Source organism: Pipistrellus kuhlii, unplaced genomic scaffold (genome assembly GCF_014108245.1).
Source record: "Pipistrellus kuhlii isolate mPipKuh1 unplaced genomic scaffold, mPipKuh1.p scaffold_m20_p_52, whole genome shotgun sequence".
Lineage (NCBI taxonomy): Eukaryota > Metazoa > Chordata > Mammalia > Chiroptera > Vespertilionidae > Pipistrellus > Pipistrellus kuhlii.
In genome coordinates, this window is record NW_023425554.1 from 1118474 (window position 1) to 1260234 (window position 141761).

Here is a 141761-nt window from a genome sequence, read left to right on the forward strand (position 1 = left end):
GACACATGCTTGGGTTTCAGGCTCAGTTCCCAGTGTGGGGTGTGGAGGAGGCAGCCGATCAATGATTCTTTCTCTCATCATTCATGTTTCTATCTCTTTCTCCCTCTCCCTCTCTCTGAAATCAGTAACACATGTTTTGTTTTTTAAAGAAAATGGAGGGAATGATGATGCCTCCCTCTAAGGGAGGGATTTAAGATTTAAGATTCCACGAGACAGGGCATGCACACCCCTGAGCGTGGTGCATAGCGTGCAGTGAGGGCACCCTATCTGGTCACCGAGTTATTATCATTGTTACCCACCCATCATGATTTGGTTGATTCCTTCAGAAGCTGAATTTAGATCAGAGACTTGAGTGCAAGCTGTTTATCTGGGAAGTGATCCCAGAAAAAGCCGGTGGGCAAGAAGGATGTGAACCCAAAAGAATTGAAAACAGGGACTCAAACAAGTACATGTCCACACAGATGCATAGCAGCCCATGTCCCAATAGGCAAAAGGTGGAGACATCTAAGATGTCCATCAATGGGTAAATGAATAAACAAATTATGATATGTCCTTACAATGGAATGTCACTCAGCAGAAGAAATAAAGCACCGGCACATGTCACAACGTGGATGAACCTCGAGAACATCATGCCGAGGCAAAGAAGCCAAACAGGGAAGGTCACCTGTGGTATGACTCCATGGATAGAAATGTCCAGGACAGGTAGATACACAAAGACAGCGAGTAGATTTGTGGTTGCCAGGGGCCTTAGGGTGTGGGGAGGGGGATAGGGTGTGGCTGCCCATGGGGACAGGGTTTCCTTTCGGGGTGATGAAGACATTTCGGGACGAGGTAGAGGTGATGGTTGCACAACAGGGTGAATGTTCTAGGTGCCACTGAACTGTGAACTTTAAGATGGTTCCTTCTATGACATGTGACACCTCAATTCAAAGAGGGAGGAGGTGAAGGGGGAGGAGGAGGAGAAAGAAGGAAGTGGGGCATTTCATAGGGACACTTTCTATTGTGGCCAGCTGGAGTTTAATCCCATTGGTGGTGCATGAGGAACCCACACCTCCGGGTCATTGCACCCAAGGCGAGAAGGCGCTGGCGTCTTTGTCTAGCCACGCTCACCCTTGTTGATGAGAGCTGCTTTGGGGGCAGGGCTTGTCTTATTTTTCCAGCATTCTGGCCAGCCGCGGGGGCGGAGGGGTCAGGAGGGATGTCCTGCAAAGTCAAGGCTGAGGGTATGTGGTGGGCACTGGTGCCTCCATCTGGCCAGCCGGTGGAGACCGCTGCGAGGGCAGGAGAGATACGTACTCTTGGCATCTGGAACTCACCTGTATTGCACCTACTGCGTGCCAGGCGCACCATGCTTGACTCCAGGCGCACCATGCTTGATCACTGCGCCTGTGCATGTGGCATATGGGTGGCTGGAGGGCGGTTTCCATCTGCACTGACCCCTCCCCTCTGTGTCCCCCCCAGGATGCTGCCCATCACGGAACATCTGCTGCGCCTCCTGGGACTGGAGAAGACCGCCTTCCGCTTGTATGCTGTGTCCGCACTCTTGCTCTCCCTGCTCTTCTTCGTCTTCCACCTGCTGCTGCGGTTCCTGCGGCTCTGCTGGCACTTCTACGTCACCTGCCGCCGGCTGCGCTGCTTCCCCCAGCCGCCCCGGCGCAACTGGCTGCTGGGCCACCTGGGCATGGTGCGTGCGGGCTGGGTGGCCAGGGCTGGGCAGATTCCAAGAAACTGGTTGGAGCCAGGATGTGAGACTGAGGCTCAGAAAGGGCAAGCAGTTTGCCCAAGGTCACATGGCTGGGATGGGGCAGAGCTTAATGCAAAGTTTTCTCTGTAATTCCAGGCTATTGCTGACCCTTCATATGATATATGATATTTTTATGATTTAGTCCTATATAATAAAGAGGTACTATGAAAATTGACCCTCATGCCCTCACACACAATGGCCGCCCCCATGTGATCAAAGATGGCCACCGCAAGATGGCCTGCAGGGTAGGGCATTTGTGGGCAATCAGTTTGGCAGGGAAGGGTAGTTGGGGGTGATCGGGCCAGCAAGGGAGGGCAGTGGGGGGCAATCAGGCTGGCAGGGGAAGGTATTTGGGGGTGATCAGGCCAGCAGGGGGGGGCAGTTAAGGGCAACCAGACTGGCAGGGGAGGGCAGTTGGGGGCTACTGGGCCAGCAGGGGAGTAGTTAGGCATTGATCAGGCTGGCATGGGAGTGGTTAGGGGGTGATCAGGCTGGCAGGCAGAAGTGGTTAGGGGTGATCAGGCTGGCAGGCAGGTGAGCTGTTGGGAGCCAGCAGTCCTGAATTGTGAGAAGGATGTCTGACTGCCAGTTTAGGCTTGATCCCACTGGACATCCCCTGAGGGGTCCCAGATTGGAGAGGGTGCATGCTGGGCTGAGGCCCCCATCCCTCGCCCACTTCCTCCTCCATGCACAAATTTTGTGCACCGAGCCTCTAGTAAGATATAATATTCAGAATACAAATACCAATGCCTGTGAAGTTCATCAGTTCCTAGGACCCAGGTGGGGAATGAGGGGGCATGGTCCTGCAAATTTTGTTGCTCCATCCCCAATCCCAATTTGGTTCCATACTTTATCTCCGTTTAATGTTGTAGTCCCAGGTCATGGCACCAACCATTTCCTTGCATTTCATTTCATTTCTTTCTTAATGCTCACATGTACGTGCTAAGTATTGTATTATACCAGGCGATTTATAAATGTTGACTCCTTTAGTCTTCTGGACAATCCTAGGAGGTAGGTCCCATTACTATCCTCATAGTACTGAGACTCAGAGAGCTTAAGTGACTGAGGCTCAGAGAGCTTAAGTGACTGGCTCTAGGTCACACAGCTTGTGAGTGGCAGAGCTGGAGTTCAAACCCAGCTATCTGGCTCCAACACACCTGCTCTCAGCTCTCTTCCTCGGCTACCTCTATTTTCTGGGTAAGGAAGGCAGGACTTTCCTAGAAGGGCGTCACAGGCCAGGGGAGAGAAAACCAGTCTCCCGAGGGCTCTGAGGCCCCACGCTGAGTGTGGAAGAGAGCTCGGGAGAGGTATTATGGACCTGATGCCCTCATCTACCAGCCACTGCCTGTGTGACCTGAGCAAGCTCCTTCACCCTCCGGACCTCAGTTTCCCTGTCTTATTACAAGGACTGTGATCATACCTAACAGCCTCATGGGATTTTTTTTGATGATTCCTGCAGTCATCTCTGGGATAGGCTTGGCACAGTAGTGGATGTGCGAGCTCAACTTCTGGGTCCTGCTGGGACAGAAATATCTAGAAATATTTTAGATACTGCTCAGAGGGAGTGTCTCAGAAAAGGAAGTGGGATATGCATTTCCACTCAATAGGAAAAGAACATTTATTTAGTTTATGTTTTGGGATTATTTCCCTGCCGCCGGAGCCAGCACTAGTCAGGTTTTGCCTGTTTGGCTTGAATCCCATCCCTCTCTTCCATCCTCACCTCTGCTCAGGCCTCCTGCTCCGCTGTTGGACATGGTCCTCCTCCTCCCTGGGCCCCTGCTCCAGTCTCACTTCTTCAGTCCACCCCCCATCCTGTCTTAGAAGAATGCTTGAGTCCACCGTGCCCCTCCCCTGCTCACACACTCTCCGTGGCTTCCACTGCTGTCTGAAGGTGTTCAAGGCCCTTTGTACTCCAACTCCTACCCTCTCACCTGTCCCACCAACCCCCTCCTACCCCGCGGAATGACTTCCTATTCCTGTAGCAAGACCCCCACTTCCCCCCGTTTATGGCCTTTGTTGAAACTGTGCCCTCTGCCCAGAATATAATTTTCTGTTACATGAACTTTTATTCATCTTTCTCACCAAATCTCTAATGCCCTTACTCCTCTGGTTTGGATGGTGGTCCTATAGGTGATAGCCAGGCCCTGGCACCCTGGGTTCTGAAGTCCAGCCTTGACCTCGTGAGCCAGCCATCTCCCCCCAGGCCGTGAGACCTGGGTGAGCCCAGTCTCAAGGGTGTGAACAGTCTCAAGGCTGATCCTGATAGAGAAGGAGACCTAGGCGCCAGAGAGGAGTCATTTGTTCACTTACTCATTCCGTAATTGCTGGGCCTTACCACTGGCCAGGCCCTGGGTTAGGTCCCTTTGGATCTGAGCTCTCCCCTAATTCTCACAGCCTGTGCATGAAGGACGGATCTGCCCGTCATCTTTGGGGCTCAGAGAGGTTAAGGGGCTTGCCCAAGGTCACACAGTGGCTGAGGGTGGATTTAAGTTCAGATGCATCTGACATGGAGCCCGAGGTGTTTCTGCTTCAGAGAGCGTGTTGGTTCAGAGCGGGCAGTGTTGTAGCTGGGTGGCCCGTGGTCACATCCTGTCTCAGCCAGGATGGCAGAGGGCGCCAGGGCCTGTCCATATCCTCTGGGCCCATTCCTGGGTGCAGTGGCCTGACTTCCGGCAGCCAGCCCCTGTGTGCGAGGGCTTTCCCCAGCAGCAGGGGCCCATCCCGCTGTGTGGACCGCGAGCCTGAGCGTTCAAGCCCCGGGAGGGCTCTCAGCCATGACGATGGACTGAGGGGGTTGGTGGGTTGACTCTGAGATGCGTGTCCCTCGGAGGTGCCTCGTGGCACCAAGCCCTGGAGGCCCATGGGGGTTACTTTCTTGACAAACTTATTCTTTACTGACTACCTTCCCTCCCTCTGTCACTTCCCCACTTCCCCTTGTTTGTTTTTGGGGAGGGATCGCCAAATCAACTACTTGTCCTAAAACTCTCGACTCGGGACTTGTTTCTGGGAAGGCCAAACCAGGACAGTCACTTCCCTGCAACATCAGGAAAAGCAAAATGGGGGAATAGTAGCAATTCTGTCACCGGGTTCTTCTTGTGTGGGTTGAACGTATACATCCGTGAAACATGCCCCAAACAACGCCCAACATGGCAAGCACACACACGTGTTAAATGTGACAATACTAGTATTATTTTTATTACTAACAGAGCAAAACTTGACAAATACCAACCATCATCATGAATGTGTTTACTGTCCTTGTTTTTATTTCTTGAACATCAGCTGTGTGTCAGGCCCTGTGCTGGGATTCTGATGCTTTGTTATTTCTTTCTTTCTTTAAAAAAAAAAAAAAAAAAAAAAAAAAATATATATATATATATATATATATATATATATATATATATATATATTTTATTTTATTGATTTTTTACAGAGAGGAAGGGAAAGGGATAGAGAGTTAGAAACATCGATGAGAGAGATACATTAATCAGCTGCCTCCTGCACACTTGCCACTGGGATGTGCCCGCAACCAAGGTACATGCCCTTGACCAGAATGGAACCTGGGACCTTTCAGTCCACAGGCTGATGCTCTATCCACTGAGCAAAACCAGTTTCAGCTGATGCTTTGTTATTTCATGAATTCTCTCAACTGTCCTCTGACAGAGTTGGTTCTTCCCCACTTTTCAGATGAGGAAGTGGAGGCTCAGCGAGGTGCAGCCAACGGTCTGGGGTCACGTAGTCCTTCTCGGCTTGTTTTGGGAGCAGGGAGGTGGCAGGGGCGGGAAGGACTGGCAAAAGCTGGTAATGGGCACCTCCTCACTGTCCTTTCCTACCACTCCCACAGTATCTCCCAAATGAGATGGGCCTCCAGGATGAGAAGAAGGTGCTGGACAACATGCACCATGTGATCTTGGTGTGGATGGGACCCGTCTTGCCACTGGTGGTTCTGGTGCACCCTGATTACATCAAACCCCTGGTGGGCGCCTCAGGTAGGTGGGCTGGGCCTCTGAATGATGTGTAAACCCTCAACTCCCAGAGTCCACCAGGGCTTCTAGGCAGGGGGGGCTATCCAGAATAAGGGTCATTTGAGTAGGGCTTTGAAGAATGAATAGGAGTTCGCCAAAGCAGAAATGGCCACACAAAGAGTGGGAATAGCATGGGAAAAGGTATGACTAATGAAGTCCTAGGAACTTTGAGAGAATGCCCATCCACTGGGAAGTCAGAGCAAAACATGTCTGGATAAGTAGTTGTTTGCCCAAGGTTTTGTTCACTGATTGTTGCTTAACTCGAATGGCACTCCCAGCGTTTGGGTTCTGACTATCCCAACCTATAGCCTGCTTTCTTCACCTGGGCTGACTCTGACTGGCAGAGAGAGGGATCTAGAGGGATTGTCTCTTCTGCAATCCACACCTACCCCCACCTTCCCATTGTGTAGGACTCCCAAGTGTGCATGGTAAGCTCTTGCTCTGCCTTCACCACCCAGTTCCAAGGACCACCCCCCACCCCGCCCCTCTCCTGGAAGGTTTCCCCAACTCCCCAGCAGACCACACCCCTCTCTCCAGGACTTTCTTATTCTCAGGCCAAAGTGTTAAGGGTTGAGTGTGTCTGTCTCTATCTTCGGCGAGGTCTCGCATGTAGCTGGGCACCTTCAAAAGCATCAGGGGACATTTGAGAGAACAGGAATGAGAAAGAAAGAGCCCCAGGAGGCTTAGGATCTCTTGCCTCCGCCTGGGCCTCTACAAACATATATGTGGGGACTGCCATGAAAGAGTGAGGGGCTGCCATCCTCCCTCCCCTCCCCCAGTGATGCCCGCCCCATGCCTGTACATCCCTGTTGTTGCGTTTGTGAGGGGTGACCATCCCTGTCGCACAGAGGAGGAACTGAGGCCCCGGAGAGGGTTTGGAAGAGCCCCTGGGCCCGGCCTTGGGTGGGCGGGTTCCAATCCTGGCTGGAGCGCGTACTTGCCGTGTGACCCAGAAATCCATGCAGGCTCCCCGGGCCTCAGTTTCTGATCTGTAAAATGGGGCTGCTGTGAAGGCTCAAAAATATAATGTAGTAGGTGCTACTAAGGGTTTCTTCTCTTCTGGCTTTTTTTTTTTTTTTTTTTTAAATATATCTTTGTTGATATCAGAGAGGAAGGGAGAGGGACAGAAATAGAAACGTCAATGATGAGAGAGAATCATTGATCAGCTGCCTCCTGCACATCCCCTAATGGGGATCAAGCCTGCAACTCAGGCATGTGCCCTAGACTGGAATCGAACCTGGGACCCTTCAGTCTGCAGGCCAACCACTCTCTATCCATTGACTTCCGGCAGCCAGCACCTGTGTGCGCGGGTTTTTCCCCAGCAGCAGGGGCCCACTCTCTGCGTGGACTGCGAGCCTGAGCATTTAAGCCCTGGGAGGGCTCTCAGCCGTGACGATGGGAGCCAAACCAGCTAGGGCTCTTCCGTCTTTTTAATATATATATATTTTCTTTCTCTCCCTGCCTCTTCCTTTTCTCCTCCTGACCCGCCCCCTTCCTCTACTCCTCAGAGCATTAGTTTCCTAAATTCCATCCTGCATGGTCTGAGACTCCAGGCAGATCAGGAGGTAGAGCCTTCCCCCCGCCGCCCCCGCCCCCTCCCCCCCGCCGCCCCCGCCCCCTTCCCCCCGCCGCCCCCGCCCCCTTCCCCCGCCCCCCCCCCCCCCCCCCCCCCCCCCCCCCGCCCTATGAGCTTGGCAATAAGTAAATGCTGAAGCTTCCTCCCACTCACCTCTCCTTTAGGACAGGCAGGATATCCACAGCCCCCTCCCCCCCCAGAGGAGCAGGATGGGGACTCCAGGTTGGGGAGGGTGGATGGGGCCTGGCCGTGGGGTGCCCCTGCCTGTCCATGCCTCCCGGTCTGGGATGGGGCAGGTCTGGCCCAAACCTCAGACTCCATCTCCCTCTGGGGCCTCCGTGGGGGTCTCGCTGCTCTGAGCTTAAACCAGCACAGCCGATGGGCCCTGAGGAAGGCATGAGTCCTCTTGGATGCTCTGTGTTTGGTTTCTTTTGTGTTTTTGTTTGTTTTGTTTTGTTTTAAATCTCCTAATGGGCATGTGGGATAGAGAGCATTAATGCGACAAAGTAGGTGAAAATGTTTTACAAAGGACAAGGCATGATCTATAGGCACATAATTATAGCTTGGTTTGATGCATTCATTTTTTTATTGAGATGGAATGCACATACCGTGTAATTAACCTCTTTGGAGTGTACAGGTTCAGAGTGTCAGATAATTAGTGTGCTCACAGTGTTGTGCAACCACCCATGGACTCTCTCTAGTTTCAGATTTTTTTCATGACCCCGTGAAACGCCCTGCTCCTACGAACTAGGCACCTACCATTCCCCCCTCTCCTCACCTCCTGGTAAATAGTACTCCACTTTCCGTCTCTGGATTTTCCTATTCTGGATACGTCACAGGAAAGGAATTAGACAGCATGTGGTCTTTTGTGACGGAATTCTTCCACTCAGCATAATGCTCTTGAAGTTCATCCACACGGATCAGCAATGATCAGGACTTCATTCCTTTTCTTTCTTTCTTCCTTTTTTTAAAATATATTTTATTGATTTTTTTACAGAGAGGAAGAGAGAGGGATAGAGAGTTAGAAACATCAATGAGAGAGAATCATCGATCAGCTGCCTCTTGCACACCCCCTACTGGGGATGTGCCTGCAACCATGGATGTGTCCCAACCATGTCCTTGATCGGAATCGAACCCGGGACCTTTCAGTCCACAGGCTGATGCTCTATCCACTGAGCCAAACCAGTTTCGGCCTTCATTCCTTTTCTAAGGCTGAGTAAATAGTCCATTGTATGAATATACCACACTTTGTTGTCTATTTGGGTTGTTTCTACCTTTTGGCTGTTATAAGTAAGGCTGGTAAGAACACATGTGTACAAATTTTGGTGTGGACACATATTTTTATTTCTTTTTTTTCATATTTTTATTTCTCTTGGATAAATGTACCTAGATACCTAGATGTATCTACCAGAAAAAAAAAATTGTGGGGTCATATGATAATGCTTAACATTTAAGGAACCTCCAAACTGTCTTCCATAGCAGCTATGCATTCACTTTTTTGGGGGGCCTGCTGTGAGCTGGGGGCCCAGATATTCATGTCACAGGTTCTTTTCTTTATATATATATATATATATATATATATATATATATATATATATATATATATATATAATTTATTTTTTACAGAGAGGAAGGGAGAGGGATAGAAAGTTAGAAACATCGATGAGAGAGAAACATTGATCAGCTGCCTCCTGCACACCCCCCACTGGGGATGTGCCCGAAACCAAGGTACATGCCCTTGACAGGAATCAAACCTGGGACACTTCATTCCGCAGGCCGATGCTCTATCCACTGAACCAAACTGTTTTTGACATGTCACAGGTTCTTGACAGCAATGACTATAATCATGGTAATAAAAATAGCCAACAGTTATTCATTTTACAGGCACAAATATTTAATGATCACTTACTATTTGCCATAACATATCAGCCCATTACATTCTCATAGGGGTACCAATGAGGCAAAGGCAGGATGATTGTTCTATTTCACTGTTGTCAGGTGAGGACTTGGAGGGCACAGTACTAACATGTCTAAGTTTACATTCCTAGTTAATGTCAAGGCTGGGATTTGAACTCAGACTTGGCTATGCCAGAAGCCAAGCTCTCCATCAGATCATATGCAGCTTCCTGCTTGGCTTCCTGCGTGGTTTTTCTTATGTGACCTCTGCCAGGGCAACTTTTCCATCCCTTTTTTACTGTAGGGAAAGTTTATGGAAGAGGCAGCCTAGCATTGAGCGGTTAGGGTTGGAGTGGAGGAGGGACCCAGGGATGGGAAAACAAGGGTTCAATTGAGAAAAAGGTTTGGAGAAAGGAGGCATTAGTGAAACTGGGCTTTGAAGGATGCATAGGAGTTCGCCAGCTTAGTAATTTCAGGTGGAGGATCCCCCTCGTGCAGAGGTGCAGATGTGTGAAAGTGTTGGGGGAATTCGGGTGAGTTGGGGTGTCTGGAGTGAAGATGATGTGTGTGGAAAAGTAAAAAATTAGACAGGAGCTGGACACAGAGTACCTTTGTGCAAAGCAAATGAGCTTGTGTTTTACCCAGGGGGTGATGGGCAGCCATAGGTGGTATTTGGGAAATCGGGTGGTATTTGAAAAGGACAAACATTGGACAGGTCACGAGTCAGGAGGCCTTCTGGGAGTCCTAGCCTGGAGTCCGGAGTCCAGAGAGGAGAAGAACAAGCAGACTCCCACTTTCCTCTCCACTGTTTCTTCTTCCAGGGAGCTTGCCTCGACTTCCAACAGCCTTTTCTCCGTGCCTCCCTTCTCTCGTGACACACTTCCTAGCATCTCGATAATTGCATGGCGTGCTTCTGCTTCCCTTTCCCACCCACCCCACCCGAGCTCCTCCAGGCAGGGCGTGGATCTGAGCCATCGCTGGGTTTCCAGCATCATCCAGCATGGGTTGGGCACGGAAAGGGGGCAGAAGAGGTCTGTGTTCAATGGAGAAATGAATGAGTGGACAAATGACTGTGTGCATGATTGGCCAATTCCTGGGGAGTGTGTGTGTGTGTGTGTGTGTGTGTAGGCAGCTGAGTCACAGCTCAGACAAAAAGTGACTTCCTTCCTGGGCCCCATCCCATTCTGTCCCAAATCTGTTTAGCATATAGAAGGGGAATTCACCCACTTACTCACTTACCCATCCATTCATTCATCCATTCACTAATTCTTTTGCTTTTTCATTCATTCATTCATTCATTCATTCATTCATTCATTCAAGCTTTGATCTATCTATCCATCCATTCATTCATTCTTTGATTGATTGATTCATACCATAAAAATGTATTTAGCACCACTGTATCAGAGATGAATGCGGTCCCTCCCCTGAAGGGGATTGTTACTGGAGGGATACAATCTGGAGTGATTGGTGGGGAGGGTAAGGCATTCATGCCGAGACTAGAAAAATGAGAAAAGAGTGTTTGAGGCAGAGAGGCATCTGGTGGAGAAAAGCAGAGCAGAGGGAGACCACGGCTTTTGTCCAAGGAGCTGAGACAAGCTTTATGATGTTAGAACATTAAGTATGTGTTGGGGGTGGGGTGAGGATAGAGATGTCTTGAGAGCGGCCTGGACTGGGGCAGTTCACTTACGGCTTTGAAAATGGGCTGAGAAATTGGTGCAGGAAGAGACCTGGTCCGATCTAAAGATCCCCATGGGGCCAGGGCTCAGGATAGGCTGGAGGAGGCAAGGATGGAGGCAAGCAGAGAAGATATACTTGAGACGGCCTGAGCTGGCAGAAAAGTGGGGATGGACGAAGTTGAAGAGGCCATTCTGGATGGGGAGCACAGCCCAGGCAAAGGTTTGGAAGTGAGAGACCGCACGCAGGGCTATTTAGCGGACGCGGAAGGATGAGGTGGGAGAGGCACACAGGGGCGAGATGGGACAGGGATTTTGATGCTAACCTGAGCTTGAACTTCTCTTACCAGGGCGATAGGGAGCCATGGGAGGTGTTTGAGCAGGGGAGCCTCATGTTCAGGTCAGCATGTTATAAGGATCTTTCTGGGGTAGGTGTTAGGATGGATTGGAGGGGTGAGGCGGGAGGTTGGAGCCCAGAGAGGAGCCCCAAGGAGGTCAGCAACAGAGGTCAAGGGTCAGCATTCTGTACTGAGTCAGTCATCCTTGCTTCTCTGTCTCCACAGCTGCCATTGCTCCCAAGGATGACCTTTTCTACGGCTTCCTGAAACCGTGGCTAGGTGAGTGTGGGACTGGGTAGGCTGGGGCTCCAGGGAAGAGAGGTGGGTGGAGCATGCAGTCTCATGGAGCGTTTCAGAGCGATAAGAGAGACCCCTAACCTCAGTCTTCTGGGCCCAGGGGACGGGCTGCTGCTCAGCAAAGGTGAGAAGTGGAGCCGGCATCGCCGCCTGCTGACCCCTGCCTTCCACTTCGACATCCTGAAGCCCTACATGAAGATCTTCAACCAGTGCACCAACATCATGCATGTGAGTCCCGGGGTTTCATGGGAAGAGGCTGTCCTGGAAGTGAGACTGGTCGCGGGGGAGCCAGGAGGTGCCATGAAGTCTCACTTCCTTTATCTACGTTGGGCTTGGAGTAAGCGTGCAGCCAGATCCTTGTCAGCCGCGTAGTAAGTCGGCATTCTCTGTGCCCATTTGCTGTCTCTCTCTCTTCCAGGCTAAGTGGCGGCGCCTGGCGAAGGGTCCCGTGGTCTCCCTGGATATGTTTGAACACGTCAGCCTCATGACCCTGGATAGTCTTCAGAAATGTGTCTTCAGCTACAACAGCAACTGCCAGGAGTGAGTGTGGCCTGCCCGGGGAAGACAGAGCCAGCTGCTTTCAGGGCAAGGTGGTGGGAGGAGAAAGGTGGTGTTAGGCACCTATGGGTTGCTGGTGCTCTGCCAGACAGGCTGTGTGGTCCCAGGAAACTGACATTACCTCTCTGAGCCTGTTTCCTCATCCCCTCCCCCACAATAGAATCCCAATTCCTTCCCCATAGTCATGGTGTGGGGATTAAATGAGATAATATGGGTCAATGGCTTTGCACATGATCGGTACTCAGCAAATGATAGTTTCTCTTATTCTATGAAGACTATATGGTCTTTGGAAAGTATCCCCCCACTTTCTGAGCCTCTGTTTTTTTTGCTTGATGACCATTCCTGACTATCTGAGAGATGCTTTCAGGATAAAATGACATAGCACTACCCTGGAACACAGTAGAGCCCAGTGAGTATTTGTTGAATGAATTAGTAAGATAACCATTGCTGCAGTTCGTTCGTTCATTCATTCATTCATTCATCAGATATTTCCTGTGTACCTACTATGTGCTTGGTATTGTGCTAGCTACTGAGAATATGGTAGGGAAACAGACAAAAACCCATTTCTTTGGAGCTTATAGGTGGGGATATAAGGAATAAGGGACACAATGAATGTCAAGTTTTTAGCACATAATATCTCCTCAATAACAAGTTTCTGACCTTGTTACTCAGGGCTTTGCAGGGATATGTTTCAATTGAGTAAGATGGAGATGACTTTAGTAATTAATTAATTAATTAATTAATTAGCTAATCTAAGAAATACTTACTGAGTGCCTACTATGTGCTATTCCTGGACTAAGCTATAAATACAGTGGTCAATAAAACAGACAAGGTATTGCTCTTCTGGAACTTATATGTTGGTGGGAAAAAAGCAGTAACCATGAACAAATAAATAAACAAAAAAATGACAGACTGTGAAAGTGTATGAAAACAAGCACACGTCAGGACCAAGGACAGCTCCTTGAAACCCCACCCCATTTTGTTATCATCATTTTGTTTTTAATTCTCACCTGGGGATATGCTTTGCTTGATTTTGAGAGAGAGAGAGAGAGAGAGAGAGAGAGAGAGAGAGAGAGAGAGAGAGAGATGAATCTGTTGCCTCCTGTTTGCACCCAGACCAGGAGTTGAACCCACAATCTACAATAGGTATGTGCCCTGGCCCGGAATAGAATCCAAAACCTTTTGGTGTATGGCAGTGGTTCTCAACCTTTCTAATGCCGCGACCTTTTAATATAGTTCCTCATGTTGTGATGACGCCCAACCATAACATTATTTTCGTTGCTTTTTCATAACTGTAATTTTGCTACTGTCTGAGTCCTAATGTAAATATCTGTGTTTTCCGATGATCTTAGACTCAATAGCAGGGTTGCTGAAGACCATTGGAAAACACAGATATTTACATTATGATTCATAACTGTAGCAAAATTACAGTTATGAAGTAGCAAGGAAAATAATTTTATGGTTGGGGGTCACCACAACATGAGGAACTGTATCAAAGGGTCGCGGCATTAGGAAGGGTGAGAACCACTGAGTATGGGATGACACTCCAACCAACTAAGCCACCTGGCCAGAGCTGTTGTTATTGTTTTAATCACAGCTTTACTGAGATGTAATTCACATACCATACAATTCACTCATTGAAAGTATACAATCCAACCATATTTTATTTTAGGGGATGATATGACTTTATTGAGTTTATCCACCAGAGTGGAAATAATGTCTGTACAAAACCATACATTTGTTAATGTAATTTTTGTATCACAATTAAAATCCAAACGATTTTTTAAGAAAGTCATCTCAATCAAAACTCATTACGTTAGAATCAATAGTTTTTCTGAAACCACAGTTAACCCTCACATAAGGTTAAGACCCAAATGCAGAAATTTGGTTTATAGGAAAGCTAGTTAAATTTCCAACTTGCTCAAGTAGAATTGCAAAAAGGCAAAATGGACAGCTGTTAAAGTCCTCAGGGTCCTGAGATAACGAGAAATCCAGGCACTCTTTAGACAGGCTTCTACTGTCTTTCCTTCCCAATCAGAGATCTGTGGGTGTGTGGAATGACACCACCATTAACAAGTGTAGCCTTGATGAGAGTCCAATTCTTTAAAAAAAAAAAAAATTAAAAAAAAAAAAAATATATATATATATATATATATATATATATATATATATATCTTTTTTACAGAGAGGAAGGGAGAGGGATGGAGAGTTAGAGATATCAATGAGAGAGAAACATCGATCAGCTGCCTCCTGCACACCCCCTACTGGGGATGTGCCCACAACCAAGGTATATGCCCTTGACTGGAATTGAACTTGGGACCTTTCAGTCTGCAGTCCAATGCTCTATCCACTGAGCCAAACTGGATAGAGTAAGAGTCCAGTTCTTTATCTCCATGAATAGCAGGTTTCAAACGAGGAGGGGTAATTACGTTTTTACCTTTAAGTCTTTTCATGCATTTCCTGCCCATGTCAGTGCCTCTGTGGGGAGGCAGTCCAGATGACCGCGTTGTACATGGCAGCAGCCGAGCCCTCGTGTCCTTGGCTGGCCGTCCTAGATTCTGGGTGTCTGTGAATACAGTTCAGTGGAAACTGTAAGCCGGCTCTCTGTGCGCTAGAAACTGCCTTCCCCCTGGCCTTTCCAGAGCCCTTTCCAGCCTACTGCCAGCCGTTTCAAATGCTGCTGAAGCGGAAACAAGCGACTAGTCAGACACCCAGTGAGAGCCCACCGCCTGCACCATCACACTGGGATTCACACTGCCCCTACACATTTGAGCACTCACCTCCCGGAACCTACTTCTCCTCCAGATGTAGGCAGTCATTAATCTTCCTTCCGTGTCCACAGAGTAGTCTACTGTGGAAAATTCATAGATGGAATAATACAGGCTTTTGTGCCTGGTTTCGTTTACTCACCATAAAAGATTTGTATCAGTAATTCATTTTTTTCAGTAGTTTATATCAATAATTCATTTTTTAAAATTGCTGAATAATATTCCACTTGCCATAAAGTGGAATATTATTTGTTTATTTGTTTATTTGATTATTTGTGGATGGACATTTGGGTTGTTTCTACTTATTGGCTATTACGAATAATGCTGCTGCTATAAACATTTGTGCATAAGTTTTAAAATATATATATTTTATTGATTTTTTTTACAGAGAGTAAGGGAGAGGGATAGAGAATTAGAAACATCGATGAGAGAGAAACATTGATCAGCTGCCTTCTGCTCACCCCTTACTGGGGATGTGCCCTTGACTGGAATTGAACCTGAGACCCTTCAATCCACAGATCGGTGCCCTATCCATTGAGCCAAACTGGTTAGGGCTGTGCACAAGTTTTTGAGTGTATATATGACTTTAATTTTCTTGCATATACACCTAGGAGTGGAATTGCTGGGTTATATGATAATTCTATATTTAACTTTTTTGAGGAACTGTTGGACTTTTTCCTAAAGTGATTTTTACCATCATTTTAGGATTCCATCAGTAGTATGTGAGGGCTCTAACTTCTCCATATTCTCACCAATAGTTGTGATTATCTGTTTGTGGTTTTTTGTTTTTGTTTTGGTTATAGCCATCCTATCAGGGTGAAGTGGTATCTCATTGTGATTTTGATTTACATTTGGCTAATTATGTTGAATATCTTATCATGTGCTTATTGGACATTTTTATACCTTCTCTGGAGAAATATCTATTCATATCCTTTGCCCAGTTTTTAATTGGGGTGTGTCTTTTATATTATTGAGTGTTAAGAGTTCTTTAAATAGTTTAGATACAAGTTCCTCATTAGATACATGATTTGCAAATATTTTCTCCAACTCTATGGGTTATAGCAATTTAATTTTAGTGATGTTACATAAATTTGGAATTCCTCATCCTTCCTTGGGCCCATTTTAAAATGCATCCAGCCCTAACCGGTTTGGCTCAGTGGATAGAGCGTCGGTTTGCAGACTGAAAGGTCCCTGGTTCGATTCCGGTCAAGGGCATGTACCTTGGTTGCAGGCACATCCCCACTAGGAGGTGTGCAGGAGGCAGCTGATTGATGTTTCTCTCCCATTGATGTTTCTAACTCTCTATCCTTCTCCCTCTCTGTAAATCAATAAAGTATGTATTAAAAACCCCCCACAAATTTAAAAAATAAAATAAAATAAAACACACCCAGCTTGTAGTTCTGTTCAGGTATGGTGAGGCCCAACAGTTCGGAAAATGATTGCCATCGAGGTCCCCAAGGGGAGGAAAAGGCCACCCCACCCAGGGCCACATGGAGAAGCACTGGGAGAAAGCACGGCAAACGCCGTTGGGGGTGTTCCCAGGAATAAATGGGAAAAGCAGGGTATGCAAGCTTAGGATTGGCTAGTTTGGGATATTTCAGCAGGCTCTGGAGCAAAGGGTGCCCCTAGCTGCCCAGTACTTGGCCCTGGGGTGGTTAAGGCAGGGGGTAGGGACTCGGCCTGGTGAAGTTTGGAGTAGGAGCAATGGATTGGTTGGTTTCCCAAAGAAAGGCATGCTCTTCGGTGAGTCTCTAAGAATAGGCTAGTGCAGTGGTCGGCATCAAGAGTTACATGCGGCTCTTTGGCCCTTGAGTTTTTAGCCAAGGCCAGCTTAGGAGTACTCTAATTAAATTAATAACCATGTACCCACCTATATAGTTTATGTTTAAAAAAGTTGGCTCTCAAAAGAAATTTCAATCATTGTACTGTTGATATTTGGCTCTGTTGACTAATGAGTTTGCCGACCACTGAGCTAGTGGGTGTGTGTGGGCAATATCTCTCCAGTCAGGGAGGTCCCAGATGGTAGAGCATTACGAATACAAGAAAATATAGCTAGTCGGAACCGGTTTGGCTCAGTGGATAGAGCGTCGGTCTGTGGACTGAAAGGCCCCAGGTTAGATTCTGGTCAAGGGCACATACCTTGGTTGTGGGTGCATTCCCAGTGGGGTGTGTGTAAGAGGCAGCTGGTCGATGTTTCTGGCTCTCTATCCCTCTCTCCCTTCCTCTGTGTAAAAAATCAATAAAATATATTAAAAAAAGAAAAAGAAAATATAGCTAATCCAGGGCCTCTCTCTCTCTTAACATATTTTTATTGATTTCAGAGAGGAAGAGGAAGAGTGTGATAGAAACATCAATGATAAGGGAGAATCATTGATTGGCTGCCTTTTGCACACCCCATATTGGGGATCAAGCCCAGGCATGTGCCCTTGTCCGGAATCGAACCAGGGACCCTTCAGTCCGCAGGCTGACGCTCTATCCACTGAGCCACATCGGCCAGGGCCATGGCCTCTCTTTGTCACTTTCCCACTGGGAGAGGAAGCCTGGCCCCGCGTTCACGGCCCTTCTCCTCCCCGGCAGGAAGATGAGCGACTACATCTCAGCCATCATTGAGCTGAGTGCGCTGGCGGTCCGACGCCAGTATCGCCTGCACCACTACATCGACTTCATCTACTACCGCACGGCCGATGGGCGGCGCTTCCGCCAGGCCTGTGACACCGTGCACAGCTTCACCACCGAGGTCATCCAGGAGCGGCGGCTGGCGCTGCGCCAGCAGGGGGCTGAGGCCTGGCTCAAGTCCAAGCAGGGCAAGACCTTGGATTTCATCGACGTGCTGCTCCTGGCCAAGGTGAGGCTGGGCCCTGGAGGGCGGGCCCTGCCCAGGATGGCCTCCTCATGAGCTGCACCAACTGCCTAAGATAATAAATGCCCAAACGAACTCAGGTGTGGGCTGCAGGCAGGTGCAAAACATGTAAGACTTACCGTGTTCATGTGCTAGGGCTGCTGTAACAAGTGCCGTACACTGGGTAGCTCACACAACAGAAATTCATCTCCTCCGTTTGGAGATAAGAAGTCTGAAATCGAGGTGTCGGCAGAGTTGATTTCTTCTGAGGCCTCTGTCCTTGGCTTGTAGATGGCTGTCTTCTCCTGTATGTTCCCGTGGTCTGCCATCTGTTCACGTCTGTGCTCGAATCTCTTCTTATAAGGACTGCAGTAATGTTGGATTAGGACCCCCTCTCACGAGCCCATTGTAAATGAATTACTTCTGCAAAGGTCCTATCTCCAAATCCGCTCATATTCTGAGGTCCTGAGGGTTAGGGCTTGTAGATATAAGTTCTGGAAGTAGGGTGGGAGTCGGGGGAGACACAGTTTAGTCCACAACACTTCCAGGACCTTGAAGATGTGTGACACTTTCAGCGATAGTGTCAGGACTGGGTCACCCATTTGTGGAGCTTCTGTGGACTTTCTAAGCAGCACCTGGGTTCTGGATTCAGACAGCCCTAGACTCCCCTTCTGACTCTGATGCTTCATGGATGCTTGACCTAAGTCAACAGACTCTTCCCTTGGAACCTCAGTTTCCTCATTTATGACATGACTAGAGGCCCATTGCATGAAGATTCATGCAAGAATAGGCCTTTCTTCCCCTGGCTTCGCTTCCAGCCCTCTGGGAGCCTGCAAGTCCACGCTCCCAGCTGAGTGCTGTTCCTGTAGCTCCCTCTGCTTCCTGCTTTCCCCTCATAGCAAGTGTCCTGTCCTGCCTGGCTGCTCCTCGCCTGTATATACAAATCAACCAGCCATCTTTGTTGGGTTGATTTGCATACTCACTCCTGATGTGTGCCATGGAGGTATGGTCAATTTGCACATTTCCCTTTTATTACTGTAGATTAGAGGCCTGATGCACAAAATTTATGCAAGGGTAGGCCTTTGCAGCCCTGGCTGCCTTGCAGCCCCACCCCCTGCCCACTGGTCATTCCAGAAGGTCGTTTGGGAAGGTCATTCCACTGTCCTAATTAATGTATTAGCTCTTTATTATATAGGATGATCACATGACCGGATCACAAGATTATTGATGCTAGAGCTGCCCAAGAATCACAAACTCCTTTCTTCTCCTCACCTTTGACTGTCCTTCACTCTTTTCATCTTTCTTAGTCAAGGTGCATACTTCCATGTTCTTGGAATCCTTTTTCCTAAAGCTTGGCTTAAGAGAGAGAGAGGGGACATGTATGACTTTGGAGGATCCCCTAGCATGCAGAAGGTGGGATGAAGTGGGCTGAGCTGACCATAGTCTGCTGCCCATTCCAGGATGAAGATGGAAAGGAACTGACAGATGAGGACATCCGAGCTGAGGCGGACACATTCATGTTTGAGGGTGAAGACATGGCACAAGGCTGGGGAAGGGTGGAGAGGGGTCCCCGATTTCTGAAGACAGCATCTCTGCTATCTCCAGGAAGCCTCCATGCCAGCTCCTCATTTGCCTTGCAGGTCACGACACCACATCCAGTGGGCTCTCGTGGGTGCTGTTTAACCTGGCCAAGTACCCAGAGTACCAGGAGAAGTGCCGGGAAGAGATCCAGGAAGTCATGAGAGGCCGGGAGCTGGAGGAGCTGGAGTGGTCAGTCTGGGGTCATGGGGGTGGTGGGGACAGGTTGGGTCTTGGGTGTGAATCTCTCTGCTCCACCTCTTACTGACTTTCTGACCTCAATCTTAAGTGAACAATCGCTTAAGATCCAATGCAATTTCAATTTCTTTAACCATAAAACAGGATGACAACAATGTATCTGCCTAGCTCATAATGTAGGAGTTCTTATTTAGGAGTGTCTTAGTTAGCAATGGTTGTGATAGTGCTGCATAACAAACAGCCTCTAAACTTAGGGGTTTACAGCAAGCATTTATTTTATTTCTTGCTCTCGCCTGCACATATTTCTTGCTTTTGTCTGCACATGACCTTTGAACCACTGGGGTGAGGCTGAGTTGAATGGGGTTGCTTCCAAACTGACGTTTGGGTAAGGTCTGTTTCACATAACTCTTCATTCTCCTTGAACCAGCAACTACTCTGGGCATGTCCATCTCAAGGTAGACTTCAGAAGCACCCAGAGGCACACGACTGCAAACATTTTTATTGGGGTGACCGTTGGTTATTGAAATGATATAGCTTTCAGGTGTACAATTCTATAACACCACCTGTACATTTTATTGTATGCTCACCACCCTAAGTCAGGTCTCATTCCATCACCATCGAGAGCCAGACAACTTAAAACCTCTGCTTGCATCTCAACATTCCATTTCCTTCAGCAAGTCACATGGCCAGGCGCAACACGAATGGGCTGGGAGGTACATTCCACCCATGGAAGTGGGAGGCACTGCAGAATCACAGGGCACAGGGCACAGGTGTATAATCTGAATACAAGGAAAAGTGAAGAATCGGGAACAATAATCCAATTGACTTCATAAGTGTGTTGTGTGGAGCTGCTTCTGGGTGATGCAAAGAAAACACTGCATCAAATAGCATTGAACAGCGAGAAAATAGTTCAATGGCAAACTTTCAGATGTGGAACTCAGGGAGAATCTCTCAGTTGGGTGCTATTGGATCTTTAATACCTTGCTAACTGTTTTTTTTGTTTTTTGTTTTTGTTTTAATCCTCACCTGAGAATATGCTTAGAGAGAGTAAAGGAGTGAGGGAGAGAGGGAGCGAGAAAAATAGAGAGAGAGCGAGAAAGGAAGATCTATGCAAGAGAGAAACATTGAACACAGGAATTAACCTTTCAGTGCATGGGACAACCCTCAACCAACTGAGCCACTTTGGCCAGGTGCTGACTGCCTTTTAAAAAAATATATATGTTTTTATTGATTTCAGAGAGAGGATGGAAGAGGGAGAGATAGAAACATCAATGGGTGAGAGACTCATTGATCATCTGCCTCTTGCATCGCCCCCTACTGGGAATGGAGCCCAAAACCATGACCTCCTAGTTAATAGGTCAGCCGTCAACCACTGAGCCACACTGGCCAGGCACTAACTGCCTTTTTAACAATGGGAGAAGATGCTCCAGGTCCTGAGGACTGAGCAGGAGATGGTGCCTAGCCAGAACTTAATAACTCTCTTCTGGTTTCCCAGCGGTGCTTATGTTTATGACACTTTTATGCCAGGCATGCCATTTGCCCTTTAAAATGGCGACATAAAGTTGCTTTGAGAACCTGTTGCTGTAAAGAAAACCACTAGATCACGAACCAAGAGTTATAATTAATCCAATGTTGGGCTCTGAATTCCAAAGGAAAAAATCTACAGTAATAAAAGAGTAAGATGCGAATTGGCCATACCTTCACAACAACCACCAGCCAATCAGGAGCAAGTATGCAAATGAACCCAACAAAGGGTTAATTTGCATATGCAGGTGTCCATCAGCTGGGAGTGGGCTTGTACGCTTGCATCATCACCATGGTGACAATGCAGGTGTTCCACACTGCCCCACTCGCTCTGGGCCTCTGGGCAGCGTGGGAGGGCGGAAAGGCGGCTCTCACCAGAGCGAAAGTGGTGCCAGTAGCCAGGGGAAGAAAGGCCCATTCTTGGTGGAATTTTTGTGCACCGGGCCCCTAGTTAAGTAAATAATAGTAAAGGAAGTAGATGTGTGGGTTTTTAATACTGAACTTGACCCACACAAGCTGGTAAACTGCTGCTGCCTGGGTCCCTGTGGCTTTCCCAGCACCTCCTCCAGTGGCCCCGACTTCCGCACAATTCGTTAGTTAATGGGTTAATGCTGGGCCCGCAGAAGCCGCTAACACTGCTCTGATTTGCTTAGAGTCAGCCGCAGGCAGGGTTAACGGCATGTGCCGGGCACAGCTGCAAATGCTAGAAGTTGGGGCAAGTCTGAGGTCCTGGCCTCGAGCACTCACACCCCCTCCCAATCCCCCAGGGATGACCTGACGCTGCTGCCCTTCACCACCATGTGCATCAAAGAGAGCCTACGCCAGTTCCCGCCCGTGACCCTGGTCTCCCGCCGCTGCACCGAGGACATCAAGCTCCCGGATGGGCGGGTCATCCCCAAAGGTGCTCCCCGCTGCCTGGCTGCTCTGTTGCTCGTGGGGCTCAGCTTGCTCACCCCAGGTTCACCATCCCTGTAGATGGGGTGGCTCTCTGTGTGGCTGTTGCTTCTGGGGTGATGCGGGAGACCTGGGTGCAGGGTGAAGACAGAGGTGGGTGAGCATGGATGAGAAGGAGGCAGTGGGTGTGGCAGGTGGGCCTCTCTACAGGGAGGGCAGGGTTGGTTTCATTCCGCTGTCAGATATCCCCTGGAGACCCAGCCCTGCCCTGGGGGATGCTGGGGATCAGGACCGGGCTGGGGGATACAGCCGGGCACAGACATGGCCAGCCACATGAGGTCAGGGAGGGGCTGACGGGAGGGACAGGGGCCGGAGCAGGCCAGAAGAAGGATCGGTGGCTCTATCTGGGAAGAACGCAGGGAGGGCTGCCTGGAAGAGGAAAGGTGGGAGGTGAGCCTTAGAGGTTGAAAGGGAAAGAGTGACGATGCTGAAAGGCCTCTGATGCCCGGTTAAGGCCCTTGATCTTGACCCTCAGGGTAGCAGGTAGCCAAGGGAGGGGTTTGAGCCCAGGAGCAGAAATGCCAGACGTGTGAGTGAGAGAGGGCTCTGTGTGGCCAGCAGAGAGGTGATGGAGGCCGCTTAGGAAGGCATGCAGCAGCCTTTTCCAGGGAAGGACGGGCAGGGAAGGTGGCAGACAGCTCATGGAACACCATGGCTCCAAGGAAAGCAGGCCTCCCTGACTCCCCTCTGCCCCACTGACCTCACCCCTCCCGACAGGAATCATCTGCCTGGTCAGCATCTATGGAACCCACCACAACCCCACAGTGTGGCCGGACTCCAAGGTGAGTGGGGCAGTCCTGGGGTGGTGGGCCTTCCCTGCCCCGCTTCCCAGGGAACCAGAAGTCAGGGCTGGATGCAGGACTTGAGCGAGCCCCCTCCCCCGCAGCAATCCCCCACTCACGGTGAATTCATTAATTCCAAAAATATTTATTGAGCTCCTACTGAGTGCCAGACCCTATGCTGGGTAATGGGGACGGAACTCACTGTGAAGTGTAAAGAAAAAAAGAGCAAGCATAAGATGACTTGGGGTCTTGGTAAATGTACACAGGAAATAAAAAATGGAGTGGGGTGTGGGTCAGGGGCAGGGGAATACTTTAGCTCCCATGGTGAAGCAAGGTCTGTGGAGGAAGAAGAGATGTTTGAGCTGAGGCCTGAAAAGTGTGAAGAGTACGGACAAGTGTGTTTCAGGCGGAGTTAACAGCAAGTGCAAAGGGCCTGGGGTAGGGAATGCTGGGCATGCCTGAAAATAGCAAAAGGAGGCAGCGAGGCTGGGATGCAGCGTGGCTCTCTCTGTCAAGCTGGGCTGCTCCCCGGAGGCTGAGGGAGGGGGCCAGGCTGCTAGGGGTGGGCAAGTCCCCAGACTCACCCAGGCTGCTTCTGCTCAGGTGTACAACCCCTATCGCTTCGACCCGGACAAGCCGCAGCAGCGCTCGCCGCTGGCCTTCGTGCCCTTCTCCGCAGGACCCAGGTAACGTCTATCTCCCCACGTCCAAGCCAAGTGTAGCAGGGACACCCAGGCTCGTGGAAGGTCAGGGAGGTAGACCGCATCCCAGATGCCCTGCCTGCCCACCTGGCATACTCTTCCTGTCTGTCCTCAATGGACCCCAAGCCCGCACATCAGATCTGTGATAGCAACCCTTGGTATTAAGTGCAACTGCTGTGTGCCAGGCTCAGAGGCTCCCAAGAGGCTCCAGGATGCATGGTTCTGTTTTGCAAATGAGGAAACTGAGGCTCGGAGGGGTGTGGTCCTTTACCCGGCTCCAGGGACCCCACTCACAGCCGTGTCCCTCCAGGAACTGCATCGGACAGAGCTTCGCCATGGCAGAGATGCGCGTGGTCGTAGCGCTGACCCTGCTGCGCTTCCGCCTGAGCGTGGACCGAACGCGCAAAGTGCGGCGGAAGCCGGAGCTCATCCTGCGCACGGAGAACGGCATCTGGCTCAACGTGGAGCCCCTGCCTCCGCGGGCCTCAGCCTGAGCGCCGCCGTGCGCTCACGCGGAGCCCGGGGCCGAAGCCCCGCCCACAGGCCGAAGCCCCTCCCCCGAGGGGACCAGACCACGCCCCTAAGTCCTGTGGACCTAGGCCACGCCCATCGACGTCCAGGCTCCGCTCAGGGGCCTCCACTGAGCAGCGGGTAGGTGCAGGCCACGCCCCTCAAGGCAAGGCCACGCCCCTTGAGTTCCAGGACCCCTCGAGTGCTGCCCTCTGATTTGAGGACCAGGCTAGGCCACACCCCTTGGGCACAGACCCCGCCCCCAGCATCCTGCGGCTTCAGGTCTTCAGGCCTCTCCCACAGAGCCTTCTAAGACCAGACATCTAAAAGCATCCTGGATTCAAGCCCTGCCCCACGCGGATCGGACGGGCTTCTAAACGGAGGACTTGGGAGCTGGAGCCCGAGGTCAGAGCCTGGGACCTGGATATCGCCTTCCCGAGGCCCCGAGCTCAGATGGGCGAACTTCTCAGGCATCAGGCTGCCTCCTGTGGCCCTGCTGTTTGCTTTTCTTGTTTTGTAAACTCAGACCCTCCTTCCAAACCCCTTCCTAACTCCCTTACTCAAAGGCTCTTTGCTAAGGGTTTTTGATTTTTGTAGAATAAAAGCAAGAGATACAGATATCCACCATCATCCACCCTTCTAGCCTGACCAGACCCTGACATCCAGAGCCCAGCGAGGAAATGAGGGACCTTGGACAGTTGGGACACAGCTGAGGGAAGCTGTGAGCTAGGAGGCTGGAAAATCACTTGTCTTTGGACATAAACTGAGACTTTTTTGGGACAGTTTGTGCGTTCATTTATTTCATCAACAGACTGCATTATTAATTAAGTGTCTGCTAGCACTGGGCCGGGAGCACAGCCGGCCTGATTCTTGCCCTCAGGAGTTGACAAATGTTGAGCAAATAATTCTACATGTAAATATTTGTTTAAACGTGTGACAAGTGCTCCAAGGGGGAGACCTTGGTGCTGGGTGAGCACAACATTTGGGGGTACAGCAGGTGGTGGCTCAGGGAGAGCATCTCTGATGCTGAAGTGGGAGTAGCATTTGGTGAACTCACAGGGTTAGAGTGGCTGGACCTGGGGTAGAAAGGAGGAAGGGTGGGTAGGGGCCCATTGTGTAGGAACTGTGGGCCATGTCACAGTGCAGCCCTTATGCTGAGGGCAATAGGGAGCTATAGGGCGAGTGTGAGTAGGAACAGGACACATCATGATCAAACCTGGGCTGGCAGGGAGGTGGCTTGAAAGGGAGCATAGGGGGCTGAACATCCAGGGGAAAGGGTGGCTGTGGTCCAGGTGGGACAGGAAGGGTGGGGGTTACGCGGAGGAGAAGGTTAGGGTGATTCTCAAGTCCTAGGCTGGGGGAACTAGGTGATGGAATAGTCCCTGATACGGTGATCTAGAAGGTAGGGCAATGACAGTGTCCACAATAGTCATAGGAATCCATCAGATTGAGCATCTACTGTGACCAGTGTCTGAGCTCTCGTATAACTGACTTTCTAGAAAGGGGAGCAGGTAACAAACGATGAAAAAGCAAATAAATAAGTACATGAACACAGGGCCTTCAAGCCACTGATTTTATTGTGAGAAAAATAGCCAGGCATAGAGGGTTCTGGGCAGAGGAGGGGTAAGACTTGTCATACAGTCTTTGGCTGCTATGCTGAATAGAGACTACTACAGCAGGCAAGGATAGAACTGAAAGATGAGCGGAGGTGACTACATGAGTCCAGGTGAGAGGTGACTGTAGCTTCACCCACAATGGGGGCTGTACAGGCGAAGAGGGGCAGTTGTGTTCTGATGAGGAAGGACTGTTCTATGAAGGTAGCAGTCCTGGCAGCTTTGCCAACGGATGGAGTGTGGGGTTCATGAGAAGGGTGGGTCCCCAGGTTTCCAGGTTCGAGCGCCCGGAAAGAATGGAGTGCCATCAGTGGAGTCGGGGGATGCTGAATGAAGTAAGTTGTTTTTTTTGGGGGGGGTGAGATTAGCATGTCGGTTTGGACCAGGAGCAGCTGGTCCATCAAGCTGGCACTTGGACAGGTGGGTCTCAAGTTTGGGAGGAAGTGCTGGGCTAGGATGGACATTTGGGAAGCCTCAGGACTCAGATGGTGTTTAAAGCCCGAAGACTGTGAGATACTAGGGTATATGTGTGTGTGTGTGTCAACGAAGGAGGGGCTTAATTAAGGATCAAGCCCGGGGGGTTGGGGGTGTCTCCGAAGTTAATATAACAATAATGATATTTAAATGGACTGAGTACTTCTTGGGTGTCTTTCCCATTTAATATTCTCATTTAATTCTCACAGGCACTGTTATCCTGGGATGGATATTGAGTCCCCCAGAGTGAAATGACCAAGATATCCTTGGGACCTCAGAGGCGGCCCTGAGTCCTTTTCTACCCCATTCCTTGGGCCTCCTTATCCTGCTCATGGTCCCTGGACTCTCTTTGCCTAGAAGGGGCATCGGCAGAGATGGCGCGGGGTGGGGGACCCGGAGATGAGTCAAAGCAGGGCTGTCGATCCTGGAGCGCCCCCTGGTGGTGTGAGCTGGGATCGTCTCCAGAATGCCCTTTCCCAGGTAGACCGAGTGGAAAACATGCAGTTCCAGACACTGCAGGAGCCACCCACTGCCTCTCTCACATCCTCATCCCAAGGGAGGGTATCCAAGCGCTCATTATTCCCCAAACATTGCACCAGCCTCCCTCAACTCACTCCTACCACCCATGCCTCAGAGGGTTCTGGGCAGAAATAACTTGACCTTGTGATGCGACTTACATGGGTTCAAACCCAGGTTCTGCTCTTTACTAGCGGTGGCCCTGGCACGTGACCGCCCCTCTGCACCTTGGCTCTCCTGTGGGTTTTATAGGTTCATCCTACTTGTCATGCACGTTGACTTTTCACTAAGGGTCTTGGTGGATGAATGAGGGAGGAGGGGAGGCATGAGGTCTGTGGGGCCCAGGACTCACCTCCTCCTGGGTGTGAGTCTTTAGATAAACCTGGTGCCATCACATAAGGCTCATTCCTCTCCTGAGTGTGTTAGAGGCTCCCTCTGCTGGCTGGTTTGAGGACACAGGCTCTAAAGTGTGTGTGTGTGTGTGTGTGTGTGTGTGTGTGTGTAGGGATGGGGGTGGGGGAGGTGTTGGAAAGAGAGGAGGGGAGAACCCCACTCATTGAACAACTACAATATAACTGTCCACATCGGGCTGTGCTCCTGCTCAAGGCAGGAGCCCCTGTCCAGAGCCCCTCCCTGCCCTGCAGCAAGCGGGCCCGCTGGAGAAATATGTGCTTGGGAGCAGCCCTGACTAATGACAGTTCTCTGCTCTCTCCCAGAGGTCCTGAGGGGCTGAGCCCCAGGTTCCAACAGAGGGAATTTCATTTTTAAAGCACCGTTTCCCTGCTGCCCTCCCTTCCCTACCTCACTCTCTCACTGCCTTACTGGCAGCTCCTGGGACCAGCTTCCAAAGAAACGACTTGCAGTTGAATTTTTGCCACAGAATAAAGGATTTATACTTGAATTCTTGTGTCACGGTCTACTTTCTGGGAACCCAAGCTAAGAGACGCACATAGACCTGTGCTTATGCCCAATCCCCATCCCCACAGGCTGTTATAATATTCTTTTTACTGAAGAGGAGGAATGTGAGGATCAGAGTGGGCAAGTCATTTGCCAAAGTCACACAGCTGGAGAGTGACAGAGCTGGGCTTTGATTCTGGGCGATCTGACCCCAATCTTAGTGCTTACACCCCTCTTGGAAGCCCCCCTCCCCCTTGATAAGGGCTGAGGGAGTGGGGGCCATTCACAGCTAGTAATATCCACATGTTGTTTGAACCAGAGGGACCTAAGACTCATTTATAGCAGGTTTCCATGTATTCATTTCGTCATGAAATAAAAGAAATAATGGCAAACACATGCTTGGTGCTGACCATGAATCAAGGAGGGTTGTTATAAGCACTTTATTTATTTATCTCCTCTCTCCAAATATTGTATGAGCTTGATGTAAAAAAAAAAAAAAAAAAAAAAAAAGTTGCAAGTATGTAGCCCAGCTAGTGTGGCTCAGTGGTTGAGTTTTGACCTACATATGAATCAGGAGGTCACAGTTCGATTCCTGGTCAGAGCACATGCCTGTTTCAGGCCCGATCCCCAATAGAATGTGTGTAGGAGGCAGCTGATGGATGTTTCCCATTATTGATATTTCTTTCTCTCCCTCTCCCTGCCTCTCTCTGAAATCAATAAAAAACATTTTTTTTTAAGTTGCAAGTGTAAAAAAATTTTTTTTAAAATATTTTATTGATTTTTGTACAGAGAGGAAGGGAGAGAGACAGAGAGCCAGAAACATCTATGAGAGAAAGTCATCGATCAGCTGCCTCTTGCACACCCCCTACCGGGGATGTGCCTGCAACCAAGGTACATGCCCTTGACCGGAATCGAACCCGGGTCCCTTTAGTCCCCAAGCCAACGCTCTGTCCATTGAGCCAAACCGGTTTTGGCGCAAGTGTAAAAAAATTTAAAGGGAAATTCTTCTGTTTCTACTCTCCAGTCCCAACTCAGCATTTTGAATTGATTTTTTTTTTCTTCTTCAGTTTTTACAAATTGAATATATGAATATTTTCCAGCATCTATACAAACATTTAGGCACACATAACCACTTTTTAAAGAGAAATTTTTATAAGAGTTGATTTGAGCCAAACTGACGACATATGCCAGAGAGCAAGATCACATAACCATTTTTTTGAGGACTCCAAACATGTTGTGAAATATCGTCTGCTCCAGTTAGCTATTATTGCATAACGAACTGCCAAGACGTTTAGTAGCTTCAGTTGACAAACTTTACTTTGCTCACCAATTTACAATGTGGCAGGGCTCCGCTGGAATGGCTTTCTCCACTCTAGGCGGCATCAGACGGAGCAGCTTGCCTGAAGCCAGAATAACTCGCTCACATGGCTGGCTATGTGGTGCTGGCTGTTGGCTGGGGTCCTCAGTTCCTGCTAACACAGGGCCTCTCTGTGGGGCTGCTTGGGCTTCCTCTTAACATGGCAGCTGTGTACAACAGGCTGTGCCCATTGTCCTCAATAGCAGAGAGGTGTGGACAAGCAACCTGGAAGGCTGGTTAACTTTGAAGGCTCTGAAAGGTCAGAGTCAACCACCAACTGTTTAGTAGAGAAAATGGTAGCTAAAGCAATGCCCACCTTTTAGTCTTAGGTAAATCCTTCCTGATGGGCTATCATTGGAATTGTCTGCCTAAGGGCTATGGATGTATCCCAAAACCTGAATAAAAGGGACCCCAAGGCCGGAGCAGAGTGAAGTCCTTCCCCTTGAGTTGGGCTCCCACCTGGGTCCTAATATTCCCTATTTTTCTTTTCCAGTCTCTTTCATTTGTGTGCGGCCTCCTCCAGAACTTGAACCTGAACCCTGAACCACGCGGGACGCACGGGTGTATTCCAAGGGGCCCGGAGGAAAGCTTCAAGTCTTCTCATAATCTAGACTCCAAGTCCCTGGAGTTGGTGAGGACAGCTCAGGTTCAAGGAGAGAGGAAGTAGATTCACCCCTGTACCAGCCAGGGTTCTCCAGAGAAGCAGAGCTTCTAGCACAGATGTCTATTAATCATCTATGCACCTATTTATTCATTATGTATCTATCATCCATCTATTATCCATCGCTATTATCGGTTACTTATCTACCTCATCTATCAGTCGTCTCTCTATATAGCATGAAATGAGTCCTATGAGCAAATATGGTGTCAGCTGCCAGTTGTCTTCAAGGTCATCACTGGCATGACACCACCTGCATCACGTTGGTTAAGCAACCCAGGCCAGTCCCGATTCAAGGAGAAGGCAAATAAACTCCTTTTCCTCAGGACAATGGCAAAAAGTTTGTAGTCATCACCTTGGTGGGTCTGAGATGCTGCATTTCCAAGATGCTGCATGTGATAGCCAGGCTGCTGGGCTGAGGACCGCATTCTGAGTTCTTAGAGTGCATGGCTGCTAAGTCCTATTCTTCCCTACATCCTATATAATAAAGAGGTAATATGCAAATTGACCATCATTCCAACACACAAGATGGCAGCCCCCATGTGGTCAAAAATGGCCGCCACAAGATGGCCAACAGGGGAGGGCAGTTGTGGGTGATCAGGCTAGCAGGGGAGGGTAGTTAGGAGGGACCAGGCCTGCAAGGGAGGGCAGTTGGAGGGTGGGGTAAGGGGGAAACTAGGCGTGCAAGGAGGACAGTTAGGGATGACCAGGCTGGCAGGAGAGGGCAGCTAGGGGCAATTGGGTTGGCAGGGGAGCAGTTAGGCAGAAACGGTTAAGGGCAATCAAGAAGGCAGGCAGGCAGGCAAGTGGTTGGGAGCCAATAGTCTTGGATTTTGAGAGAGGTCCCAGATTGGAGAGGGTGCAGGCTAGGCTGAGGGACAGCCCCCAGCCCTCCCATGTACCAATTTCATGCACTGGGCCTCTAGTAGTTAATAAAACCGACTGTGTGCCAGGATTCACTTTCTCCTGAGCCATCACACCAAATGCCTTTGGTGTGTGGCTGCTACAAGTTACTACACCTCTCGGGACCTTTGCTTTTTCTTTTTCTCCTGCTGCTCCCCAGACCTGTCTGGGCCTGTCAGCAGGTGGCTCCGCCCAGCGGAGGAGGCGGAGAATCTGGGGCAGTGTGCCTCACTTGCTTCGGGCTCCAGGAACAGGCGTCTGGAGCTGGATCACGTAGGACTGGAAGCAAAGAGGGTGTGTGTGTGTTTGGATGTTTCCCCAACATCCTATCAGTTGCGGGAGGTACGTCTGTCCCAATCTTTTCACATAGCTGCATCCTTCAAATTCACCCTCATTTTGGAGCCTGACCACGGGGAAACTTCACAGGGGCTCAGACCCCTTCACAGGGCAGTTTGGAAAGGAGCTGGACAAGCTTTAACCCCTCTCCAGCTCTCACCCCATCGGAAGGCTAAACCCCGAAGGTGGCCAGCACAGCTTGCAGTCAAAGCGAGAGCAAGACAGTAGTCACTGAGGGTCTCCCAGTTCCGCCCTCTCCTGTCTGGACCCTCTTCTCATGGCCCCACAGACCTACCCCACTTGCCCCTGGGTGCCCTCTTCCCACAGAGCCCTTCTACCCCGGAATCTGATGGGCGAGTCCCCAGGCAGGCGGTTTCTTTGTTCCTCTTTCTTGGAAGTAGGTCTGCGTGCCCTGGAGGAGCCAGGGAGATGTTCAGGACAAGACTTGCCTGGCAACTAAACAATCAAGTTCAAGTTTTAGCTGCTGAATCCTAGACTTGGAAGGGTAGAAGAGGAAGTAAACGTGGGGGGCTGAGAGTCCCCTTTGTCTACTCCCAAACGTGCTCCTCACCCCACGGGAGGTGCTGAGTCCTGAGGTCCCAGCACTCACCCCCTGTGGCATTGAGCTGGTTTCTCTCTGGACCCAGCTGGCTCTGGCTTCACGTTTTGGGTGACTGCCATCAGGGAGGAAACAGCTAGGCCCACAGGCATTGGCCGACTCAGCCAAGCCCAGCCTCCCAGAGTTCAGAGGTCGGCCAGGAACAAAGTCCTCCCCGGAGGACGGTGAGGAGATTGTGTAGGACTGTGCTCCTGCAGAAGGTACTAGGCTGAAGCTGACTGGCCTGAGAGTCCTTGGCCTGGGGCGGGGAGGGCCGCTGGTCTCTGCAATTGCAGCTCCTGGGAGCAAGCTGGCCGGGGATGGTGGTTTCCTTGTAACTGGAGCCGCCACTGGCGACCTCCCACAGGCTAATTCTTGTTGGGCGTTTCTTCATTAGCCTTTCTCTTTCTCCCTTCCCCTTCTCTCCATGTCCCTGTCTCTCTCCCTCTATCTCTTCCTCTATCTGCCTCTCTTTCGCTCTCCCTCTGAATTTCCCTGGCTCTCCCTTCCCTTCTGAGCCCCATGCCCTGTCATCTGCCCCTAACCCCCCTTTCTCTCTGTAGGCGGGTCTCTGCCCCTGAGCTTCCCTCTGTAGGCGGGTCTCTGCCCCTGAGCTTCCTCATTACGATTCCCAGTCCCCGTTCTAGGCCTCAGGAGCTCACCCTCTGCCTGCCCTGCAAGATGCTGCAGCTGAGCCTGTCCTGGCTGGGACTGGGGACGCTGGCAGCCTCCCCGTGGCTACTCCTGCTGCTGCTGGGAGCCTCTTGGCTCCTGGCCCGCTTCCTGGCCTGGATCTACACCATCTATGACAACTCTCATCGCCTCCGATGTTTCCCGCAGCCCCCAAAGCGGAACTGGTTTTGGGGTCACATGGGCATGGTGAGTGTGGGCATTAGGGTAAGGCTCGGGTATCTGGGTAGATGTGTTACCTATGAGTTTGGGTTCTTGTCTTCAGATACAAAAGAATTTAGATCAGGGACACTCGTAAAAGCAAAGGCAGATTTATTGGGGGAGGAAGAGAACACAGAGATAAGGTCCCAGGTTCTGTACCCCAAATGTGGGGCTTAGGGGCTTTAGGACTTGAGAACCCAGAAATTCCTGGGTCAACCAATCAGGGAGTAGGTTAGCAGGCTTTTCCTTTTCTGAAGAAACACTGATACCCAGGTATATGTCAGTGAAGTGGAGCATTCTGGGATTGTGCAGCACTTATTATGGGATGTAGGAAGGGACTTTCCAACTGGGGATTGAGTTTGTCCCTATGGTTGGTAGCTTAGCTTTAGAGCTGAAAAAGAAACTTAAAAGAAGTCTGGGTAGTTCCCGGACCATTGCTTCATAATTATCTAGTGATAACTGTCAAGGATCTGGTAGGGCTTGCAATTTTGGGGAACATTTTATTCTACCATTTCAGGTGGACTCCCTCCCCGAAGGGTTGGACATGGGGCTCAGAGGTTGGGCTGGGGTCTAGGACAGCAGAGAAGTGAGGGAGCCCTCTTCTCTCACTTCCTCACCAGGCTCATTGCTCTCCTCAGTGCACTCCATGTCCCCAAAGCTTTCCTTTTGTTACCCTTCCTCACTCCAAACCCCCTTCTGCTTGTCTGTCTCCATCAGTGCTCCTCTGAGGGTTTCCCAGGGTGCACTGCACAGAGCCAGGCCTCCTGGTGTCCCACAGTCTCCACTGCTGCACCTGGGACCTCCTCCAGGTCCCCTCACTGCCTGGCTCATCTCTGTCAGCCTCAGGCCGGTGTCTGCTCCTCTCTTGACCTCTGCTTCCCCAAAGGAATTAACTATGACCTCTGCCCTCTCCCCCCTCCCCCCAGGGGCACAGCTGGACATGAAAAAAGATGAGGGCAGTCTCTCCTCCTCTCCTTCCTCAGGCTCTTTGCTTATCTTGGCTCCCACTCCCCAGGTATATCAATGGGCCCCATTGTCCAAGGAGTCCCTCTGGCCTTTGCCCTTATGGCCAACTTCCTGGGATGGGGCTCTCGGCCCCCTTCCCCATTCCTAGCCTTTTCCCCAGAAGCCCTTTGTCCAGGCTGCATCCACCCCCTATTGCCACAGTCACACTTTGGACTCTGTTGTCACTGGTGAAGGCACTACCTCCGAAGCCACTGGTCGGAGTGTTGCATCCTCTGACCAGAACCCCCTCCTCCTTCCAGCTTCTTTCTTCCACTCCATCTTTGAGGCCACCAGAATGTCCTTTCTACGTCCCGGCCCAACAGCTTCCTTCGGACCCTACTCCCTTGGACATATTTAGCTTCAGTTCCATCCTCTGCATGTGGGCAGCAGTCTCTAGCCAATTGAAGTTTCCATCCTGACCCTGGACAACCTCTGCTTGCTTGAGCTCAATCCCCACACCCTCCAATCTTTCTCCACGATGATGCTAGAGGAGGTCGTGAAACTGGACAAAAGGGTGTCCGCTGAATCCCCACTCATTTCCAGTGCGATGCAACCTGCACGGAACCTCCCGTCTGCGTGCTCTTCGGTCTCCTCCTGGACAAAGGCTTGTCTTGCCTCTTTTCCTCCATTTCCCCACTGGAACCTCACCTGCTCTAGTCTGGTCCACTCTGACCAGGCTCCTCTGAGATGAATAGGAACTCCAGGCCCCTAAGTCCTTTCTCATCCACCTCCAAGCAACTCTGAATTTGTCACATTGCAAATTCCCTTTTCTCTTGGTTCTAGCACAAGTCCCTGCCCGAGTCCTCACCTCCATGTGATTCCTCTATCTCCAGTCCCGGCTCCTCCTTCATCCTACCTTTCCATATGGGGATTCACCCAGAGTCCTAACCCTGTTGGGCTACCTCAAGGCTACCTCCTTACTAAGGGCTTCACATCTTGAGGAGACCATCATAAGTAAGTTCCAAGTTCACATTTCTCCTGAGTCGGAGGCTCTATGCCCAGCCCCTTCCTCCCCTCCTCATATGGTGGAGATGTCTCATAAAGACCTCATGTCACCACATTGTAGTTGAAATCACGGCTTCATCCCCAATCCTAATCCTCACCGTGGGTGTAGTTCATCATTCAGTTATCCACATCCATACTTTAGGGCCCCCTGGCCTCTCTCTTCTCTCACCTACACATCTGGCCCTTCATCACACCTGGCTGTGGTGCCCCCACAGCCTTTCCTCAGTTTTCCCCTGTCTGAATCCTCCTGCCACCCCTGGCTCCATCCACCATCCTCCTTATCTGGAAGCCTCACCTTGCTCCCTCTCTGATCTCCTTTGTTTCCTGTCATCATTTCTCTCTCTTTAACCTTGAAGAGACTTTTCTGAAATTGAGTTTAGATCATGACTTTTCTTGGCGAAAAACTGATGACTGCCTATCACTCTGAAGATAAAGAATAAATGTTGCCTGCCTTCACCAGTCCCTCCCACACTCTGCAGACACCCAGAGCTCCTGCGTTAGCTCCTCAATGAGCTTAGCCATTCCTACTCCAGGGCCTTTGCTCATGCTGCTCTTTGGATGGAAGGACTTTTCTTGGGGTTGCCTGGTCAATTCCTCCCATTTTCAGCTCAAATGTAACTTCCTTCTAGAAACCGTCCTTGACCCCCTGACCTTGACTTCTGACTTGGCCTTGCTCACACGTAAACAGTTAATGGTCCAATTATTTGTTTCTTATTCCTCTTCTTCATTAGATAGTGTAATTGGGGGTAGACACAAGATCTGTAGTGCCCATGCCAGGAACTGATATATAGTAGGCAGCTAATAAATATTTGATGATGTTACGGTAGAGGCTATGTGCTAGGCCTGGATGAACTTGCAATCACCTTTCTTGGTTGTCCAAGGCTGAAGGGATGTGCGACCAACTCCTCTCCTCCTCCCTTCCCCCCAGCTTATCACAGAACAGGATGTCCTAAGCTCATCACGGAACAGAAGGTCCCAAGCTCACCATGAAGATTCTGGGTCTTAGAATGATCTTAGGGAGCCCTGGAGGCAGTGGGCATGTTATACAGTTTCCGCAGTTCTGACTCCCCCTCCAAGGGCTGGGATGTGGAGGATGGCCTTGGGCACTCTGCCCTCTTCCAGTCCCTCAGCTGGTGAGTGGAGTCGTGCTTCCTCTCTGAAGCGATCTTCTCAAGTGCCTCTTCAAGTCCTTGGAGAGCAGGGAACAGGTCCACAGTGAAAACAACTTATTTCACCTGCGTGGAGCCCTGGAGACTTGGTCAGCTCTGATGGAGCATTCCATTTGGAGGGACTGGATAGGTCACCTCACCAGAGGTGATCCGCCCTCCTTCCCCCTTTGGGGGACATGGCTTCAGTTTCTAGTTTGTAAATGATATAATTAATGGGCGTGTCCATAACTTCTGAGAGATAGATAGATAAACAGGACATACTATGAGCGATGATGGGTGGATGGATAAATATTGATAGATAATAAATAGACAAAAAATGATGGATGGATGGATTTATAGATCTATAGGTGACTAGATGATAGATGATAAATGGTAGATGGATGAATAGATAGATGATAGATTATGGATAGAAAGATGATAGATGATAGATAAATTGATTGGTAGACTGATAGATATATAGATTATATAGGTAGAAAATAGATTGATAGTTATGTAGAGATAGATGATAGACAGATGATGGATAGATAGATGGATGGATATATCGATAGATAAATACATACCTATATGCATGTACACGTATATTCAAATAGAAGATAGATGTACATGCATCTGTGTTTGTACTTATTTCTTTTACTCCCTCTGTTTACCTGTATCTATAAGTGTTCCTCTCTCTCTCTCTCTCTCTCTCTCTCTCTCTCTCTCTCTCTCTCTCTCTCTCTCTCTCTCTCTTTCTCTGTTTCTTTATTTTATTTTTAACATTTATTTTATTGATTTCAGAGAGGAACGGAGAAGGAAAGAGAGATAGAAACATCAATAATGAGAGAGAATCACTGATTGGTTGCTTCCTGCATGCCCCCCACTGTGGACCAAGCCTGTAGCCTCAGCATATGCCCTTTACCAGAATTGAACTTGGGACCCTTCAGTCTGCAGGCTGTTGTTCTGTCCACTGGACAAACTGGTTAGAGCATCTTCCTCTGTTTCTTTACTTTTATTTCTCTGCCTATTTCTCCAATTCCCCATCTGTTTCTCCTCATCTCCATATCCTGCATGGCCCCCCAGTGCCCTCAGAACCAATTCCCTGCCTCTACCCACTCTTGATGCCCTGCTTGATCTGCTCTCTGTTCCACCTTTTCTCTGTTTCTCACCCATTTCACTCTAGCTGCACAGAATTCCTTCTTGCTGCTCAGAGCCAGGTGCTGGCTCTCTCACTTTCAGGCTTTTTAGTGGGCTATTCCTTCCTATCTATTTATTATCTATCTATCTATCTATCTATCTATCTATCTATCTATCTATCTATCTGTCACCTACCATCTATCTATCATATATCTTCTATTTATCTCATCTATCTATCTATTTATTTATCTCCTAAAGAAACTGAGAGATAAGAGAATGAGGGGACAGGGAGAGGCATATAGGTAGACATACACACAAAAAGATCTGAGACCAACAAAGAGAAGCTGACTTAGTGAGGTAGAGATGGGTGTAGACCAATAAGCCAGGCAGAAGGAGTTAAGAAGTGAGTAGGATATGGTGAGTAGGGGGTACAGTGGGAAGTTGTTGCATCTGAGGCCCCCTGTCAGGTCTTGCCTCATCTCCATCCATTCCCAGGTGAAGAGCAATGAGGAGGGCTTGCGGCTGATCGAGGAGCTGGGCCACTACTTCCGTGATGTCCACCTCTGGTGGATGGGGCCTTTCTACCCTGTCCTGCGGCTCGTTCATCCTAAGTATGTGGCCCCCCTGCTCCAGGCCCCAGGTATCTCTCCCAGGAGCCCCCAACCCTAGCCTCTCCCTTTCCTCTTCTCCCAGCCCTTCCCAACCCTTCCCATTTCTGGACAGGCCAGGTTGAGCAGGAGAATGGGCAATGTTGACAGAGTCCATGACTGTGACACTAATCTGTTGGGTGACTCTGGAAAGGTCCCTGACTCTCTCTAGTTGACAATCTCTTTCAGGCTTGAGTGGCAGAAACTCAACATTGTAGGTCTGAGTAAAGAAAGGGGAGCTATTGACTGGAAAGCTCAGTGAGAGTTGTCTTCAGGTATGGCTGGATCCAGGTCTTCAAACAATGCCATTGGAAATCTGTCTTCATCTCATAGTTCTGTGTTCTTCTGTGTTAGAGCTCAACTGGCCTGGAGAAGTGAGCTCATTCCAAGGAAAGTTTGCAGGGTTCTTTAAATTTACCTGGCTTGAGTTCCAGGGACCAGTCCCTCATCTAATCACTGTGACTTGGTTGCTAAGGCTCAGAGTCATATGCTTAGCTCTGAAGTGGAGGATGGGTTGGCATGGCTGTCCTCCTAATTACTTGGATTGAGAGTGGAGGAGGGATGGGGTCCTGGTTCCAGGAGAAGGGGATGGACACTGGACAGGTAAGTACCAGATGTCCATCCACCAGCAAACTTGATAGGTGGGCATTTCCTGGGTGAGGAATCAGGCTCGCAGAGGCATAGTGACTTCTCAAGACCACAGAGCATGCTGAAGCTTTCCTCTTAGCCCTGTATGTTTTCAGCTACCCTAGCTGCCTCTGATGGGAGGAATCCTAAGCTAGAAGGTGATTTGGGATGAGAAGACCAATGGCCAGACTATTGTAGGGGAAGATCCACCAGAACCCAGGTTGGTGAGCTGTGTCTGGTTGGTCCTGGGGGGCTGGTCTGGAGGGAGTAGTGGCAGTTCTTCATGGTGAGTGGAGCTCAGTGTCTGGGAGGGGCAGCACCCTCTTGTCCCTTTAAGAACAGAGGAATGCCTGACTTAGCACTTAATGTTGCATGTAAGACAGAGGAGAATACTGAGAAAGTCTGGGTCATACCTGAGTCATGTCTGAGACATTAATGGGACCACATTTAAGTCCTAACTGGGGCCCGTTTGTGGGACATACTGAGGTCATGTCAGATTGTCTTTGGATCAGTGTCAGAGCATGCTGTATTATGTCAGGGCATGGCATCCATGTTGGAGTCATGTCAGGATATGTTAAAACATGGTTGAGCTGTGTCAGATGTCCTAAGAGATGTCAGAGAGTGCTGGGGACAGACAGGGTGTCCTAGGTCACTGTAAAGGTATTTTGTAGAGTTCTGGACTGTGCCAGGGTATGTAGAACATGTCGGATCCATGTTAAGGTGTGTTTCAGCATGTTGTGTCATGTTATGGTGAGTCTAAGCATGTGTCTTTGGGCTCTGCCTTTGCTCTGATCTGTGTTGCAGCCTGATTTGGTCCTCCCATGGCTCCCCACTCCTCACTATTTCCTCTGCCCTTGTCCTATTCCTGCCATGATGGGTTTGGAGGGGGAATGCAGACCCCTGGTTCTTAGTCTCCTCCCTTACTCAAAGTCCCTCTCCTCCCCCTTCCATTGCTCCTGATGGATCTCATTCATGTCAGCTACCGTCGCACCCAAGGACATGGTCTTCTATAGCTTCATGAAGCCCTGGCTGGGTGAGTAACTGAGGGTGGAGCAGGTTGGGGACAGCCTTGGGGGACCAGGAGAAGGTCCTACCTTGCCCACTTCCTGTGGCTGCCTCTGCCAGGAGATGGGCTTCTGCTGAGTGCTGGTGACAAGTGGAGCCACCACCGCCGCCTGCTGACCCCCGCCTTCCACTTTGAAATCTTGAAGCCCTACATGAAGATCTTCAACAAGAGCACAGACATCATGCACGTGAGTTCTTAAACCCAGGGATCCAGGTGGAGCCTTGGAAAAGGAGGAGTGGCCTCAGGCATGTATGGTCTGATGTCCCTGCTGTATTGGGGGTCAAGATGATGTAATGAAATCATATTCCTGGCACTAGTGCTCAGAAAGGCTTTAGTATCCAGTCTGCTCACTGAAACCCTCTAAATTCAAAATGGTAATGATAAAGATTGAATAGTGGCTTTCCCCCCCCATAACATAACATCTTAAAACTCATGGATTTGAAAAAAAAAAAATTTGTTATTGCTCATGCGGTGATGGGTCAGTTGAGTAGTTCCTCTTGTCTTAGCTGGAACCACACAGTGTCTGTGGTGATGGCTGGGTTCAGTAGACAGCTCTGCTGATCCAGGCTCAGCTCTGTCACATGTTCGGGGCTTAGCTTGCTGTTGGCTGGTCTAGGATGGCATTTGCCTCTCATTTTCTAGTAGGCTAGCTGACTAGGGACTGCATTCCAAGAGAACAAGCAGAAACATGTAGTACTTGAAGCCTAGTTTTAGAATCAGCACATCATCATTTCCATCTTATTCTATTGGCTGAAGCAAGTCCCACATCCAGCTCAGATTCCAGAGGTTCTCCCTCCTAATGGAAGAACTGCAGTGTCTCATTGCAAAGGATGAAGAGATAGGGAGGGACAAAGAATTGGAAACTTTTTTTTGCAGTCACTTGCCTCTGTGATAATGATGAAGATGATAATGATAGCTAACGGTTACTTCACACTTACTGAATACAAAAAAATGATGAGCCAATTCCATTGCATATGTTGTATAATTTAATTTTAACAACCATGCGAGGTAGAGATAATTATTATGACCACTTTACAGGTGATGGAACAGAAGGTCAGAGAGATTAGGGAGTTGCCCAAATTCACAAAGCTAGTAAGTGAGCTATGAGTGGTGAATCAAGAATTTTAAGTTAGCCTGACTGAGTCAATGATTGAGCATCAACCTATGAACCAGGAGGTCCCAGTTCAATTCCCAGTCAGGGTACATGCCTAGGTTGTGGGCTTGATCCCCAGTGTGGGGTGTGCAGGAGGCAGCTGATCAGAGATTCTCTTTCATCATTGATGCTTCTATCTCTCCCTTCCTCTCTGAAATCAATAAAACAATATTGAAAAAAAGAATATTAAGCTGGTCTGTCTGACACAAAAACAGGTACTCTTAAGCTTACTGAAGATTTGACAGTTGGAGCCTAGAGAAGGACAATGATATTTAAAAAAATATATATATTTTTATTGATTTCAGAGAGGAAGGGAAAAGGAGAGAGAAACATCAATAATGAAAGAGAATCATCCATCGGCTGCCTCCTGCACGCCCCACACTGGGGACTGAGCTCACAACCCGGGCATGTGCCCTTGACTGGAATCAAACCTGAATCCCAGCCAGGGCAGGACAATGATCTTAAACCCAAGTGTCCTGACTCCCAGCCCATGGGGTCACTCCCACTCAAGTCTGGTCCTCCTCGGGGATGGGTGCCTGGGGCAGAGGGCCAACAGGCAGGGTCTGGGGGCTCCATCCAGGTGGTTGGGGTTGGGGAAGGGCTCAGGGGAGCCCCAGCTCGATCCCTTTCTCTGTCCAGGCCAAGTGGAAGCGCCTGGCCTCAGAGGGCAGCACCCGCTTGGATATGTTTGAGCACATCAGCCTCATGACCCTGGACAGTCTGCAGAAATGTGTCTTCAGTTTTGACAGCAATTGCCAAGAGTGAGTCTCTCCCCAGAGCCTGGGAGCATGCACCAGGGGCCAAAGGGGATGGGTGGAGGGGGATACTGAGCAGGGCAATCCTAAGGGCCTTCCTGGAGGAGGTGGTTGGACATAGAAGGACAGGGGGAGGGAAATGAGAAAGAGCCATCCCTTCAGGTAGATAGACCCGTTCGCTAAAGGCCAGGAGTCTGGAATGAGCTGCATGTGTGAAACAGTGAGGAGACATCTTGGAAATGAGGTTGGAGGATGTGGCAGGGGCTGGATCTTTTTAAAAAATATATTTTATTGATTTTAAAAAATATATATTTTATTGATTTTTTACAGAGAGGAAGGGAGAGAGATAGAGAGCTAGAAACATCGACCAGCTGCCTCCTGCACACCCCCCACTGGGGATGTGCCCGCAACCAAGGTACATGACCTTGACCAGAATCAAACCCAGGACCTTTCAGTCTGCAGACCAACGCTCTACCACTGAGCCAAACTGGTTTCGGCTATTTTACTGATTTTTTTACAGAGAGGAAGGAAGAGAGATAGAGAGCTGGAAACATCAATGAGAGAGAAACATTGATCAGCTGCCTCCTGCACACCCCCCACTGGGGATGTGCCTGCAACCAAGGTACATGCCCCTGACAGGAATCGAACCTGGGACTCTTCAGTCCTCAGGCTGGCACTCTATTCACTGAGCCAAACCAGTTTTGGCAGGGGGCTGGATCTTAATGACATTCAAAAGCTAGGCAAATGGGTATGAACTTTAGATATCCCGAGATATCTAGGGATCCATGGGGAGTGTTTGAACAGATGAGAGTTGTGGTCAAAGCTGAGCTTGGCCATCCGTGTCTAGAGGTGACTGACTGTTCTGCAGACACAGGATGCAAGGAGACCATGGACAGGAGGACAGAGCTTGGTGGAGAAAGGGGGGCATATCTGAGAGAAACCGGAATGGGCTGGGCCAGATATTGCATCGGAAGAGAGGAGATGAGCGTGATTCCTAAGCTTTGCCTTGGGGTCTCGGACACGAGGCAGCTCACAGAGACAGAAGCATGTTTGGAAGGCATCCTTTTCTGGAGTGGACGCGGTCTTGGGTTCTGGCTTGGGAGGGCCTCCCAGGGTTTCATGTGTGTTAGGAGCTGCTTTTTCTGGCCCGGCCCTGCAGGAGGCCCAGCGAATATATTGCTGCCATCTTGGAGCTCAGTGCCCTGGTGACAAAGCGGGCCCAGCAGATATTCTTGCACCTGGACTTCCTGTACTACCTCACCCCTGACGGGTGGCGCTTCCGCCGGGCCTGCCGCCTGGTGCACGAGTTCACGGACGCCGTCATCCGGGAGCGGCGGCGCATCCTCACGAGACAGGGTTCCCACGCCTTTCTCAAAGCCAAGGCCAAGGCCAGGACTCTGGACTTCATTGATGTGCTCCTGCTGGCCAAGGTGGGCTTCTCTGGGGTCCGAATTCAAGAGGTAGAAAGGACATTGACTTCAAATGTCAGACGAGAGAGCTCGGACTTGAAGCAGAGGGCACCGGGGAGCCACGGAGGGTGCTTGAGGAGGGGGAGGAGGGGGTCAGAGAGAAGCTGTAAACACGACGGTAGGAGGCTGTCTGGAAGGAGAACGCAGGAGGCAGGAGGCCAGAGAGAGAACACGTGTGGGGTGTGCTCTGGAGATGAAGAGGGAAGCACCCTGTGTGGACGATGGACCTCCGGGGGCTATTTCAGGTTAGACACACATCCTCAGGGCCCGTGTGACTTGAGGCATTTTGTCCTTTCTCAAGGATGAAAACGGGAAGGGGCTGTCGGATGAGGACATCCGAGCTGAGGCTGACACCTTCATGTTTGAGGGTAAGGGTCCTGGTGTGGGATTCCAGCGGGGGAGGGGTCTCTCTATCCCAGGGACCTGGCAGGTGGGTTCTGATTCACCCCACCCTGCCCGATCCTCCCCACCCTCCCCGAGGGCCTTACTATGAGGGCACGGCCCACCTTCTGGCGCTGCGGTAGCCCAGAGACCCCAGCCCGTCTGACCGCCTCCCAGGCCATGACACCACTGCCAGCGGCCTCTCCTGGGTCCTGTACAACCTCGCGAGGCACCCGGAATACCAGGAGCGCTGCCGGCAGGAGGTGCGACAGCTGCTGGGCGACCGTGAGCCTCCAGAGATAGAATGGTGAGTGCGGGTCCTCCTGGCCCCTTCCTGAGCCCCTCTGATGGGCTCTGCCCCCAAAGTGGGGGAGAGGGAAGATCTCTTTGCAGATTCTGTCACCACTGTGTCCTCCCATTTAGTGGGAACGGAAGCAGAGGCCAGAGGCAGGGTCTGGTACCCAGCCTTGATAGCAGGGAAACAAGTTACAGGCTTTTGGGACAGAAAGATCTGAGTCTGTCCACATTTATTGCCCCACGAACTTGCTAGGTGACTTCAATAAAATCAGTTTCCTTTTCTGAAGGCTGCTTTTCGCCTCTGTAATGCACGCGCAATTTCCCCCCCAAAGACCTCAACTCCCCTTAGTTTTTGCTCTTTCTTTTTGAACCCCTCACTTAATCATCTATTCCAGGGATTCCCAAGAAATCTTTAGGGGGAAAAGTTACCTATGTTTTTATTCAGCAAATACGCCCACACCACCTGTCCCTTCCCAACTCAGTGTCTGGTCCCACCTGAGTCCTGCCTGGGCAAGGCTGGGGCTGGGAGAACAACAACAAATATGAATTCACCACACTGAGTGAACAGAGCTCCTGGCCAGGGGGACAGCTTGTGGAAAGGCCAGGCAGAAGCAAGCAGGAGTGAGCCTGGCATATTGGTTGGGGGTTGGAAGGAGGTGGAGGTGGCTGGATCCTTCTGACATAGAGGGACTCCTGATGGGGCTGCCCTGGTAATGGGAGCCCCGCCTTGGAGTGCTTTGGAAACTATGTTAAGGGTGACCAATGGAGTGTTACTTCAATTCTTTGGGAAGTCAATCCTATTTAATAAAAGAATAATATGCATATTGACCATCACTCCAACACACAAGATGGCTGCCTCCATGTGTCAAAGATCCTGTCCCCATGTGGACACAAGATGGCCACCACAAGATGGTCAGCAGGGGAGGGCAGTTGAGAGGGACCAGGCCTGCTAAGGGAGGACAGTTGGGGGGTGGGGGACCAGGCCTGCAGTGGAGAGCAGTTTGAGGTGATCAACCCTGCAGGGGAGGGCAGTTAGGGGTGACCAGACTGGCAGAGGAGGGAAGTTGGGGGCAAACAGGATGGTAGGGGAGCAGTTAGACATCAGTCAGGTTGGCATGGGAGTGGTTAGGGGGTGATCAGGCTGGCAGGCAGAAGCGGTTAGGGGCAATCAGGAAGGCAGGCAGGTGAGCAGTTGGGAGCCAGCAGTCCTGGATTGTGAGGGATGTCCCACTGCCCATTTAGGTGGGATTGGGCCTAAATGGGCAGTTGGACATCCCTGAGGGACAATCTCCTCCCCGCACGAATTTCTGACCGGGCCTCAAGTATTGGATAAAAGGTAAAAGTGGGCAGGGATGCTACTATTAGAGTCTCATTGGTCAGGCAGCGGTAGCCACCTGCTCAGTCATTGGCTAGGGACTGCCCAGGTAAGTGTGGCCTTGGTGTGAATGCTGCAGCAGGGCCCAGAGACCCTATAGCTTGAGGCTGTCAGCTATCTGTAAAGCAGACTCTTTCCTGAAGGGCGAGCAATGACTAACATAGGGCAATGGGGAGCCATGGGAGATGTTTGAGCAGTGGAGAGACAGGCCAGATGTGGGCCTTAGAAATATCTCTCTGCAGCTACAGAGGCAAACTGGAGGGGACGAGCCAGGCCCTGGGGGAGAGTCTAGGCCAAGGGCTGAGGGATGGAAAGGAGATATTAGACGGGAGGAACATTTTTGAGGCAGTATCCTCAACTTTAAGGCTTTGCTCAGCACAGCAGTCCCGTGAGGTGGAGAAACGTTTTTCTCCCAACATCAAAAGATTATGTACTTGGTGAAATTCAAATAGTACAAAATGGTTTACAGTGAATATGAGCCTTCATCTCTTTTTCTCTCAGCTTTATGGAGATATAATGGACATATAACACTGTGTACTATAATAGTAAGTTCAAGGTGTACAATGCAATGATTTATGTGTATACTAGAGGCCCAGTGCGTGAATTCATGCACCCATGGAGTCCCTGGCCTGCGGGATTGGGCTGAAACCGGCTTTCTGACATCTCCTGAGGCGTCCTGGATTGTGAGAGGGTCCAGACCAGGCCAAGAGACCCCACCGGTGCACAGCTGGGGAGGGATGTGAGAGGTTGGCCAGCCTGGAGGGACTGGGGAAGGACTCCCTGGCTCCTCTTGCTCAGTCTTGATTGGCCAGACCCCAGCAGCAAGCTAGGGTGGAGCGACTGCCCCCCTGGTGGTCAGTGCACATCATAGCGAGTGGTTGAGTAAACCTTAGCATATCATAAACATACTATTCTTTGATTGGTTGAACCACTGGCCAGTTGACCAGACACTTAGCATAGTAGGCTTTTATTATAAAGGATTACACAATAGTACAATAAGTTGGTTAACATGCTCATCACCTTATATAGGGAGTAGATGAGGATCTGGTTCGTTTCATTTCCACATCATTGGTTGTCTGAGCACCTTCTATCAAACATCCATGTATTGCCAGGGAATTGTGAGGTCTCCTTTACCAAGTGCTAAATTTTCACTTATTGATTTGTGGTCTCTGAGCTCTCTGTTCTGTCCCATGGGTGTTTCCTTGTCTTGCAACAATACCACACTGGTGGTTTTAAAAAAAAATTAATTTAATTTTTTATTACTGCATTTTTATGATGGATTTTAATATCTGGTAGGTTGAGTTCTCTTAATGAGCTTTAATTCTTTCAAATTGAATGATATAACCAAGTTCTCCAAAACCACAAGTAAATTTTTATCTGATTGCATGAAATATATTGATTCATTTAGATGGAATGGACACTTTCATAGTAGGTCGTCCAACCTTAGAGTGTGGAGTGGATCTTAGTTATACAAATAATCTTCTAAGTCCATCATAGAGAGATGTGCTAAGGTAATGATATAATTTAAAAAGCTTCTTGCCGAAACCAGTTTGACTCAGTGGATAGAGCGTCGGCCTGCTGACTGAAAGGTCCCAGGTTTGATTCTGGTCAAGGGCATGTACCTTGGTTGCAGGCATATCCCCAGTGGGGGGTGTGCAAGAGGCAGCTAATCAATGATTCTCTCTCATTGATGTTTCTAACTCTCTACCTCTCTTCTTCCTCTCTGTAAAAAAAAAAAAAAAAAAAAAAAAAATCAATAAATTGTATTTTAAAAAATAAAAAGCTTCTTATGCAAATGTACTAATGTTTTTAAGAATACCATATGAATGTTGTATTTTGCTCGGAAATGGTTCTAAAAATACCAGCCTACATTGTCTTTATTATTCTTATTCTTTTTTTTTTTTTAATGTCTTTATTGATTTCAGAGAGGAAAAGAGAAGAGACAGAAACATCAATGATGAGAGAGAATTACTGATCAGCTGCTTCCTGCACACTCCCCACTGGGGATTGAGCCCATAACCCAGGCATGTGTCCTTGGCTGAAATTGAACCTGGGACCCCACAGTCCAAAGGCTGAGGCTCTATCCACTGAACCAAGCTGGCTAGGGCTGGCTAGGGCTATTCTATTTTAAATAAAATTTTAAATTGATTTCTCAGAGAGAGAAAGGGTCAGGAAGAGAGAGAATCATCAGTGATGAGAGAGAATCATTGATCAGCTGCCTCCTGCACACCCCACACTGGGGATGAAGCTCACAACCCTGGTATGTGCCCTGACTGGGAATTCAACTGTGACCTTCTGGTTTATAGGTCAAGGCTCAACCACTGAGCCACACCGGCTGGGTCAGCCTACATTTATTTATTTATTTATTTATTTATTTATTTATTTTTTTAAAAAATATATTTTATTGATTTTGTACAGAGAGGAAGGGAGAGAAATAGAGAGATAGAAACATCGATGAGAGAGAGTCATCGATCAGCTGCCTCTTGCACACCCCCTACTGGGGATATGCCCGCAGCCAAGGTACATGCCCTTGACCGGAATCGAACCCCGGTCCCTTCAGTCCCCAAGCCGACGCTCTATCCATTGAGCCAAACCGGTCTCGGCAGCCTACATTTTCTTTAGCAACTTTTGTGATTTCGACTTTCTGATGCTTACATCTGTGGTTCACCTGGAATTTATTTTGGTCTAGGAGTGAGGTGGAGAGGAGTATGGTGGTGGTGGGGGGGGGGCAGGAGGGATGGGGTGCCTGGTTTTGCCATGAGTGAATAACTGTGTGGGTTTTTAGGGACGACCTGGCCCGGCTGCCCTTCCTGACCATGTGCATCAAGGAGAGCCTGCGCCTGCACCCCCCGGTCACCGTCATCTCCCGCTGCTGCACCCAGGACGTCTTGCTTCCTGATGGCCGGGTCATCCCCAAAGGTGCTGGCCGTGAGAGGGGGAGAGAGTTGGAGGTCCACCAGCCGGGACCTCGTTCTGACCGCCCTGTCCTCCCCCGCATAGGAAACATCTGTGTCATCAGCATCTTCGGGGTTCATCACAACCCGTCAGTCTGGCCGAACCCTGAGGTGCTGCCCCTCCCCCTTCCATCCTGGGACCTGGTGATGGGGAGGGGTCCTGACCCGGGACATCAGACACGCCCCATTTGTTGTGTCCAGGGGCCTTTTTTGGGGATGTCTGGGTGTCCCGAGAACCCCCATCCAGCACGCCTGCCCCTCTCCGCCCCCAGGTATACAACCCCTTCCGCTTTGACCCTGAAACACCCCAGAAGAGGTCACCTCTGGCATTTATTCCCTTCTCAGTGGGGCCCAGGTGAGCCAGCGGGTGTTGGGGTGGGGTGGGGGTGGGGTGGGGGTGGGGGGTGGCCTAAGGATGGTGAGGCTCCGCAGCTGTTGCCTGGGGTTTCCAGGAGCTCTTCCTCCTTCTTCTTCTTCTTCTTCTTCTTCTTCTTCTTCTTCTTCTTCTTCTTCTTCTTCTTCTTCTTCTTCTTCTTCTCCTCCTCCTCCTCCTCCTCCTCCTCCTCCTCCTCCTCCTCCTCCTCCTCTCCTCCTCCTCCTCCTCTCCTCCCCCTCCTCCTCCTCCTTCTCTTTCCTCTCCCTCCTTCTCCTCCTCCTCATCCTCCTCCTCCTCCTCCTCCTCCTCCTCCTCCTCCTCCTCCTCCTCCTCCTCCTCCTCCTCCTCCTTCTTCTTCTTCTTCTTCTTCTTCTTCTTCTTCTTCTTCTGTAATGTTTTATTTATTTTATTATTATTTTTTAAATTTCTTTATTAAGGTATCACATATTTGTCCTCATGCCCCCATCCCCATCCCCCACCCCTCCCCATTCATGCCCCCACCCCCCTGTTGTCCTTGACCACTGTAGCCCCCTTCTTTATCCCTGACGGCGGCAGTGGGGTCCCGGGCACCCTCTGAGCCCCCCCTCTCCCTCGCCCACAGGAACTGCATCGGGCAGACGTTCGCCATGGCAGAGATGAAGGTGGTGCTGGCGCTCACGCTGCTGCGCTTCCGCGTCCTGTGCGACGAGGCCCCGCCGCGCAGGAAGCCCGAGCTCATCCTGCGTGCAGAGGGCGGCCTGTGGCTGCGGGTGGAGCCGCTGCGCGCGGACCCGCCCCGACCCTGCACACAGCCCCTCGCAGATTCCTAGGAGAAAACCCAGCTGTCACCACCCCTGCTGCAGCCTCACTGAGAGCCAGGGCTGCGGGGACCCAGGGCGGGGGCGTGGCTGGGTGGAGGGGGCTGGTGTCTCTAGCAGACCACAGGGCCCACACCAATCGAACGGCGGGTTCTCCCTGAGCCCACGCATGGACTTGATAGCTTGGGTAATGGGGAGTCCCCGGGAGGTGTTTCAGCAGGAAGGAGCCAGGCGGAAGGACGGATCCACGGGGCACATTTGGGGCCCTGAGTCACACAGGAGGACCCAACGTGACACCACGCACACTGGCCATGCTGACCTCAGTTCTGACCTCCTAACATACCCAGGCCTTTCTCAGGATCCTTCCCAATGTCTCTGTGGTCACTCTGTTACACTGTTTACTTCAACAGAACAAGCCTGATGGCTTTATCCTTTGTGTCTGATCATTGCCATAACCGTATCTGTTATGTTGTCCGTTGTTTCTGCTGGTTTTCAAGCATAGGGTCAGTATTCTTGTGTGTCTAGTTCTCTTTTCCTGGATCGTGGCTGTCATATTCGAAATAATATTGGTAGAATTTGGAGGAGGCAGCTTTCTGTGAGAAGAATCCTGGGAGCTCTGCTGGTTGAGGATTATCTTAAAGGAGAGGCCTGGTGCACAAATTTGTGGGGTCCCTCAGGCTGGCCTGCGGGATCTGGCCAAGACTGGCTCTCAGACATCCCTCGAGGGGTCCCAGATTGTGAGAGGGCGCAGGCCAGGCTGAGGGACCCCACAGGTGCAAGATCATGCAAGATCTGGGCAGGGAGGGAGGAGGGAGGCAGGCCAGCTCCGGAGGTACCTCAGGAGGGCTCCAGGGCATGTCTGGCCTGTCTTGCTCAGTCCTGATTGGCCGGACTCCAGCAGCAAGCTAACCAGTCAGAGCATCTGCCCCCTGGTGGTCAGTGCATGTCATAGAGAGCGATTGAGTGCCCTTAGCATATCATTAGCATATTATGCTTGATTGGTTGAATAGATGACTGGACACTTAACATATTAGGCTTTTATTATATAGGATGAAGTTCAAGATTTTTATGCCCAAGGTTACTAAGGCACTTGCTGGTTCTTTCATTTCTGTCTGCTCTCACCCTAAGAGGTGTAGTTTTTTGAGATCACTATGTAAGGAGAGTCTTCTTACAATTTCCCCAATTTCACATTTTCCTGACTTGGGAAATGCTTCCAGAACAAAAGTATAATTGATGTTCATTTTATCTCTAGGTTTCCATTTTCATCTAGCAGTTTCTTTATACTTCTTTACCATCTTTTCATGCCATTTATTCATTTAAGAAATTGAAAAAATGCCCAGCATTAAGAGCTGTTTTTTTAAAAAGCGGATCCAAATAACCTGGCTTGTCATTAACAGAGACAGAGAGAAGTCTCAGTTGGGAGTTTGAATAGTCAGGATCCAGCTATTACTTCGGGGTGATAGTTGTCTTTGGGTGTATGGAGTTACAGACCACTAAAGCCCACGTCGAGATTTAAGGGAGAGGGTTGCACGTCACCCCAAGATGCTGGACCTTGAGGCAAATGGAGGGAGCAGGTGGATGGAGTTGACTCCCTTGGGAATGTTGTGTGTTCCTTGTATAGGAAGAATGACACACAATGGATGTTTTTCTTGTTGTTGAGGATATTTTTTTCCATTGATTTTTAGAGAGGATGGAGGAAGGATAAGGGACACAGAGAGAAACATCAATATGAAAGAAACACATCAGTTGGTTGCTTTCCTCAGACGCCTTGATCAGGGCTGGGATTGAGCCTGCAATCCAAGTGTGTGCTCTTGACCAGAATCGAACCCTTCGTTCTTTGCCCAAAGCTCTAACCACAGAGCAAAACTGGCTAGGGCCACACTGCATGTTTTGATAGTCAACAGGATGGACTGTGTCTGAGATGGCTAATTGTGTATCCTGATATCCACTTCCACCCTCTTGGAATCCCTAGTTTTTAGCCAGGTGGAAGGCAGGCTGAAGTATAGGTTATTGCTGAAAGCTTTTCTTGAAGCTGGATTGGTTAAATGGCCATGTCCTGTTCCATATGGAGAAATCAAAGATTATGTGGTCATTCTGGAAGCCTTAAGAGAAATCTGGAACACTGTCTCTACCCAGTCCTCCACCTTCCTCCTCCTACTGCATAGAGCCTTGACGGGGTGCTGGAGCTTCATCTTGGATCATGAGGACAGGACGACTCTTTAACGAAGGTGGAGCAGGTAGCCGGAACAGTCAGGGTCTGATGACCCTGGACCCACCACACCCCAGAGCTGTGCTCCGAAGGTCACAATCCCAGCCTGCTGTTTACTAGCTGTTTAGCTTGGGGAACAGCATTTCTCTCTCTAAGTCTCAGTTCTTTTACTATCTCTCTCTATAAAAGCCTAAATGACCACCCAACCAACCAGGGGGCAGATGCTCGACATAGGAGCTGCTGAGCTGCAGTGACTTGGCAGCTGTGGTTCTCAGGTGACAAACCTGGAACCAAAGAGGAAGGAGCCTGATTCCAAGGTGCATCACCTGAGAACCACCCTCTCACAATCCAGGACCCCTCGGGGGATATTTGAGAGCCAGTTTTGGCCCAATCCCTGCAGGTCAGGCCAAAGGACCCCACCTGCCAGAGGGACCCTGGTCACTCTGCAGATGCCCTTTGAGCCCTGGGGGAGGGATGGCAGGAGGTTGGCTCCAGGGCACATCTGGCCCATCTCTCCTAGTCCTGTCCCACTGGCCATCTTCTAATTTTTCCTTTCAATGTGAACAAATCTGTGCACCGGGCCTCTAGTATAACATTAGCCACTTGATTGCCCTGTTGTGGAGATAGAATAATTAAGCACAACAACACGAGGAGTCATTATCTGGTAAGCTCCAGTCCTTCGTGAGGACTAACTTCCTCCTTTTCTTCTCTTTTTGCATCACATTCCAACATTTTAATCCTTTTAAAGTCATAAAAGTTAAATTTAAGTTTTTGGAAATGTGGCAACTACTGGTAAAGAAAACTATCATTAGAAAATTCAGTAAATTTAAAATACCTGTGGCTATGTCTGAGAAATTACAAGTCTTTGATGTGAAGCTGGTCTGCAGTTAGGAACTGGAAAAAGCACTTTTCTTCCCCCCCCCCCCCCCCCAAAGATGCATGACCTGGACTTTATTTTGTCCTAAATGTCCTGGGAAATGGAGGTCTCATGGGTCTGCATGTGAGAGGAACATGGAAGGGAGGCGGGGCGAGCCCTCCTTCAGCACCTGGAACAGTGACCGCCCCAGGACTTGCTCCTCTCTGGTGGGTGGAGGTGGGGGAGGGGGTTGGGGGGGTGGATTCCAGGATACGAGTGTCAGAGCTTTTCAGGGCCCACAGATTGGGACATAATAGGCTTACTGGCTGAAAGAAAGAAAGAGAGAAAGAGAGAGAGAGAGAGAGAGAGAGAGAGAGAGAGAGAGAGAGATTAACACTGCAACATGGAATGATCAAATATTTAATATAATCAAAGCTGAAAAATCACATCTTTTCTTTGCCTTTTTGTCCTTAATTAAAATATTTTTCTTATTCCCATAATGATACATTTTCATGGAAGAAAATACAAATAGAAAAAGTAAGACATAAAAATTATATTCATAGCACTAATCCAACCGTGCCAAAATAATCACTGTTAACATTATCTAACATGTATTTATTACATCTATACATGTGTAATCCTTATACAAGTAAACCCTTAATTTACATCTAAACGTATTACATTTACATGTAATCTTCGGTTTAAAAATTCTATTTCATTGGAACTCAAAGGGATGCTCAACGTGACTAGTCATAAGAAAATGCAAATGGAAACTACAACGTGATCCCCATCACACTCACTAGGATGGAAAGAATCTAAAGAGGAGGAAATAACAAGTGTTAGCGAGAATGTGGAGTAACTAAAACCCTTATGTATTGCAGTGGGAATGCATGCAGCCACTATGGAAAACAGTTTGGTGATTCCTCAATAAATTTAACCTAAAATTACCATATGATCCACCAATCCCATGCCCACCTTTATACCCAAAAGAATTGAAAATGGGTGTTGAACCACGGCCAGGTGGCTCAGTTGGTTGGAGAGGACACCAAAAGGTGTGTGGTTTCAATTCCTGGTCAGGACACATATTTAAGTTTCGGGTTCAATCCTTGGTCAGGGAACCATTGGGAAGAAACCCATTGATATTTCTCTCTCACATCAATGCTTCTCTCTCTCTCTCTCTCTCTCTCTCTCTCTCTCTCTCCCCCTCTTTTTCTAAAAAATCAATAGAAACATATCCTCATTTGTAAAAGAAAGAAAGAAAGAAAGAAAGAAAGAAAGAAAAGAAAAGAAAAGAAAAGAAAAGAAAAGAAAAGAAAAGAAAAGAAACAAGAGAAATTGGATTTTGAGACAAAAGCTTGCACACGAATGTTCATAGTGGCACCATTCACATTTGCCCAGAGTTGGATATTTGGGAAACAATCTAAATATCTATGACCATGTGAATGGACAAACAAAAGGTGGTACATTCACAACCAGGAATACTGATGAATCAATGAGGAAGAAAGCACCCTGTTGGTTGTCAGGGGCCAGGAGGGGTAATGAGAAGAAGTAAGCTAATAGGGACGGGTTTCCTTTTCACGTGATAAAAACATCTTAGAGCTACATAGCGGGGGTAGTTGCACTATTATGTGAATGGACTAAATGCATAAAATTGTACACTTATAATGGTTAAGATGGTATATTTTAAGTTATGTGTATTTTATCTTAAAACAAAAAGCTATTTTATCATACTGGTACATCTTTGTTAATCTTCTATTGTGAACATCTTTCTATAACACTAAATCATCTTTCCATGACATAATAACATAAATTCTTAAGTGCTAAGTGTTCAAACCATTTTTTTATTTCTTACAAAAGATGGCATTATGTTAGAAAATAATTAATAAGTTTGTTGGTGGGAATGCAGACTGGTGCAGTCACTGTGGAAAGCAGTATGGAGTTACATGAAAAAATTAAAAATGGAACTGCCTCATGACCCAGCCATTCCACTTTTGGGAATTTATCTGAAGAAATCTGAAACATGAATTCAAAAGAATATACTGTATGCACCCCTATGCTCATCGCAGCGTTATTCACAGCCAAGATTTGGAAACAGCTGAAGTAGATGAGTGGGTAAAACAGCTGTGGGACATTTACCCAAAGGAACACCACTCTGCTGTAAAAAGGAAGACAACTCTTCTCTTTGTGGTAGCAGGGATGGACCTGGAGAACATTATGCTAAGTGAAATAAGCCAGTCAGAGATTTCACTTGTGTGTGAAATTTAGTGAACAAACTGAACTACCAAGCAAAATAGAGACAGACTCATAGATAGAGACAGGCAGACAGCTCTGTTGGGAGTAGGGTGTTGGGGGTGGGTGGAGGGATTGAGCAGAGAAGAAAAAAAGAGAGATCTCTTGGACATGGACGACGGTGTGATGATTGCAGAGGAGATGCAGGGTGTGGAGGTAGAAGAGAGCATAGAAGGGATCAATGGTGATGGGGAAAATAAAATAAAATAAAAAATTAATAAAAATATTTGACTCACTTTTCAAGAATTCTCTTCATGCACATAGATAACTGAAGCTATCACTCTCCATTATATGGAGTTACTGTCAATGAAATAACATTTTTATAGCAATAGATACACATATATTCATGTAAGAGATGGGCGTGGTTACAAACCGTTCACAGAACATGGATGGTGTGGGGACTTCTCGGACGCTGCAGGATTTGGTCTTATTAGTAGAAGTGGCGTGCTGAGAAGGGAGAATGTGACACATCAGCTTCCCCCAGAGGAACCTTGACTTCATCCTCACACTGACCTCATGGACCCAAGAGATGAATCCCCTTGCTCAAGGTCACTCAGTGAGCGAACTTGGTCAGTGAGGCTTCAGAGATCTATCTTCACTGACAAAGGATGTGGTTTTCTAGGTTTGTCTTAGCCATAGGCACATCAGGTCACGTCAGGAACCAGGCTCACTGTATGTGATGGTCAGGCGATGCCTGTATTTTAAAATGTAATATTATCAACAGGGGATACATTCACTCATGAAAAAAAAAAATGCACAGAGAAAAGCATTGGTTCTCCGGCTGTCCTTGTCTGCTCCGTTTCTTCTGAAGGTAAACACCTGTTCTTTTTGTATATGGTTTCATAGTATGTTTATGCAAAGGATGTATGTGCTTGGTTACCCTCTGCCTCATCTTAAAATTGTATGTAATTGACACAATTTACAAAAAGTAAAATTTGCTCTCTTGGGTGTATAATTCTGAGTTTTGACAAGTGCTTAGAATTGTGCAACCATCACTACCGTAGACACCCCCAACCCCTGGCTACCACTGATCTGTTCTTCATCCCTATAGTCTGATATTCTTTCACTGAAAACAATACATTTGAGATTCATTTATGCTTCGAGTCTCAATGCTTTTTTTATTGCTAAGTAATATTCTAGCACATGGATGATCCACTCTTTTTTTTTTTAAAATCAATCTTTATTGTTCATATTATTACAAAGGTTCCTCATTTCTTCCCCCCTCCACCAGGTTCCCACCCCACCCTCCGCCCCCTCCCCATCCCCCATTGTCCTCATCCATAGGTGCACAGTTTATGTTCAGTCTCTTCCTCCCTCCCTTTCTCCTATAGTAAATCTCTTTTCAGATAGTAAATCAGTTACTTAGCATTTTCTCATATCAATAATACCTCCACATGCCCAATGATACACTTCACACAAAAGACATTTCCAATAGATCAACCAGCCTCATCCAGGCCCCACCCAAGGTACTCACAGATCAACACCCCAGCACTATACTAACTCAACACATCCAGATCTAAGCCTTCATCACTTGATTCAGCAGACCCTCAAGTTCCCACAAAAGTTTCCAGCCACGTCTGAGAGGCAGCCATGGGGCAGGGGCAGGCGAGAAGCGAGCTGTTCCGGGCCTGGCTGCTCCTGGCCTGGCCTCTGTTGCTCTGGTTATTTCCACAACCAGCTGCTCCAAGTCTGGTCACTGCCGCTCCCGACCTAGTTGCTCTGGACTTGGCAGCTGCAGCTTTGGGCCTGGCCGCACCCGACCCAGCTGCTCTGGGCCCGGCTGCTTCGGGCCCGGCTGCTCCGAGTCTGGCAGCTCCTGGCCTGGATGCTCCGGGCTTGGCTACTGCTGTTCTGATCCACTTTTTTTCCACCAGTTGGAAGACATGGGGATTATTTTCAGTTTAGGGCTTTCATGAAAACAACAACAACAACAGCAACACTCTATGAATATTCTTGTACATACAAGTATTTGTTGTGCCTAGAGTGGAAGGGCTGGGTCATATTATATGTGCATGTTTGACATTAAAAGCAATGGCCCAACTGTCATCCAAGTGTCTGGGCCATTTTGAATTCTCATCCTCAATGGATGACCATTGTAGTTGCTCCACACTCATTGGCAGTTAGTGCTGTCAGCTCCCCCCACAGCTGTCTTGTGCTATGTCTCTGTGATTGCACTGTGCACCCCCTAATGATTAACGATGCAGGATATTTATTCATGTGCCTGACTGCCATCCACGTATCTTCCTTGGTGAAATGCTTGTTCCAATCTTTGCCCATTAATTTTCCTTGCATTGTTTGCCTGTTTAGCATAGATTTGGAGAATTCTTTGTATTTTTGGCATACAAGTCTTTGGTCAGATGTGTGATTTAAAAGTCTTTCACCCCTAGTCTGTGCCTGATCATTACATCATTTTAAATTTCTTTCACAGTGCACATTTAAAGAAATGCATAAAGTACAATTTGTCAATATTTTGTTTTTATGGATTATGCTTATGGTATTGAATATAAGAACGGTTTGTCCAACCCAAAATTACAAATATTCTCCCCTATTTGTTCTTCTAAAAGTTTTTAGATTTTTACATCACTTAGTTTTATGATCCATATTCATTAAATTTTGTATAAGTTATGAGTTATAAGTTGACTCTTTTCTCACATATTGTTCTAGTATCATATATTGAAAGGACTATCTTTTGTGCATTGATTTGCTTTGCATGTTTAAAAAAATCAATTGATCAATTTGGGGAGGTTTATTTCAGGATTCTTCTGTTCCATTCATTTATATGTCTAATTTTTGACCAATAACACACTGTCTGATTACTGTAGTTTTATGGTATACTAGAGGCCCGATGCACAAAATTTGTGCAAGAGTAGGCCTTCCTTCCCTCTGGCCACCAGCAGGTACCTGGGACCTGGGCTTCTCTTGCAACCCTAGCTTTGTCCGGAAAGTCATCAGGAAGGATGTCCGGTCTAATTAGCATATTACCTTTTTATTATTATAGATTGCTGAAAGGAGTTTTAGGGGTAAAATAGGCAAGTTTATAAAGTTTTAGGAATTAAGGAGTCCATGGGGGAGGAAGGTATAGTTGGTTGGGGGATTGGAGCTGCCAAAAGGCATACATTCACAGAGAACAAAAGGTGCCACAGGATAAGGGGTATAGGAAGACATCCACTCACAGAAGATAGGGACTGCTGGAAGCCAATTCCAGCATGTCATATTTACTAGAGTTTTATCAAAAGGTTGATGAAACTTGGGGGCTCAACAAAGGCTGAGTCACATATGTAATTATCTGTTGGAGTGGCTAGAGGGCACTTCCCCCAAACTTGAATAGGATGATTGCTTGCTGCCAGACAGCTCAGGGCATCTTAATCTACATGTTATTGCCTCCTCTTGGCAAAACACCTAAAGAGCTGTAGGCTATTCCCCAATCTGACAATGCTTCTGTATGCTCTACCCTTTGAAGTGTGTTATCGCCACCTTGCTGTAGGACAAATTGTGTTAATAAAAAGCAAGAAGCCGAAACCGGTTTGGCTCAGTGGATAGAGTGTCGGTGTTCGGACCAAAAGGTCTCAGGTTCGATTCCGGTCAAGGGCATATACATTGGTTGCAGGCACATCCCCAGTGAGGGGTGTGCAGGAGGCAGCTGGTCGATGTTTCTCTCTCATCGATGTTTCTGGCTCTCTATCCCTTTCCCGTCTTCTCTGTAAAAAGTCAATAAAATATATTTAAAAATAAAAAATAAAAAGCAAGGGTCTTGAGTTAAAAGGAGACCTTTAGCTCCTTTAGCTGAAGCTTCTCTGACCCCCAATACCTTTCGTCTTTGGACTCTTACTTAATCTATGTACAGCCTTTCTCCAGATTGCTAAACCTTTCTTATTGCAGGGACAAAAACCCCAGCAGGGACAAGTCACAGGGTTTGGGGAGAAAGAGGAAACAAACTTTCACAGAGGATAGAGAAATGCTGAAAAATGGGAGGAAGAGGAAAACAAATTTTCACAAGAGATAGAGAATTCTACCACTGAAGGGGGAGAGGAAGAGGGGGAACCATGAGGGTTTTGAGCTTTGAGGTTGATATTCTACCATTTGGAAGGCAGCACCAAGAAACAAAGCACTGCAGCCTTCATAAACCTTAGGGGAAAGGAGTTCAGTGGCTACATCTCCTCCCTACGTAGCAGTCTGTACTTGTTTCCAATAAATTTCCTCCCTTTTCACCTGCCACCTTTTGTCTGTGGCTTCCTTCTTGGAATCCACCTGGACAAGAACCCAGGAAAGAAACCACCCTTGCATCCTGCTCAGAAAAAAAACCACTCGACTTATTGTGAAAGGGTCATGTGAATCCTTCAATCACAGTATTTCCTTTTTAAGTTTTTTGACTACTTTAAGTCCTTTGTATTTTCATGTAAATTTTATAATCAGTTTATCTATTTCTAGGATTGTGATTGTAATTTCTTTAAACCCATAGACCAGTCTGAGGAGACTTCACATATTAACAGTATTGAGTCTTCCAATCTATGAACATTGTATGTCTCTTCATTGATTTGGGTCTTGTTGGATTTCTCTCACCCCTGTCTTGAAGTTTTCATTATAGCAATAGATACATATATTTTTGTTTTAACATATAGTTACAACTGAATTTCACTTTTTTCTGGGATATAGTACTTTTTCACCTCCAAATAAAGTATTTGCACTCAAATCTTTGCATTAGAGTTGCTTGTGGGTGACCCAAACTAAAACACACATATTTGCTCTTCTAAATTCCCACAGGAAACTTAGAGAGGGCAAGTTACTTGCCCAAGGTCACACAACTGGAGAGAAGCTCTGCTGGGCTTTAACCCCGGGCCAACTGACTCCAAGCCCAGTGCTTGTTCCCCTCCTGGATCCTCCTACTTGCTAAGGGTCAGGGGCAAAAGGGAGATGTTTCCAGCCAGTGAGATCTCTGACTTGAGGGACCTAAGCTCATAGCTGGTGGTCACATCCTCATTCTGCCACAAAATAAGACAACCATGGCAAACACAGGCGTGGAGCGGACTGTCAGGATTGTTGTTGAAGCAGTTTGCTCGTTCCAACTCACCTGATTTCCACAGCCACTTTGTCATTACCCCCCTTTTCAGGTGAGAAAACGGAGACCCAGAGAGGTAGAAAACTGCGTCAGTGCACAGCTGGTTCTGACTTGCACCCTGGCACCTGGGGTCTTTGTTCTTTTTTTCTAAAAAAAATATATTTTATTAATTTTTTACAGAGAGGAAGGGAGAGGGATAGAATTAGAAATATCAATGAGAGAGAAACATCAATCAGCTGCCTCTTGCACACCACCCACTGGGGATGTGCCTGCAACCAAGGTACATGCCCTTGAGTGGAATCGAACCTGGGACCCTTCAGTCCACAGGCCGATGCTCTACCCACTGAATCAAACCGGTTAGGGAGGGGGTCCTCGTAATTAACCACAATGTCCTCTGGCTTCTCACAGACCTACCTATTCAGTCCTACTACATGCCAGGCATGGTGCTACATTTTTCCTTTTAAAAAAAAAGGTAACTTATAATTACATACATTAGTAATTGTAATTAAGAATGCTATGAAGGTTTCTATAAGAAAAGGAAACAATTGGTAAGTTCAGACATTTAAAAATAATTTCATCTGGCTGGTGTGGCTCAGTGGTTGAATATCAACTCATGAACCAAGAGGTCACCAATTTGCTTCCCTGGTCAGGGCACATACATGGGTTGCAGGCTAGATCCCTTAAGGAGTGTGCAGGAGGCAGCCGATCAATGATTCTCTCTCATCAATGATGTTTCTCTCTCTCTCCCTGTCCTTTCCTCTCTCTGAAATCAATAATTTTTAAAGAAAATTACTTATAATCAATATTTTTAAAGAAAAAATTGTTCTTTTCTCTCCCCCTCCCATTCCATAAATTGGAGGTGCCTTTTCAGATTTTTTTGGTGCCTAGACAAACACCTGGTTTGGTCAGGACCTTCATCCTTTTGAGGAATGTAACAGCTAGGTCCTGGCAGCTATGTCAGAGGAGATTAACAGAGTTTGGCTCAGTTAATCTGAGCCAAATCTGAGCCAATCTGAGCCAATCTCAGATAGAGCGTTGGCCTGCAGACTCAAGGATCCCAGGTTAGATACCGGTTAAGGGCATGTGCCTTGGTTGTGCGGACATCCCCAGTGAGGGGTGTGCAAGAGGTAGCTGATAGATGTTTCTCTCTCATCGATGTTTCTAGCTCTCTATCCCTCCCCATTCCTTTCTGTAAAAAAATCAATTATATATATATATATATATATATATATATATATATATATGGCTTTAAGAATGGGCCATTAACAAAGGTGTGGGCCAAGGATACCATTAAGGCTAGTGCAGCAGGAGGCTGGCATCAGCTGAGGGTTGCCACCACCCCCGGGCTAATGGACCAGGAAGCGAGCTGTTCCTGGAGTACAGAGGGAGTAGCTGTAGGTGAACATGGAGGTGGCCTTTGGCAGAGGACAGATGTCATTTCCCTAATCCCTTCCGATTGCCTGCAGTGGCCTCCCACTGACCAAGCACCATCTTACTGACTCACAGAGGCGACAGGTAGGTGGCCAAAGACACCGGATGCAGCCCGCCGGCTCAGCCTGGCTCAGTGTCAGTTGTACCTGTGCCTGCAGAGGAGCTCCTCTACGTGGGAGCTCCCCTTGCCAGCTGGCTAAGCAGATACCCAAACGGGGAGCAAGATTCTGTATCTCCTTCTGCTCCTTTTGAGCAACATCCTTGGGGTCCCCTCTGTTGATTTTAAAAATATATATTTTATTGATTTTTTTACAGAGAGGAAAGGAGAGGAATAGAGAGTCAGAAACATTGATCAGCTGCCTCCTGCACACTCCCCACTGGGGATGTGCCTGCAACCAAACACATGCCCTTGACCAGAATCGAACCTGAGTCCCTTGAGTCTGCAGGCTGATGCTCTATCCACTGAGCCAAACTGATCAGGGCCCCTCTGTTGATTTTTAAGTGAGAAGCACCCTTTTCCCTTCCATGAGGATGGCCTCTGTTGACCCTCCTGAGGTCCCCCCCCGCTTCTGAGTGGTGGGGAGTGGTCAAAGCTACTTTTCAAAACTGGCACCACCCCTAAAACCCTTCCAGAGGAAGTTGATGCCAACTATGGTGGGTCCTCGGGATGTTGCGGAAGTTTTCCTTGCACCTCATTTCCCCCAAAGCCACCTGGTACCACAGCCAAGAAGCTGACAACCTAAATTTACAGACCTGGCTCTCACTGGACATGCCTGCAGGGGCTGTGTGATTTGCCCAGTTCTATTACAGCAAGTAAAACACAGCTTCTGTTTCTGGCTTGAGTGTCAGGCAAGATTTCATCACCACCTGGGCTCAACAGACATGGTTTCCGATTCCCTCAGACTCTGACCAAAATTGCCTCACCGTTCCTGCTTATCTGTGCATCTCAGCTTGTTTAAGGAAGGAAGCAAAAATGACACACTTCTAAGGCCATTTGATTGCCACAACCTGTGCTAGGTCTTTTCCAGTCCTGGATCCTTTGGGGCTGGGAGGGTGATCTTTATTCACTGCTCACTCCTCCAGGAAAAGTTTCTGACTTCCTCAGGGAGGCCCTCCTGGATTGCCCCACCCAGAGCAGCACCCCCTTGGTCACTTCCTAGCATGCCTCAGTTAGTTAATTTTCTTCATTACTGCCCCCATCTGACTTGGTCTTATTTTCTGTTGGCTTCCCTCATCAGACAGGAGCACCACAATCCAGAAACCTCATCTGTCTTGCTCATCCCAGGTCCCAGGTCCTACCACTGTGCTTAGTACAGAGTAGTTATGCAAGTAGAGTATCTTGCTGAGGGCGTGAACTCCCTGGGAGGTACACATCCACCTCTTCATTGAGTCTAGGACCTAAGGCTCAGCGAGGACAAGCGATTTGCTGAGGGTCACACCCCAAGTGGCAGAGCTGGGATTTGAATTTGGTTCGCTGGACCCAGAACTGGTTCCTGTCCATGTAAGAAATGTCCAGACTTGTAGAGACTTGTTCACGATTTTTTTTGAGCCAAAACTGACAAAAATTCCAGGGAAGTAAAATCTCGATGGACTGAGAAAATGCTCTGGAAAATGGCAGATTTACAGCTTATTTTATGCATCACCGTCAAAGGCGCAGGTGTAAGGAGGGTAACATGCAATCCATTGGTGGCAGGTTAAGGGGGAAGGAGAAAGCAAAGCTGGGAAATCTCTGGGATAGAGTAAAAGGTAAAACAGAGAGACACATACTTCTTTCACATGGGTAGGGATAGAAGAGTTAATAATTATCATTTATAGCACGTTAAGATAGTATTTAGGGAACAAGATAACAAGGAGGGTTTCTGTGAGGTTCTGGAAAAGAAGATTACTCTGACATTTCAAAGGTCTGTTTATCTTAGAGTAAAAGACAATAGGCTCACTTAAGGCAAAGACTGACCTTTTGTCAAGGAAACTGCAGGTCCTGGATGTGACTATCTGCCACAGCCTGCTTTTAGTTAAAAATTTTATGTTCATACTAGAGACCTGGTGCAAACATTTGTGCATGGGGGGGTGTCCCTCAGCCCGGCCTGCACCCTCTCCAATCCAGGACCCCTCAGGGGATGTCCAACTAACTGCCCCTTGAAATCTAGGACTGCTGGCTTCTAACCACTTGCCTGCCTGCCTGCCTGCCTGCCTGATTGCCCCTAAACCATCTACTTGCCTGCCTGATTGCCCCTAACCACTTCTGCCTGAGTGATTGCCCCTAACCACCTCTGCCTGACTGATCACCCCTAACTGCTCCCCTACTGGCCTGACCACCCCTAACTGCTCCCCTGCTGGCCTGACCACCCCTAACGGCCTTTGCTTCACTCTGCACATGGGACCTGGGCTTCCCTCCCTCTGGCCAGCCACAGGCACCCAGCACCCGGGCCGGCTTTCTCTATTCCTCTTACTTCAAAATTTTTGTAGCTTCTCACTATCCTGTAACACCTTTATCCCTGGTGCCAAAAAAATATTTCCTTTATATATCACTTTTTTTTTTTAAATAAATCCTCACCCAAGGATATTTTCCCATTGAATTTTATTTATTTGTTTTTACAGAGAGTGGAAGGGATGAGGAGAGACACAGAGAGGAACATCGATGTGAGAGAGACACATTGATTGGTTGCTTCCTGCACAGGCACCCAGGGCCAAAGATCAACAGTGCAACGATTGAAATTCCTTTGGAGAGCCACATTTTTTAAACTTAAACTCCTTCTAACGCCACTTCTTCAAAATAGACTCGCCCAGGCCGTGATATTTTGTGGAAGAGCCACACTCAAGGGGCCAAAGAGCCGCATGTGGCTCGTGAGCCACAGTTTGCCGACCACGGCTCCTGGGGATGCTGTCACCTGGGCCTCTCTGCCTGACCCCCAGGGCTCTGGCCCACGCAGCTGAGGCGAGGGGAGGTGTCTCGCCTTGCAGGCAGAACACCTGGCACGTAATAGGTTTACTTTATGTGGCGCACCTGATGCACAGAGGAGCATTTTATATGAGTAACCAGCACACAGTAGGCCTGCTTTATATAGTAGAGTGAGTACTCAGTAGGCACTCTTTATGTAAAATGTTTGGCACACAGTAGGCATGCTTTACGTGGAGTACCCTGCATGCAGTAGGTGTGCTTTATCTGGAGCTCCTGGCACTTAGTGGGCATGCATCATGGAGTGTGCCCAGCATACAGTAGACATGCTTTACGTACAACACTTAGCATATGGCAGACAGTATTTGCTAGAGTACTTGACGTACAGTGGATGCACTTTATATAGCACACCTGACACACAGTAGGCACACTTCATATAGTGCACCTGACACACAATAAGCATGCTTTTTATTTTTAAAAATATATATTTTATTGATTTTTTACAGAGAGGAATGGAGAGGGATAGAGAGTCAGAAACATTGATGGGAGAGAAACATCGACCAGCTGCCTTTCATACACCTTCTACTGGGGATGTGCTGGCAACCCGGGACCCTTCAATCTGCAGGCCGATTCTCCATCCACTGAGCCAAACAGGTCTGGGCGAAGCATGCTTTTAAAATTACCTCTCCACACAGTAGGCACATTCTGTGGAGAGTAGTTGGCACATAGTAGATGTGCTTTGTATAGAGCACCTGGCACATAGTAGGCACACTTTATGTCGAGTACCTGGCACTGAGTATGAACGCTCTTTGAGGTCTCCAGTACACAGTAGGCACACTGTACTCACAATCTTTTGAGCCTAGTGGCTTTGCTTTCCGTGGGGCACTGTACACAGCAGCACAAGTACTAGCTGTCAGCTCATTCCCTTCACTTCAACCCTTTTGGGGCTCCTAATCCTTCCCTCCTTCCTGTGTAACCCTCCTCTGTCTGTCTCCCCCTCAAGACCTCATTTACCATCCCAGATGGAAGACTGATCGCAGGGGGGAGGGAGGGTGGGTCAGCACAGCCATCATTCAGAGCGAGCGAGCGAGGACAGGGTTAAACTCACTCTGCGTCCCCCAGTCTGCCCTCCTCTGTCAGGACCCCTCAGACTTAACCCACCTCTCCCCTCTGGCTCCTTCTCACCCTGAATCCGATGGGACAGTTTCCAGCTGGGCTGTTTGCTGGTTTCTCCTCACAGCAGGCGGGTCTGGGTGAGGAGGCAGGACTCTAATTCCTGACAGGCTTCGGCCTCTGAGTTTCATGACTCTGAGCCAATTAACTGCACCATGAGCGCTGGGCCGAGAAGCTGTGCATGCCATGCTCAGAGGGAGCAGCTCGGCAGATGTTCTGGACAATTCAACAGTGAAGTTCAAGCTTTTGCCCACCGCACCCTGGTCTCGAGAGGGAAGGGGAGGCAGTAGCCTTGGGGGCTCAGAGTCAACTTTGCCTGCCCCCAACCTACCCTTGACCCCTCTGGGGGGTGCTGAGTCCCAATGACCCAGTGTTCACCCTGCGTGACCCTGAGCAATGTTGACAACATTGAAGCCTCCTCCCCACCCTCTGCTTGGGCCAGGGCCAGCTGGGGTGGAGATAAGCAGGTGCTTGGGGATTGGCTGGTTTGGCCCAGCCTCTCCTGGCCTCCCCCAGGTCAGACACGGGGTCAAAAGACTTCCCAGAGGAGGGGAGAGGAGGTTGTGTGGAACTAGCTGCTCCAGTCTCGGGTGTTTGTGTGTGTGTGTGTGTGTGTGTGTGTGTGTGTGTGAGCTGAGGGTCCTGGTCCAGGGTGGGGAGAGGTGTTGCTCCAGGCAGAGCTGGCCTGGGAGTTGGGTGGATAACAGTGGGTAATTTAACTCTGTTTCCCTCTTTTTGTCTGTCTCTCTCTCTCTCCCCCTCTCTGGCTCTTCCTCTGTATTTCCCTGGGTGTCCCTTCCCTCCCGAGCCCCCATCCACCCATCCCTGAGCCCTCCCTGTCCTGTCCCCAGCATGCACCTGGTCCTCCCTGACCCTGTTCCACACCCCCTCTCCCTCTGTAGGCGGGCCTCTGCCCCTGAGCTTCCTCATTACGGTTCCCGGTCCACGTCCTAGGCCTCAGGAGCTCACCCTCTGCCTGCCCTGCAAGATGCTGCAGCTGAGCCTGTCCTGGCTGGGACTGGGGCCACTGGCAGCCTCCCCGTGGCTACTCCTGCTGCTGCTGGGAGCCTCCTGGTTCCTGGTCCGCTTCCTGGCCTGGATCTTCGCCGTCTATGACACCTCTCTTCGCCTCCGATGTTTCCCACAGCCCCCAATGCGGAGCTGGTTTTGGGGTCACCTGGGCATGGTGAGTGTGGGCAGCCAAGTGGGTCTTGGGTATTAGGGTAGATGGACTCCCCAAGGGACTGGCAATGGGGCTTAGGGGTTGGGCTAGGGTCTAGGACAGCAGAGAAGTGAGGGGGGTTAAAGGGACCCCCTCTTTTCTCACTCATTCCTCCACTCTACCATCCCAGGCCTTCTCCACATCCTTGCCCTCTCCCTGCTTTGGGTCCATTTCCGTCTGCCTCCCCCACATTAGTGCACCTCTGAGGGGGTACCAGGGTGGGCTGCACAGAGCTAGGCCCCCCAGGACTCCCGGTGTCCACAGCGAGCCTTCAGACACGGCAGGGGCACTGTCCAGGGTTTGCTCCCTGTCTGTCTGCTCACCCCCACCCACAGGGGCACAGCTCCCCGTCTCCTCCCCGTCCTGGCTTACCGTCCCCTCACCTTCCTCTTCTCTCCCAAGATGTCTCAAGGGGCCTGTTGCCCAACCTGGCTAAAGTTGGCCACTCATTTCTCTTTTTGGAAGCCTTCTTAAACTCCTCCCACACCCCAGACTTTGACCTTTGGCTTGGTCCTGCTTCTTTTTAATTGTACAGTTTAATTGTCTGATTACTTCTTATCTGGGTCTCCAGCTTGACGGGGAGCAGGCAGTCTGCCTGCAGCTCACAGCCCGGGGCTGGTGCACAATGTTTGAGTCCCGAAGTGGTGAATTTGCCGTCACCCCTCCCCGCTTCAGTCAAGGCCAAAGGGATGGATATCCAGCTCCCCACGGCCCTGCAGCTTTCCTATCCTGCCTGGAATGAGAACTAGCCTGGGGAAGGACAGCCTGTGATTTTGCCGCTCACTGTGGCCAACTTCACCCGAGGACATTCCCAAGCTCAGCCTGAGATTCTGGGTCTTGGGATGGAAGTTACCGCCGTTCCACCTCCCCCTCGGCAGCTCAGCTGTGGGCGCTGGCCTCCCTGCTCTGTCTCCTCCAGCCCCTCTTGCTGTGTGACCTCAGCTGAGTCACTCTCCCTTATGGACCAAGCTCATCATGAGTCCTGCCCTCTGGGTCCTTGGGGGTCAGGGGGCAGGTCACTCGGGTGAAAACAGGTATGCTCACCTGTCTGGGGCACCTGGGGGATTTGTCAGGCTTTATTTTTATTTTTGTTTTTTAAAAAAATATATTTTATTGATTTTTTTTACAAAGAGGATAGAGAGTTAGAAACATCGATGAGAGAGAAACATCCATCAGCTGCCTCCTGCACACTCCCCACTGGGATGTGCCCACAATCAAGGCACATGCCCCTGACAGAACCAAACCCGGGACCTTTCAGTCTGAAGGCTAATACTCTATCCACTGAGCCAAACCAGTTCGGCTGTCAGGCTTGGATGGGGCATCCTGAGGGACTGAGGGGATCACCAGAAGGGGACCTGCCCTCCTTCCCTTTTGGGGGTGTGTGGCCTCCGTTTCTTCATTTGTAAATAGCATGATTGATGGGCAGGGCCATAGGTAGAAGAGAGATAGATAGACAGGACGAACTATGACAGGTAGGTAGATAATAGGTGATAGATAGACAGACAGAATCCACTATTAGGTAGATAGATAGGTAGATGCACAAACTGACAGACTTGATGCACTATGTTAGATAAAAGCTAGATAGATGATAGATAGATAGATGACAGATAGATGATAGATCGATAATAGAGAGATGATAGATGATAGAGAGATGATAATAGATAGATGACAGATAGATAGATAGATAGATAGATGATAGATAATAGATACATGATTGATAGATAGGTAGATGGTAGATAGGTAGATGAGGCAGGATGCATTATACACGGAGCCTGGCTGGCAGAAGGGGCTGAAAGGTGGGAAACGCCCTCCTGATTGATGAGCAGAGTTCACACCTGCCCCTGGGAATCTGGTGGGAGAGGACCTGTCCTCTCCCTGTGCCCCGGGTGCACCCTGACGGCTGGGAAGGCCTCCAGAACCCACATTCAGGGGGAAGGAGCCATGAGGGGGGAGGAGCAGAAGGAAGCAGGTTATCCCATCCAGGCAAAACCCGGACACACTCTCCATTGCAGAGGCTGCAGGGGCGCCTGCTGTGGCTCCTTTGAGGCGTGACCATCCTGCCTTGCTTTCAGGTCCTCCCCACAGAGCAGGGCATGAAGGACATAACTCAGCTGGTGGCCACCTACCCTCAGGGATTTTTGAGCTGGCAGGGCCCCGCCATCCCCCTCGTCATTCTGTGCCACCCTGACATGGTCCGGGCTCTCACCAACGCCTCAGGTACCCACACTGAGCTGCTGGTGGTGGGTGCCCTGGCACAGCGGGGGCTTCCCGCCCCTCCCTGCCACGCTTCACTGCGGCTGCTGCAGGACTTGGCCCTCTCCCCCTCCTTCCTCTCAGCATCTTCCTCCTTTTCCCCACGTATTCAAACCTGCATCTCACCACCCCCTCCCCGTCATGCCATCTGCTTCTGACCTGGTGTCCTGGGCACCCCTGCGCCCCGAGAGGCTTCCCTCCAAGGTTCTGTCTGGAGCAGGAGCTCCCGGTCTTGAGGAGCCGAATCAGGATGAGGGACCCCCGACCCTTGACCTGGTGTGGTCCGGATTGGCCAGAGGCAGGATAAGACAGCCCAGGAGACAAGCAGGGTCTCTCCTGGAGGAGGAGCTGCTGGAACTGGGTCTGGAACTAGGAGGAGGATGTTTTCAAAGCAGAGGGCAGAGCAATGCAGTGCGCACTGCTAGCATCCCAGGCCTGCCCCCGCGCCTCTCCCTCCAGGCCCAGAGCAACGAGGGCTTGCGATTTCTGCGGTGCCCACCGCTGGTGGGTCTGTTCCTTCTACCCCATCCTCCAGCTCCTCCAGGAATAGCCCCAAGGAGAGCCCATCCCCGCCTGGGTCTTGTCCTTTGTGTTCCTCCACTCTTCTCACCACCAGAGAGCAGAGGCCGGGCCGGGGACAAGGCAGGATGTGTCAGAGGGCCGGGCTCTGACACCAGCATTCTGGTGACCCTGGTTCTCGTTGACCCGCTGAGGTCTCTTGCAGCTCTGAGTGGTGGAAACTCAACCCTGTGTGGTCTAAGCCAAGGAAGGGACTCCATGGATGGTCCCGTCCACGGATGTTGCCTTCAGGCACAGCTGGATCCAGGTGCCCAAGAAGGTCCTCAGGAATCTGTCTTCACTTTTTTGGTTCTGTTTTCCTCTGTGAGCCCTTCACTCTCATGCTGGTTAAGATGAATCCCAGAAGTCCAACCCCCCCGTGGAAAAGTGAGCGTATTCCCAACAGTTCCAGGAAAAGCTGCAGGATTCACTCTAATCTCCCTGGCTACCTCGACTTCCTGTCCTACCTCACCCCCGATGGACAGGGACAGTTCCCCACTCAGTCACTGCCACTCTCATGCCCCATCATGGCAGGCATAGGGTTCTCAGAGTCATTGTTTTTGGAGTTCAACAAAGTTCAGTAGTTAAGGACGCAGGTCCTGGATTCAGACAGGCCTGGGCTCAGGTCTCAGGCTTCCCACCTACTGTCTGGGAGACCACGAATAGGTGACATTTGCTCTTCAGAGCCTCCGTTTCCTTATGTAGAAAATGGACAGAAGAGAAGCCAGGTGAACGTGGTGCCTGGAATCCAAGTGAGAAAAGACCTCCAGTGCTGAGCATTGAGGGAACAGGGAGGGGCCCCAGGAGGAGGAGGACCTCCTGGATCAGAGTCTTCTCTTGGCCACCTTCACAGCGCGAACAGGGTCCTCTTTGTTCCTCTCCAGATTCGGAGCTCGGAGGAAGGTCTGCTGTACGAACAGGGCCTGGCGAGCACCTTTGGGGATGTGTGCTGCTGGTGGGTGGGGCCCTCGTACGCGGTCATTCGCATCTTCCACCCCACCTACATCAAACCCGTGCTCTTTGCCTCAGGTAGACACCCCCCTGGCCACAGCTTGCTCCTCGCTGAGGTCTTCGTGCTGCCTCCTGCTGGACAGGTGCCCCAGGTGCTGACAGGAGGGGCTGTGGTGGAGAAACCACTGCCTCCGCTTCACCTGGACCCCCACCTGCCCCACCTCTAGTCATGTCTGTTCACCCCTGGGTGACATGTTCCGAATGGCCGTCCCTGGTCACATTTATGTTTCCACGTGTGTCCTAGTGACAGCTCATAAATGTTATACCTGGGGTCAAAGGGAGCTGGCCTCAGTCATGTCTGGGGCTCAGCTTGGCCAATGCCTCTGAGGCGTGTTGAGGACTGTCTGGTGGTGCTTGTCTGAGACGCCATTTGAGATTGTCTGGTTTGCTGCTGATCATGTCTGGGCCATGCTCTGGATCTGTCTGGTGTCTGAGACCCAGGGTCCCGCTAAGAAATGTCTGAGACCTTATGTGAGTCTGGTGAAGGCAGGTCCCAGCGTATGCCTGGGTCACACCTGGTTCACATCTGTGACATTAATGGGAACGTATTTAAATACTATCTGGAGATGTCTGATTGTCTTTGATTCCATGTCAGAGTATGTTGCATCATGTCAGGGTCTGTCATGTTTGTTTGAGCCAGGTCAGGACATGTTAAAACATGTTGGGGCCATGTCAGATGTCCCAGCAGATGTCAGAGAGTGCTGGGGAAGATGGGGTGGTCTGAGGCCCATGTAAAGGCATCTTGTAGAGTGTTGTGCTGTGCTTGGGTGTGTACAGCATGTTGGTCCATGTAGGAGCCACGTCAAGGCATGCTAAAACATGTTGTGCCATGTTAAGAGGTGTCTAAGCAATGTAGGAGTGTGTCTTTGGGCTCTGCCTTTGCTCTGCTCTGTGTTACAGCCTGGTCTGGTGTCCCCTCGCCTCCCCACTTCTCGCCATTTCCACTGCCTTTGTCCCATTTCTGCTATGCTGGGTTTGGAGGGGGAATGCAGACCCCTGGCTGGGAGCCCCCTTTCCTCTCCCCCTCCCCTCCATGGTCCTGATGGTTCTCTTTCATGTCAGCTGCCATCGCCCCCAAGGACATGCTCTTCTACAGCTCTCTGAAGCCCTGGCTGGGTGAGTAACAGGGTGGAGCAGGTTGGGGACAGCCTTGGGGGACCAGGAGAAGGTCCTACCTTGCCCACTCCCCATGGCTGCCTCTCCCAGGGGATGGGCTTCTGCTGAGTGCTGGTGACAAGTGGAGCCACCACCGCCGCCTGCTGACCCCCGCCTTCCACTTCAACATCCTGAAGCCCTACATGAAGATCTTCAACGACAGCGTGAATATCATGCATGTGAGCCTCTTGAACTCAGTCAGGATCTCATTGGAGCCCTGGGGGTACTGGGGGCTCAGAGGCATCTTGACTGGCATTCTGACTCTGCTGGGTAGATTTCGGGCCATTGCTTTTCCTTCCTGAACCTCAGTTTCCTCATCTGTAAAATGGGAATAATTTTGTAGTGGGATGATGATATGACGGAGCCATGTCCCTGATCCATAGTAGGTGTTCAGAAGGCATTAGTTTATATGTTTCCCCCACAGAAGCCTTGGCGTTCTGAGACTGGATGGATGAGAATGATGACTATTGCACACTAATTATTGTTGAGTAACAAACCACTTCAAAACAATAAGGGTTGAATTGGCCAACAAGCCTGTGAGCCCATTGGAGGGGTCTTCTGGGTGTGGCTGTGGTTACTCATTACCTGTGGCCAGCTGGGGGCAGCTCTGCTGCTCTGGGCTCAGTCCTTTCATGATAATGGGCCTCGAATGGCTGCATGCTGATTTAGGAAGTTCTCAGCTGGGACAACTAGCCTTGGTTTCATGGGATTCTCTTTCTCTCTCTCTCCTTCCTGGGCATCTCAGGCTGTTCACATTGCAGAGTCAGGGTTCCAAGAGATTGAGAGGTGGCTGCAATCCCTCTTGAGATCCTGGATTAGGATCAGCACCTCCTCATTCTCACCACAGTCTATTGGCCAACGCAAGTCAAAAGGCCACACAGAACTAAATGGTGGTGCAATAGGTTCCAATTCCTAAAGGTAGTTGTTGAAAAACCACATTGTAGAGGGTGTGAACCTTGGACCCAGGTCTCCTGCCTCCCAGCCACGGGCTCTTCCTGCCCCAAGAGTAATAGCTTATATTCCCACTCAAGTCTGGTCCTCCTCGGGGATGGGTGCCTGGGGCAGAGGGCCAACAGGCAGGGTCTGGGGGCTCCATCCAGGTGGTTGGGGTTGGGGAAGGGCTCAGGGGAGCCCCAGCTCGATCCCTTTCCCTGTCCAGGCCAAGTGGAAGCGCCTGGCCTCCGAGGGCAGCACCCGCCTGGACATGTTTGAGCACATCAGCCTCATGACCCTGGACAGTCTGCAGAAATGTGTCTTCAGTTTTGACAGCAATTGCCAGGAGTGAGTCTCTTCCCAGAGCCTGGGAGCATGAGCTACGGGCCTAAGGGAGTAGGTAGAGGGGGATACTGAGCAGGGCAATCCTAAGGGCCTTCCTGGAGGAGGTGGGTCAGGGCTGGACATTGAAGGACAAGGGAGAGGGAAATGAGAAAGAGCCATCCCTTCAGGTAGATAGACTCGTTCGCTAAAGGCCAGGAGGCTGGAATGAGCTGCGTGGGTGAAACAGTGAGGAGAAGTGAAGTGAGAGGGCTTAGCAGGGGTGAGATCTCTGGGCCATTCATAAGTCAGGAAGTGGGGTGTGATCCTTATCCTGAGGCTTCCCGGGAGCCATGGACGGCATCTGAGCTGACGCGTGTTGTGACCCACGCTAAGCTTGGACATCTCACTCTAGGGAAGACCAATTGGATGGTGTTGACTTAGATGCAAGGAGACTAGGGAGGGGGCGGGGCCCATTGGCCAGTTAGGAGAGGATGAAGTTTGAGCTGCGTGGGATGTTCAGGGAAGGGGAAGGGCAGGTACTGGGGAGGAGAGAGAAGAGAGGAGCATGATGTCTATGCGTGGCTCCGGGTGCCTGGGGCATGGAGGCTGCTCAGGGAAAGTCATGTTTCTGGGTCATCTCACCATGTATCTGCAGGGCTGTCTGATCCTGGCTTCTCAGTTGTTTCCTACTGGGAGGTAGCTCCTGGCTTCTGGTAGGGGGACCACCTCAGGCTATAAGTGAACCAAGTCGTGGCTTCCTTCCCTCCCCTCATCCTACAGGAGGCCCAGCGAATATATTGCCGCCATCTTGGAGCTCAGTGCCCTTGTGACCAAACGGCACCATCAGCTCCTCTTGTACTATGACTTCCTGTACTACCTCACCCCCGATGGACAGCGCTTCCGCCGGGCCTGCCGCCTGGTGCACGACTTCACGGATGCTGTCATCCGGGAGCGGCGCCGCACCCTCCCCGATCAGGGTGTGGAGGACTTCCTGAGGGCCAAGGCCAAGGCCAAGACTTTGGACTTCATTGATGTGCTCCTGCTGACCAAGGTGGGCTTTTTGGGCATCGGAATGGAAAAGGAAGAACGGACCTCGATTTCCAATGTCAAATTGAAGAGCTGGGATTTGATGCAGGGGGCACAGGGGAGCCATGGAGGGTGCTTGAGGAAGGGAGGGATAGTCAGGGATACGTTTTAGAGAAGACTGTGTGCAGTGCAGCCTGTAGGGGATTGCTAAGTTTGAAACTGTGGTTTTATTCTATAATACTTCTAATAAGTTAGTTTAACACACACACACACACACACACACACACACACACACACTATGAGACGGTGCACAAAATTCATGCACGGGGGTGTGTCCCTTAGCCCAGCCTGCACCCTCTCCAATCTGGGACCCCTTGAGGGATGTCCAACTGCCCGTTTCGGCCAAATCCCAATCCCTCTCACAATCCAGAACTGCTGGCTCCCTACTGCTCACCTGCCTGCATTCCTGATTTCCCCTAACCGCTTCTGCCTGCCAGCCTGATCACCCCCTAAACACTCCCCTGCCAGCCTGTTTGCCCCTAATTGCCCTCTCCTTCAGGCCTGGTCACCCTAACTGCCCTCCCCTGCAGGCCTAGTCACCACTAATTGCCCCCCCCCCCCCCCCCCGCCGCAGGCGTAGGTTCCCCGCGGGGTCCCCCCCCCCCCCCCCGCAACTGCCCTTCCCTGCAGGCCTGGTCACCCCCAACTTCCCTCCTCTGTTGGCCTGGTCACCCTTAACTGTCCTCCACTGCTGGCCATCTTGTGTCCACATGGGGGCAACCATCTTGTGTGTTGGAGTGATGGTCAATTTGCATATTACTCTTTTATTAGCTAGGATACCAGACTGTGGATCAGAGCAGCCCATTATTACTTATAGCAGTAATAGTAGCCAGATCAGAACTACAGCCCTGGTTCCCCACTCCCACATTCTTCTGAGGGCTACACGATATGTCTACCATGCTTGCATCACAGGAAAGGTACTATATCTTTTGAATCTTAGAACTTACATGGGACAGCTGGCACATCTGCCCTTTCTTCAGTAGGTGGGGGGAGGAAAAGAGAGGGGAAGGAGAAGGAGAAGGAGAAAAAGGAAGAGGAGGAGGAGGAAGAGGGGATTGTTGTGGTTTTGGAGCATAAACAAATCCTTTGAGAAGGTTCTATAGATTTATAACTCATTCCTCATGTCCAGGCAAGGTAGAGCCTCTGGATTGACCATCCTAGAATGTGAGCCACTGGCTCTGGAGCAATGCTCACTTTCTAATTCCACGGCAATTCAATCATCTGTGACCCAGGTTGCCAGTAACGTTTTTAAAACCAGCAAGCCCTCTCCACCAGGAGGCAGTGAGGCCAGGAGGAGGCCTGTGGGTCGAGGCCTCCTGGTGCTGGTGAGGAAGGAGGCCTAGGAGTGCAGTGTGGGCTTCAGCTTCTGAATGGACGATGGAACCTCAGAGTTTGCCTCAGGGGCCATCAGAGCCGGTGTGATTTGGGGAGTCCTGCTTTCTCTCCAGGATGAAGATGGGAAGGGGCTGTCGGATGAGGACATCCGAGCTGAGGCTGACACCTTCATGTTTGAGGGTAAGGGTCCTGGTGTGGGATTCCAGCGGGGGAGGGATCTCTCTATCCCAGGGACCTGGCAGGTGGGCCCTGGTTCACCCCACCCTGCCCGATCCTCCCCACCCTCCCCGAGGGCCTTACTATGAGGGCACAGCCCACCCTCTGGCGCTGCGGTAGCCCAGAGACCCCAGCCCATCTGACCGCCTCCCAGGCCATGACACCACCGCCAGCGGCCTCTCCTGGGTCCTGTACAACCTCGCGAAGCACCCGGAATACCAGGAGCGCTGCCGGCAGGAGGTGCGACAGCTGCTGGGGGACCGTGAGCCTCCAGAGATGGAATGGTGAGTGCGGGTCAAACAGGTTAGGGCCGGGCTGTCTCTTTTTACCTAACTGGGCCAGGTCAGTAGATGCATGCCCCTTCCTGAGCCCCTCTGATGGGCTCTGCCCCCAAAGTGGGGGAGAGGGAAGACCTTTTTGTGGATTCTGCCACTGTGTCCTCCCATTTAGTGGGAACGGAAGCAGAGGCCAGAGGCAGGGTCTGGTACCCAGCCTGGATAGCAGGGAAGAAGTTACAGGCTTTTGGGACAAAAAAGATCTGGGCTGCTGAGAAAGTTAGTGACCATGTGGAAAGGCATATTCACTGAGTCCACTCCCTTCCTGTCCTCTCTGATATAACATTTCCTTCCCCAAATATCTTCACAACCTGAATACTTACTTATCTCTTGCCTCTTAATCTCTTCCGTATTGTTCAGTCCAGGATTCATAGGGAACATCTAGGCATAAAGCCACTCAATTCTTGTCCAGTTACACCTGGATCTTCCCCCCACCCAGTCCCGATTCAACAAACACTGCCACACTGTCCCCCAATCTTCAGCTCGGTGCATTCTGGGAGTTCCCAGCTGGTGGGGGAACAGTCCCAGCCCAGGGGCAGGAGTTGACAGGAAGATGGGCAAGGCTGAGGGCGGAAAGAGCGTGTCTGCTGTGACCCTGAATGCCGATCAGTCAATGTTTGCATGTATCTACTGACCTGGCCCAGTTAGGTAAAAAGAGACAGCCAGGCCCTAACCAGTTTGGCTCAGTGGATAGAGTGTCGGCCTGCGGACTGAAGGGTCCCAGATTCGATTCTGGTCAAGGGCACATGCCCTGGTTGCAGGCTTGATCCCCAGTAGGGGGTATGCAGGAGGCAGCCAATCAATGATTCTCTCTCATCATGTTTCTATCTCTTCCTTTCCCTTCCTCTCTGAAAGCAATAAAAATATATTTTAAAAAGGTAAATAAACATTCTTCTTAATCCTCACCCTAGGAGTAATTTCCACAATAATTTCCCGTGTGTTCTTTCAGGGGTAGTTTTATAGTTTTCCAGTTATGAACCAGTTAACTATATCAGCAATTAGAAGTTTAATTCATCACACAAAAAGAAGGAGATTAAAGAAAAAGAATTTAGCTCTTCCAGTGGATTCTCTTGTCTTCTAATTATGAAATCACCATCTGCCAGAAATGGCACATTTATGCCCACATTCGAGTTATATTCTTCTCCTTTTATCCTTTGCCTAACTGCAATAGCTACTATCTCTAGTATCGTGATAAGTAAAATATTGGATGTGTGTTTTTTTCTTTCTTACTCATTTGCCTTTTGATTTTGCTCTCTTGCCATAAAGAATATTTTTTAATGCAAATTTGTAAACCTTTTTATGGTTGGCATTATTGTGTTGCTCAGAAAAGCTTCTGGAATTTTCCCTAGTAGTTTTGTGACACTGATTTTCTTTTCTTTTCTTTTTAAAAAAAAATATTTTATTGATTTTTTACAGAGAGGAAGGGAGAGATATAGAGAGCTAGAAACGTCAATGAGAGAGAAACATTGACCAGCTGCCTCTTGCACACCCCCTACTGGGGATGTGCCTGCAACCCAGGTACATGCCCTTGACCGGAATCGAACCTGGGACCTTTCAGTCCGCAGACGGACACTCTACCACTGAGCCAAACCGGTTTCGGCCTTTTCTTTTAATTTTAAACCACTTTATGGAAGTGTGATTGACATACAGAAAGGTGTGCACATCTAATGTACACAGCCCATTGAGTCTGGAGATATTCGATCCCTCTGGAATTTATGTTGCACAGAGAGACGATCTCATGGAGCTGGGAAGTGGTGTGTGTGTGTGTGTGTGTGTGTGTGTGTGTGTGTGTGTGGTGGTGGTGCCTGGCTTTGCCGTGAGTGGATAACTGTGTGGGTTTTTAGGGACGACCTGGCCCAGCTGCCCTTCCTGACCATGTGCATCAAGGAGAGCCTGCGCCTGCACCCCCCGGTCACCGTCATCTCCCGCTGCTGCACCCAGGACATCGCGCTCCCCGATGGCAGGGTCATCCCCAAAGGTGCTGGCCGTGACGGGGGGAGGAGCCACCCCGCAGAAAGAGGGGCCCCTCAGGCAGGGGGCCTCCTCCCGACTGACCCCTCCTCTCCCACAGGTGTTACCTGCCTTATCAGTATTTTTGGGACCCATCACAACCCAACTGTGTGGCCAGACCCTGAGGTGCTGCGTCCCCCTCCCTCATCCTTGTCCACTCCCTTGGAGGGACCTGGGAGGGAGGGGGTAAGCAGGGTTCTGACCTGGCAAATCAGACATCACCCCCCTCATCATACATCAGGCTGCCCCTCCAAGGCAGGCTTCGGAGACCCCACCCAGCAGCCTGTCTTGGTCTCGCCCTCAGGTCTATAACCCTTTCCGCTTCGAACCAGAGAAGATCCAGGAGCGGTCACCGCTGGCTTTCATTCCCTTCTCCGCGGGGCCCAGGTGAGGGTGATGGGGCAGGGACCTGGGGCTGAGGTATCAGAGGGCAGTGAGGGCGGGAAGTGAGACTGAAGAAGGACAGAGCCTCCCTCTCCTTCCCTTCCCTTCCCTCCCCCGAGGTTAGGGGGGTTGGGTGGATCCAAGGAAGGAACCCCGATGTGCTCAGAGCCGCTTCCGCCTGCGTGCTGCTCCGAGTTTGGGGCTGGAGCCAGGGGATCTGCCAGCCTGCACGGTTCCCAGCACTGTAGGCCCTCCCCATCCCGGGCACAGCAGCCCCTCCCATCCCGGGCACATAGCCCCTCCCCATCCCGGGCACAGCAGCCCCTCCCCATCCCGGGCACATAGCCCCTCCCCATCCCGGGCACAGTAGCCCCTCCCCATCCCGGGCACATAGCCCCTCCCCATCTCTGCAGGCGTGGATGGAGTCTTGGGCCAGGGCCCGGGCACCCTCTGAGCCCCCCCTCTCCCTCGCCCACAGGAACTGCATCGGGCAGACGTTCGCCATGGCCGAGATGAAGGTGGTGCTGGCGCTCACGCTGCTGCGCTTCCGCGTCCTGTGCGATGAGGACGACCCCCGCAGGAAGCCTGAGCTCATCCTGCGCGCGGAGGGCGGCCTGTGGCTGCGGGTGGAGCCGCTGAGCACGGACCCACAGTGACCCTGTGCCACCCCGGCTGGGTCAACCCGTGACCCCACACACCACCTCCTTTGTAGGTTCCCAGCAATAAACTGCTGTCTCTTCTGCCCCAGCTTCTCCGAGAGCCTCTAGGAGGCTTTTGAGGCCTGTGGGGACCCAGGGGCTGGGCATACCTGGAGGGGAGGGTGGGGGCGAAAGTGTCCCTGAGCCCAGACCCTGACTGCCTCTGCCTAGGGCTCCACGCTGATAGCGGAAGAAGAGTTCTCCCAGAGACACCTATGGATTTTATAGGGGCAGAAAGAGGGGCACAGTTGAAGTTCTTAGTCACGGAGAACCCATAGAGGCAGATTCATTCCTACAAGTCCCGGATGCCTCCCCAAGCAGTTCGCTGGCGGGCCCAGAACCCAGGGCAGGAGGCCCGGCGTCCTCTGCAGGACTCAAGTTTCTTTCTGCCCTTGTCAGCAGCCCCACCCTGTGCCTCTCCCCTTCTACCCCTCCCCACCCTCAGGTGTGTCTCTCAGGTGACCCCTGCCCTGCCTCTAGGAAGCCCCTCTCTTCCCTTGATGTTGCCCAGGCAGCCTGTCCAACAGGTACTGGTTGAGGCCCCATTGTGTACCAGGCACTCTCACAAGAGTGTTTGGAGTGCCCCCAAACCCTCATCCCTGACCTTTCACCTCCAAGTCCCTCCTTGGGGTGGAGTGAGGGCAGGCCATCCTTTGACCTTGAAGCTCAAAGCCAGACTGTTGTAAACCGAACCTCCCCCCAAGGGTACGGGTTCCAGAGTCAGACTGCTTGGCTTTAAGTGTCAGCTCTGCTGTGTGCCCTGGGCAAGGCCAGTCTCTTTCTGTGCCCTGGTTTCCTCTGTGCAAAGAGGCAGCAATGTGTATCTCAGGGTTGACTACCTGTGCTTGGTGAACAGTAAATGCTCAATAAATGTTGCCATTATTACTTTCCTCTCAGAAAGCCTGCCTCTTCTTAAGTTTATGTCTTAATTTTAATTTTATTTTTTTAATTACAGCTAACATTCAATATTATTTTATACTAGAGGCCTGGTGCACAAAATTCGAGCATGGAGGGGGTAGGGTTTGTCCCTCAGCCCAGCCTGCACTCTCTCCAATCTGGGACCCATCGAGGGATGTCTGACTACCTGTTTAGGCCTGGCCCCAAGCACAGAACTGGATGGATAGCCCGATGGTGAGGAAGTGGGAAAAGGGAACCCTCGTGCACTGCGGGAGGGGATGGAAATGGGTGCTGTCATAATGGAAACCAGTATGGAGGCTCCTAAAAAAATTAAAAATGACTACATTATGATCCAGCAATCCTACTTGGGTGTTTATAGGAAAGAACTGAAATCGCTCTTTCATAGTGACATCTGCACCCTTATTATTCACTGTAGCCAAGACATGGAAACAACCTAAATGTCCACAATGATCAAAGGATGAATGAATAAAGATAATTTGGGGCGCGCGCGCATACACACACACACACACACACACACACACACGTGCACTCGCACAAATGTTTTTCAGCCATAAAATCAAAAGGAAATCCTGCTTTTGTGATAATGTAGATGGCCTCGATGGGATTATGCTGAGTGACATAAGTCAGAGAAAGACAATTATGGTACAATCTCTCTCACATGCACAGTCTAAAAAAACCAAAATTGTGGAAACAGAGTGCGTTTGTGGTTGCCAGGGGCTGAGAGTAAGGAGAATGAGAGGTGTGACAGTTGGCCAGTCTGCCCAAGAGATAAGGACTCTGGAGACAGACCTGGCCAGGGGGGAAAAGTTAAAAAAAAAAAAAAAAAGTCAGTTGTAACTCAGTGCCAAGAATTCCTTTGTAGTAAGATATGCAGACCTCCCTCCAGACCTGGCTAGGAGATTGGCCATCAAAACAGCAGCATCCTGCACTTCTGTTTGAAGTCAGAACAGACATTCTGCTTGAGGCAAAAACAGGCCAGGTAGTGTAAACCAGTGTTTCCCAACCTTCTCTCATGATGAGAATCACCTGGTGGAGTTGTTAAACCACAGATTCCCGAATCCCAACTAAGAAGTGCTAAACTAGAATTTTTGAGAACATATAGGTAAAATTGCATACCTAACTTAGTGCTCTGTATATAAAATCTGTCTTAGAGCACTAGTTAAGTATACAATTTTACCTATATGTTCCCAAAAATTCTAGTTTAGCACTTCTTAGTTGGGATCCGGGAATCTGTGTTTTAACAACTCCACCAGGTGATTCTCATCATGAGAGAAGGTTGGGAAACACTGGTGTAAACTACCCGAGAAATAGCTCAGGAAGGCCAGGTCTTTGTCCTGAGGGGCCAATCTGGGAGTGACATACCAACGGTGGGAGGGGTGGGGAAAAGAGGTATAAGAGGAGGGACTGCCCCTCCATCGGGGCTCTCACCTGGGTGCTTGCCGGCTGCTGCGTCAGCCAAGGTTTGAGCCCGGATTCGAATCTGTAATAAACTCTAGCATGCTTAATCAAATTGGCTCCGGTGGTTCATCTCTTGGGGAACTCGCTTCGTAACAAGAGGATGTTGGTCAAAGGTTACAAACTGACTGTGTCTGGTGCCCCACTCATTCATGGGGACTACACAACTCTCATGAAAAGTAGGTAAGGCTACTTCTCTATGAGCAGGAACAGCAATAACTGGTTTCCACCAGAAAACAAAAAGCATGTGGGTGGTGGGAGAAAGAAGCCCTTTTTTCCCTCAGTGGGGTCAACGGCCTAGAGCAGTGGTCGGCAAACTGCGGCTTGAGAGCCACATGCGGCTCTTTGGCCCCTTGAGTGTGGCTCTTCCACAAAATACCACGGGCTGGAGTCTATTTTGAAGAAGTGGGCGTTAGAAGAAGTTTAAGTTTAAAAAATTTGGCTCTCAAAAGAAATTTCAATCGTTGCACTGTTGATATTTGGCTCTGTTGAGTAATGAGTTTGCTGACCACTGGCCTAGAGGAACTGAGATGACGCCTGTCTGTGCAAAGAGCAGATGAAGTAAAATCACACACAAAAACTGGAACTTTCGAAGCAGGAGAGCCTTGAGGACATGGTTTAAGTCCCAAGGTAACCTCCCCCAAGTCCTGCATGTCTTAGTACAGAAGTCACTGCATGTCTGTTGGTTTAGGAATATAGATGTAGATCTCCTATCTCTATCTCTATCTCTATCTCTATCACTATCTCTATCTCTATCTCTATCTACATATATTTTTTGCCTAAAATTGACATTTCTGCCCCTGATTTTGAAACAGTCCCCACCAACTCAGAAAAGAAAGTAGGGGTCCATCTCCCCTTCCACCCTTAATGGGGGAAGGGACAGCAATCTCTGTCGGAAGCCTCCCTTTCTCCCTGGTCAGTTCCTCTTTAGTTGCCTTTTATCCTGAGAAAACACCTCTTTCCCTGCAGCCCCCCGACCTCAAACAGTCACTCAGGGGTGTGTGTGTGTGTGTGATATAACAATTTCAGAAACATGGGTGCATTTAGTTCAATGCTATAGGGCACATGATTTGAAAACCACAGTATGTCTTTCATTTCCTTTAGCACCACAATACAAATGTGTAGCCCTTTGATTCACTCACTCATATGCTCATGAATTATTTTCACTCCAGGAGGAGTGAAACCAGAAGGCAGGGGACCTTGTTTTACTTGGTGCCTGGATTCCTAGAGCCTGGCGTACAGAGAGGGCTCAGTTCAATGTTGGCTTGGATGCACGACTGGATGAGTTCCAAAGCACGGGCCTGGGCAAATGACGTAACTGACTGTCTGAAACCCCTGCTGAACTCGGCAGAGTGATGAAACAATGCTACCCAGCATTTGCTAATTGCCAGCAAGTTTGGATGCACCATCACGTGCTGGCCAGCTGGTCTCTGTTTAATAAATGAAAGTACTAAATTAAGGGGGTGGGAGAGAAGCCCAACACGTGCCCAGAGGATTCAATGGAAGTGATGCGATGGGTTCTCCTTAGCAGGCAATTAGCAGAAGTCGTCTGAACCTGTGCCTCCGGTCCCACCCCAGTGCCCACTGAGCCCATCAATCAAGGTCCCTGGGCATTCTTCCTTGAGAACACAGATAGGTTAAAAGTATTACAGAGTTACTTGCATTAAAAAGCCCCGTGGGATATGCATCCTGCACATGCAGCAAACCTCTGCAGGCACCATAACCCCAAGAAGCCAATTTCAAGTTTTGCTGGTGACAGAGCCAAGAGATTTTCCCTAGACACCTGGGAGCTCATTAAAAGTTGGTTCTCCAGTCCCCACCTCCTGTGTGCAAATTAAATTACCCCTAAGGGGCGCAGCGCGGCAGGCAGATGAGGCCTGCTGCACAGCTCAGGGCAAAGGTTCACCTCACTTCTGAGCGATGATCCCCAGATAGTTTCTCCAAACTTGGGCGCTTGATTAGTACCAAGAGACACGCGTGGGAAATGGAGTTGGCATTCTCTTCCACAAGTTGCTCAGAGTTCCAAATAGCCAAACGCACGATGGCGCTCAGGGCAGGAGAACCCAAAGTAAGCAGCGCCCCTGGTGCTGAGCGAGCCCACTGTGCGTGCCCCCTGCCGATGGCCGTGCGTGGAGGGGGAGGCCTCCAGAGCACAGAGCAGCGGAGGCCCCCGCTGCCATAGCATGCTCACTGCAATGTGTTGTCTAAGCTGCCTGATCAACACCTGCCCTTCTCCCCTGCCGGGAACCGATCACCGTCCCACCAATAGAGAGAATGGGACAGGGAATCCGGAAGGCTGGTCAACCTTAATTGCTCTGAAAGGTCGGAGCTAACCACTCATTGTTTAGTTGAGACAGTAGTAGCGAAAGCAGCCTCCACCTGTTAGTCTTTTTTTTTTTTCTTTTTTTTTTTTTTTTTACAGTATATTGTTCTCTTTTATTACTATTGCTAATCTCTTACAGTGCTTAATTTTAATTTAGAAATTAAACATTATCATAGGTATGTTTGTACCTGGATAGGAAAAAACATGGTGTATATAGGGTTTAGGATTGTCCGTGGTTTCAGGCATCCAATGGGGACCTTGGAACGTATCCCCCACAGATAAGGGGGGACTGCTGTATAGAGACCTCAGCTTTCTTTCCAGGTGGCTAGACTGTGAGCAATAACCACTTAGCTCCACTAAAGCATCACACGGGAGCCCCTTGTTCGTGTGAGAGGTTCCATGTTAATGCTTGCTGATTGGCTATTATTGGAATTTCCTGCCTGAGGGATATGGGTGTATCCCATAATCTTAATAAAAGGGATGGCAAAGCCAGAGCCAGGAGTAGTCCTCTCTTGGGCCTCCGCTGGCCCCCATTTCCCAAATTAATGCTTTTCTAGTCTCTTTTTCATTTGTGTGCGGTCTTCTCCAGAACCCGAACCCTGAACTGGAACCCTGAACCACAGGGGACGTGAAAGGGGTTTCCCCACTCCCCGCCTAGAGAGAGGGCAGGACCACCTGGCCTTGCTCACCATCATGTTCCTGGCACTTAACAGGGACTCTGTCAATACTTGCCGAGAGGAACGGGTGACTCACTGTTATGCCCAGATTTCATGATCCCCAAAGACCACCAGGGAGCCGGGTCCGATGCAAAAGCAAAAGAGTCTTTTTATTTCAGGCTAGCCCAAGCTCACCCCCCACATACCGATGCAGCAGCAAGGTGGAGAAAGAGAGCGGGTTTCTCTAGGATAAAGGATTTATAGGGGTGGTGAGGTCACTGCTTTGGCTGACCCTGATTGGTTGGGTGAGGGCTAGGGTCCAGTGACATAGTGACATAGTTATACAAGATGGAGTCAGGAGTTAACCCTGTCCTGCCCTCTCACTCACAATGTTACCGCTAGTCTGTGGGCGGTAAGATCCTCCTGAAACATGAGTGGACATTCTCTCCCTCAATCTGAAGTGCACTTCCCAGGTGTGATTGACCTCACAGGAGCCCACCTGTTCTTGTAAGGGCATCACGGCCAGGATCCCTGTGTGAATGAGTGTCCTCTCGGGCCTGTTGGGATTAGGGGGTGGTGGTGTCATTGGTAATCGGACCCCTGTATGTTATCTCAGCTGCCCCTACACCTTGCTGCTCAAGCCCCCGTCATGTCGGCCTTCTGTTCCTTGGATGTGCAATCGCCCTCCCACATCAGGTCCTTTGCTGTCTCCGCTGCTCTGGTGCACCTGTTCCCTTCCCTCTGCCCTGGGGCAGGATGTCTCAGCCCAAAGGCCACCTGTCCTTGAACCCTCCCCTCACCCCAGCCTGCCCTCTCTGTGGGTTAGGTTGTTGGGCTCTCATAGCCAATTGTGGCTCCTAAAAAATAAATAAATAAATAAAATAAAGCAAACTACGCCCAAACCCTTCTCACAGGGGACATGACATACCAGGAAGGAGCCTTCCTGAAGATGAGGGACAGACAATGCCATGACACCCCCCCAAATGAGCCACCTGACAATGGGGCACCAACGATGCTTTACTAACCAGTCAGTGCTGCTCCCAAGGATCGATATGGAGCAAAAGGGGGGGAATGTAAAAACAAACAAACAAACAAACAAACAAATAAATAAACAAATAAATAAATGGAGCCCCTTTAAAACAGAGCCAGAGCGGCCATGCCAGGGCAACTGCCTTGCACGTCTTATGCCTCGAACATCTGGAATGTTAAAACCAGGCAAAATAAACTTTGGGCTGTGCCTCAAGCAACACTGTTTTCCCAAAGAACTGTTTGCCAAGATAACAAGAAAGCAGACTACCAACGGATGACTACCAAACTGAAAAGTACAAACATTGTTTAGGCCCTAGCCGGTTTGGCTCAGTGGATAGAGCGCTGACCGGCGGACTGAAGGGTTCGGGGTTCAATTCCGGTCACGGGCACATGCCCGGGTTGCGGGCTTGATCCTTATTGGGGGCGTGCAGGAGGCAGCCGATCAACGATTCTTGCTCGTCATTGAAGTTTCTATCTATCGCTCCCTCTCACTTCCTCTCTGAAATCAGTAAAAACATGTTAAAAACAAACTAACAAGCCGTTATGTTATCTTCACCGGTAGGAATGCCTTCCTTCTACGGATGTAATTGTTACCCTCCTCTTTCTCATAAATACCCACTGCCTCTGTGCCCTAAGCAGAGCATTATTGGTGCTTCTGTGTGGCTCAGCGCTTCCTGAATAGCTCTTCTCATTGATCTCAGAGAAATGCTGTTGCCTCTCACTTTGAAAGGCCTTTTTTTATTTTAAATATATATTTTATTGATTTTTTTACAGAGAGGAAGTGAGAGGGATGAGAGTTAGAAACATCGATGAGAGAGAGTCATTGATCAGCTGCCTCCTGCACACCTCCTACTGGGGATGTGCCTGGAACCCAGATATATGCCCTTGACCGAACGGAACCTGGGACCTTTCAGTCCGCAGGCCGGTGCTCTATCCACTGAGCCAAACCAGTTACGGTAGGCCTTTTATTTTTAGGGCAACACTTTCCACCCTCGAACTCCTCACCCGCTTTACTATATTCAGTTACTCATCCTCTACCTTCTCACCTCCACCGTTATGTCTATGAGAGCAGGTCATGTGTCCATCCTGGTGTCTGTGGTCTCCTCAGGGGTGGGCTCAGATGTTCTGGACACATCTGTTGAATATGTGGTTTCTGGGGATGGATTTTCTCTGAGCTGGAGAGAAGTTATCTTATGCACAGTTTTGAGGTACTGAAGGTGGTCTTGATGATCAAGCTAGCAAGCTAGTGTGGCCAGTTCTGACTTTATCTGGTTGTCAAAGAACAGTTCAAACAGGAGGTATCCTTTCTCCACTTAGCATCAGACAGCCACTTATCTCTGAGAAGAGGAGACCTCTTGAGCAAAACATTGGCAAGGATTTGAAGAACTCAACTTAACTGTCCAATCCTTAGTGCGAATTTTATCCTATAAGTATTTACAGTAGACCTAGTCTGTATGAAAGATGACAGATGAACCGAATTTAACTTTTAAAAAATATTTTTTATTGCTAGAGATGAAAGATGACAGAGAACCGAATTTAACTTTTAAAAAATATTTTTTATTGCTTTTTTATAGAGAGGAGGGAAAGAGATAGTTAGAAACATTGATAAGAGAGAAACATCTATCAGCTGCCTCCTGCACCCCCTCCCCCCTCTGTGGATGTGCCCACAACTGAGGTACACGCCCTTGACCAGAATCGAACCTGGGACCCTTCAGTCCACAGTCTGACACTCTATCCACTGAGTCAAACCGGCTTGCGCCTGAATTTTACTTTTAAGAGCTCCTAGACAAGGGAGGGAGACAGGCACGTGCACAAGTCATTCAAATACTGGGAGATACACGCAAGGAAGAGGTGACATACACATGAGAACATTACAGCTCCTTTCACCCATTGAGGTACAAAAAGAAAAAATCAAGAAAGGAAATCCATTGACAATTAATTTGCCATTGCAATGAAGAGTATCTGCCAGAGTCATATATTTGGGATGAGACCGAAGACACGTGGAAAATTGCTCCACACTCTCAAGTCAAGAGCAGGGTGCCATAGAGGGAAGTATAAGAAGAACATTATTCTTGAGGAAAGGCTGGGGTCTCACCCACCTCTTCATCTGCCCAGGTTCTGTCATTAGACATTCACTAAGGATACTAATCAACATAGAGCTTCTCTTTACATTTTTGGTAGTTATGTTTTACTTCTTAACCCGAACGGTAATTACCAAGTGTTGCTTTGTTATTATTTTCTAAAATGTATACTAATGTTTTATACACTCTTATGGTTGTACAATATATTTCACAATAAAAAGATGACATGGGAATATAGCTTTACATCAATACATTTATAAACGTAGGCAACATATATTCCCAGAAAAATGTAACTGACCATAACTGCCTCAGGAAAATATAGAAACATAGAGAAAACCTAAATAGAGCAAGGGGCGATGAATGTTTTGGGGAGTGAAACAACTTGAGCCGATATTTGCTGGTCCTCACCTGGGCCACATTCAGTGAAGAAATCAGAACTGCATGGCTCATGCCTGGGAGAAAAATTGAGCAAAGACTAGGGCTCAAAGAGATTTTGGTTACTCATTGTTTCTTTGTTGGCCACATAGCAGGTGCTCAACAAAATCTGTGAGACAAATAAAAGCATGGTATTCATAGTTCAAGAAAAAAATTGAAATTGTGGTGAAGGGAGGGGAGTTCCCCTGGACCAAGCACTTACTCTGTGCCAAGCTCTTTATACACAACTAGAAGCCCAGTGCATGAAATTTGTGCATGGGTGTGTGTGTGTGTCCCTCAGCCCAGCCTGCACCCTCTCCATCTGGGACCCCTCAGGGGATGTCCACTGCCGGTTTAGATCCTAAACCGGTAGTCAGACATCCCTCTCACAATCCGGGACCGCTGGCTCCAAACTGTTCACCTGCCTACCTGCCTGATCACCCCTAACTGCTCTTCCCTGCCAGCCTGATCACCCCTAACTACTTCTGCCTTGGTCCCCACACTGTGGCTTTGTCTGAAAGGATGTCCGGTCTAATTAGCATATTACCCCTTTATTAATATAGATTAGAGTCCCAGTGCACGAAATTTGTGCACTAGTAGGGTCTCTAGTGGCTGCTCCCCCCCCTCCGCCCCCCCGCCATGCCTCCTGGTCGAACTCCAGGAAGAACTCGGGTTGCGGGGACAATTTGCATGCTATGCTTTTTATTATATAGGGTGTGTTTCTTGTCCGTAATTCAGCCCCATTTTTAAAGAGAACACAAGATCCAGAGAGGCCAAGTCACTCATCCAAGGCCACAGGGCCATCTCCAGGCCGTAAGATGCAAGGAGCTGTGACCTTGGTATCCTCCACTACAACCCTGGGTTAGCATTGACCTCCTCTGTGACCTCAGCCTTACAAACTAACTTCTCTGGGCATCCTGGAGCAGTATTAAAGAGCTTTCTCCTCCGTCCTGGATTTATTTCTTGGTTGAACACCTGTCCCTCTGAGGTCCTTCCCTGATTTGAGTTATGTCAGGAAATCCCCTAAGATGTTCCTTACATTCTGGGTTGTTTGCTGTCCCATTATGATAGAGCTTACAGGAGGATGACGTTGGCTGGGCCCTCGTCCAGTCCAGACTGGCATCTGCCCTTGCCAAGCTGGCTGCCTCAGCCCCTTCTTGGCTTCTCCTTCCAGCCCACCCTCCTTTTGTTGTTCTCCCGGGCTCTTGAACAGTGCTTTTAAGGTGCCTTCAAGGTCCTTCACATTTTGGTCCCAGGCTGACTTCCCAGCCCCCTGACCCTATTCTGGGCACTTCTCTATGCCTTTGCTTTGCTTGCAATTCCTTCCCCGACAATGTGTGCTGGGGACTGTTGTTCATCCTTCAGAGCCCAGCTCAGTTTCTACCTCCCCCATTCCCTTGCTTGCACTATAGGGTCTCATGGCACCATGCAGGTCCTTCATTCATTATTTTCTCCAACATATATACTTATTGAATACTTACTCTTCTATTTGACATGTGCCATTCTAGGTTCTGGGAACACAGCATGAAACCTGTGAGATGCCATCTCAGTCTTCAGAAGATCCATAAGGTGGGAGACACAGACACATACACAAATGATGACAACGCCGTGTGCTGGGGGGACTTCAGGAGAAGCTAAGAGTCAGAGAGGCACCTGACCCAGGAAAAGGTATGGAAAGCATGATAGGCTTCCTGGAGGTGGTGGCATGTGACCTGAGACGGGTTCATTGAGGCATATGGGAGTGAGATATGAGGCGTGTGGTGGGATCTGGGGTGAGAGAGAGAGAGGACACATTCAAGAAACTGAAGATGCTTGCATCTCATTTTAGCCTAGAGATACAAAATTGGGGGTGGGGGGGAAGAGAAGGTGTTGGAATTGGAGGAGATGTGTGCAATTTCTAGTCCTAGGACAGCCTGCCCCTTCCCCCAGAATCCTCCTGTGAGTCCAGCCCAACGCCTGGCAGGTGTTTGGGGTCTCTTGTTACTACGGCTCCACAGACAGCTCTTCTGAAATGAGGCCAAGGCTCCATTACACAGGAGGGTGCTCACCTCATCACTATCAGCAGCTACACAGAGAAGGAGAGGACAGGGGCCTTCTCCAAGACAGTGTCTGGTCATGTCCCTGCCCCTGCAGCACCCACTCCAAACCCAGCCTCCAGTCCGTAGCTAATCTCTCACCAGCGCCCTAGCCCGTGAACACGACCCAGCCATGCATTTTCCTACTCTACACAGTACTTTTATTGATTCCAGTCCCTGTGGCAGGAACTTCCCCTCCCCTGCCCCCATTAGCCCAGAGAATGCCAATTCATCCTTGGAAGTCCCAGAAACACTCCTTCCTCCACATTTCCCATAGTCACCAGCAGGTGTCTCCCTCGCAGGCCTGCACACGGTGCTGCGGCTGGTGGATCACGGGCCTGGGACTGGAGATGCTGTAGCTTTGTTCCCAGGGCCTGTGAGGGTGTGGGCCTCACAGTGGGAACTCAGCACACAGATGCTTCTCGGCTTACAGTAGCGTTGCATCCTGATAAATGCCTCGTAAATGGAAATGATAGTAAGTTGAAAATGCATTCGATAAAGGTTGTAGCTTTGCAGAAACCGGGTTGGCTCAGTGGATAGAGCGTCGGTCTGCGGACTGAAGGGTCCCAGGTTTGATTCCGGTCAAGGGCATGTACCTTGGTTGCGGGCACATCCCCAGTGGGGGTTGTACAGGAGGCAGCTGATCGATGTTTCTCTCTCATCGATGTTTCTAACTCTCTATCCTTCTCCCTTCCTCTCTGTAAAAAATCAATAAAATATATTAAAAAAACAAAAACAAAACAAAACAAACAAACAAACAAAATGTCGTAGCTTAGCCTGGCTCCCCTTCGGTGTGCTAAGAGCGCTTACCTTGGCTGCAGTTGGGCAGAATCGTCTCACCCAGTGAACATCTGTGGCGTGTCTGTGGTTTACCCTCATGATTGCATGGCAGACAGGGAGCCGCAGTGAGCTCACTGCCTCTGCCCAGCATCACCAGAGGGTGTAGTACCACACACTGTCACAAGTATAGTGCCGACTGAATGTGATTTGCTTCTGAACCATCACAAAGTAAGAAAAGTGTACGTTGCGCCATTGTAAGTTGCGGGCCACCTATGCCTCGTATGGAGTTCCGTGGCAAAGCCATTGCTACTGTCCAGTGTCCAAGACCTCCAGCCTGGTGCCGAATGTCCTGTGACAAAACTCAGGTGTAGTGCTGCCGTGGGCGTAATAAGCGCACACAGTGTGTTCGCGTGATTGTGACCAAGGATCAGTCATTCGTTCTGGCAGGGAAGTGTTGTTCCTATGCCCAGTTTTCAGATGAGGACACTGAGGTTCTGAGGTTTGTGTTAATTTTTTCCCCTCTGAGGTCAAAGGGCTTGTTAGCGATGGAGCAGGAAACCACACCCAGACTAAAGAAAACGTTGATTGAAAGGGGACAGAGCAAAGGTCAACACGTTTTAGAGGAGAGAGAGGTGGACATCCTGGCTCATGGCTGTGGCTGACCGATGGGCACCACGCTAGGGGCCAGCAGCAGAAAAGGTTCAGGGGAAGGGGCTTCTGTCACCATCCCTGCCCCGTTTGGAAACTGAGAACAATTCACTGCATCAGAAAGTGAACACTCAAGCCTGGCCAGTGTGGCTCAGTGGTTGATCATCCGCCTATGGACTAGGAGGTCCTGGTGCGATTCCCGGTCAGGGCACATGCCTGGGTGGTGGGCTCGATCCCCAGTAGGGGCGTGAAGGAGGCAGCTGATCAATTATTCTCTCTCATTGATGTTTCTATCTCTCTCTTCCTCTCTGCAACCAATTAAATATATATATATATATATATATATATATATATATATATATATATATTTAAAGAAAGAAAGTGAACGCACAAGAGCACATGCACAGGACAATGCATAAGTCAGGCTCCAAGGTGATGTTGACCCATCTGTATCCCAGGCCCCTGAATGCATCCCAGGTCCATGGCGAATGCCCTCCTCCCCAATCGGTGCATTACCACCTCAGGATACCATAACCCAGACGTACCTATAAAAGAAATGTCACACCACCATGGCACACGTACAAATCTTAGAGCTGCTTTAGTCTTGGGTCAACCCTATATGCAGGCTTGAGGGCTAAGAGGGCCCCCAGAGGGAGAAATGGGGACCAGCACTGTCCCTGGGGGGTGATGGGCACCAAAGGGGAGTGAAACATTTGAAGCAATTCTTTCCTGTGATGCAGATCCACTCGAACTCAGTCTGGTTCTCCACGCTTAGAAACCCACAAGGTCCAACCGCTGAGACTGATAGATCCTCCCTGCCTCCAGTTGATGGACGGACGTAAACCCCACCTGTGGCCAGACATTCCTGAGCACTGAACCACACATCAGCACCTGCCAAATACCCTAAGCCCCAGATTCCTAGGTCCCTAATCACCAATCAGCGTGTGCTGAGTGCCCTAAGCCCCGTCCCCTATCCTCCCCTTAAAAGTAAATGGATCCCAGCCCTCGCTCTCTTCCGCTCTCTCTCTGGAAGCAACCGGCAGGGGTACTCTTCTCTTCAATAAAGCCTGTGTCCTGCCATCCTGGTCTCCGGCCCTTCTCTATTTCATCTATCAAAGACCAAATTGACAAAGGAGCCATTCAACGTATCCAGGTGGCTCTGGGCACAGGACTGCATGTGAAGTTCCACAGAAACCCACCTCTTGTGCCTGCAGCTGTCTGGAACGTAAGTGACTGACAACTGAAGTCACCGCTGCACTCACGCCATGGTTAATGTCTGAGTGCAGTCGGTTTCCTCAGATGAAACGTGGGCTCCACCCTCCACATCAGCTTCACCAGAGAACGGCACACTGTGGCCTGGGATCGTTTTACCCAGCCTGGTCCCTTCTTCTCTTCTCCACAGGGGTCAGACTGCCCAGCGGCCTCCAGCTCTCCCAGCCTCTTCCTGGTCCTCCTCACTCCTCCTCACAGGTGTCTTCCCATGTAAGCCCTTGTGAATCTCGTCCTGTCTCAGCATCTACTTGTTGGAAGACCTGAGCAAACACAGTAGGTAGAGGGCGCCATTTGCAAATCCACCTCAGAAGGTTGGGCAGGTCTTGTTGCATTGCTTTGGAGTCTTATGGGCTTCACCGGACTCTGGAAGAAGCTGTGATGAAGGTACCAAGGATCCCAAGAATATCGTCCTTCAACAAGACAAACTCCACCCACCACAGCCCTTCCCAAAGGATTGTACCATTTATCCTCCCCATCTCCTGCCCTCCTCCCAGAATGCTCAGTTCCCCTCATCCTTGCCAATACTGAGTGTTTTCCATGCTGTGCATTTCTACCAGTCTGCCAGGCCAAAAGTTATATTTCATTGTTCCTGTTGGAATTTCCTAAACCATGAGGGAGATTGAACTTCTTTAGTGTTGAAGTTCACATCACATAAAATTAACCAGCAAAGTTAACAATTAGGTGGCATTTAAGGCATTCACAATATTGTCCAGCCACCACCTCTCTGTAGTTCTAGAGCACTGTCATCACCTATCCTTATTAAACAGTCACTCCTTCACCCTTCCCTCCAGCCCCTGGCAACCACTAATCCACTTTCTGTCTATGGATTTCCAGTTCCAGATATTTCATATACATGGAATCATATAACAGGTTATCCTTTATGTCAGCTTTTCCCACTAATGATGTTTTTGAGGTTCATCCACATTGTAGCATCAGTCAGCACATGAAAAGATACTAAAAATCATTAGATGTTCACTTAGGTTATTAATTAACCTATAATTTTTTTTTATTATTTAGTCGTTAGTGTTTTATTTCTTAACCTGAATGGTAATTACAATGTGTTGCTTTGTTACTCTTCTTAAAACATATACAAATGTTTTATATGCTCTTGTGGATGTATAATATATATCACAATAAAAAGATAACACAAAAATATATAATAGCACTGCATCAATACATTGATAAACATAAGCAAAATATATTCTTAGAAAGAAACATAAATGATCATAACGTTCTCAGGAAAATATAGAACATCTAAATACACCTATGATTTGTGTAATATGTTTTTTAGAAAGGAGGGTGGAGGGCCTGGATGGCCTAGTGGTGGGAGTATGCCACTGACAGGAGCATCTGATTGATTTTCTAATTCTAAGTGCATGAGTTCCAGGAGGTTTCCAGGAAAAGAAGCTACATCTATAGCAACACTTCCTGGCGTTTCTTTCTTTCTTTCTTTCTTTCTTTCTTTCTTTCTTTCTTTCTTTCTTTCTTTCTTTCTTTCTAAAAAATTATATTTTATTGATTTTCCACAGAGAGGAAGGAAGAGGGATAGAGAGCTAGAAACGTCGATGAGAGAGAAACATCGACCAGCTGCCTCCTGCACACCCCATGCCAGGGATGTGCCCGCAACCAATGTACATGCCCTTGACCGGAATCGAACCTGAGACCTTTCGACGATCTATCCACTGAGCCAAACTGGTTTTGGCGACTTCCTGGCATTTCTAATGCTGCATCAGCTCCTTTCTCCACTGCAGAGGGGAAGTCGAGAGTCCTCTCCACAATCAATGAGTTAGCTGGTCAGCTCTCCTTTCTTTTTAAAGAAAACGAAACCATGCTCAGCATCATTAGTAAAATACAAATCAAAATCACAATGAGATGCCCGTTCACACCCATTAGCATGACAATAATTTTTAAAAATCTAGCAAAAAACAACAACAGTAAGTGTTGGCAGGTGTGTGGAGAAATTGGAACCATCCTCCACTGCAGAGGGCTCAGTGGAATGCTGGTAAGAATGTGAAGTGGTGCAGCCACTATGAAAAACAGTTAGGCAGTTTCTCAAAAGTAAAATATAGAATTGCTATATGACCCAGCAATTCTACTCCTGGATATATAACCAAAAGAATTAAAAATAGGTCCTCACACAAACCTTGAAAGCAAATGTTTACTGCAGCACTATTCATAACAGCCAGTAGGTGAAAACAATGCAAATGTCCATCAATGAAAGGCAGGACAAACAAAATGTGGTATTATGTAGTAACTGAATATTTAAAAAATATTTTTATTGATTTCAGAGAGGATAGGAGAGGGCAAGAGAGAGAGAGAAAAAAATCAATGGTGAGAGAGAATCATTGACTGGTTGCCTCTTGCATACCCCACACTGGGGATCAAGCCTACAACATGGATATGTAACCCTGGTTCACAGGTCAATGCTCAATCACTGAACCATGCTGGCCAGGCTGGTATTGTAATATTATTCAGCAATTTAAAAATGAATTATTGATACATGCTACAACATGGGTGAATCTGAAAACATTATATTGAGTGAAAGAAACCAGATCCAAAATCTATGGCCTTTTTTTTTTTTTAAATATATATTTTATTGATTTTTCACAGAGTGGAGGAGAGAGGGATAGAGAGCTAGAAACATTGACCAGCTGCCTCTTGCACACCCCCTGCCGTGGATGTGCCCGCAACTAATGTACATGCCCTTGACCGGAATTGAACCTGGGACCTTTCAGTCCGCAGACTGACGCTCTACCACTGAGCCAAACCGGTTTCGGCATCTATGGCCTTTTTATACACCAATAATGAATTCACAGAAAGAGAAATTAAAAAAAAACACACACACACAAAAAAAAATCCCATTTACTATTGCACCAAAAATATTAAGATACTTAAGAAAAAATTTAACTAAGGAGGTAAAAGACCTCTACTCAGAAAACTACAGTACATTGGGGGGGGGGGGGAGAAGACATAAACAAATGGAAGAACATACAATGTTCATGGATTTATACAATCAACATCATTAAAATGTCCATACTACCCAAAGCAATTTACTAGTATAGATTCCACACAATCCCCATTAAAATGCCAACGGCATATTTCAAAGATCTAGAACAAACTCTCAAAAAAATTCATCTGGCATAAAAAAAAGACCCCGAATAGCCAATGCAATCCTGAGAAAGAAGAACAAAGTTAGAGGGATCACACAACCAGTTATCAAGCTATATTAACAAACTACAATTCTCAAAACTGCCTGGTACGGGCACAAGAACAGCCATGTAGACTAATGGAACAGAACAGAGAACCCAGAAATCAACTCGAGCTACTAAACTCAATTAATATTTGACAAAGGAGGAAAGAGCATACAATGGAGTCAAGACAGTCTCTTCAATAAATGGTGCTGGGAAATTTGGTCAGATACATTAAAAAAAAATAAAAAAAGAAAGAAAGAAAGAGAAAAAAAACTAGATCACCAACTTACCGTATTTTTTGGACCATAAGACGCACCGGACCATAAGATGCACCAGTTTTTAGAGAAGGGAAATGAAGAAGAAAAGATTCTGAAACAAATAGTGTCCTAAAATGTTTTATGTGCATTAAAACCCAACATCACAGTCATAAACACATGTAATCAACCCTGTAAAATAAACAGCAGCATTTAGAACCATTTTAGAGCCGGGCAAGCACACAGAGACCACACAGAGCCGGGCAAGTAAAAAAACTTTTTTTTTAAAGTATATGTGTAGGCTATATTTGGACCATAAGACACAGGGACTTTTTCACCCCACTTCTGGGGGGAAAAAAAGTGCGTCTTATGGTCCGAAAAATACGGTACACCACACAAAAAAACAAACTCAAAATGGCTAAAGTACTTAAATGTAAAATGGGAAACCATAAAAATCCTACAAGACTTCACATAGGCAGCAAAATGGCAGATATATGTTGTAGCAATATCTTTATAGACACAGCTCCTAAGGAGAAAATAAACAAATGGGACTACATCAAAATAAAAAGCTGCACAGCAAAAGAAACCATCAACAAAACAACAAGAAAGCCCACTGCATGGGAGAACATATTTGCCAATTATATTTCAGATAATAGTTTAATCTCCAAAGTTTACAGAGAATTCAGAAAACTTAACAAAAGGAAGATAAACAATCCAATAAAAAAAATATGGGCAAAGGATCTATCAATAAATAGAGATTTTTCAAAAGAGGACATACAGAAGGCTGAGAGACATATGAAAACATGCTCAAAGTCATGAATCATCCAAGAGATGCAAATCAAAATGAGATACCATCTCACACCTGTCAGAATGGCTATCATCAACAACTCAACAAACGACAAGTGCTGGTGAGGATGTGGAGAAATAGGACCCTTCTGCACTGCTGGTGGGAATGTAGATTGGTGCAGCCACTGTGGAAGACAGTATGGCGTTTCTTCAAAAAGTTAAAAATTAAACCTCCATTTGACCCAGTAATCCCACTTCTAGGACAGTATCTCAAGAAATCAGAAACACCAGTCAGAAAGGATATATGCACCCCTATGTTCAGAGCAGCACAATTCACCATAGGTAGGATTTGGAAACAGCTCATCAGTAGATGGGTGGATTAAAAAACTGTGGTACATCTACACAATGGAATGCTACGCCGCTATAAAAAAGATGGCACTTTTACCATTTGCAACAGCATGCATGGAACTGGAGAGCATTATGCTAAGCGAAATTAGCCAGTCGGAGAAAGATAAATATCACATGATCTCAATCATATGTGGGGATATAATGATCAACATAATGTGATGAACAAGAATAGATCTAGGGACAAATGGCAGGGGAGTGAGGGTGGGGGGTTAGAGAGAAACCCAAGGACTTGTATGCATGCATATTGCATAACAATAGACACAGACACAGGAGGGGGGCGGGGTGTTTGCCCAGGTGGGAATGGAGGGGCAAGGGGGAGAATGTCAATTGGAGAAAAAGGATAATAATAAAAAATAAAAAATAAAAAGAAAGAAACTTAGATAATAATAAAAAATAAAATGAAAAGAAAGAAACCAGACCCAAAGTTTGAATAGTTCCATCTATATTACATTTCCATAATAGACAAATCTATGGAGATGGAAAGAAGATGAGTGATTGCTTGTATCTGGAGGAGAAGTTGAAAGTGGAGAGAGGGTAAAGGGGAGGATAAGTGCTAACATACACAGGGTTTCTTTTTGGTGAAAATATTCTGAAATGGATTATGGGAGTGGTTGCACAGTTCTGTGAATGTACCAGAAACCTTTGGATTGTACACACACAATGCGATATCATTCAGTCATATTGTATTAAAAATATTTTTAAGTGTGTGCTCAGGGCCATTGATGTTCATGCATTTTGCCCTGCAGTCAGACTACCCAAATGGAGCCTTAAATCTACCACTTGAAGCCTGTGATGGGCAAGTGAGAGTCTCCGTTTCCTTCCTCACTGGGCTATAGTGAGAGCTACAGGACATTGCACGCTGATCAGAGCTCCAACCAATAACAAATACTGGAACCATTCTTAGCCATAAAATAGTTAAAAAACTCTTCATGGGAAACATTGGCTGCATTCTATCCTCTGTCAACCAGGAAAGACAGGTCTGAGGAAAGACAAAGCTCGTGAGACAAAACTCTCTCCCACAGCATGGCATAGGCTCCAAGGCCCCACTAGGGAAGGTGAATTAATTGCACTCATTCTGACAAGGCTCTCTGGGCATCACACCCCAGGGGCCAGAGCTGGTATAAACCTGCAAGAGAGGTTCTGTGTGCGCCCAGAGAAAGCACATTCCTCCTCCACAGCCACAGGACACACGTGAGGGGCAGCATCCCAGCCCACTGGAAACACAACACCTGAAGCCTGAGAAGTCCTGGGACTGATGCGGGTGCAGAGGTCATGGGTCAAGTAAGTGAGTCAGGAAGAGGAGTTGCAGGGCTTTGGGATTACTGCGCTGGAACTTCCCCTCAGAGGTGGGGTGCTCTCTGCTCAGTTTTCCCCACAAGGACCTGAGGTGCTCTGCACCAGCCTCAGGAGTGGGCAGCATGATGGGATCGGGTGGAGAGGGGTCAGCATAACTAGAGCCTGTCTGGATCTCAGTTCCAAGCAGGAGTTACTATGGCTGCCTCAGGGGGCTGCGGAGGGCTCAGTGGAATGCTGGGTGTCAGTGGTCAGCTCAAAGGCGGATTGCATCAAATAGATGTAATTGTCCTGCTCAGTGTGTTGAGTGATGCAGAGGGGAGAGTTCTTAAAGTTTAGCCTATACCTGTGGTCCTCAGGGGAGAGACTCTGAGCTCTCCCCAAGTGGCCTCAAGATCATTTTGCAGCCTGAGTCGGTGAGGGGAGGCTACTGGCCTCCAGTGGGTCAAGGCCAGAGGTCAACTTCCTAGACAAAGACATGATCCAGCCCCACATGTCAGTGGTGTCCTAGTTGAGAGCCCCTCACTCCACTTAGTAGAGGGGTCAGGAAAGCATTCCTGCAGATGGGAAGGCAGGTGGGTGAGGAGGAGCCCCAGGTGCACAGGCCCTAAGGCAGGAGAGGGGAAGTGCAGGGGTGGGGGGAGCGGAGCAGTGGGGAGCCTGGCAGGGTGAGGCTGGGGGAGACCCATCTTCCTTTGCAGCCACTTAGGCTGCAGGATGGAAAGCACTGAGGGGAGGAGGGTGGCCATGCAGAGAACACTGCATCTTGTCTCCTCGAGGTGAGAGATAACGGTGGCTCATGCTGGGAATAAGCTTCCTGCTTCTGTCCCAGAGATGAAGATGATGTTGAAAATCTACAGATTAGGCATCGGTGGATGTGAGAGGTGAGAGAGGAGGTGGTGGAGCTGGCTAGGGTTGTGAGCCTGTGCACCCTTGAATGGTGCTGTGCCGGACTCCGAGGGCCGACCCCAGCAGCCCACGTAGTGAGCCCATGTTGGACCTGGTGAGACTGGAGTGCTGGGGAAGGAGGTGTCTGGGGGTGATGTCCAGGAAGCAGGATAATCACGTAGCAGTTTGGAGAGAAGCGGGTGCTGGTACCAGAAATGCAGTCATTGAATGAAACGTGTAAGGGAGTGTGGAGGAGGACAGAGTCCTCTCATCAAGGCCCTGCCACCTGCATCTTAACTATTCTCACGCCTCAGAGGGCCCTTGAGCCTAGCCTGGTGGCCAGTGTCTGGGCTGCAGGGTGAACAGCCCTTCTGAGTTCTGAGCATAGGACTCCAGAGACAAAAGCCAGACATGGTAATGCAGAGAAATGCATGCACTCCCCGCTCAGCCCTCGGTGGAAGAGAACAGTCACAGCAAAGCTTTTGAGAGTCTGTGATTTTTCACTCATGTTTGGGGCTGTTTCCTGGAGAGATTTCTGGCTCTGCACCCCCTTCCCCTCCACCGGACACCAGGCTTGGTCTTTAAGTGTGAATGAAGGTGAAGAAGAGGGGTGGGGAGGGTGTTTCCTGGTAGAAGCTCTCAGGGGACAGTGTACAATGCACTTTGCCCACTGCTGCAATGACTGGCAGTGTCCCAGACACGGGTCTGTCCACCATTCTGAGTCCAGGAGTGAATGCCTCACACAGCACTACCATAGCTCCCTGCTATGGACATGGAGCCGAGTGAGAACTCAGCTCTTGGTACTGTCAGCCAGTGAGGTTTGGGCCTGTATTTTACTGCAGCATAATTTAGTCTAAACTGACTAATTCAGAGCCGACAGGCTGTCCAGTGGAGGCCAGAATAAGGTTCATACAAGTCTCACCTGGCACATGGGACCCAAATATGTGGACAAAGATCATCTGTCTCTAAGGTTGATGTTAAAAAACATAGGATGAGTAACATTAGCTCCCTTTGGAAAGAAGTTACTCCAAGATATAATGAATCAGTATAAGCTCTCACAGCCCAATGAGGAGGGAAATATAACTGGTGTAAATGGTACCATTTTATGCTTTAAAATTAGTGCCTTCAACCTGGCCAGTGACTTTCAGTGGTTATGGACCTATAAATCATGTTTTGATTCCTAGTCAGGGCACATGCCAGATTGAAGGATGGATCCTTGTGGGTGACATGAAGGAGACAGCTGATCAGTGATTCTCTCTCATCATTGAGGTTTCTACAATATATGTCTCTCCCCTCTCCTTTCCTCTGTCAAATCAATAATTTATATATATATATATATGAAAGTTATTAATCCCATTTAGGAAATGAGGGAACTGAGGCTCAGAGGAGTTGAGATGCACCTGGAAAGGTGAGTGGGGAAAGGCAGCCATGGGTGCCTGGTTTCCTCCCGGGGAGTCCCCCACGCTGACGCCCTTGCTTCTGGTTGTAGAACTGCCTGGACATGGCCAATCAGACTCAGGTCTCTGAATTCGTCCTCCTGGGCCTGTCTGAGCATCCCCGGGAGGAACAGGTGCTCTTGGGGCTCTCCTGCAGCCTGTATCTGATTGGTTGCCTGGGGAACCTGCTCACCATCTTGGCCATTGTGTCAGACCCTCACCTGCACAGCCCCATGTACTTCTTCCTCAGCAACTTATCTCTACTGGACGTCTGCTTCACCTCCACCACCATCCCCAAGATGCTGCTGAACCACCTGTGCGGGCTCAGCACCATCTCCTCCTCTGCTTGCCTGGTCCAGATGTACTTCTTCATTGCCTTTGGGGCAGCCGACAGCATGCTTCTCTCGGCCATGGCTTATGACCGCTACCTGGCCATCTGCCGCCCGCTGCACTACATGAAGATCATGAGCATGCCTCTGTGTTCCTTACTGGTGGTGGTACCCTGGATCTTGGCCAACATCTTCTCCATGGTCCAGACTACTCTGATGACTCGATTGTCCTTTTATACCAGCAGGATCCCACACTTCTTCTGTGACATCAACACCTTAATCAAGCTCTCCTGCTCTGACACCCATGTCAACGAAATGCTGGTGTTGGTACTTGTGGGGTCTGGGGTTCTGGTCCCTTTTGTGTGCATCCTGGCCTCTTACACCCCCATCGCTGTGGCTGTGTGGAAGGTGCCCTCGACCCAGGGGAAGTGGAAAGCATTCTCCACTTGTAGCTCTCACCTCTGTGTTGTCTCTCTCTTCTACGGGACTGTGATTGGGGTCTACTTCAACCCTTTATCCACACCCACCACCCACAGGGACATGACAGCCACCGTGATGTACACCATGGTGACCCCCATGTTGAACCCCTTCATCTACAGCCTGCGGAACCGAGATCTGAGGAGGGCCCTCTGGAAACTTCTCAGCCACAACCTCCTGGCTAAGCGTCTTTGAATGCTCGTCTTGTACCCAATTTCTCTGCAAGTGAACTAATGCTTCCCAATGTTAGATCTCACGGTGGCATTTCTTCTTTTTTTTCTTTTCAAAGCTATTATTCATGTAAGTTCTTTATTTTTAATGTATTTTGAATATATTTGACATTGCATTTTGTATGTTTAAGGTGTGCAATGTGTGTTCATTTGAGATATACATTGTAATATGATTAGCGATACTTAGTACATGTCACATTACAGAATTATCCTCTCTTCTTAGTGGTTGAGATAATTAAGATTTATTGTCTTAGCTAGTTTGATGATTGTAGGACAATATTGTTGTATATATTCATTATACTGTGCATTAGATCTCTATGGCTTGTTTACCACTCTTGTAGATGTACTACACTTTATACATCCTTAAACATCAATCTTGTCTTCCCAACCCCCGTCTCCTAGTAACCACCATTCTTTTTTTCCATGAGTTTGATTTTTTTTTTTTTAGAGTTCAAATATAAGTGGTATCGTACACTACTTGTCTTCCTCTGACTTATCTTACTTAGCATAATGTGCTCAAGGTCCATCCAAGTTATTGCAAATGGTAGGATATTTTCTTTTTTCATGGCTGAAAAATATTATATATATATATAATAAAAACCTATATAATAAAAACCTAATATACTAAGTGTCTGATTGTCCTTTCAACCAATCAAAGCATAATATTATATACAAAAAAAAAAAAGAGCTAAGGCCACTCAACTGCTTGTTATGACATACACTGACCACCAGGGGGAAGATGCTCTGACCGGTAGGTTAGCTTGCTGCTGGGGTCCAGCGAATGGGACTGGGCAAAACGAGCCGGACATGCCCTAGAGCCCTCCCCCGGTCCTTCCCTGGTCCTGATCATGCACCGGCAGGGTCCCTCCACCTGGCTTGCAGGGATCAGGCTGAAACCAGCTCTCCGACATCCCCTAAGGTGTCCTAAATTGCAAGAGGATGCAGGCCAGGCCAAGGGACCCCACCAGTGCATGAATCTGTGCACTCGATCTCTAGTGTATAAAACTTATTATATTAAAACAGATGGCATTTCAAATCAGTGGCCTATTTATTAAATCATATTGGACAATTAGTCATTAAAAATGAGTTTATCACTACACATCTATTAGAATGGCTGAAATCCAGAACACTGACCACACCAAATGCTGGTGAGGATGTGGAGCAACAGGAACTTTGATCGGTTGCTGGTGGGGATGCAAATGGTACAGCTACATTGGAAGACCACCTGATGGTGCCTTAAGAAAACAAAAATAATGTCATTATACGATCCAGTAACCATGGTCCTTGGTATTTACCCAAAGTAGTTAAAAACATAGGTTCAGCCCTAACCACTTTGGCTCAGTGGATAGAGCATCGGCCTGTGGACTGAAGGGTCCCAGGTTCGATTCTGGTCAAGGGCATGCACCTTGGATGTGGGCACATCCCCAGGAGGAGGTGTGCAGGAGGCAGCTGAATCGATGTTTCTCTCTCATCTGTGTTTCTAACTATCCCTCTCCCTTCCCCTCTGTAAAAAATAAATACAATATATTTTTAAAAAGCAAACAAAAAATGTAGGTTCACACAAAAACCTGCACATGGATGTTTATAGCAGCTGTATTCATAATTATTAAAACTTGAAGTAACCAAAATGACCTTCGATAGGTGAATGGATAAAGTGTAGTACACTACATGATGGAATTTATTCAGTGCTAAAAAGAAACGAGCTGTCGAGCCATAAAAACACATCGAGGAACCTTAATTGCATATTCATGAGTGAAAGAAGTCCATCTGAAAAGGCTACCTACTGTATGATTTCAACTATTGTATATGGCAATCTAGAAAAGGCAGAACTATGAAGTCAATAAAAAGATCAATGATTGCCAGTGGTTTGGGGAAAGGGAGGATTTTTAGGGCAGTAAAAATACTCTATAAAACTGTAATGATAGACACATCTCATTATGTATTTGTCAGAGCCCATTGAATGTACAACACCAGGAGTGACTCATAATGGGAGCTATGGGTTTTGGGTGATGATGATGTGACAGTGTAGGTTCAATTTAACAAATGTATCGTGTTGATAATGGGAGAGGCTGTACATATGGTGCGAGGAGGGGGGTTATATAGGAAATTTCTGCACTTTGCTCTCAATTTTGCTGTGAACTTAAAACTACTCTTTAAAAAAAGTTTTTAAAAATGTTAAAACTCAACCTGAAATACCTGCACAATATTTTTTTGGTAGGTTAAAGCTTACGGGCTAGGCAAGGTATTTTTTTTTATTTTTATTTTTTTAACAAATGGATAGATGTAAGTATTTTTTAAAAAATCTATTTTATTGATTTTATACAGAGAGGAAGCGAGAGAGATAGAGAGTTAGAAACATCGATGAGAGAGAGTCATCGATCAGCTGCCTCTTGCACACCCCCTACTGGGGATATGCCCGCAACCAAGGTACCTGCCCTTGACCAGAACCAAACCCGGGACCTTTCAGTCCCCAAGCCGACGCTCTATCCATTGAGCCAAACCGGTTTCGAATAGATGTAAGTATTTTTGATGTTGTAGGCTCATATCTCTGTCACAACTACTCAACTCTGCCACTGTAGAACAAAAACAATTATGATGTCAATTAATGGGCACTACTGCATTCCAATAAAACTTTATAAAAACAGTCAGCAGATCCCCACATTGTGGTTTTTCACCCCTAAACCTATACTATAAAAGGCATTAGAAGCAACCAAGAAGGATGTTTCTATTACATGCTGTATATACTAGAGGCCTGGTGCATGAAATTCATGCATGGGAGGGTATCCCTCAGCATGGCCTGCACTCTCTCCAATTTGGGACCCCTCGGGAGATGTCCGACTGCCAGTGTAGGCCAGATCTGACTGGCAGTCAGACATCCCTCTCACAATCTGACACTCCTAACCAATTGCCTGCCTGCCAGCCTGATCACCCCCTCACCGCTCCTCTGTCAGCCTGATTGATGCCTAACTGTTCCCTTGTTGGCCTGATTGCCCCCAACTGCCTTCCCCTGCCAGCCTGGTCACTCTCAACTACTCTCCTCTGCAGGCCTGGTTGCCACCAACTGCCCTCCCTCCCTTGCTGACCTGGTTGCCCCCAACTGTCCTCCCCTGCCTGCCCAATCGCCCCTAATTGCCCTGCTGGCCTATTCACCCCCAAATGCCCTCCCCTGCTGGCCACTTTGTGGTGGCCATCTTGTGGCAGCCATCTTGTGGTGATCATCTTGTGGTGGCCATCTTGTGGTGGCCATCTTGTGATGGCCACCTTGTGATGATGTAAGGCATCATGCAAGGGTGCAAGTACCACTTAGGCTTTTATTAGTATACATATATACTAGAGGCGTGGTGCACAACATTCATGCACTAGGTGGGGGGTGTTCCTCAGCCTGGCCTGCGCCCTCTCATAGTCTGGGATCCCTCGTACTTCATTTGAATCAGTTAGTGCCTTGTGTAGTAAAAGATCGACAAAGAGATGCATTGCATTCCTCCTAATAATGGTGAAAAATTGGAAGCAACCGAGGTGTCTATCAGCTAAGTATGCATATATTCATAAAATTGAATGTTAAACTAATTTTATAAAAGTAAGGTGGTCTGTAGCAGTGCCTCTCACCTGGAGGTGATTTTGCCTCTGTGGGCACATTTGGCGATGTCTGGACACATTTTCTTCATGGCAGGGGTGGAGATGGGGAGGTACTGCCATCTAGAGAAGCTAAGTTAACTGTATACAGATGCTGTTAAACTTCCTGCAATGTCCCGACCGGCACCCACTGCAAAGGTGACCCAGTCCCAGGCTGAGAAATCTACAAACTAACAGAGGAAAAAGCCAGGTTATAAAGAAATACCTAGAGGACAATCATACCTGTGTTAAAACACACAGTATGGAAGCATAAAATTAAACATAAAATGACCATATGACCCAGCAATTCCACTCGAAAGGACTGAAAGAGCCTGGCCCGTGTGGCTCATTGGCTGGAGGATAGGCCCATACACTAAAAGGCTGTGGGTTTGATCCTCAGCTGGGGCATGTATGGGAGGCAACTGATAAATGTTTCTCTCCTATTGATGTTTCTCTCTCTCTCCCTCTCTTTAAAATCAATTTTTTTTTAATTGAAAAGAATTCAAACAAATCCTTGTACACAAATATTCACAGCAATACTATTAACAATAACCAAAAGGAGGGAACAACCCACGGTGAGTGGATAAACAAAATGTGGTCCATCTACACAATGGACTATTACTCGGCCATCAAAAAGGAATGAAGCACAGACACATGCTATGAGATGGGTGAATCTCAAACACATTATGCTGAGTGAAAGGAGCCAGACTCCGAAGACCCATATTGTACGGTTCTGCTTATGTGAAAAGTGCAGAACAGAACTTGCAAGTCCATAGAGACAAGAGGCAGGTCAGTGGTTGCCAGAGGCTGTGGGTGAGGGAATGGGGTGTGACTGCTTGTGGGGACAGGGTCTCCTTTAGGGTGATGGAAATGTTCTGGAACCAGATAGAAGTGATGGTTGCACAACATTGCGAAGGTACTAGATGCCACTGACCTGTCCATTTTATGGTACATGGATTTTACCTCAAAAAACAAAACAAAAGCACAACAAAACCTCGCATTAGAACTCATTTTATGGGTTTGTGTTTGTTCATATGCCTCATACAGACAAATCTGGAAGGATGCCCATCCAGTTTATTAGCAGGATCGCATGGCTGGTCGTTGCACAACTTTTGGCCTTACTTGTGGTGTTTCAATTACTTAATAAAAAGAAACAAATATTTACATCTTGTTGGTTTCTCAAATAGTTAAAAAAGACATTTAATTGTGCAAATGTCCTGGATGCGGATGGATGAAGCTAGAGGGCTGTGTCAGGCAACCGCCTCAGCCCCCTGGGCAATGGCAGGGCAGCTCTCCTGCCCAAGTCAGCAGCCAGGGCCCCAAATCCCAAATCTGCATAGCACTGGGCTATGCTAAGCTCCCGAGGAGCTCAGCTAATTAACTCGCCCCTAGCAGGGAGAAAGGGAGGGACGGAGGGACTGAGGGGACACTGTTCCCTTGAGGCTGCCCTCTCCCTTGCAGGATCTCCAGGGGCCCCAGCCTCCCTGGCAGGAGAAGCAGAGGCAGGAAGGACCAGAGCGAGAGGAGGCAGAGGGCGGGAGCAGAGGTGGCATAGGTAATGCAGGTGAGGCTCAGATAAGGCCCTGCCCAGCTGGCATGCTCAGGGCAGCAGGCTCCTCACCCTGCAGCCAGCCTCACCTGTACGCCCTCACCCGCAGGGCAATGCCATGCTAGGGCTTTCCGCGGGGGTGAGGCCGAAGCAGCTGCAGGGCCTGGAGCCCCAGGTAAGCCACCTTCCTTCCCTCTCACCTGAGCCAGGAGACACCTAGGAACCCAGCATCGACCCCGGACTCAGAGAAGCCCCCTGTTTATAAAGTTCTTTGCACAAGTTGAGTCTGGGGGGGGGGGGCAGGGGGAGGCGAGCAGCAGGCAGGGCACCGCTTCCTTGCTTCAGGGCCATGTGCTGCTGCTGATCTCATGTGGAAGGTTCATTGGACCGGTGAGGAAAGTCAGGTGCCGAGAGAAGAGCTGACACGCCAGGGTCCCCAGCACGCCTCTCTCCTCTGGGTCCTGGCCAGAAACCAATGGTGGAAGCACTGGGATGGGGAGAAAGAGAGAGACAAGAGGATTCAGGATTGAGGGACTCTGGCCACCTCCCAGGGGTGTGAAGTGTGGGAGAGGGAGGGACTGGTGGGATCATGGAAAGGAGTTAAGGATGAAAAGAGGGAGAGAACACGGAGCGCGGAGGTGGCTGAAATGGAAAGGAGAACCCAGAGGGAAACGAAACAGCTCGTTAAGAAGAGACAGCCAGGCAGGGGCCGACAGGCAAGGCAAGTAGGACCGAGAGACAAGACAGACCTAGCCCGCGGGTCTCAGCCAGGGGCAGTCCTGCACCCCACTCTCCCCCCCCCAGCCTCCCCCCGCTCCCAGCCAGGGGACATTTGGCAATGTGTGAAGATTAAAAAAAAAAAAAAAAAACCCACCGGAGGATATGTTTTTTTGTTGATTTGAGAGAGAGAGAAAGGGAGAGAGACCTCAGTGTGAGAGAAAAACATCGAGCCTCCATACACGTCCTGACCAGGGATTGAACCGGAAACCTAGGTACAAGCCCTGACTGAAAACCAAGCCTGCAACCTTTTGGTGTATGGATGGAGACGATGCTCCAACGGAGCCACCTGGCCGGGGCTGAGATGCTTTTGATGATCACACTTGAGAGATGCTCCTGGAGCCAGGGATGCTGTGCAACATCCTGTAATGGACGGGACGGCCCCACCGTAAAGAATGACCCAGCCCCAAATATCCCTGATGCGGGAGTCAGGAAACCCTGTGTGCAGGCAGGACTTGTCCACAGAAGGTGTGGCCCCAGAGTCTGTGAGGGGGTGGGGTTGGCCTCACTGCCGGGGGTCCCTCTAAGTCCCAGGCAGCCGTGTCTCCCAGCTCCTCACTCTCTGCTCAGCTTACTGACAAAGGAACCCCTAGGTGTTCTCCTGGGGGACTGGTGCCAGGGCGTTCACTGCCCTCTCTGATATCCTGCACACACCCATCGTGCACTATGGTGTTTTATTTTTGTTTTGTTTTTACTAAAAAAAAAAAAAAAATGAATAGAGCAGCTTTAGGTTTACAGAAAATTGAGCAGACAGCACAGAGAATGCCTCCAGCCTGCCTTTTTCCCTGCAGAGTTCCCTTCGTGAGCATCCTGCATTCGTGAGGTACCTGCGTGACAGCTGCTGAACCCATGTTGACAGATGATTATGTTTTTTCCCAATTTGAAAATGGAATGTATTTTTTCTTTCTTTCTTTTTATTGTCTGAAGTTTTACATATGTTTCCTTTTCCCCAGTTGCCAGCCCCCACCGCCCCAGTGTCTGTGTCCACTGGTTATGCTAATATGCATGCATACAAGGCCTAGGATTGCTCTCTAACCCTCCTCCTCCCCTGCCATTTGTCTCTGGATCTTTTTTTGTTCATCACATTATGTTGATCATTCTATCCCACGTGAGAGTGAGATCATGTGACATTTATCTTTCTCTGACTGGCTTATTGACACATGATCATTAACTAACGCCCCCAGTTCACCTCCAGGTTCACTCTTGCTGCTGCACATCCTATGAGTTCTGACAAATGCACAATGTCATGTGTCCCCCAGGACAGTGTCACACAGAACAGTTTCACCACCCCAACAAAGACCCCGAGTTCCCTGTCCATCCCCTCCGCTCTCCCCATGAGCCCTGCAGCCATTGATCTTTTCACTGTCTCCACAGTCTGACCTTTTCCAGAATGAACAAGCAGCTAGCTCTCTTAGCCTCGTTCTGCATCCCCATCATCTCCCCAGGCGGCACATGCAGTCCTGGGTCTCCTCCAGGGGCGTGGCCGGCTCTTGTCTTCTCATAGTTCTCCGCGCTTTCTTTGCTCACTGATATAAAGAGATTTGTTAGAGGGAATTGTGTCATGCAATTATGAGGCTGAAAATTCCTAAGATCTTCAGCTGGGAAGCTGGAGAGCCAGGAGAGCTGATGGAGTGAGTTTGGGGGATCTTAATTGAGGAGGAGGGAGTGTGTGCATGGTGAAGCCGACGCGTCCCTGGTCCCAGAAGTGGCCGCTGACAGGAGCAGCCATCAGTCAGGGTGAGTGTAAAGAGAATCAGGAAAAGATAGGCTTTAGGGTCCATCAGATGTAGGGTCAGACCTGGAACTGTGATCTCCACGCAAGGGATGTGTCTTCTGTGGGATTCACTGGCCACGGCTGTAACCAGGGGTCACGGCCCGCTCTCCATCATGTCGCAGTAAACATGTGATAAGAAATGAAGAGCACAGGTGCCTGCAAGGGGTTGCTGCCGGAAGCATACGGAAGCCAATTCGATGGCCCTGGCTTTGAGGAAAGAAAGTGCTTCCAATTGTGAGTTCAGCCGGCCAGGGGACAGGAGGCCAGGCTCAAACCTGTCTCCCTGTTTCAGCATCAGATCTTCCTGGACAACGGGCCCTTCGCCTCTGAAAGGGTTTGGGGGCTCAGGTTCCGGTCACGTCCGGCCCTTTGTTTCTGTGGGGCGAGCCGTTAAGTGCTCACAAGTGTTACTCGTGAGTGATGTTCACATGTGTTGCTCCCACACTTTGGCTCTGGGTCTTGTTAGAAGCTGGACAGGACAAGTTCGAGTTGGTTCTGCATTTGCATTAGGACACATCAAAATCCAGGGCCAGAGACAGTTGCGTCTCCAACAGAACTCTTTATGATGAGGGTCATGACAGGAAGGAGCAAGGATTTTTTTTACACTCACTCAGGGATTGTTTGTTTTGGAAGCACCCAGGAATGAGGGACCAGATCTGCTTTGTGAAGAGAGTGTTCAGAGGAGGTGACATTTAAGCTGCATCTTAAAAAATAAACAGGAATTTGCAGGTAGAGATGGGAAGAAGCCGGGCTCTGGGCAGAGGGAGCCTGCCAAAGGATTGCACCTGCTCTCTCTAGATCCTGTCAGCTCGGGAGAGTTTGCCCCTCATGGGGACATTGGCAATATCTGGAGACCTTTTTGGTTGTCATGACAGAGTAGGGGCTACTGGCACCTAACTGGTAGAAGCCAGGGATGTTGCTAATCCTGCCCCCGCAATACCCTTCATAGCAAAGAATGATGTGGCCCCAAGTGCCAACAAGACTTCCACAGGTGAGGACCTTGCTCTATGGGACAGCATGGAGGCTGTAAGCACAGCCCAACAATGCTGGTCTCACCCATTGGAGACTCTTGTTTCCAAGTCACTGACTTTGACTCATCCCTGTAAGATCTCAGAGTGACAGGACTGAGCAGGGCTGTTGGGGCCACCGTTCTGGGAACCCTATGGGCAGGCGCTGACCCAGAAGTAGAGAGGGGATGCAAGTGATCCCAGGAGAGGGAACCCAAGAAATTCTGGAAACCAGGGATGTTTGGCGAATGCAGCCTCCAGCCACCAAAGTGTCTGGTCCCTCCTTCGTGTCTCGGTATCAAGGATCTAAGCCCATGTAAGAGGCATTTACTGTTTTCATTTTCCTATTTTTAAAGTTGCAGTGAAATACACATAAGAGAAAATTACCATTTCAGGCGTTTTATATACTATTCGTGATGATGTGCAATCACCACCTACGTCTAGTTCCAGAACTTTCTGCCACCGCAAAAGGAAGCACCATACCCACTGGCAGTCCCTCCACATTCTCCCTTCCTCCCAGCCCCTGGCAATCACTGATGTGCCTTAAGCTGCTACAGGAGTGTTCACAGCAGCGAAGGAGTGGAAACAGCCCAGATGTCCATCCACCGGCGAATGGGCAGACAAAACATGGTCCATCCACATGATGCAATATTGTTTGGCCATGGAAAGGAATGAAGCACTGACACATGCTTCAACATGGATGAACCTTAAAAACATCCTGAGTGAGAGAAGCCAGACCCCAAAAGGCCCATATCGTATGATCCCATTTACGTGAAGTGGCTAGAACAAGCAAATCCATAGTGTCAGAAAGGAGATGAATGGTTTACTGCCTTTCAAACTTGACATGGCCTCATAAAATAAGATCATTTAATAATAGGTAAGCTCTTCATAAATTCATAAAGATCTCATTAAATCGGTGTTATTTACTGAGTGTAGACGAATGTACCTTGGCTCACCCAGTGCACTGTTTTAATTATCATCGGTAACGCCAACTGTGTGCCAGGTCCCATTCCAAGAACAGCTTATTATTTACTTCTCACGAAGGCCTTTTGAGATAGATACAGGCAAAGGGAGGTACCGAGAAGTGAAGAAACACTCTCACGTTTATACAAGAGGCAGAGCAGGGACTCTAACTCATGTTGGCCGACTCCCATGTCCCTTTGTCTGATGGCTATGCTGCATTGCCTCGGAACGTCCTGACACGGCTCATGGGAGCTGGAGAAAACCAGAACATTGTTCCCACACAGTTCCCTGCCTCTGATTTCCGGCATGGACACCTCCAGAGAAAGAATCTGATTGATTTATATTTAGGAGATGCGCACTGGTCCAAGGAGTTGTCCTCATGGGGTAGGGACAGCTCATGGTATCTGAAGCTATGAGAAGAACAGGATTTATCCAGAGGGGGCAGGAGGGCAGAGCAGAAATGGCTGCTCTGAAGGAACATTTTCATTTTAGGAAAAAACCTAGAGACATAGTCCTTGGAGGCAGTCAGGCATGGGTTCAAGTCTTGTCTCTGCCGTTTTAACAGCTTCACCTAAAAAAAATTAGACTCTGCACCCCAATATTCCCAATGAGTATGCTCTAGATACCTAAAATGGTGGTCATAGAAACAGCACCTTCCTCACCAGGATGAGTAGAGGATTGAATCCTAGGCTGCACAGAGTGAGGGCCCCATCAATGCCCCGGTCATTGATGAGAGCAGGCCCTGAGCATGATGACCTTTCTCCATCCGGGACCTGACCTCTCCCTGTCACACCTCCCCCCAGGCACAGCCTCCATGCACAGGGCCAACCTCTCAGCAGTGTCCGAATTCATCCTCCTCGGCTTCTCCACCTTCCCCCACCTCCAGCCTGTGCTCTTCCTGCTGGTCCTGCTGATGTACCTGTTCACGCTGCTGGGCAACCTGCTCATCGTGACCACCGTCTGGGCCGAGCGCAGCCTCCACACGCCCATGCACCTCCTCCTGTGCGCCCTCTCCGCCTCCGAGGTCCTCTACACCTTCGCCATCATCCCGCGCATGCTGGCCGACCTGCTGTCCGCCCGCCGCCCCATCGCCTTCCTGGCCTGCGCCAGCCAGATGTTCTTCTCCTTCACGTTCGGCTTCACCCACTCCTTCCTGCTCACAGTCATGGGCTACGACCGCTACGTGGCCATCGGCCACCCCCTGCGCTACCATGTGCTCATGAGCCCCCGTGGCTGCGCCTGCCTGGTGGCCTGGTCCTGGGCTGGCGGCTCGGTCACGGGGCTGGTGGTGACCACGGCAGTCTTCCGCCTCACCTTCTGTGGGCCCAACGAGGTCCACCATTTTGCTTGTCATGTGCCTCCACTGTTGAAGTTGGCCTGCGGAACCAACGTGCCAGGTGTGGCCCTGGGCGTGGGCTTGGTGTGCATCACCGCCCTGCTGGGCTGCTGCCTGCTCATCCTCCTCTCCTACGCCTCCATCCTAGCCAGCATCCTGCGCATCCCCTCGGCCGAGGGCAGGCACAAGGCCTTCTCCACCTGCGCGTCCCACCTCACCGTGGTGGTCGTGCACTATGGCTTCGCCTCTGTCGCCTACCTCAAGTCCAAGGGCCCCCAGTCTCTGGAGGGGGACACCCTGATGGGCGTCACCTACACGGTCCTCACGCCCTTCCTCAGCCCCATCATCTTCAGCCTCAGGAACAAGGAGCTGAAGAGCGCCATGAAGAGGACCTTCTTCCCTAAGTTCTAACCAGAAAAAGAATATGACAATCCTAGAGGAATTCCTTGGAACAGGTGAGTTGGGTTACCTATGCTACCATCAGAAATGGCAGCCCGTAAATGAGTAGTAACCGGTATTTGTCTGGTGCTTTAAGCTTCGCAGAGACCCTTGTAGGCAAGGTTCAAATGGTTAAGTAGCATCGTGGATGTATTCAGGGTGGAAGTATGTATGAGATGAAAACAGAGAAAAGTAGATTCAATGATTTCAGTTGGTTGCAGGATGCTTTGTCAGGCAGAAGGAAACCTGGAATCTGTTCTTTTTCTGCCAGAAGCCAGGGTGGTCTAGTTACTCCCACGACCATCAACCTATATGACAAGCAAAAATGGAGTCTGTCAGACCCACCCTCCACAAAGTAACAACAGGTGGCTACAACACTTGTATGGTAATACTACAAAAATCTAAGCCAGATTTCAGCAGAGGAGACCAAAGCATCCTAAATTTCAGCATTGCCCAGGCCTGTGCAGTAGCCGTTAGAAACAGTGATAAGCAGACTTACAGAAAAAGTCAAGAAAACCTCTGCATGTTAAGTGCGAAGCTTGAGCAGCTGCAGAGAGACAGAAAAGTCTCCACAGTTAGTTCAAGGGGCCAAGTCCCACAGTGAAAAATCACCGGCTGTGTTAGAGGGTGATGGTGTTCATGGCCAGTGGGGGTGGGGGGTGAGGGGGGTGGGAGTGGGGAGGGTACTCTTTGTTGAACCACATAATGAGTACAGGGCCCAGGATAAACATTTACCCATGGTGCAATGCGACCTACCCACGGGTATGAGGGGGGATTTCAGACCAACTGTACTACACAGTATTTATAATTTGTTGAAAATGTGTGTATTCAAGAGGATGACACAGACACGTATGATATCATTTATACGTGGAACATAAAAAAGCCTTACTTGTAAAAAAAACAGAGTAAAATGGCGGCTGACGGATATGGGAAATGGGGAGATGTTTAAGGGTACACATTTGTAACCAGCACATGAATAAGTCCTGGAGGTCTAATGCACAATATAGTGATTATTAGCAATGCTGTATTATGAACTTCGAAGTTGCTAAGAGACTAGGCCTTAATTGTTCCCACCACAACAAAAGAAATTATAATTATGTGACTGTTTGGTTTGGTCAAACAACTGAATCGATACCCCTCCCCTGGGAGCTGACCTTTAGGCCATTTCACAACAGACATTCCCTTTTGCTTAGACCACATTCCTCTTGCTTACACCACATTCCTTTTGCTGTAGCCATCAGAATTGCTGGAGGCAAGGGCCAGCTTGAGAGATGCAGTTGCTGCCAGATGTAGATGTTGTTTACTCAGCATAGACTAATGTACTGTGACCTCCTGGTTCATAGACCACATTCCACTTGCTAAGACCATTATCTCTCCCCTCCCCTCTGGATTTTCCCAGGGTCTGGACTGTCCAGAGAATTCTCCTCCCAGAAAAAGCCCTCCTAGAGTCCTTTAAAATCTCTGACTCCCCATCCCCGAGTGCTCAGCCCATCGAGTCTCCAGATGACCTAATAAATTTATAGTCCCTTGCCAAGTTGGCCTCATGCGCTCCTCCTTCGGCAACCCTAACAGTGATATGATAAAGGTGCTAGTTTATGCGATAGTGATAATCATATTGCAATATATAAATGTATCAAATCAACACATTGTATACCTTAAACTCATACAATGTTATATGCCAACTATGATATCAATTAAAAAAATAAGGTTTCCTTGAAAGCTTAAGTCGTTTCTTAATAAAAGTTTATGCATTTATTTAAAAATAATCCTATCTAATAAAAGTAATATGCAAATTGACTGTCAATCCAATGCACAAAATGGCTGTCCCAGGTGGTCAAAGATGGCTTTCCCCCCATCTTTGTGGACACAAGATGGCCAGCAGGGGTGGAAGTTGGGAAGCGATCAGGCCAGGAGGGGAAGAAATTGGGAAAGACCAGGTCTGCAAGGGAGGGCAGTTGGGGGTGATCAAGCCTGAAGGATAGGGCACTTAAAGGGGACCCAGTACTGCTGGGAAGAGCTGTTGGGGGAGAGGGGACCAGGCCTGCAGGGAAGGGCAGTTAGGGGCAATCAGGCTGGTATGGGAGTAGTTAGGGGCTGATCAGGCTGGCAGGCAGAAGCAGTTAGGGACAATCAGGAAGGCAGGTGAGCAGTTGGGAGCCAGCAGTCCTGGATTGTGAGAGGGATGTCCGACTACCCATTTAGGCTCAAGCAGACATCAGTCAAGGGGTACCAGATTGGAGAGGTTGTGGACTGTGCTGAGAGACACACACCCTCATGCACAAATTTTGTGCACTGGGCCTCTAGTAATTTATAATAATATGTAATGGACACAAGTTTATGGTGATACCATTGTACATAACAAAATATAATTCACATGCCCAAACAATAAATTGGTCAAATTAGCCACAATTAGAAAAAAGGAAATATGTGCATTCCTGTTTAAGTTGAAAAGTCAACTATTCCTCATTTGTCCTGAAGTTGGATTCTTTCTCTAGAACGAGAAGCAGTGAAGACATCCCGTGTTAACATGAAGTGGAAAGATTTGGAAAACAATTTCAGTGAAAACTGGGAGCCCACGCATCTTCCTCCGTAGAATATAAGCATGTTTCCCTTTAAGTCTGCACGTACGGGGTCTCATTACGGCCTCACAATGGAGGATCAGGGCAGACAAACTCACATCCACTTAATTTGAGAGAGGAAAACCTGAAGCTCAAAACCATTGAATGGCCTAACCAGTTTGGCTCAGTGGATAGAACATCGGCCTGCGGACTGAAGGGTCCCAGGTTCAATTCCGGTCAAGGGCATGTGCCTTGGTTGCAGGTACATCCCCAATAGGGAGTGTGCAGGAAGCAGCTGATCGATGTTTCTCTCTCCTCGATGTTTCTGACTCTCTATCCCTCCCCCTTTCTCTCTGTAAAACAAACAAACAAACAAACAAACAAAAAAAAACAACAATAAAATATATTTTTTTAAAAACAACCAGGTAGCCGAAGCCGGTTTGGCTCAGTGGTAGAGCGTCGGTCTGCGGACTGAGGGGTCCCGGGTTTGATTCTGGTCAAGGGCATGTACATTGGTTGTGGGCACATCCCCAGTAGGGGGTGTGCGGGAGGCAGCTGGTTGATGTTTCTCTCTCATCGACGTTTCTAGCTCTCTATCTCTCTTCCTTCCTCTCTGTAAAAAATCAATAAAATATATTTTAAAATAAATAAATAAATAAATAAATAAATAAAACAACCAGGTAGATCACAAGCGAGAGTACCGATTAGAGGAGAAACCAAGATGGCGGTGTGGGTGAGCAACTGGTCTGCCGCACCCACAACAATTTAAAAATTGAATTTAATATGAAGGACATCTATCATCCAAAACCACAGGAGGGAGGTGCTGGGTAGTTAATAGTCAACAGTTGGCATGATAGTGGGAGCAATGAGGGACTGATGGGGATCTTAAAATGTGGCCAGCTGGAGAAATGGAAGAGTGGCAGGCCCGGAGCAGCAGCAGCCAGGCCCGGAGCAGCCAGGCCCGGAGCAGCCAGGCCCGGAGCAGCAGCAGCCGGGCATGGAGCAGCCAGGCCCAGAGCAGCCAGGCCCGGAGCAGCAGCAGCCGGGCCCAGAGCAGCAGCAGCCAGGCCCGGAGCAGCAGCATCCAGGCTCAGAGCAGCCAGGCCCAGAGCAGGCAGGCCTGGAGCAGCAGCAGCCGGGCACGGAGCAGCAGCAGCCGGGCACGGAGCAGCCAGGCCCAGAGCAGCCAGGCCCGGAGCAGCAGCAGCCAGGCCCGGAGCAGCAGCAGCCGGGCACGGAGCAGCCAGGCCCGGAGCAGCCAGGCCCGGAGCAGCAGCAGCCGGGCACGGAGCAGCCAGGCCCGGAGCAGCATGTTCCTGCTCATGCTAGCATCTGTTAGCTTCCAGTCTTCTGCAAAGTCTTGTGCAGCAAGTCCAAGGACTCTGAGTAAATCTACACCAGCAACAAAAGAGACTCATTTAGTAGCCAAAAATATTAATATGTCCATAATTCTGATTTCTCATTTTGTTTTGCATCGGCATTGTTGTTATTATTTAATAGCCAGAGTTTTGCTCTTGACATTCAAGTTTTGAAAATAACATGTATGTGGTTTAGTTTTTGCATTGGCATTGTTTGCAATGGTTTTTAATTTTAGAGCCCTATTATTGATGTTTAAATTTTATTTTAGTTAGTAAAAAAGGGTGAGATGTAGAGAGCCGCCTGAGAAGGCACATGGACATTCTTTTAATTCTTATCAGCTGAGCCCAAGGGCACTGGCAGAATCCTCTTATCAGTGCTGATTTCTTAATCTGTGTGCTTAGAATGAGGAACAAATAGGACCTTGACTCACCCAGGTCTCGATATGCTAAATCTTGTACCAAAAAACAGGGAACTTACCCAGATTTTGATGAATGGGATCTGGGCACACCCGAAACTCCTTTTGACCTTAAACTCCCCTTTGGAAGCCAATTAAAACAAAACAAACAAAAACAAACAAACAAACAAACAAACAAAAAACCAAGGGAATTAAAAAACCTGATGAACAATAGTAACTGTTGAATATAATAGAATCAGAGGTATGGAAGAGGAGTGGACTGATGATTCTCAGGGAAAAGAGGAGTGGGGGGTGCGAGAAGAGTCTGAACATAAACTGTGCACCTATGGATGAGGACAATGGGGGGGTGGGGAAAGGGCAGAGGGTGGAGTGGGAACCTGGTGGAGGGGGAAAAAGAAGAGGAACTTTTGTAATAATATGAACAATAAAGGTTTATTAAAAAAAACAAACAACAACAAAAAACTATTGTGTGACTCATCCAAGATCACACTTTGTAGGGCCAAGTTTCCAATATAAATCTTTTCTGATTCCCACAGTGTCTTTCTACAGTGGGGTTTATGGGTCCACTGTCCAAGGATTAGTCCATTTTCAAACTAAGCACTCCAGTATCCCCAAGCGCTTTTAATCCCCAGGCTGTTGAAGCCGTAGTTAGGATAATATTATAATTTCACGACTTGCTTGGTGAGCTTAGGACCATAGGAGAGGAGTGAGTTGAAGAAATGACCAATTGGACCCACCTACTTTGATGTTTTCATCTTGTATCCATGCAACAGAAGTGGGACTGTATGAAGGGCTGTGGTCCAGCAGGGGGCGCCACAGGGAGAAGCGCTACTTCACCTGAGCTTCCTCACCTATCTCCCTCCTCCCAGAACCTCCTTCTCCAGGAATAGCCAGCTCTCTATGGTCCCCAGGACTCAACACCATGGTCACAGCAGATGCAAAGGAGTCCTTTCTCTCTCAAAAGATAGAGAGATGCTCTGGGGGAGGGGAAGGGAGTAAGGGAGATGAGGGGGTCAATTGGGGAAGGAAGAGGGCATCTGTAATACGTTCAACAATAAAGATAAATTTTTGAGAGAGAGAGAGAGAGAGAGAGAGAGAGAGAGAGAGAGAGAGAGAGATGCTCTGAATTGTAGATAGGGATAGAAAGTGGTTAAGTGATGAAGCAAAGTGGCCTTGGTTAAATCACATTCATTTTTCAGCTTCAGTTTCCCATCATGAAAATGGGTTAAATAATATTGTCTCCACTTCTTTTCTTTTTTTTTTTTTTTAATAAATATATTTTATTTATTTTTTACAGAAAGGAAGGGAGAGAGATAGAGAGTTAGAAACATCGATCAGCTGCCTCCTACACACTCTCCACCAGGGATGTGCCCACAACTAATGTACATGCCCTTGACCGGAAGTGAACCTGGGACCCTTCAGTCTGCAGGCCAATGCTCTATCCACTCTGCCAAACCGGTTAGGGTGTGTCTCCACGTCTTAGGACAGTTCTGAGGATTAAATAGCATCCTCTCTGCAGGGCAATTGACAGTGGCTGGCACAGGGTAAACACTCGATCAATGCCAGCTTTTCTGATCTATTTAATATGTGGGCCTCTGTGTCTCAAATCCTGTGCTAGTTCTGGGCTACAGCGATGGGCTTGCTGCTGGTCCCTGTCTTTGAAAGTTTTGGTGGTGCTGGGTGGAAGGATACACACAAATATCAGTGCTCTCGAGATGGGGACACATGAACTGCTGTAGCTTGGGATGCACCGGCCAGGCCTTCCCTCGTTCCTCTATTCCAGGGGTTCTCTCCAGTGCTCCCCCTGCCCAGAGCACACGTGGACATTTCTGAAGACATTTTTATTTCTGTTCAAACTGCAGGAGAGAGAAATGTGCTATACTATCTAGTGTAGGGGTGTCGAACTCAATCAGAGAAGGGGCCAAAATCTAAAATCCAGCCTAAATCGCGGGCCGAATGGTTTACTGAACAGTCATAAACTGTCATTGTGATGGAAATGCAGCGGAGTGCAGTGATGACAGCGCGGTGCGGGCCACATTGCAAGGCCTGGTGAGACGGATTTGGCCCGCGGGCCTTGTGTTTGACACATGTGATCTAGTGGGTCAAGGCCAGAGATGTTGCTCAGCATCTTAGAGTGCACAGAACAGACTGTACCACCAAGGAGGAGCCAGCCCCAATGTCAACAGCTCAAAACTGACACTGTATTCACTCAGGAAACAGGCACTTTTATAAACACCCCTGGGAGGATACCATGTTGAACTAATTAGACATGACCACTGACCTCAGTGGCTGTCATGTGAGAGGGGAAGATGTGGCTATGAAATCACTAATCACGCTAGTGACTATATGATAAACTGTGATAAAAAGCTGTGAAGAAAAAAAAGGAGTTGCTATCAGGTCTGATGGTAGAGATGGTGACTCAGAATGGGGAAATCAGGGAAGGCTTTCCTGAGCAGGTGCTACCTAAGGTGGGACCTAAGGATGCGTAGGAGCAGGTGCTCAGGTAGAAGCAGCAGCAGGTACAAAGCTCCTGAGGTCCACGCGTGCCTGGTTTATTGCAGGAACGGCCGGGGGGCCCGTGGGGCCGGAGAGCGGAGAGGGCTGGGGGATAGAGTCGGGGGTGCAGCACGAAGGGGACCACATGAGGGTCTGGGCTGTATCCCAAGGCTACAAGCAGAGGGGTGACCTCTTACATTTCCCCTCCACAGAGGTCCCTCTGGCTGTCGAACAGAGGCAGCTGGTCTGGGGACAGCGGAGGGCGGAGGGCGGGGGTGAAACATCCTCGAGGAGGAGACCGGACTTTCATCCACAAGCAAGGGAGTGGGGCGGACACTTCGGAAGGGCAGAACGGGAGTAGTGAAGGCAGCAGCTGCACCTCTCAAGCTGGCCCTTGCCTCCAACACTTCACACTGGAACACGAAACATGGGACACGGGACACGGAACATGGGGAAGTGTCTATAATTAGCACAGGTAGGGACCCTGAAGTCAGGAGATCTCCCCATCAGCACCCATGCTCTGTTCGGGTCCTTAATCACCTCTCTGGGCTCTGGCCCTGCCTTGGGGGAAACAGAAGAATGGAGCACAGAGGGGACCATTAGGCAGGAATAACAAACAGCTAGGGAGGTGGACGGGGGTGGGGTGGGGGGGGATTGGGGGAATGGGACTTCAGAAAGTGGATGCTAAATAATGGAGGTAAAGGAGGACAGCGTCTCTGGGGGTTGTGGAGGTTCTGGTGGACACTAGTGGGCAGAGGGGTTGGGCTGTGGTGTGGAGGCTCAGTACCCCCAAACCCTGGCTGTTTGCACCGACCTTTTGCCATTTATTCCTATTTTCCATCACCAGGTAAGCTGAGGGTGGCTTCAATTATTGGCCATGCCCTTGTCTGGAATCAAACCTGGGACCCTTCAGTCCACAGGCCAATGCTCTATCCACTGAGCCAAACCAGTTAGGGCCAGACTTAATCTCTTTATATCTCAGTGTTCTCATTTCTCAAAACTGAACCAACTTGGCCTCCCTTGTGAAATAGAAGAACTGATATGTGTTAAGCATTTAAGACTCTACTGATCATGAGACATCAGAAAAATGCAAATCAACCCCACAATAAGTTACTCCTAGAGTAGCTACAATAAAAAGGATAACTTAGCGTTGGTGAGAACGTGGAGAAATTGGAATCCTTTTATGCCACTGGTGGGATGTGAAATGGTGCAGCCACTTTGGAAAACAGTCCACCAGTGTCTCAAATGATTAAACACAGAGTTACCATATGACTCATTCATTCCACTGAGGGGCAGGCATAGACCCCACCATGGTGGTGTGGGCATCCCTCCTCCATGCCACTACCAGGCGCAGGAAACAGGAATAAGTTGACACATAAGGTCAATATTAGAGAGGTCATTACCCCAGTGCAGTGGTCGGCAAACTGTGGCTCTTAAGCCACATGTGGCTCTTTGGCCTCTTGAGTATTCTAACACCACTTCTTCAAAATAGACTAACCCAGGCCAAAAGCCGACTTCTGCACATGGGCCAAGAAATTTCAATTGCACTGTATGTGTGCGCCCACACCTGGTATTTTGTGGAAGAGCCACACTCAAGGGGCCAAAGAGCCACATATGGCTCGCTAGCTGTGGTTTGCAGACCACTGCCCAGTGAATGGAAGAGGAATGAAGTCAACCAGATTGGGGAGGACGGAGTGCATCTTGCATTCACAGAGCACTCGCTACGGGCGGAGGTAGGGAGAGTTCACACATAGGAATCACCACCGATAAAGCATAAATATATACATCTTACAGACGGGAGGCTGAAGGGTCCTCACCCGCCACATTCCCCGCCGTGACACCAGCCCCAACGGGAGCCCTGGAGAAGAATCCCGCTGAGGAAGGTCCTCTTCATGGCGCTCTTCAGCTCCTTGTTCCTGAGGCTGAAGATGATGGGGCTGAGGAAGGGCGTGAGGACCGTGTAGGTGACGCCCATCAGGGTGTCCCCCTCCAGAGACTGGGGGCCCTTGGACTTGAGGTAGACCACAGAGGCGAAGCCATAGTGCACGACCACCACGGTGAGGTGGGACGCGCAGGTGGAGAAGGCCTTGTGCCTGCCCTCAGCCGAGGGGATGCGCAGGATGCTGGCTAGGATGGAGGCGTAGGAGAGGAGGATGAGCAGGCAGCAGCCCAGCAGGGCCGTGATGCACACCAGGCCCACGCCCAGGGCCACCGTGGAGACGTCGCCCCCGCAGGCCAACTTCACAAGAGGCGGCACGTGGCAGAAGAAGTGGTGGACCTCGTTGGGCCCACAGAAGGTGAGGCGGAAGACTGCCGTGGTCACCACCAGCCCCATGACCGAGCCGCCGGCCCAGGACCAGGCCACCAGGCAGGCGCAGCCACGGGGGCTCATGAGCACATGGTAGCGCAGGGGGTGGCCGATGGCCACGTAGCGGTCGTAGCCCATGACCGTGAGAAGGAAGGAGTGGGTGAAGCCGAACGTGAAGGAGAAGAACATCTGGCTGGCGCAGGCCAGGAAGGCGATGGGGCGGCGGGCGGACAGCAGGTCGGCCAGCATGCGCGGGACGATGGCGAAGGTGTAGAGGACCTCGGAGGCGGAGAGGGCGCACAGGAGGAGGTGCATGGGCGTGTGGAGGCTGCGCTCAGCCCAGACGGTGGTCACGATGAGCAGGTTGCCCAGCAGCGTGAACAGGTACATCAGCAGGACCAGCAGGAAGAGCATAGGCTGGAGGTGGGGGAAGGTGGAGAAGCCGAGGAGGATGAATTCGGACACAAAGGTGCGGTTTGGCCCCAGCATGGCAGTCATACCTGGTGTATGGGGTAGAGGGAGGAAGTTAGTGGGGAGGGTCTCTCGGGAGTTCTACCTGGGAGGACTTTCCCCAGGGGCTCCTCCGCCTGGTTAGTTTATCTGCAAAATAGCATTCGTAGCAATGGCCTGTGCTTCCCAGAGCCACTGGAGGTTTCAATAAGATCATGCATTTCAAATGCTTACCGCAGGTAGGAATTCAACAAATAAATAATAATTTTATTATTATTATTACTACTACTATTTTTAAATCCCATAGTTAGCGACTCAGGGTCTCTATTCAGTTCCATCCGGATGGAGTTGTTACTGAACAGGAGGTCACCACCTGATGCGCATAGAAGCCAATACTACGGCACTGGCTTTGAGAAGAGAAAGAGCTTTTACTTGTGAGTTCGGCCATCGAGGAGACAGGAGGCCAGGCTCACATTCAATCTACTCGATCCAGGTTGTGGGGCAAGATTTGAGGGGTTTCAGCACAAGGTCTTCATGGACAATGGGCCCATCCCCTCTTAAAGGATCCCAGCACTTAGGTTCTGCCCGTGTTCTGGCCCTTTGGTTCGGTGGGGTGAGCAGTTGAGGGTTCAGAAGTGTTACTGGTGGTTAGAAACAGGTCAGTGGCTGCTTGAGCTGGTTCTGCAGCCACAGAGACCCCACTTTAGAGGTTGTCATTGCCCCTCATCATTTTTCTTAAATGGAATGGAAATTTAAAAAAGAAAGCAACACTTCAGTCTTTTAAAAAATTATTATTATGGGATTTTAAACACATACTCACCCAAGGATATTTTTTAAGAGAGGAAGAAAAAGAGAGAGAGAAACATAGATTGGTTGCTTCCTGTACCAAGGATTGAACAGGCAACCTAGGTATGTGCCCTGACTGAGAATGAGCCTGCAGCCTTTGGTGTATGGGATGACGCTCAGACCAACTGTGGTGCCACCCAACCAAGGCAATGGGATTCCACACCCCCCCCCCCAATTGTTTAAAAAAAAAAAAAAAATATATATATATATATATATATATATATATATATATATATATATATATAATTCATTTCAGGGAGGAAGAGAGAGGGAGATGGAAACATCAATGATGAGAGAGAATCATTGACTGTCTGCCTCCTGCATGCCCCCTACTGGAGATTGAGCCTGCAACCCAGTCATGTGCCCTCGACTGGAATTAAATCTGGGACCCTTCAGTTCACAGGCCGACGCTCTATCCCACTGAGCCAAACCAGCCAGGACTCAATTGTTTTTTAAATTATTTTTCAAATTTCAGTTTACATTCAACATTCTGTGTTAGTTTCAAGTGTATAGCATAGTGGTTAGACAATCATATACTTTACCAAGTCTTCCCCCTGATATTTCCAGTATCAGGCACCACACATAGTTATTCTAGCAGTAGAGGCCCGGTGCACGAAATTCATGCAAGGGGCCCGGCCCTCGCAGCCCCGGCTTCATCAGGGTTTCTTTGGCTATGTACCCAGAAGTGGAACCCCTGGGCCATCAGGCAGTTCTAGTTTTGTTTTTTGTTTTTTTGTTTGTTTGGGTTTTGTTTGTTTGTTTGTTTTAATACATTTTATTGATTTTTCTTACAGAGAGGAAGAGAGAGGGATAGAGAGTTAGAAACGTCGATGAGAGAGAAACATCGACCAGCTGCCTCTTGCACACCCCCTACCGGGGATGTGCCCGCAACCAATGTACATGCCCTTGACCGGAATCGAACCTGGGACCTTTCAGTCCGCAGACCAACACTCTACTGCTGAGCCAAACCGGTTTCGACAGGCAGTTCTAGTTTTTAATTTTTTTGAGGAACCTCCATCCTGTTTCCAATAGTGGTTGCACTATTTGGTAGGATCTGTAATATAGGGTTGGAAAAATCTGGCACTGGCTGGAGTTCTCCTTTGAAAAGATAATGCAAATTCTGGGGTCACTGTGCTCAAATCTGCCTGAACTGCTGTAGGCAAGGCTAAGTATCAGGTGCCAGCTTTTTTCTTTTCCTACAAAAATTCTGCATGTTATCCATATGAGTTAAAAAGCTTTTGAGAAGTTTTTTTTTTTTTTTTTTTTTTTTAAAAACACACAGTGCTTCAACAACACTGGGTTGACTCCTTAATCTATTCAATATTTGATCCTTAGCTTTCTCATCCCTTAAAGCAGTGGGTGGCAAACTCATTAGTTAACAGAGCCAAATATCAACAGTACAACGATTAAAATTTCTTTTGAGAGCCAAGTCTTTTAAACTTAAACTTCTTCTAACGCCACTTCTTCAAAATAGACTCACCCAGGCTGTGGTATTTTGTGAAAGACACACTCAAGGGACCAAAGAGCTGTTTGTGACTCTGGAGCTGCAGTTTGCCAACCACTGCCTTAAAGGAATTTGGTCATAATAACCCCTACCTGACAAGGTTCTTATGAGGATTACATAAGACAAACACATAAGGGGCCTTCCACAGACCTAGAATGAACAATGGGAAGTTAAGATTGAGGGCAGGCATACGTAGTCAGAATTGGATTCTCTTAAAATGTAGCAACCGCCCTAACAGGTTTGGTGCAGTGGATAGAGATCGGCCTGTGGACTGAAGGGTCCTGGGTTTGATTCTGATCACGGGCACATGCCTGGGTTTCGGGCTTAATACCCAGTAGGGGGTGTGCAGAAGTCAGCTGATCAATGATTCTCTGTCATCATTGATGTTCCTCTCTCTCCCTTCCTCTCTGAAATCAATCAATCAATCAATCAATCAATTAAAAAAAATGTAGCAACCTATCATTGTATCTCTCTTTTAACTGGTGCATTTAATGCATTTATCTTTTTGGTCATTACTGTTGTTTTGAACTTAATTCTGTCATTTTACTTAATACCTGAGCTATGCGTAAATACATTAATAAAATATCTAATGTATGTATATGCCTACATATGTATATTTAACATATACAAATACAAAAATATGCACTTGCACTTATTCACTAAACCAAACACACACACACACATACACACACACACACAGACAAAAAAACAACAACATAGTAAGAACATGGAATTGTCACCAAAAAGGACCTTGTGTGAGGTAAAAAGGAGGCTTACGTAAATTTCCAAGTGCCAATATTGCAAAGACCCAGGTAGCCTGACCACACTGCAGTACATTTGGAAATTAATATGAACAGAGTACCTGAAAGTTCCTGTATATTGGAGCACAAATATTAGGTTGAACTTTTGACAGTGGTATAATAAAATATTACTCACTAATCTTTGGGCTACACAGGAAATGAAGAAATACTAAGAACTGAATGGTAATGAAAAGTTGAAATGACTAAATGAAATGGGTTTGCCCTGGAATAGAAAAAGAACATCAGTGGGAAAACTGGGGAAATTCTCGTAAGATCTGTACTTTGCTATGTAGTATTATGCCAGTGTCAATTTTCTGGCTCTGATCCTTGCACGGGGCTTCTGTAAGATGCTGGCATTTCAGGAATTTGAATAAGGAAAGCACAAAAATTTCCTGTTTTTGCAACTTTTTGTAATCTTAAAATTAAAGAGAAAAATAATTTAGAAAAACAAGGTACCATCCAAAGTAGCACCAAATCTATCAAGTATGTACAATTAATTTAAATAAGTACACACAAGACCTCCACAGAGAACAATTAAACCTCTAATTAGTAGAAAACACAGCAGATAATATAAATAAATGGATGAAATGGAAAGATAATATCATAAAGGCATTAATTCTCCCCAAATTTAATCTATACATTCAATGTAATATTCTTTAAAAAGTTCAGTTGGATTTTTTTTTTTGAGAAAAATAATAAACATATTCTAAAATTTCTATGAAAAGATAATGATCCATGAATAACTAAGTCAACCTTGGCATGGAGAGTAAAAGGAGGTGGGGGAAATTGCCTTCTGAGAATTCTACAAACCTCTTGGAAATAAAGCAGTGGAGGTTTATTGCAATGGGAGACATACAGAGCAGCCGTTCAGAATGGAGACTTCAGATATGGAGCGGCTCAGAAATGGTTAGGTTCACACCACAGACAAATCAGAAAATGACAAATTGCTCAGGAGATGCTGTAGAGAAGAGTATATCTCTATGTAGATAAAAACAAAAATTGGGCTTTCAATTAGTACCCTGTACAAAGAGAGGACCAAGCTGGATTCATAACCAGCTTGAATAATAAGATAAAAGAAAATATAGTGGAAATTTTGTGATCCAGGAACAGGAAATGAGTTCTTTAAAAAGAAATAAGAAACACAAATCATAAATGAAAAAGGTTAATTTCATTACATCAAAATTATAAATCATATCAGCATCATGGACAAAGTTAACAGATGACAGAGGGCAAGCAGATATTTGTGACATTGAGTAAGTCCTAGAGATCTGCTATACACCACAGAGCCCGTCATTAACAATACGATGATGGGCACTTAAAAACGTGTTAGGAATATAGACCACAATGTTGTATTACAATCATCAAACTTGATAAGAGATTTTACTTATTTCCGCCACACACACACAAAAAAAAGAAATGAAATCATGTGATGTCATAAAGGTGCTATCGCGACAATGGCAATCATATTACAAAAAGTAAATGGATTAAATTAACATATCCACTTCAAATTTACACGGATATATGTCAAATCTATTTCAATTATCACAACTTGTTAAGAGGGCAGACCTTAGGTTTAGTGTTCTCACACACAGAAAAGTAAAGGGCTGCAAGAAACCTATTGGTGCCTAACTGGTTTGGCTCAGTGGATAGAGCATTGGCCTGAGGACTGAAAGGTCCCAGGTTCGATTCCGGTCAAGGGCATGTACCTTGGTTGTGGGCACATCCCCAGTAGGAGGTGTGCAGGAGGCAGCCGATCGATGTTTCTACTCATTTATGTTTCTAACTCTATCCCTTTCCCTTAAATTTAAAACACACACACACACACACACACACACACACACACACACACGCACACATATATATATAAAAAAAATTTAAAAAAAACAAACTTGTTTGAGGACCTTGATTGTGGTGATGGTATCACAAGTGTAGGCATATGTCTAAACTCATCAAAATGTATACATTAAATATGTGCAGGCTTTTGTTTATGACATATACCTCAATAAACACTGACAGGAGATTCATACCTAGAATATAAGGAATGTCTGCACACCAATGAGAAAAAAAGGCTGGAATTACAACAGGAAGTGGGAAGGGGCAGGCACAGGCAAAGTGCAGAAGAGGAAACGGAATGGGTAGGCAGGAAACTAAGACCTGCCGTTGCTCACTGGCAGTTAGAGGAATGCAATTTAAACCCGCAGGGTGGCACCCTTTACCCCTTTGAGAAAGGTGGATGCTGCTGTGTGTCAGCCCAGATGTGAAGATGAGTGAACTTCAGTCATTCTAGCAGGTGCCTGGGGCTCCTGGCCAACTGAAGGGAGCACTTACCCTACGTCCCCGAACACTGCTCCTGAGTCTCCCTCCGAATGAAATGCATAGGCCAGAGAGGGGGCACGGGCAGGAACGTTCATCTCAGCATGTCTGTGCTGGCAAGAGAGTGGGGGGCAGTCTGGGAGACCCCGCTGTCTGTGGGAGTAGAGAACTAAAATCTGGTGGAGGTGCTCCCTGAGCCCTAAACAACATTTAGGGGAAATAAACAAGACTGACATAGCAATATGGAGGGTTCCTACAAACATAGCACTGGGTTAAAAATTAGGGAAAACAGGAGACCTCCAGCACCGTATAACGCACCACTGTCAGAACATGTCTATGCAGAACATACATTTTATAAGAATTCACACAAGTGAAAGGACACACAAATAAAAAGCACTGCCTGCTGGGGGTGGGGAAAGGAGTGGGACATAGTGACAAATGGGAATAAATAGAACAAGATCCTCGTGAAAATCATGATGTACTCAAAGCTCCTAAGTTTAAGTCCAACAAAAATGGGGAATATAATATATATATATATATATATATATATATATATATATATTCCCAATCAGTGATACATACATATTACATACATATACCCATCATGGATACCATATATATATATATTTGATGACAAGTTTTCAAATACACTCAGACAAGGCTCACTCCCCAATATTACACAGTCCCCTTCCATTTCCCCCTAGAACAGTGGTCGGCAAACTGGGGCTCTTTGGCCCCTTGAGTTTTTAGCAAAGGCCAGCTTAGGAGTACCCTCAATTAAGTTAATAACAGTGCACCTACCTACAATATATAGTTTAAGTTTAAGAAATTTGGCTCTCAGAAGAAATCGTGTACTGTTGGTATTTGGCTCTGTTGACCAATGAGTTTGCCACCACTGCTCTAAGATTGGCCCCTCAGAGCCACTACCACCCCGAATCCTACTTGGAAAATGGACAATTTGGCTCCATTGTCAGGATGAGGTCCCTCAAACAGTCCCCTCTGCGCCATGGCCCCAGCCCTGTCTCCTGGAGCAGTGCCTGCCCATTGTCCTTCCTCTCCTCCTCCTCCTGCTTCTAGAATCTATTCTGTTCTCTGAGACACACCCGGGTGGTGAGTCATGCAGACCCAGGGTTCAAATCCCGGCCCTGACCGAGTGCTGGGACAACCAGAGAACGGCCCTCGCAGGTTCTCTGTGGGGCCTGGACACCAAGTGCTCATCACAGGATGTTCTCGGGACATGCTCCCTCCATCGCTGTCCTCTGTGATGGTCACTGCTGGGCTGGCTGTCACTCACCCTTCCCCATCAGGTGACACATTTGGCGCCGTGCCAGTGCAGGGTTTCAGCCCCAGTTCCAGGCTAATCCTTCCTCTGACTCTGCGGATGCCCTTTGGACCCCAGCCCTCGATCCCTGGGTCAGCCCCCCTCCTGCTCTCTTCTGGCTACAAACGGGCTCCAGGGTACTAGCCCCTGAATATCCAAATGTGACAAACATACACAAAAGGGCCCTCCCGGCTTCCTGTCCCCTCTGGCTCTGTCCTGTGCTGCTCCTCCTGGGACAGCCCCTCTGCAGGACGCTCAGGAGGGCGCTCCAAGGCACCCGCACAGGCTGGGCTTCAGGGAGGAGACGGGCCGGCGCCCTCATCCCAGCTCCAGGCTCCCAGCCAGAGCCCCAAGCCAGGCTCCCAAATTCTGTCCCTGTGCCCTTCCTCCTCAAGGGACACGACTCAACCCACTCAGCGCCCTCTGCATGTGCGTCTGGCCATAGCCCACGCCTGGGCTCATATCAGTGGACAGAGCGGAACGCCGTCTCAGTTCATCGGTTCTGAAATACACAGTAACAGTGGCGCCCAGGAAACACGGAGCCAGGAGCAGACACTCTCCCTGCATGCATCCCCTGCATGCAGCCCAGCTGCCTGCAGCTTGTCTGGGATTGGGAGAGGCCAGGGACACACAGCAAGGGTACTGTGGTGTTTTGAATTAAATCCCCCCTCCCCCAATGTATGCCCTGCACTCACAGAAGTGGACAGAGCTTAGCACCAGTTCAGGTGCATAGGTTTTGGAACCTCAACTTGGAAGCAGGGTCTTTGCAGATGGAATAACGTAAGGATAGAGATGAGATCACACTGGATTAGGGTAAGCTCTTGATCCAATGGCTGGTGTCGTCATAGGAACAGCAGGGGGACACAGAGGGAATGCCATGGGAAGATGGAGGCAGACTGGAATGATGCAGCCACAAACCAAGGAATGCCAAGAACCACCAGGAGCTTCAAGAAATAAGGAAGGATCCTCCCCCCACCCCAGCACCTTCAGAGGGAGCATGGCCCTGCCGACACCTTCGTTTTGCACTTCCAGCCTCCAGAACTGTGAGGGGATAAATGTCTGGTCTTTTAAGCCACTGGTTTGTAGCACTTAGCTACAGCAGTGAAAAGAAACAAATCCAGGCACACGCAACTACACAGACACAGACAGACATAGACACAGACTCAGATACAGACACAGACATACACACAGACACAGACACACACACACACACACACATACAGACACAGACATACACAAAGAATCACACACACACACACACACAGACTCAGATACAGACACAGACACAGACACAGTCACAGTCACAGACACAGACACAGTCACAGACACAGACACACACAGACACACATAGAGACACAGACTCAGATACAGACACAGACATACACACATATACAGGCACACACACACATACAGACACAGACACACACACAGACTCAGACACACACACAGACACACACAGAGACACAGACTCAGATACAGACACAGACACAGACACAGTCACAGTCACAGACACAGACACAGTCACAGACACAGACACACACAGACACACATAGAGACATAGACTCACACACACACACAGACACAGGAACACACAGACACACACAGAGACACAGACTCAGACACATACAGAGACACAGACTCAGACACACACACACACAGACACACACACACACACAGACATAGACACACTTGGTGTCTTCAGAAGCACACACAGGCGACACACACAAGCACACATGCATGTGTCACACCCAATGTGACCCTTCTGGCTCAAAACCACCCTCTCCCTCTCTGTCCGGCCCAAAGACCACTTCCTGCCTGGGACTGGACCCGGTGAGCATGGCTGCTGAGGAGGAGGGAGGCAGCCACAGATGGGCTCTGTGAGGGACCCTAAGTGGAACAGGAGCCCAGACTGGCTCACCCAGCTGGGGCTGGATGCTGGGGCTGCAGACTCCCCTCTCCACCCTACCTCACTCCTCACATCCATCCCTCAGCCAGGTCCTTACTCTGCTCCTCTCCGTTCTCCTCTTCATAGTCTGAATGCCCTCTCCCTCTCCCTCCCAGCTCCTGCAGCCCTTGTCACCTGTTCCTGGGAAAGGGCCCTGGAAACAGAAGCACTGCTTGCCTTGTTCTCTGGGGGACACCTGCCAGGAGCCTGGCCTGAGAGGGGGGCAGCAGTGGGTGGGGAGGGAGTTTTATCTCTGCGGGCGACATCCCAGGGGTGGGTTCCCACAGCTGTCTCCCAGGAGCCAGCCTTCCTTCCTTCCTTCCTTCCTTCCTTCCTTCCTTCCTTCCTTCCTGCCTTCATTTTTCCCTTCTTTCCTCCTCCTCCTTCCCTCCTTCAGTCATCCATCCGTCACATCTTCACTGAGCCCCGGCTAAGGAACTTGGTATGGATCTGAGAACCCAAAGAGAACGCTGCCATAGCCTAGCCCTAAAGGAGCCCTCCATCTTGGGAGAGGCAGAGCTGGGTACAGATACCCCTTCTTGTGGTCAGAACTAGACCACAGGAGGAGCACAGGAGGAAGTGGACCATCTTCCTAGTGGAGATACTGAAGCAGGGTCTGGGAGGACACTTTCTCCTTGGGCTGTGTCTTAGAGTCCCCTCCCCCCTGGAGAAAGAGATAGAAACATCAATGATGAGAGAGAATCATTGATTGGCCACCTCCTGACCGGGAATCAAACTGAAACCTCCTGCTTCATAGGTTGACACTCAACCATTGACCCACTGTGGCCAGGCAGTCCTGTTCTACCTTCAAGTCTCAGTTTAGACACCCTCTACTCCCAGGAGCTCTGGTCATCAATCCTCCCCCATTCCAAGCTGGGTAAGTCAAGCTGGGCTGTCCCGGGTAAAGGCATTTTGGGGAAACGGGACTGGATTCCAGGATGATCTCTTCCAGGGTGGTTCCTCCCCTCAGGAGATGTCAGGAAAGGATACTGGGATGCTAAAGATGTCTGTCTGATCCTCAGAATGAACATCCTCTATTGCTGCCTCTTCCCACCCCAAACGCTAGACGTGGTGACACATCAACGCTTTCAGAATTGTTCACATCCCCCATGGTCTAGAATAGGGGTGTCGAACTCAATCAGAGAAGGGGCCAAAATCTAAAATCCAGCCTAAATCGCGGGCCGAATGGTTTACTGAACAGTCATAAACTGTCATTGTGATGGAAACGCAGCGGAGTGCAGTGATGACAGCGCGGTGCGGGCCACATTGCAAGGCCTGGCGGGACGGATTTGGCCCGCAGGCCTTGTGTTTGACACATGTGGTCTAGAAAGAGACCAGCAATACAGGTCAGACACAATGGAGGAGAGAAATAAAAGTAATGGAGCCTAATTGTAGGCTAAATAAAATGTAGAATTAAAATATTGGATCACAGCCCAGCCAGTGTGGCTCAGTTGGTTGAATGCTGTCCCGTGCACCAAGAAGTCGCCAGGTCAGAGCTCATGCCTGGGTTATGGGCCTGATCCCCAGTACAGGGGTGGGGTGAGAGGGTTTTGGAGCAGCCGATGGATGTTTCTTCCTCTCTCCCTCTCTCTGAAACCAATAAAAACATATATTTTGCTGAAACTGGTTTGGCTCAGTGGTAGAGCGTTGGTCTGCAGACGGAAAGGTCCCAGGTTCGATTCCGGTCAGGGGCATGTACGTTGCTTGCGGGCACATCCCCGGTAGAGGGAGCTGGTCGATGTTCCTCTCTCATCGACATTTCTAGCTCTCTATCTCTCTCCCTTCCTCTCTGTAAAGAAATCAATAAAATATACTTTAAAAAAAACATATATTTTTAAAAGATTTTTTATTGATTTCAGAGAGGAAGGGAGAGGGAAAGAAAGTGATAGAAACATTAATGATGAGAGAGAATCATCAATCAGCTGCCTTCTACACACCCCTGTCAAGGATCGAGCCCACAGTCTGGGCATGTTCCCTGACTGAGAATCAAACCATGACCTCCTGGTTCATAGGTCAATGCTCAACCACTGAGCTACACTGGCAGAGCAATAAAAATATTGGATAATAATAGTATGGAAGGAAGAGTAAGAAAACTAAAGAATTATTAAATTCATACCTTGTTTGAGGGAGGCGTCAAGATAGTGTTTATTCACAGATGACACAGTTGTCTACATAGAAAAATCCCAAGAAATTGACATAACGCAATTGAAATTATGAATGAATTTAGCATGGTCAGAGAATGTAAAATTAATATACAAAAACCATGGGTGTACTAGTAATAAATGGAGAATGAAAATGTTTTATGTCAATACCATTTATAATAGCATCATAAGAAGCCACCAATGCTCTAGCTGGTTTGATTAGATAGAGCACCAGCCTGCAGACTGAAGGGTACCGGGTTTGATTCCAGTTAAGGGCATGTACCTTGATTGCAGCTTCTCCCTGGCCTGGGTCCTGGTTAGTGCTAGTGCAGGAGACAACCAATGGAAATTGGTTGTCTCTGTATCTTTTCTTCTCTCTTCTGCTCTCCCCAGAAACCAATGGAAAATTATCTTTGGATGAGGATTAACACACACACACACACACACACACACACACACACACAGAGTCACATTTTCATCTAACAGGAGATGAGTTCCATATCTACCCATCACTGGTGATTTTTTGTGTGTGTAAATATTTCCACCAGGTTAGTCCCTGCATTTCAGCTTTCTCAACTTTGAATATGTTCAAAGTTCATATTCACGTATCTTTGTTATAATGCAGAGATAGAATTTTTATGACTTTGTTACAAAAGTTCACTGTCACAGAGAACTTTTAGCATATCTGCCTGAAATATGGTAGCAACCATACTTGGGTAAAAACTGCTGTTTGAATTTTAACCCTGCTATGCTGGCTTCGGCACTCGCTTACTTGCTTAAACAATAGGGTAGTTGCCTCAGCTTCCAGATTGAGACCTGGAGGCTAAGGCAATTTTCCCTTGCCTGTGGGCCAGAACCACTGGAGATTGATTCCTACTGACTCAGTAGCTTCAGGAGTAGAAACTGTAGATAACCTTTAGAGATTAACCGCTGAGCTCTGCTTCTGTACTATCTGCTTTTGCAAGATAGGGCTACATTCCAATGTCCAGCAGCATGTGGCTGAGAATGACCCTGCGGGCTGTTCCCAGCATTTAAAATTTAGAATTCATGGAGAACATCATGCTGAGTGAAATAAGCCAATCAATGAAAGAGAAACATCACATGACCTCACTCATTTGTGGATAATAAAGATCATTATAAACTGATGAACCAAAAGATAGATACAGAGACAGTAAAGCAACAAGCAGATTGTCAAATTTCAGTGGGGAAGGGAGGAGGATCTGGGGGAGATAATAGATCAACTGAAGGATTTGTATACATGCATATAAGTACAACCAATGGACATAAAGCTCTGGGGAGGGAGGGGATGGGAGTGGGGAGGGAGGGGATGGGTGGAAGGGAGGGAGGGGGGAAAATAAAATAAAATTAAAATTAAAAAATAAAATAAAATTTAGAATTCAGAACAAAGGAAAATTCTTGTGGTTTAGACCTTTAAAAGGACTGCCTACACTTGCAATGGCACGGTCTTGAGTGTGGCCACCTGCGTGTGGTGCTCTTGCAGCCATCCTAGCCAGTTCAATAAATCCTTGCCTGATTTTTTAATCAATTAGCAGCCTCCGGTGGTCTTATTTTTTTTTTTTAATATATTTCATTGATTTTTTTACAGAGAGAAAGAGAGAGGGATAGAGAGCCAGAAACATCGATGAGATAGAATTATTGATCAGCTGCCTCCTGCACACCCCCCACCGGGGATTTGCCCACAACCAAGGTACATGCCCTTGACCAGAATCGAACATGGAACCTTTCAGTCCGCAGGCTGACGTTCTATCCACTGAGCCAAACCGGTTTCAGCCGGTGGTCTTATTTTTTACTCCAGGGTTTGACTCCACAACATGCCGAGCTACACAGTCCACAGAAGAACCCTGGTGTCCCTCAATTCCTATCCTGATACAGTTGGTTGAGCGCAGACAACATGCCAGGCCCTGTGGTGAGTACCCTAACAATGCCACGGTAAATACTTATCCTCACCGCAAACACCAAAGCACTGCCTGCCAATGAGCACATCTTGCAGCCCTGCTATTGGGATTCTTTCCTTTGTTGACGGAGTTCCAAGAATACTCAACATTCCTTCTGAGCCATCTCAACATTCCTTTAATCTCCTCAACAAAAAGAATGGCCTAAGTACCTGGCTTGAAACAAATTTTGTTAACAAAAGCCAACATAATGTTGAATAACAGGATGCCATTTCATGTGCCAATTAATGTATTTCTTTTCTAGGGCTGCTGTGACAAATCATAACAATTTATTGGCTTAAAACAACACACGTTTATTCTATTTGTGGAGGCCGTAAGTCTGAAACTGTCTTGCTAAGCTTGCATCCAGGTATCTACGGGGCTGCATCCTTCTGGAGGACCTAGAAAAGCATCTGTCTCCTGCCTCTTCCAGTTGCTAGCGTAGTGGTTTCCAAACTCTTTCTGGCCATCCCCCACCTAAGCATCTCTAAAATTCTGATGCCCCCGTGGCCTCCCCGTGACATATAATTCTTATTATTCAAAAAGTGAACTCCTATTCATGTGGAGGAAGCCTAAAAGGCTTGGTCTAAACAAGCTTCCAAAGAACATGGCATCCATAAAAGAGAAAAAGAAAAGAACAAAAGGACAGTTGAAGTACTGAGGAAGAACTCACTAAGAAATTATTAAAAACAAAACAAAACACACACACATCACACAGTAGTAATATGAAGTGATATGAAAAAATAGCAAATAAAGTTTCAAAAGATAATAAAGAGAACTGAAATGCATCAATATTTCACAATAGATATTTATATACTGTAGATGAGGCCCCTAAAACCATAAGAAATGCAAAAAAAAATTGACTGGTAATAACTCATTCTCGAATTGCCCCCTCAAAAATTAAATTGCCCTCCGGTGTGTGTGGGGGTGCCCCATGTTGGGAACCACTGTTCTAGAAAAAGCCTTTACCCCTTGGCTCATGGTTCGTCTCTCGAGTCACTCTAATTCCTTCCTCCCATCATTATATCTCCTTCTCTCTGTCTCTGTCTCCTGCTTCCCTTTTATAAACACCATTGTGGTCAAGTAGGGCTCACCTGGATGATTCTCCCCTGCCTGCGTCTTAAGACCCTTAACTGGATTGCATCTGCAAAGTCTGTCTTGTCAGGTAAAGAAATACATTCACAGGTCTGAACATGGACATCATTTAGGGGGTGGGAATTATTTAGTTTATCACAATAATGAAATCAAACTGTAGCCAGTTTGCCAAACTTCCAGAGTTTCTCATTGATTCCCTGGATTCAGCATTTCTTTCTGGCTGTGTGTACCTAAGACTGCACCTGCACCCTTTTCCTTAAGTGTGTCTATTCCTTCCAATGGGAGCCTTCCCTCCTGATCAAGATGAAACCTACCTCTGTAGGAACCTGGGAGAGAAATTTCTGATCACCAACTTCAGACTATTCCACTTTCTAATTGATTCCTGCTTCACCAATTCATAACTGTGCAGTCTTGGACAGGAGCTTCATCTATCGGAAGCTCATTTTCCTCATCTCAAAAACATTGACTATAAGAAATGTGGGTGATGTCTCAATGTGGGTAACTAATTTATTGTGATACTTATTGTGGAGCTAATACATACGAAATCCTTACCAAAGTATTTGGCAAGCTGCAGGCACTTCTATGTGACAGCCATTCTTAGGTTTATTATCATAAAACATCTTCTGCTTCCAACTTAAATATCTGGGCTCACCTTTGAGTTAACAATTTACATCCCACAGTGGGACCCCTTCCTGGATCTCCTGCACGCTCCCTAATGAGGATTGAGCCTGCAGCTGGGACATGTGCCCTGACCCAGAATCAAACCAGTGACCTTTTGGTGCATGGGGCAGTGCTCAACTAACTGAGCCACACTGGTCAGGGCCTAGAAACGATGTTTATTTAAAATATACAGTATACGCCGAAACTGGTGTGGCTCAGTGGATAGAGCGTCAGCCTGCAGACTGAAAGATCCCAGGTTTGATTCCAGACAGGGGCATGTACCTTGGTTGCGGGCACATACCCAGTAGGGGGTGTGCAAGAGGCAGCTGATCGATGACTCTCTCTCATCGATGTTTTTAATTCTCTATCCCTCTCTCTTCCTTTCTGTAAAAAATCAATAAAATATATTTAAAAATAAATAAAAATAAATAAATAAATAAATAAAATATAGAGTATATTTTTATTGATTTCATATAGGAAGGGAGAAGAAACATCAATGATAAGAGAGAGTCATTGATTGGCTGCCCCCTACTAGGAATCAAGCCCTCAATCTAGGCATGTGACCTATCTGGGTTGATGCCCAACCAATGGAGCCACACCGGCCATGTCTACCCAAACATTTTAAGCCTCTTCTTTCTTAATCTCAAGTAATGATGGTCTCTAGCTTATGACCCTGTGTAATAGATTCATTTCATCATCTGTGCCTTAGAACATGTTACCTGTCTGTGGGCAGGTGGGGAGCATCACACTGATGTCTCTGGGCTCAAATGCACACACATCTTCTTGAACAGACAAGCAAGGGAAGACTTTCCTCATCTTCCTTTCTTTTCTCCTTCCTCATGTGCAAATTGTCCTGTTACCACCCTTTTTTCCTTATTCCTCCCTTCCCCAGATTTTGCCCCATATTCTTTTTTATCCAATTGAATGTTTAGACCCATTTAAAGGATTCTATTCCTACGAGCACCCCCTTCTCCACTTCACATTCCAACATTCTTCATTCCATTCAACTCAACACCGAAAACCTCCCTTAGAGTCTATCCCTCCCAAAGGAAGTGAAGAACTGTAAATATAGGGTGTCTGAAAAAAATGTACACACACACTGTGAATATTTATAATTATATAGAATTTAATGTTTACTAAAAAAAATTTCATTTTCAAAATTGAGCTATGTGCTGTTAAAGTGTGTATACATTTTTTGGAGGGACACCCAGTAGTAAACCATATTCTGGGAGACAGTTTATTTTCCTTTGTACATTTGTTATAATTAAAAAGGTAATAATTATAAAACACTGGACACAGTAATTGAAACACAGAGCATGTCCAGTGCTTGGTGGTATTTACTATTATCTTCATGTTTCTCTTTTTTATTTTTATATTTGAGGGGGAAGAGGAAAGTCTTCCTGGATCCTCAGTCCTATGGGATCAGACACACCTAAAGTTCCACATACACCCTTCATCCCCTTGCTGTGTGACCTTCACCCAATTTTCTCACCTGCATACTGAAAAATGGGCACTGAAGACTTGACTCCTACAGAAATGGTTTCCTCACCTTGGCCCTCCTTTCTTCGCCTTCTCTGAACCTCTTTCCACACTCTATCTCCAGAACTATACCTGGGAATGGACGTTGTGGGGTCGCTTTGAGGTACAGAGGTGGCAGCCTAATGCTGAGGAGATGACTCTCAAACAGCTCATTGACTATTTCAAGATAGAGCCTAAATTGGAGATCACCAGGCTTGTCCTAGGGCATGTCTACGGTCTACTCCTTCTTCATGCCAGCCACCAAGCTCAAGGAATGGTTGGATCAACCAATGACAGAGATCTTCAGCAAAAGCTGGGCCACCATGTTCGGGCACTAGTGCTTGAGCTGTGCTGCAATGATGAGAGCGGGTGAGGATGTTGAGGTCCCCTATGTCCGATACACCATTCACTGACCCCAGTCCTCCTTCTACAGAGCCCCTCCCGGCCAGGGTTCCCATTTGACTTGTAGCAGTGGCCCAGCTAGCCAAGCCTGGTATTCTCTCCCCATCTCCCTACCTGACTCTTCTTGCCACTGCTTCCTACCTTGTTCAGAACCTTGAATCCTAATAAATAAACATTTATTTACTTGGGGGTGGGGAGAAAGGCAGGGGAGAGCTCTATATAACTGAAAAATGTGCTTACATTTTCTGACTCTCATAATCTTCATCAGTAAGAGGCATTAAATTATAACACTTCTTTGCTTGATGGCTTTTATTAGCATTGATAAATACAGAAAATATCCAGGTTGCAACAGTTAAAGACATCAATGGTCAAGGTTATATTTTCTTTTATGGTGTGCCTGTTCTAGAAAACATGTGTATAATTGCATCTTGTGATTTATTTTTTATTTTAACTCTGAGAGTCTTTATCTTTCCATTGATGTTTTAAAATCCATTCACACTTATTCAATACTGTTTTAACTGTACTCATTTCTGCCATCTTACTCCATATTTTGAATTTACTATGATAAAAGAACTGAACGTTTGAAAATAATGGGGTGTCTGGTCAAGATAGCAGCGCAGGTAAATATGATACTCACCTCCTCCCATATCAAAATGACAAGTAAACTCAGAACAACTATCATTCAGAATTGCCTGAAATTTGGTTGAGTGGAAGTCCTACAACTAAGGATATAAGAGAAAAAAACACATCAAGAGTGGTAGGAGGGCCCTAACCGGTTTGGCTCAGTGGATAGAGCGTTGCCCTGCGGACTGAAAGGTCCCAGGTTTGATTCTGGTAAAGGGCATGTATCTGGGTTGTGGGCACATCCCTAGTGGGAGGTGTGAAGGAGGCAGCTGATCAATATTTCTCTCTCATTGATATTTCTAACACTCTATCCCTCTCCCTTCCTCTCTGTAAAAATCAACATAATATATTTTTAAGAAAAGACTGGTAAGAGGGGTGGAGATGCAGAACAGGCAGGTCCAACACCACATGTGGCAGATAAAAATCAGCTGTGCAGGTTCTCCCTGAGAAATGAGGGATCTCAGCTCCATATCAGGCGCCCCAGTCCAGGTTTCAGTGCCAGGAAGAGAAGTCCCCATAACTTCTGGTTGTAAAAACCAATCGGGATTGAGGCTGAATGAAAAGGAGGTTTGCTGGAGTCCCAAGAAGTTCCTCTTAAAGGGCCGATGCTCAGACTCACTCCTTCTGAGCTCCAGCACTGGGGTAGCAGCTCAAAAGTCACCAGAGATATATGCAGATTCTGGTATCAAGGGAAGATCTGGGGGGATAACTTTATCCCACACAGAAGTGCTGACAGAAGCCATGGCTCCTTTTCTGGGCCTTCCTCCCACAGAGCCAGCAGGCAGGTGTCATATTTGAGACTCTATCCATTGGGCTCACACTCTTTGCCCTGGTGATTCCCTGAGGCCCATCCTATCCAACTTTCAAGCTTACCCAAATTATTTCCAGTAGCTTTTCCATACGAATGGCCTGTCTTGGCTCATCCTTCAGATTTTCCTAAAATCTCTCAAACCGGCAGCATCTGGTCTAAGCAAGCCTCACCTCTCACTCAGTGGCCCCCAGCCTGGCACTAGCAGCAGACGACCTTGGTTTACAGCTTGGCTTCTCATGGGCAACTCCAAGCCCAGCACAAGTTGTAGCCATCCGCAGATTTCTTTGTAGCTCATGCCAGGAGGCCCCAGGCAGAACACAGGCTGCACCTCCCTGAGGCTCCAGAACCAGCACCCAGTAAACAGCTTCATATCATATCAAAGCATCACCACCTCCTCAAGTGATACACTCAGGGGGCAAACTCAGAGGACACCAGAGCCCCACTGAAGTAAGCCCTGCTCTGTGAGGTGGGCTCCTGCACAGCTGATCTTCCATAGTGGCCATAGGTCAGTGGCCACAGCCAGTCCTTTTTGCTAATAGGCTTGGAGGTAAATCTCTTCCACTGACATGCCAACAGCAATCAAAGCTCAACTGGGTGTAGACAGCCCACACAGGGGGTGCACCTTAAGTGCCCAGCTTGGGTGTGGCTCTGGACCCTGCAGAACACCTACTACAAAAGATCACTCTACCAAGCCTGCAAGTTATAGCCGTTCTACCTAATACACAGAAACAAACACAGGAAGGCTGCCAACACAAGGAGACAAAGAAACATGTCCCAAATGAAACAACAAAACACCAGAAAAAGAACTAAACGAGATGGAAACAAGCAATCTGCTAGATGCAGAGTTCAGAACACAGGTTATAAGGATGCTCAATGAAGGTAGGGGAAGAGTAGACGTGAGAACTTCAACAAAGAGATAGGAAACATAAAAGCAGTACTAGGAAACATTAAAAGGAACCAACCAGAAATGAAGATTACATTAATTGAAATGAAGAATATATTACAGGAAATCAACAGTGGAGTAGATGAAGCAGAGGATCAAATAAAAAAATTGGGAAGATAAAGAAACAGAAAACATCCAATCAGAACAGAAAAAAGAAAAAAGAATCCAAATAAATAAGGGTAGTGTAAAGAGCCTCTGGAACCACTTCAAGCATTCTAACATTCACATCACTAGAGTGCCAGAAATGAGAGAGAGCAAGAAATTGAAAACTTATTTGAAAAATAATGACAGAAAACTTCCCTAACTTGGTGAAGGAAATAGACATTCAAATCCAGGAAGCACAGAGATTTCCAAACAAGATGAACCCAAGGAGTCCTGGCCTGTGTTGCTTGGTTGTTAGAGTGTCAACTCATGCACCAAAGGGTTACATTTTTTATTCCCAGTCAAGGGCAGGTCCTGGGTCGCAGTTTGATCCCTGGCCCTGGCTGGGGCATGTGCAGGAAGCAACCAATCAGTGTGTCTCTCTCACATTGATGTTTCTCTCTCTCTCTCTCTCTCTCTCTCTCTCTCTCTCTCTCTCTCTCTCTCTCTCTCTTCTCCCTCTCCCTATCTCTCTCTTCCTCTCTTTGTTTATCTCTCTCCCTCCTACCCCCTTCTACCACTCTCTCTGAAAAGCAATGGGAAAAATATTGTCAGGTAGGATTAACAAAAATAATTAAATTAAAATATGAACCTGAAGAGGTCCACACCAAGACACCTCATAATTAAAATGCCAAAAGTTAAAGACAAAGAGAGAATCTTGCCGAATCCAGTTTGGCTCAGTGGTAGAGCGTCGGTCTGTGGACTGAAGGGTCCCGAGTTCGAATCCGGTCAAGGGCATGTACATTGGTTGCGGGCACATCCCCGGTGGGGGGTGTGCAGGAGGCAGCTGGTCGATGTTTCTCTCTCATTGACGTTTCTAGCTCTCTATCTCTCTCCCTTCTTCCTTTCTGTAAAATATCAATAAAATATATTTTTTTTTAAAAAGGGAGAGAGAATCTTAAAAGCAGCAAAACAAAACAAAACAAAGCAAAAAACCCAA

General features: G+C 48.4%; 6 protein-coding genes across 14 annotated transcripts; 5 read left to right on the plus strand and 1 right to left on the minus strand.

Moving 5' to 3' along the window:
• The first annotated feature begins 1461 nt into the window (after positions 1-1461).
• LOC118706552 (ultra-long-chain fatty acid omega-hydroxylase) lies at positions 1462-24080 on the plus strand. Its single transcript, XM_036415969.2, has 12 exons — positions 1462-1684; positions 5586-5730; positions 11475-11528; positions 11647-11774; positions 11965-12086; positions 17450-17717; positions 19172-19238; positions 19352-19481; positions 21779-21912; positions 22683-22747; positions 23351-23433; positions 23759-24080. Exons 1-12 carry the CDS (start codon positions 1463-1465, stop codon positions 23940-23942), a joined length of 1602 nt encoding a protein of 533 aa, XP_036271862.1. The 5' UTR covers position 1462; the 3' UTR covers positions 23943-24080.
• Positions 17823-48820, plus strand: LOC118706551 (cytochrome P450 4F3). 6 transcript variants are annotated; one of them, XM_036415963.2, is made up of 14 exons: positions 17823-17829; positions 25825-25828; positions 31992-32189; positions 36989-37133; positions 38747-38800; positions 38893-39020; positions 40626-40747; positions 41901-42171; positions 42512-42578; positions 42769-42898; positions 47049-47182; positions 47264-47328; positions 47490-47572; positions 48195-48820. In XM_036415963.2, exons 3-14 carry the CDS (start codon positions 31992-31994, stop codon positions 48400-48402), a joined length of 1605 nt encoding a protein of 534 aa, XP_036271856.1. In that variant the 5' UTR covers positions 17823-17829; positions 25825-25828; the 3' UTR covers positions 48403-48820. The 6 variants fall into 6 exon arrangements, with proteins under 6 accessions (XP_036271856.1, XP_036271858.1, XP_036271859.1 ...); XM_036415965.2 differs by lacking the exons at positions 17823-17829; positions 25825-25828 and adding an exon at positions 31277-31531 and having other exon boundaries at positions 31958-32189; XM_036415966.2 differs by lacking the exons at positions 17823-17829; positions 25825-25828 and adding an exon at positions 31277-31531 and having other exon boundaries at positions 31991-32189.
• A 16025-nt stretch (positions 48821-64845) lies between these two features.
• On the plus strand, positions 64846-78710 carry LOC118706555 (cytochrome P450 4F3). 4 transcript variants are annotated; one of them, XM_045573591.1, is made up of 13 exons: positions 64846-64892; positions 65289-65486; positions 67595-67739; positions 70407-70460; positions 70551-70678; positions 71659-71780; positions 72537-72807; positions 74291-74357; positions 74548-74677; positions 76573-76706; positions 76800-76864; positions 77043-77125; positions 77601-78710. In XM_045573591.1, the coding sequence occupies exons 2-13, from the start codon at positions 65289-65291 to the stop codon at positions 77776-77778; spliced, it is 1575 nt and encodes a 524-aa protein (XP_045429547.1). In that variant the 5' UTR covers positions 64846-64892; the 3' UTR covers positions 77779-78710. The 4 variants fall into 4 exon arrangements, with proteins under 4 accessions (XP_045429547.1, XP_036271869.1, XP_036271871.1 ...); XM_036415976.2 differs by lacking the exons at positions 64846-64892; positions 67595-67739 and adding an exon at positions 69218-69362; XM_036415977.2 differs by lacking the exons at positions 64846-64892; positions 65289-65486; positions 67595-67739 and adding exons at positions 68385-68680; positions 69218-69362.
• A 20974-nt stretch (positions 78711-99684) lies between these two features.
• Positions 99685-100728, plus strand: LOC118706518 (olfactory receptor 1361-like). The gene has a single exon (XM_036415865.2). The coding sequence runs from the start codon at positions 99793-99795 to the stop codon at positions 100726-100728; it is 936 nt and encodes a 311-aa protein (XP_036271758.1). The 5' UTR covers positions 99685-99792.
• Positions 100729-111251: 10523 nt separating this feature from the next.
• On the plus strand, positions 111252-112192 carry LOC118706585 (olfactory receptor 10H1-like). The gene has a single exon (XM_036416004.2). It carries the CDS (start codon positions 111260-111262, stop codon positions 112190-112192), a length of 933 nt encoding a protein of 310 aa, XP_036271897.1. The 5' UTR covers positions 111252-111259.
• Positions 112193-120860: 8668 nt separating this feature from the next.
• Positions 120861-121853, minus strand: LOC118706586 (olfactory receptor 10H2-like). Its single transcript, XM_036416005.1, has one exon. The coding sequence runs from the start codon at positions 121851-121853 to the stop codon at positions 120861-120863; it is 993 nt and encodes a 330-aa protein (XP_036271898.1).
• Positions 121854-141761: the final 19908 nt, after the last annotated feature.

What these genes read in the sequence shown, in the direction of transcription:
- LOC118706555 (XM_045573591.1), top strand. Translation starts at nt 65,289, where the DNA reads ATGCTGCAGCTGAGCCTGTCCTGGCTGGGACTGGGGCCACTGGCAGCC. An exon ending in ACAGCGTGAATATCATGCAT is followed by an intron (nt 70,679 to 71,658) that starts GTGAGCCTCTTG and finishes TTCCCTGTCCAG; the next exon opens with GCCAAGTGGAAGCGCCTGGC. An exon ending in TGACACCTTCATGTTTGAGG is followed by an intron (nt 74,358 to 74,547) that starts GTAAGGGTCCTG and finishes ACCGCCTCCCAG; the next exon opens with GCCATGACACCACCGCCAGC.
- LOC118706552 (XM_036415969.2), top strand. Translation starts at nt 1,463, where the DNA reads ATGCTGCCCATCACGGAACATCTGCTGCGCCTCCTGGGACTGGAGAAG. An exon ending in AGTGCACCAACATCATGCAT is followed by an intron (nt 11,775 to 11,964) that starts GTGAGTCCCGGG and finishes TCTCTCTTCCAG; the next exon opens with GCTAAGTGGCGGCGCCTGGC. An exon ending in CAGTGTGGCCGGACTCCAAG is followed by an intron (nt 22,748 to 23,350) that starts GTGAGTGGGGCA and finishes GCTTCTGCTCAG; the next exon opens with GTGTACAACCCCTATCGCTT.
- LOC118706518 (XM_036415865.2), top strand. Translation starts at nt 99,793, where the DNA reads ATGGCCAATCAGACTCAGGTCTCTGAATTCGTCCTCCTGGGCCTGTCT.
- LOC118706585 (XM_036416004.2), top strand. Translation starts at nt 111,260, where the DNA reads ATGCACAGGGCCAACCTCTCAGCAGTGTCCGAATTCATCCTCCTCGGC.
- LOC118706586 (XM_036416005.1), bottom strand. Translation starts at nt 121,853, where the DNA reads ATGACTGCCATGCTGGGGCCAAACCGCACCTTTGTGTCCGAATTCATC.
- LOC118706551 (XM_045573589.1), top strand. Translation starts at nt 31,833, where the DNA reads ATGCCCTGTCATCTGCCCCTAACCCCCCTTTCTCTCTGTAGGCGGGTC. An exon ending in CCCCCTGCTCCAGGCCCCAG is followed by an intron (nt 37,134 to 38,746) that starts GTATCTCTCCCA and finishes CATTCATGTCAG; the next exon opens with CTACCGTCGCACCCAAGGAC. An exon ending in ATGTGCTCCTGCTGGCCAAG is followed by an intron (nt 42,172 to 42,511) that starts GTGGGCTTCTCT and finishes TCCTTTCTCAAG; the next exon opens with GATGAAAACGGGAAGGGGCT.